This window comes from Salvelinus namaycush, chromosome 3 (assembly GCF_016432855.1).
Source record: "Salvelinus namaycush isolate Seneca chromosome 3, SaNama_1.0, whole genome shotgun sequence".
Taxonomy (NCBI): domain Eukaryota; kingdom Metazoa; phylum Chordata; class Actinopteri; order Salmoniformes; family Salmonidae; genus Salvelinus; species Salvelinus namaycush.
The window spans coordinates 48,572,474-48,716,652 of record NC_052309.1 but is presented as its reverse complement, the minus strand read 5'-3'; the positions used below and the strand labels follow the sequence as shown (position 1 = coordinate 48,716,652).

The window sequence follows — 144,179 nt, the reverse complement described above, 5'->3', positions numbered from 1 at the left end:
CTACTGACTGTCAGGCAGTGAGGAAGGTTGTTGCTGAGGGACCGGAGGGGTGGGTGTGTTTTGAGAGAGCAGTACAGCTATTGGCTGTGAGCAAGACGAGAGAGCAGCACTCGTGCACGTTGTGACAACTTTTTACCAGCTGTCGGTAGGCTATTTATAGTTTGTCATCATTGAGACAAATATTTGAAACATATTTTACATAAAACATATTAATACGCGAGAACTGATACACATCAAGAACTAATGGAGACAAAGCATTGGGAAAGACTTTGGGCGCATTAAAGCGCATTACATAAATTCGCTAGGAGGTGGTTTAAACTGCATTCTAATGTTGACTGCTTCAAGAAAACGGTGGTTCTTTTTGATACAATAAATATGTTGAAATTACAATATCACTGGAGTCATTGCAAATCAATTTGTGCCACTTGTGTAGCCTACCTGGAGCTTGCAAACCCATTTAATAATAAATAGCTTCCCAGCTAGCACAGTGGATCTGGGAAGGTTCTGGCTGAGAGTCGGGGCACTCTCCTGAGAGTCAGACTCAGTCGATGTCATGTGGCCCGAGTCTGGGCCGCCTTCGGCAGTATTACTTATGGCTAGAATGTGGGGATTGAGCTGGGGCTGATTCCGGTATGAGTTATCCGGCCCAAACATATTACTTGGGGCTCGGGCAGATTGTGGCTACTCTCTGGCAGATGATTACACGGGCTGCTATTATTTATTTATTTTTCCATGTTTTCTCATTGTTTCTGTGATCAAAACATACATCTTAAATTCTAAGAGTCCTGTTTAAGTACTATTTTAGTATTTTGATACTTGGGGCAATTGATAAGCATTCAAAATTTTGTGGATGGGGCCTCCCGAGTGGCGCAGCGGTCTAAGACACTGCGTTGCAGTGCAAACTGCGTTGCTACAGATGCTGGTTCGACACCCATGCCGGCCGCGACCGGGAAACTCATGAGGCGATGCACAATTGGCCCAGCTTCGTCAGGGTTGGGGAGGGTTTGGCCAGCCGGGATGTCCTTGTCCCATCGCACTGTAGAAACTCTTGTGGCGGGCCAGGCGCATGCACGCTGACACGGTCACCAGGTGTACGGTGTTTCCTCCGACACATTGGTGCGGCTGGCTTCCGGGTTAAGCATGCATTGTGTCAAGAAGCAGTGCAGCTTGGCGGGGTTGTGTTACGGGAGTTGAAGCGATGAGACAAGACAATTGGATATGACGAAAAGGGGGTAATACATAAATAAATAAAAATTATGGATGTGTAGAATTTGTATGTATAAAATATATAATAGTAATATTTTAAATGACTAAAATCGGTTAATTTTGTATACATTTATTTAAAATTGCATCATGCCGCTTCTGGGGGGATTCTGGTAAGATGCAGGCAAGTCAGCTGAATTCCGGTCGGAAACGGTCAGATGTACTGGGGCCGATTATGGTCAGGCATTCATTTTGATTCCGGGCCAAGTCCGACACCCGATTCCGGGCCGATTAAATCAGTGGCCGCTTCTGGGCCGATTTCTCATTGCTAGCTGAGCTATAACTTCAGTTTATTGTTGGTGTAGCCTTGTGTTATTATGCAATTATTAATGTAGATGTTTAGTTAATTAAATTGGAAATTATCAAAGCTTTATCGCAAATGTCGATCATTTGGTACCTGTCTGTCTGTGCGAGTTTGTTTTGTTCCTCAAACCTACCAGCGTGTTTCCCCTTGCTCCTGCCTTGTCTATTTTCCGGTTTTGTCCTTTCTGCCTGATCTGACCCTGAGCCTGCCTGCCGTCCGGTACCTTTACCCCACTACTCTTGATTACCGACTTCTGCCTGATCTGACCCTGAGCCTGCCTGCCGTCCGGTACCTTTACCCCACTACTCTTGATTACCGACTTCTGCCTGATCTGACCCTGAGCATGCCTGCCGTCCGGTACCTTTACCCCACTACTCTTGATTACCGACTTCTGCCTGATCTGACCCTGAGCATGCCTGCCGTCCGGTACCTTTACCCCACTACTCTTGATTACCGACTTCTGCCTGATCTGACCCTGAGCATGCCTGCCGTCCGGTACCTTTACCCCACTACTCTTGATTACCGACTTCTGCCTGATCTGACCCTGAGCCTGCCTGCCGTCCGGTACCTTTGCCCCACTACTCTTGATTACCGACTTCTGCCTGATCTGACCCTGAGCATGCCTGCCGTCCTGTACCTTTGCCCCACTACTCTTGATTACCGACTTCTGCCTGATCTGACCCTGAGCATGCCTGCCGTCCGGTACCTTTACCCCACTACTCTTGATTACCGACTTCTGCCTGATCTGACCCTGAGCATGCCTGCCGTCCTGTACCTTTGCCTGCCCTTGTTCGTATGAATACACTTTCCTTACTTCGACATTGTCTTCCCTTCAAACGTGATAAGCCCAATGTTACAATAAAGGAAAGATACTACTAAAATAATACTTTTTTTTTTGCCCAATAAAGCAAAATAATTATGAATCTTACAGAAATCATCAAGCAATTGTGACCATTGAATGATCCATTTAGGTATATGGCTATCAAGAGAAAATGGAGGCTTAAATTCATAGGAGGTTTAAATTCCAATGGTCTGATTTACCAGAGTGATTATTTACCAAATGTTCCTAGACGTACAGTTCCCGGTTTGGTCTCACCTGACACATCCACTGTAATGATTTGCAGTTGTCTGTATATGTCCTGTAGACGTAGAAGACCCAGTGCAACCCCATCCATGTCCTTCTCACTGGGGAGCCGCTGGGAGACCAATGATACATTCGCCAGGAAATCTAGATTTATGGGAAAGGTTTAAACACGGCAGGAAAAAAATGGAACAAGAGTTAATGGACACTGGGTCTAGTCACTTTTAACACGTTCATATCCAAGCATACATAACTGATTTAGTAATGGAGTTGTGTAAGGTTCAATAAGTCTGCGTACAAAATGCCACATTGTTCCCTAGTGCACTGCTTTTGACCAGAGCCCTAAAGTAGTGCACTATATTAGGAATATGGGGTCATTTGGGACACAACTTGGGTCTTGTAGTCACACTTAATATGTTATGACCAAACATAACTGGTTTAGTAAGGGTATTCTGTAAGCTTGAGTAAGTTTGAACAAGGTTATTTAAGACTCACTTATACAACCAATAATTGTAATAAGGTGAACATACAGTTGAAGTCGGAAGTTTACATAAACCTTAGCCAAATACATTTAAACTCTGTTTTTCACAATTCCTGACATTTAATCCTAGTCAAAATGTCCTGTCTTAGGTTAGTTAGGATCACCACTTAATTTTAAGAATGTGAAATGTCAGAATAATAGTAGAGAGAATGATTTATTTCAGCTTTGATTTCTTTCATCGCATTCCCAGTGAGTCAGAAGTTTACATACACTCAGTTCCTATTTGGTAGCATTGCCTTTAAATTGTTTAACTTGGGTCAAACGTTTCAGGTAGCATTCCACAAGCTTCCCACAAAAAGTTGGGTAAATTTTGGCCCATTCCTCCTCACCAGAGCTGGTGTAACTGAGTTAGGTTAGTAGGCCTTCCTACTCGCACACACTTTTTCAGATCTGCCCACAAATTTTCTAAAGGATTGAGGTCAGGGCTTTGTGATGGCCACTCCAATACCTTGACTTTGTTGTCCTTAAGCCATTTTGCCACAACTTTGGAAGTATGCTTGGGGTCATTGTCCATTTGGTAGACCCATTTGCGACCAAGCTTTAACTTCCTTACTAATGTCTTGAGATGTTGCTTCAATATATCCACATATTTTTCATTCCACATAATGCCATCTATTTTGTGAAGTGCACCAGTCCCTCCTGCAGCAAAGCACCCCCACAACATGATGCTGCCACCCATGTGCTTCACGGTTGGGATGGTGTTCTTCGGCTTGCAAGCCTCCCCCTTTTTCCTTCAAACGTAACAATGGTCATTATGTTGAAACAGTTCTATTTTTGTTTCATCGGACCAGAGGACATTTCTCCAAAAAGTACGATCTTTGTCCCCATGTGCAGTTGCAAACCGTAGTCTGGCTTTTCTATGGCGGTTTTGGTGCAGTGCCGAGCGGCCTTTCAGGTTATGTTGATATAGGACTCGTTTTACTGTGGATATAGATACTTTTGTACCTGTCTCCTCCAGCATTTTCACAAGGTCCTTTGCTGTTGTTCTGGGATTGATTTGCACTTTTCGCACCTGAGTACTTTCATCTCTAGGAGACAGAACACGTCTCCTTCTTGAGCGGTATGATGGCTGCATGGTCCTATGGTGTTTATACTTGCGTACTATTGTTTGTACAGATGAGCGTGGTACCTTCAGGCATTTGGAAATTTCTCCCAAGTATGAACCAGACTTGTGGAGGTCTACAATTTTTTTTCTGAGGTCTTGGCTGATTTCTTTTGATTTTCCCATGATGTCAATCAAAGAGGCACTGAGTTTGAAGGTAGGCCTTGAAATACATCCACAGGTATACCTCCAATTGACTCAAATTATGTAAATTAGCCTATCAGACGTTTCTAAAGCCATGACATAATTTTCTGGAATTTTCCAAGATGTTTAAAGGCACAGTCAACTTAGTGTATGTAAAATTCTGACCCACTGGAATTGGGATACAGTTAATTATAAGTGATATAATCTGTCTGTAAGCAATTATTGGAAAATGACTTGTGTCATGCACACAGTAGATATCCTAACCGACTTGCCAAAACTATAGTTTGTAAACAATTGATTTGTGAAGTGGTTGAAAAACGAGTTTTAATGACTCCAACCTAAGTGTATGTAAACTTCCGACTTCAACTGTATCTGCATCATCAATCCATAAAAACATGAGGTTGTATTAACAAGCGCACATCAACAGCGGAAGTGTGTATATCAAGCAGATAGATACTATGTGAATACCGTATACATCTGATGATGTTCATTTCCATTCAAGATATTAGATCACTACCTGCAATATATGAAGAACATGTCTTGGTAACTTGATCCACCATGTTCCACTCCAGCCTCAGTCTTCGCACCAGCTTGTATGCAGTGAAAGGGTTGCTGATGTGTTTTTCCAGATCCTCTGGGAAGTCTCCAGAGGCATTTTCACAGGCTTCAACAACACTGTGTTGGATTATTAGAAAATATGATTAACTGAAAGCCCATATCTAAGACCAGCAGCAGAGTATGTAGGAGTTATGGCACCAGAGGCCACAAAAAAAAAAGAGAAAATACATTCTGTTTTGAAAAACCAAGTAACTCCTAGATTACGGTTGAAAGTGTTCATTTTCTTTCAACAGCTACATACTATATCTACATGTCCACCTATCCTGGTGAAGGCCAGAATGGGGCCGAAACCACACATGCAACATTTCAAATTGTTTTTCATAATATGAAGATTTCCGACAGCAGTCTAGGACTATTCCGTTTTTTTTTCTTTATTGCCAAGAAGATCAATAAAACAATTAAAACTGATTCCAGGTCTCTTTTTAGAGGACTTAGACTTCATGACTGTGCCAAAATATATAACTTTTAAGTCGGAAACTGGGTCCTTCTGATTCCTCAATGGATAGATGAGGTTAATTGCTGAATATTATGTGACAAAGTGGACATTTCCCATAAACCCACTACCCTCTGCACTGTCACCTGTTAAATCGGTCTATGCATTGTTTCTGTGCTGTGATGTAATCTCTGAGGCTCTGGATGAGGCTCCGCTCAATGACAAGCAGTTCCATCATGTGATCTGTCAGGAAGGGGAAAATGCCGTTCCCAATGAATATCATCTGACGCTCATAGACACAGAGGTGCAGTGAATCGTCTTTAAATCACAAATCCGTGAATGACCTCAATCCTGACTATAAAGTTTTGATTCAGTGAATGTGCATCTAAAAAGTAATATAACTTTACCTGTAGAGGAGTAGAACTCAGTCTCTTCAGCACAGAAAGTCCAGCCTATCAGCAATAATAAAATCACACGTCGAAGACAATTTGCTTCCATTTCCAGGCCAGTCGCACAGCTCTAGCCCTGTTTAAGTAAAACTCCAAATATACCCAATGTATATGTTATATATACATTAAGGTATACCCAATGTTGATGTTGAACCAGCAAATACAATCGTATTCTTCTCAGATTCCAAGATGAGAGTCCAAAGCAGAAATGATGTGGTAAAATACAACTACTACGTTCTGAAAGACACTACTCCAAAGACAGCCGAGAAGCCAAACATGTCCACGTCAATGAGTCTGGTCAAACCCTTACACCTCGAGTCACCTGCACCTACAGTTTTCATAAAGCACAGTCATGGCAAATAGATGATCTTTTCATTCGCACTAATCTGAATTGAGTAACCTACTGTACAGTTTAAGTCCACAGATTATGGCACTAGTAAGAGCGTGCTAGCCACATTGTCTTACAAATGCTGTAGACAAGAGATAGACAGAGGTAGTAAAATGCCAGGAAGTTGTGCAAAACCATGTAGGCGCTAAACCCCTACTACTGTAACTCCCTGATGGCGTATGTGTCATAACACCTAAGTAGAAATGCATTTAGTTTAACTGAGTATTTAGCATTTGAACTGAACCAGGGTTATGGAGATACCACCAAGGGCTACTGTTAATCCTTTAATGACAGGGTGTGGACATGGCTTCATTTATGGTGAAACACCAGAAGACATAAAGCCATGCTTAGCAACGTGAATCATAGGCTGAGTCCCTCTTACACAAACTCTTCAACTCTCTTACCCAACACATCTATTCTGTTAGGGTGTCATCTGTTTGTCTCAAATGAACCACAAAGTGCACCCTCGTCAACATACAAACCTGTCATGAGAGGATCTCTGGGGAATTTTGACAGCAATTTGACATAATATCCGAACAAAGCTAAGGGAGCGGTAGAGAGAAACGTATTTATGAGTGTGGTTGGACAGTAAATTAGACTTGTGCGGTAACATTAACTTTCCTGTGTTCAGTCAATACTAAAATAGAAGCACATGGTAAGATGCCCCACAGTCATAGTAGGGTAAGGGCAAGTTATGGAACAAGACAGCCATATACACTGAGTGTACAAAACATTAGGAACACCTGCTCTTTCCATGACATAGACTGACCAGGTGAATCCAGGTGAAAGCTATGATCCCGTATTGATGTCACTTCTAATTCAAATTAAAATCAGTGTAGATGAAGGGGAGGAGACAGGTTAAAGAAGGATTTTTAAGCCTTGAGACAATTGAGAAAATAATTGTGTATGTGTGCCATTCAGAGGGTGAATGGGCAAGACAAAGATTTAAGTGGCTTTGGATGGGGTATGGCAGTAGGTGCCAGGCGCACCGGTTTGAGTGTGTCAAGAACTGCAACACTGCTGGGTTTTTAATGCTCAAAAGTTTCCCGTGTGTATCAAGAATGGAACACCACCCAAAGGACATCCAGCCAACTTGACACAACTGTGGGAAGCATTGGAGTCAACATGGGCCAACATCCCTGTGGAAGTCTTCGCCACCTTGCAGAGTCCATGCCCTGACAAATTGAGGCTGTTCTGAGGGCAAAGGGGGGTGCAACTCAATATTAGGAAGGTGGAAATGGAAAATGTTGACACCAACATTACTGTAATGAGTTACAGGGTAAAGGCTGAGATGTTACCAAATCGCAGTCTGCTCGGAAATGAGTCCCTGTCCATGAACTCTTGTCCGATCATTCTCGAAGTGTTTTAAATAATCAATGTGACATGCGGCTAAACACTCCATGTTTTCAGTGTGGTGCGTAAAAGGCTTCACATTTTAATAGTGAATGTCTGACTGACTTTCGCAAAGTGAGAGGCCGTGTTTGAGAGCGTAGCATGGGTAAATTGTGACTGACTGATCTACAAATAATATTGAATAGTTATTTTGCAGGTGATTTGACTAGTCAGTCTTGACTCGCCTTTAAAGTCGACTGCAATGTTGAATGCACCCATAGAGTTTGGTCCCGTTCCCCTACTCAGACATTGCATCCATCCACCAACGGTTGCGTACCAGGTCATCAACGTTTCTGTTGGACACCACATTGCTATAACATATGATACTTAAAATACCTATCCAGGCGTTGTAAGATCTGGCATGCATCATCAACGCCTGGGCAGAGGAACGCGTCGCATGTGTGTAGGAAAAATGGCACCCTCATCACCGCTTTGCTACAATTCTCTGTCGTGAACAGTTGGGACGTCTTAATCTGGAAAACATGTCATCCTTACTAGGTGGTGATGATGCCATGGCTTTACATTTAAAAAAACATTTGATTTATCTAGGCAAGTCAGTTAAGAACAAATTCTTATTTACAATGACGGCCTACACCGGCCAAACCCAGACGACACTGAGCCAATTGCGTGCCGCCCTATGGGACTCCCAATCACGCCCGGTTACATACATCAATAGCCTTTCTCAATGGTGGTGGTGATGACATTATGAAACAGTAATGTTACACAACTTTGTTCACAAGGTTACAATATAGGCCTTCCAATGTAGCCTGGTCTCATATCTGTTTGACAATGACTGACAAGGAGTTGGCATGATAGCACAAACAGACTGGCCCTCAGTCAGCTGCCCATCAGCTAGTGGCTAACTCCTGAAGTGGTTCATATTTGATGATGACTAGTCCTTTTTTCTTGCACTTAGATCATGCAGGCAGCGTTGATGTGATTTATCAGGCAGTCATATATAAATCATGAGCCTTAGCCAATTTTAGGCTAATTTAGAAAAATGTAATCATAAAATAGGTTAGGGCTAGGCAAAAACCTCATAACAACTTACATTTGACAGAGCCGGCAGAGATCAGCCATCACAATAGTGAATGTAGGACGCCTGCACTTTTAATCAAATACACTGTTTATTCTGCTCCACATTTTCCATCTTTTAAAAAGGTCACAATCATACAGTGTAATAATTTAAGAAGTCTATAAATACAAACATAAATGGACAGGAATAGATGAAGCAGTATGTTCTGATAGGGTTGTGCAGTCAGTATGTGGTTATGCATAAGTCATTTTCGTATGAAACATCTGAATGCTAAATAAACATGTAAACAAAACAAGAAATCAGATACTTTAATGCTACATATCCATTTCTCTCTATCTGCATAGGTACTGCAGACTCCCAAGCTTCAGATCATTGTTAAAAGCCATAATGGATACCACAGTAGGTAGGGGGGTGTGTGTGTGTGTGTGTGTGTGTGTGTGTGTGTGTGTGTGTGTGTGTGTGTGTGTGTGTGTGTGTGTGTGTGTGTGTGTGTGTGTGTGTGTGTGTTTTCAATCAAAAGTTCAGGCACTGCAGTTGGAGTGTACTCCTCCAGCCAGGGTTCAGGGGTGGGAGGTCAAGTTCAGTCCACTTCTGTCAGGCCACATGGTCTCCTGAACTCCTGACCTCGTTCGTGGATCCATTTGTTGGAGACTGGCAACAGATTTAAAAAAATATGTACAGTATGTCAATGTCAGTCTCAATTCAGTGGAAGTCTCAATTATCTCCAATGTGTGAGATTAGGGCTCTGTTAAAACCTACAACTACCAGGAAGACTCCACTCACAGGTAGATGCTTCCTATTCCCAAAGTACAGTGCCTTCAGAAAGTATTCATACCACTTGACTTATTCTCCATTTACTTGTGTTGTGTTTTATCCATTTGGATTTTAGGCTATGTAAAATCTCACCCATCTACACACAATGCTCCATAATGACAACCTGAAAACATGTTTTTAGAAATTATGGCAATGCTATTGAAAATTGAAATATCTTATTTACATAAGTATTCACACCCCTGAGTCAATATTTTCTGGAAGCACCTTGGGCAGCAATTACAGCTGAGAGTCTTTCTGGGTAAGTCTGTAAGAGCTTTCCACACTTGGATTGTGCAACATTTGCCCAATTATTATTTTCAAAATTCTTCAAGTTCTGTCAAATTGATTGCTGATCAATCCTAGACAATAGTTTTCAGTATACTGAACAAAAATATAAAAACGCAACACGCAACAATTTCAAAGGTTTAACTAAGTTACAGTTCATATAATAAAATAAAATACATTTAAATACATTTATTAGGCCCTTAATCTATGGATTTCACATGACTGGGAATACAGACATGCATCTGATGGTCACAGATACATTAAAAAAGGTAGGGATCAGAAAACCAGTCAGTATCTGGCATGACCATAATTTGCTTCATGCAGCGTAGAGTTGATCAGGCTGTTGATTGTGGCATTGGAATGTTGTCCCACTCCTCTTCAATGGCTGTGCTGTGTTGCTGGATATTGGCGGGAACTGGAACATGCTATTGTACACGTCGATCCAGAGCATCACAAACATGTTCAAAGGGTGACATGTCTGGTGAGTATGCAGGCCACGGAAGAACTGGGACATTTTCAGCTTCCAGGTAGTGTACAGATCCTTGCAACATGGGGCCGTGTATTATCATGCTGAAACATGAGGTGATGGCGTCGGATGAACGGCACGACAATGGGCCTCAGGATCTCGTTATGGTATCCCTGTGCATTCAAATTGCCATCGATAAAATGCAATTGTGTTTGTTGTACGTAGCATATGCCTGCCCATACCATATCCCCACCGGCATCATGGGGCAGGCACTCTGTTCACAACGTTGACATCAGCAAACTGGTCTCCCACTGCTATCTGTACAGTTGAAACTGGGATTAATCCGTGAAGGGCACACTTCTCCAGTGCGCCAGTGGCCATCGAAGGAGAGCATTTGCCCACTGAAGTCGGTTACGACGCCAAACTGCAGTCAGGTCAAGACCCTGGCGAGGACAACGAGCATGCAGATGAGCTTCCCTGAGACGGTTTCTGACAGTTTGTGCAGAAATTCTTCAGATGTGCAAACCCACAGTTTCATCAGCTGTCTGGGTGGCTGGTCTCAGATGATCCGTCAGGTGAATAAGCCGGATGTGGAGGTCCTGGCCTGGTAACATATGGTCTGCTGTTGAGGCCGCTTGGACGTACTGCCAAATTCTCTAAAACAACGTTGGAGGCAGTTTATGGTAGAGAACTTAGCATTCAATTCTTTGGCAACAGCTCTGGTGGACATTCCTGCACTCAGCATCCCAATTGAACACTACCTCAAAACTTAAGTAATCTGTGGCATTGTGTTGTGTGACAAAGCTGCAGATTTTAGAGTGGCCTTTTATTGTCCAAAGAACAAGGTGCACTTGTGTAATGACTATGCTGTTTAATCAGCTTCTTGACATGGCACAGCTGTCACGTGAATTAATTATCTTGGCAAAGGAGAAATGCTCACTAACAGGGATATAAACAAATTTGTGCACAACATTTGAGAGAAATAAGCTTTTTGTGCATATGGAACATTTCTGCTATCTTTGATTTCAGCTCATGAAACATGGGACCAAAACTTTACATGTTGCTTTTACATTTTTGTTCAGTGTAAATTTAAGTCAAAACTGTAACTCAGCCACTCAGGAACATTCACTGTCTTCTTGGTGAGCAACTCCAGTGTAGATTTGTCCTTGTGTTTTAGGTTCTTCAGAGCCGCGTCTTCAGAGCACGTGTTTACAGACATATTCAATCTCTCCCTATCCTAGTCTGCTGTCCCCACTTGCTTCAAGATGTCTACCATTATTCCTGTACCCAAGAAAGCAAAGGTAACTGAAGTAAATAACTAAATCGCCCCGTAGCACTCACTTCTGTCATCATGAAGTGCTTTGAAAGGCTACTTAAGGATCATATCACCTCTATCTTACACCATAGACCCACTTCAATTTGCATACCGCCCCAATAGATCCACAGACGCTGCAATCACCATCGTGCAGTGCGATGGAACACTGGTCACACTGCCCTATCCCATCCTGACAAGAGGAATACCTATGTAAGAGCGCTGTTCATTGAAAACAGCTCAGCCTTCAACACCATAGTACCCGCCAAGCTCATCCTTAAGCTTGGGGCCCTGGGTCTGAACCCCGCCATGTGCAACTGGGTCCTGGACTTCCTGACGGGCCACCCCAAGGTGGTGACAGTAGGAAACAACACCTCCATTACGCTGATCCTAAACACAGGGGCCTCACAAGGGTGCGTGCTCAGCCCTGTCCTGTACTCCCTGTTCACCCATGACTGCGTGGCCATGCACGCCTCCAACTTAATCATCAAGCTTGCAGATGACACAACAGTTGTAGGCCTGATTACCAATGACGAGAGCCCACGGGGGGGGGGGGGGGGGGGGGGCCTCTGCCGGAGTGGTGCCATGAAAACAACTGTTTCCTCAATGTCAACAAAACGAAGGAGCTGATCGTGGACTTCAGGAGACAGCAGAGGGAGCTTCAAGTTCCTCGGCATACACATCACTGACAATCTAAAATGGTCACCCCACACAGACAGTGTGCTGAAGAAGGTGCAACAGCGCCTCTTCAACCTCAGGAGGGTGAAGAAATTTGGCTTGGCCCCTCACAAACCTTTACAGATGCACCATTGAGACCATCCTGTCAGGTTGTATCACCGCCTGGTATGGCAACTGCACCGCCCGCAACCGCAGGGCTCTCCAGAGGGTGGTGCAGTCTGCCCAACAAATTACCGGGGGCACACTGCCTGCCCTCCAGGACACCTACAGCACCCGATGTCACAGGAAGACCTAAAAGATCATCAAGGATATCAACTACCTGAGCCACGGCCTGTTCACACAGCTATCATTCAGAAGGCGAGGTCAGTACAGGTGCATCAACAGCTTCTATCTCAAGGCCATCAGACTGTTGAATAGCCATCACTTGCCGGCCTCCATCCAGTACCCTGCCTTGAACTCAGTCACTGTCAATAGCTGGCTACCACCCGGTTACTCAAACCTGCTCCTTAGAGGCTGCTGCCCTTTGTACATAGGCATGGAATCACTGGTCACTTTGATAACGGAACACTGGTCACTTAAATAATATTTACATAAAAGTAAGGTATTTAAAGCGGAAAGTATTCAGGGCACTTGACTTTTTCCACATTTTGTTACGTTACAGCCTTATTCTAAAATGTATAAAATTATTTCCCCCCCCTCATCAATCTACACACTGACAAAGCGAAAACAGGCTTTTAAAAATGTTAGCAAATGTATTGAACATTTTAAACTGAAATACCTTATTTGCTTAAGTATTCAGACCCTTTGCTATGAGACTCGAAATTGAGCTCAGGTGCATCCTGTTTCCATTAATCATTCTTGAGATGTTTCTACAACTTGATTGGAGACCACCTGTGGTATATTCAGTTGATTGGACATGATTTGGAAAGACTCACATCTGTCTATATAAGGTCCCACAGTTGACAGTGCATGTCAGAGCAAAAACCAAGCCATGAGATCGAAGGAATTGTCCGTAGAGCTCTGAGACAGGACGAGGCACAGATCTGGGGGAGGGTACCAAAAAGTTTCTGCAGCTTTGAATGTCCACAAGAACACAGTGGCCTCCATCATTCTTAAATGGAAGAAGTTTGGACTCACCAAGACTCTTCCTAGAGATGGCCGCCCAGCTAAACTGAGCAATCGGGGGAGAAGGGCCTTGGTCAGGGAGGTGACCAAGAAACCGATGGTGGAGATGGTAGAACATTCCAGAAGGACAACCAAACCATCTCTGCAGCACTCCACCAATAAAGGCCTGATTGTTTGAGTGCTGCAGAGATAGTTGTCCTTCTGGAAAGTTCTCCCATCTTCACAGAGGAACTCAGGAGCTCTGTTAGAGTGACCATCGGGTTCTTGGTCACCTCCCTGACCAAGGCCCTTCTCCCCTAATTGCTCAGTTTGGCCGGGCGGGTCTGAATTCTTATGTAAATGTAATATAACTTTTATATATTTTTTATACATTTGAAAACATTTCTAAAAACCTGTTTTTGCTTTGTCATTCAGCGGCAATGTGTGTAGATTGATGAGGAAAAAAAACAACAATTGAATACATTTTAGAATAAGGCTGTAACGTAACAAAATGTGGAACAAGTCAAGGGGTCTGAATACTTTCCAAAGGTACTGTAGATGAAGTCTCTTCTAGATGAAAAGTCCCCTCCTCGATCTTAATGGAGGCTGCTGTTCTGTCTTACCCAGCTAATTGTATATCATCCATGTCCTTGTTCAGCCACGACTTGGTGCCAAGAGTGTGCAAAGCTGTCATCAAGGCAAAGAATTTCAAATATAACATATATTTTGATTTGTTTAAAACTTTTTTGGTTACTACACAATTCCATATGTGTTATTTCATAGTGTTGATGTCTTCACTATTATTCTACAATGTAGAAAATAGTAAAAATAAAGAAAAACCCTAGAATGAGTGTCCAAACTTTTGACTAGTACTGTAAATGTGTATGCGACCAATAAAATGTGATGTATTGTCCGGCTGAAAGGTGAGTTCATTTCCCAGTGTCTGGTGGAAAGGAGACAGACCCAGGTTTTCCTCTAGGATTTTGCCTGTGCTTAGCTCCATTCCGTTTCTTTTTTATCCTGAAAAACTCCCCAGTCCTTATCGATTACAAGCATACCAATAACATGATGCAGCCACCCCTATGCTTGAAAATATGGTACTCAGTAATGTGTTTTAATTGGATTTGCCCTAAAAATAACACTTTCTATTCAAGACAAAGGGTTAATTGCTTTGACACGTTTTTTTTTTTTGCAGACTCCATGCAACTTATTATGTGACTTGTTAAGCAAATGTATTTAGGCTTGCCATAACAAAGGAGTTGAATACTTATTGACTCAAGACATTTCAGCTTTCCATTTTTAATTAACTTGTAACAATTTGAAAAACATAATTCCACTGACATTATGGGGTATTGTGTATAGGACAGTGACAAAAAAATCTGAATTTAATCAGGCTACAACACAAAGTCAAGGGTTGTGATTAATTTCTGAAGGCACTGTAAGTGTATGTGCAGGCAGACTTTCAAAAAACAAACACTGCAGGTCATTCCATGTCATTTCCACAAGCCATGACACCCACCATCTCAGATTGTTAGAAACAGATAAGATAAGCATTCCTTCAACATTATTTTGTTGAAATATAATTTGATCTTTGAGAATTTAAGCTAACTGATTGTACATAAATTGGCCATTTTATTTGATAGGATTCATATATTATTCAATAAATATAGTACCCAACCTCCGATTTGGACCAAACTTCTTCTTACCAATGAGTAAGACATGAGGAATCCAAAAATGGTTGCTAAGAGAAGGTCAACAACATCTATTTCATGGAGAACTGTCTTGACTTGTAGGACCACATAATTTACAGTATTTTTATCATGAGCAATTAGTTTTCTACCCAAAAGTGCAAAGAAAATGTTGTGATCCATTTAATAAATACAAGTGACCAGCAAAATTGGTAAAAAGGTGTGACAGTATAGCAGGAACAGTAAACCTGGTACTTTCACAAAGTTTAACAGGAAATAAGGCAAGTGACTTCAATGACTAATTTCTCTGAACAGGGGGAAATAACCGTCACCAGATTCACAGGGAATACATTACATAGTATGAATAAACAATACTCCAAGATGCAGCTCCATACTACTTGTCAAACACAGAGAACTGATACTGAACACTGGTTGTTGGGGTGGGATTGGTGTGAGGTGTGGGGGTGGCTTTCGCCAATTCTTTGGGATTCCTCATGGCTGTATCATTGCTTGGAAGAATGTAGGTCCAAATCAGATGTAAGGTACTATATCTATTGAATATTATATGAATCATATAAATTAAAACGGCCAATTTGGGTGCAATCAATTGTCTTCATTTCTCAAAGACTAAATTATATTTTGAAATAATAATGATTCAGGAATGCAAATCCTAACTACAGAAACGATTTCAAAACAATCTGAGATGGTGGGTGTCAATCTTCTTTCTTGTTTTTTTTTGATGTGGAACGACCCTGCGGTAACATTCCTATGAAGGTTTGATTGCAGCCTATGTGAGAGATACATACAAGGAGCACCGACTAGGAAGTAGTCAAAGAAACACAAATGACTGACACCAATTAATTGATTGATATTGAGATTAGACGCTGCTTGTGAGTTTGGATTAAACTCTCCATCCAACTCACCCCATTTACATCCTACTAACACAGGACAGGCAGCGTGTCTAGTCCTGTAGTCTCCCTCTCCACTCCTAAAGAGGTTGTACCAGAAGACTGCAGTTCCCTGTGGACACACATAGATGAGACATACCCTGTTCAGTACATGTAAGTCACCACTGCATCGACATGATGGCCCACTATAAGATAGTGTGTGCCCTCTCAACCCAGGGTTCCATTTATTTGATGAAAAGGGCCAGGGGTTTTCCCTGACCATGTGACCTGACCAGGAAAACCTAGAGCCAAGAGGTTTTCACGACCAGGTCACATGGTCAGGAAAAGCTCCTGGCCCTATAGTGATGAGGCCTGTACTTGTCTAAGAGTAGGTAAATGGTTTATCTCTCACCTTTTTGGGATATATAGCTGCTCCAAAGTCTGGGAACACAGTTGCTCCTCCCGCTTCAACATCACTCATCTGTCATGGAAAACACAACCCTGTCAGCTGGCTTTACTGATATACAGTAAGTGCACTTATGAAATTACTATACTGTAAGAAATGTGTACTGCCTTTAAAAGGACACACTGTTTTAACAGGCGCGTAATGATATAAGTTACAGGTAGCCTAGTGGTAAGAAAGGCGAGCCAGCAACCGGAATGTTGCCCGTTATAATCCCAGGTCTGACGGTATGAAATCCTAGATGACATTGCTTGTTGTTGTGCCCTTGAGCAAGGCACTTAACCACCCACAACAACTGCTCCCCTGGCGCCCAGTGTGGCAGCCCCCTGCTACAACCTGTACATATATACTTGTGTCTTTCAGAGGGGTTGGGATAAAGCAAAGTGACATTTCTATTGGACCATGTGACCAATGGGCGAATAAAGTGATCTTTATTTAAAAAAATAACATGTAGCAATGTAAAGACTACTGACGATCTAAATAACATGTAGCAATGTAAAGACTACTGACGATCAAAATAACATGTAGCAATGTAAAGACTACTGACGATCAAAATAACATGTAGCAATGTAAAGACTACTGACGATCTAAATAACATGTAGCAATGTAAAGACTACTATCGATCGAAATAACATGTAGCAATGTAAAGACTACTGACGATCTAAATAAAAAAATAACATGTAGCAATGTAAAGACTACTGACGATCTAAATAAAAAAATAACATGTAGCAATGTAAAGACTACTGACGATCGAAATAAAATAATAACATGTAGCAATGTAAAGACTACTGACGATCTAAATAAAATAATAACATGTAGCAATGTAAAGACTACTGACGATCTAAATAAAAAAATAACATGTAGCAATGTAAAGACTACTGACGATGGAAATAAAATAATAACATGTAGCAATGTAAAGACTACTGACGATCTAAATAAAAAAATAACATGTAGCAATGTAAAGACTACTGACGATCGAAATAACATGTAGCAATGTAAAGACTACTGACGATCTAAATAAAAAAATAACATGTAGCAATGTAAAGACTACTGACGATCTAAATAAAAAAAATAACATGTAGCAATGTAAAGACTACTGACGATCTAAATAACATGTAGCAATGTAAAGACTACTGACGATCGAAATAACATGTAGCAATGTAAAGACTACTGACGATCTAAATAAAAAAATAACATGTAGCAATGTAAAGACTACTGACGATCTAAATAAAATAATAACATGTAGCAATGTAAAGACTACTGACGATCTAAATAAAAAAAATAACATGTAGCAATGTAAAGACTACTGACGATCTAAATAAAATAATAACATGTAGCAATGTAAAGACTACTGACGATCTAAATAAAATAATAACATGTAGCAATGTAAAGACTACTGACGATCGAAATAAAAAAATAACATGTAGCAATGTAAAGACTACTGACGATCTAAATTAAAAAAATAACATGTAGCAATGTAAAGACTACTGACGATCGAAATAAAATAATAACATGTAGCAATGTAAAGACTACTGACGATCGAAATAAAAAAATAACATGTAGCAATGTAAAGACTACTGACGATCTAAATAACATGTAGCAATGTAAAGACTACTGACGATCGAAATAAAATAATAACATATAGCAATGTAAAGACTACTGACGATCTAAATAAAATAATAACATGTAGCAATGTAAAGACTACTGACGATCTAAATAAAATAATAACATGTAGCAATGTAAAGACTACTGACGATCGAAATAAAAAAATAACATGTAGCAATGTAAAGACTACTGACGATCTAAATTAAAAAAATAACATGTAGCAATGTAAAGACTACTGACGATCGAAATAAAATAATAACATGTAGCAATGTAAAGACTACTGACGATCGAAATAAAAAAATAACATGTAGCAATGTAAAGACTACTGACGATCTAAATAACATGTAGCAATGTAAAGACTACTGACGATCGAAATAAAATAATAACATATAGCAATGTAAAGACTACTGATGATCTAAATAAGTGTCTTGAAAGTCTTGAAACTATGACAAATTGTTTAATGACACTAAACATAATGTTTATTCAACACCATTATACTATTATACAGCAACACCAAGTCCATAACAGCCAGTCATTCAACTAGACAGAAGTGCAGCAGAAAACTGAGTGGTCCAAAAGCGCTGTAGTTTTGCAAAGCATGGCATTCTTCTTCTGTTTACACACTCACATCATGCATACAGTATTAGCATGGACCAAGAAACAAGGTAGCATGTTGTGGGGGGGGGGGGGGGGGGGGGTACAACACGCCGCAATATGCACTGAAATTGACTGACAGAGACTCCAAGGGGAAATGTCCTGTTTTTGACCACCTTTCTTCCGACAACCATCTACTAGGTTAGTGATTAGGTTAAATCGGTAACACCGATTTGTCAAATGGTTGAGAAACATGGAAATGTCAATCAATTGAAGTCCAATATTCAAATAGAGTTCATGGATCTGCCGAAAACAAAAAAATGATGCAAAATGGAGACCCCCCAAAAAAAGAGTCCAAATCTAAATCAGTAACTGCTACTGTAAATTGACGGCAGCAACTGGAGACGCATACTTACGTAATTTAAAAAAGTAGCCACACGATTTCCAGTGCCTAATGTTTTGAAAGCATCAGGTTCATCTTTCTATGAAGATAAAATTTGAGAGTAAAACACACGTTGAACATACACAGAGACATGTACTTACGTAGTTCAGGAAGGTAGCAAGTCTATTTCCATCGACCATGATGTCCTGAGGACGCTGCAACAAATGTTTATAACTTTTAACCCAGACTGAAATGAATAACTCTTGGATCCCGCCACTAGGGCACTAAATAAATAATCTATAACTAAATGGATTATTAACAACTGTTTGACTTAACATAATTATTGAAAAATCAGTTAACCAATTTCACAAAATATGAGCTACTACTGAATATTTAGTATATTGAATATAATATAGAATAATGTAGATGATTAGATTCACTATTTGATTATATGGATATATTTTCATGAAGTGAATTGATACTTTGTGCACCTCCCATAGGCACTGTCTACAAATGGGTGGTGGCCCCGGGAATCTTGCGTTGCACAGTCTGAAACCTTCCAGACAGAAGAAACCTACACACATGACTCACTATAAAACCTTAAACTGTGCCCGAGTTTAAAAATGCAATCTTCATCCTGCTGTGATTTTTTTGTTGCCAGAAACGTAAAATAAAACAACTTCTGACCGTGTATTGAATGTGTTTTTAAAGAATCCCATAACTCAATCACCACATATCAAAGGCAGCATGCATGGACAAACTTGAACATGTCTGAAAATGTGCTGATTTTCTAATTACAGTTGTATATTATTACTAGAGACTCTTCTCCTTCTAGGAAGATGCACTCGGGAGTTATGGACATGGTTGAACTGTGACTCAACCCATCATCTAGGGACGCGGCCAAGAGCCCTGGTCAAAAGTAGTGCACTATATAGGGAATATGGTGCCATTTGAGATAATACCTAGGTCTCGTTTGGCAATCTGCCATATAGGAATTCTGGGCCTCTCTTAGATTACACACTATTCTAGCAGTGGATGGTCAATGAGATGGAGAAGCCCGATAAAACTTTATAGGTCTACATTTGTCTTAGACAATGTCTGGCATGTTGACTGCTAACACCGTCAACAGCGCAGCGGTAAATGTGTGTGCTACGGAAGTAATTTTGATCACAGGTCAACATAAACGTGAAAACATACTTCCCTATAGAACCCAGCAGGATAAACCATTGCATGCCTGTTGCATCCCTTCTCAGATGCAACAGAGAGCAATTTTAGGCCGTCTAGAGGTTACCCTTACCCTGGAGAAATCAAAATGTGGCTCATATTGTCCTCCGACCCCATAGTTAGCAATCTGTTCAGTGAAAAGAGAAGAAGCTGAATTATTTAACAACATCTGAAGCTGAAAGACTAGTCACACAAAACCAGGTGTCTGTTAAGATTGTCAGTATAGTTTCAAAGAGTGAACAGGGGTATTCTTGCAGTGAGCCACCAGAAAATAGTATCCAGTGCTAGTGCTAGTGCTAGTGCGAATATGCGTGTCTTAACAGGTAGAATGCATGTACAGTCCTATACAGTATGTGGTGTGTACCTGGAGTAACTCGGCAGTCTGCGTTGTCAGGCCTGTGATGTCCTCTATCCTCTGGTTGACACGCTCAATAACAGGGTCCTCCTCCCCCTCCAGCCAGGCACTGAAGGGCAACAGATCCACTGACTCGACACAACAACACCACTCATTCACCCAGATAGCATAGCTAAACATGAACCACAGAGGGCGCCAAAACCCTGCTTACCCATAATGACTGACCTTTTTGATACCCTGTAGTTTGCTGTGGTCAGGACGCCTGTTTTGGGGTCTCGAACAGTAGCTCTCGCAAGCTATACAAAGATTTACAGACAAGTAGGAATAAATATTGACATACAGTACTTGTAACATCTCATTTTCCTTGGACATTCACCACCTTATGATACAATGTTTCAATACTACCACTGAGACATACAGTATAGTGTTATATCTAAAAACATAGATCATCTGTGAGGTAATAGTGGCCCTGCTGCTTCTCTGCTCCTCTCACCCTGGGCTTGGCCAGCTGCTTAATCTTCTCAATTTCTGAGTCTGAAAGGGCGTTGAGGTAGCGGACGATGTGTGGGCTGTCCCACTCGTCCTCCTCCTTCATGGGCTGGAGCAGCAGGCGAGGGTTCCTGTTCCCGTCATGGTAACGGCAGTACAGCCGGCTGCGCCGCTCACTGGTCTGGATGGGGTGGGTCAAGGGTGTGGGAGTTAGACCGGAATTCACAGCTCCTCTCCAAAACCCTGTCAAATTACCTCACCTCTAAAAGTTCCCTCACAATAACTGCGTGTCTCTTTTAGACATCACCCTTTTGACACCATCTCATTTAGCTCCCCGTCTGCTTCTGGTCTCTTGTCAACTCCATGTCACTCCTCGTCACACCATGACAACGAGTGACAAGGAGTTGACATGATATCACATACTGGGAACAGGCTACATCTCATGCTCTTTACTTTTAAAAACCCTATCTGTGCGTTATAAGAGTCAGTCGTTCTCACCATTTTGACTCCCTCTCCCCTACACAGGCCCTCGTAGATCTCCCTCTCAGGCAGGTAGTCCTTGGGTCTCTTGTAGGTCCCCAGCTGGATGGGCTCCTCTGTGGCCGGCTCCTGGACCTCTTGGTTCAGCTCCTTCAGCTGCTTGGACAGCAGCTTCTCAAAGTAACGCAGGTTCCCTCCTGCCCTCTGGTGGCTCGAGTCTGTAAGGACACCATGGGTAATGCAGTTCGGCAGGTTAACAGGACATGGGGGAATATGAGGGAATTGTGTGATGGCATGGCACAATTCAACAACGTTTAACTCTTATCAATGGTTTGAGTAAAAAGGAACGGTCTCTCTCTGTGTGATGCTACTTCAACCATACAAAATGAATCCGTTTTGAGTATCAAGGGAAATAGGCCTGAACACTAACATTGAATGTCTGAAATAAGACGCCCACTTGTGGTGTTTGGAATCAGTTATTTCAAAATTGCCATTACATGTTATGAGATGAGAGACATGATAAAGGATTTAATCCAGTATAGCAAAAAGGCATTCTGTTACTTTAGTTAGATCCAGTTGTCTTTTCAGTTTGAATTACAGGAACCTCTACAACAAAAATGTTATACCAACTCCCTAGTATGGTATTTCCCTTTGTTTACTTCAAAGTTAGCTTTGAAGAGTTAAAAGTAGCACTTTTCCTGCCACAATCACACAGGGGATTGGGGTCACAGACAGCTGTAAAAAAAGATACCAAAACTAGAGACAACTACCCAACGATATGTTACTCTAGCTAACTACAACGGCTGATGTTATTGTTTTAAATCTGACTCTTTCCTTGGTAAATATGCTGGTAGATCTTACTAGGTGTTGACCTTGGGTTCGGTTCATTAGACTTCACATTCAAGCAAAGTAACCGGAACTCCATAATTGCAGCCTTTAACAGACAACATTCCTCATGCAGTTCAAAATAGTAAACCATGAGCACTCTTTGGGTTACACCCTGTAACTCTGGACGTATACGAGAGGTTTTGAGAGGGTGATTATGGGAGAATATGAGAGTACGTGAGGGAGAGTGAGTGAGTGAATGAGAATGTGTGGAGTGAATGAGAATGTGCGAGGGAGAGCGAGAGTAGAAGAGATTGAGAAAGTGAGAATGTGTGTGAGAGAGAGGGTATGAGAGAGTAAGACGTCTCTCCTGTATGTCAAACACACCTAAAAATAAGCTCCTGGATATGAAACAGCGGTGTGTCGCGTGTGTGTGTCCTACCGATGGCCACTAGGCGGCGTGTCAGCTCGATGGCGCGGGGCAGGTCTCCCATCTGGTAGACGGAGTAGCTGAGATAGTCCAGGACATCAGCCTTGGACACCACGTGCTCCTCCCCTGCATCCATCTGCCTGAGGGCCTGCTGCATCCACAGCACCGCGTGGTAGTAGTCTGCCTCGTTGTACGCCGTCTTCCCCATGTCGTAACAGTCATCTACTGTCAGGATGGCATTCTGGTGCATACCTGCAGGTATAGTATAGTATAGTATAGTATAGTATAGTATAGTATAGTATAGTATAGTATAATGCACCCTTTTGGCAATTCAGCACCATTCTGCTCTGTTTGAGGTTTCCTGGTAGCATGTCATAATAACATCCATTATTAAGACAGCTGTTTATGAGTAGTTTAGCAACTGCTTATGAGGTTACTCCATAAGAATGCTCCATAAATCCACAATGGTGTTATGATACTGTAGTGGACGTTGCTGTAGCAGCAGTAAGAGGGTCATATCAGAACCCTTTGCTTTTGCAACCTTTTTCCTGACAGACCTCCCAGACTTGGTGGGGTGTGCAATACTAGGATAGGATGCATATTTGTCATACAAGATATACATAGTGAATGTGTGGCCACAGCATTTGCTCCCCAGTATCAAGACTGTTTTGTTTGAGCTTGCATTTCTGGATAAACATCTGGCTGGGTAAACATCTGGCTGGGCGAAAGAGAAACCGTTCTCTGCGGTCTGGTAGTGCTGGAAGGGCAGGCTGAGAAATGCTCAGCTCACACACCGTCTACATCCCAAATGGCACCCTATTCCCCACATAGTGCACTACTTTTGACCAGAGCTCTAATCAAAAGTAGTGCACTGTGTAGGGAATAGGGAGCTATTTGGGATGCAGCCACTGTGATAACACATCTGGAGGCTTCTGGAATCTTCCATGGCAGCGTTTCAGTGAGTGTTCACACACAAAGAGTAGGGATGAGTCAAGGAGATGATAGAGCCTCACCAGGAAGTTTGCCCTTGGAGAAACTCTCTGAATCCAGTTTGTACGTGTCCTGGAGACGCATCAGTGCCTTGGCAGCACCTTTCTCATCCTCCTCGTCAGGGAAGTACTGCCTGTGTACAGTCATGTTGGAGATGAACCCTGAGGAGGGAACACATTGATAAGGACACAGGTGGAAGCAGTGAAAAGGCTGTGTCCCAAATACCACACTACTCACTACTTTTGACCAGGGCTTTGATAGGGACCATGTGGGACGCAAACAATGAGTCGAAGGCATCACAGCACAAAACATCTGCATTGGAGTTGCCTGGTGTGCACTGCTATGATGTGTGATAATGTAGTGTGTGAGGTCAAGACAACTAGAGAATGTTTATTTTTATTTTTTATTTCACCTTTATTTAACCAGGTAGAACAGTTGAGAACGAGTTCTCATTTACAACTGCGACCTGGCCAAGATAAAGCTAAGCAGTGCGACACAAACAACAACAGAGTTACACATAAACAAACGTACAGTCAATAACACAATAGAAAAATATATGTACAGTGTGTGCAGATGTAGTAAGGTTAGGGAGGTAGGCAATAAATAGGCCATAGTGGCAAAATAATTTTGCATTAAAGTTAGCATTAACACTGGAGTGATAGATGTGCAGATGATGATATGCAAGTAGAGATACTGGGGTGCAAAAGAGCAAAAAATGTATTAACAGTATGGGGATAGTGTAGTTGGGTGTGCTATTTACAGATGGGCTGTGTACAGGTACAGTGATCGGTAAGCTGCTCTGACAGCTGATGCTTAAAGTTAGTGAGGGAGATATAAGTCTCCAGCTTCAGTGATTTTTGCAATTCGTTCCAGTCATTGGCAGCAGAGAACTGGAAGGAAAGGCTGCCAAAGTAGGTGTTGGCTTTGGGGATGACCAGTGAGACATACCTGCTGGAGCGCGTGCTACGGATGGGTGTTGCTATGGTGACCAGTGAGCTGAGATAAGGCGGGACTTTACCTAGCAAAGACTTAGATGACCTGGAGCCAGTGGGTTTGGCGACAAATATGTAGCGAGGTCCAGCCAGCGAGAGCATACAGGTCGCAGTGGTGGGTAGTATATGTGGCTTTGGTGACAAAACGGATGGCACTGTGATAGACTACATCCAATTTGCTGAGTAGAGTGTTGGAGGCTATTTTGTAAATGACATCGCCGAAGTCAAGGATCGGTAGGATAGTCAGTTTTACGAGGGTATGTTTGGCAGCATGAGTGAAGGAGGCTTTGTTGCGGAATATGAAGCCGATTCTAGATTTAAATTTTGGATTTGAGATGCTTAATGTGAGTCTGGAAGGAGAGTTTACAGTCTAACCAGACACCTAGGTATTTGTAGTTGTCCACATATTCTGGGTCAGAACCGTCCAGAGTAGTGATGCTAGGCGGGCGGGCAGGTGCGGGCAGCAATCGGTTGAAGAGCATGCATTTAGTTTTGCTAGTATTAAAGAGCAGTTGGAGGCCACGGAAGGAGTGTTGTATGGCATTGAAGCTCGTTTGGAGGTTTGCTACAGTGTCCAAGGAAGGGCCAGATGTATACAGAATGGTGTCGTCTGCGTAGAGGTGGATCAGAGACTCACCAGCAGCAAGAGCGACATCATTGATATATACAGAGAACAGAGTCGGCCCGAGAATTGAACCCTGTGGGACCCCCATAGAGACTGTCAGAGGTCCGGACAACAGGCCCTCCGATTTGACACACTGAACTCTATCTGTGAAGTAGTTGGTGAACCAGGCGAAGCAGTCATTTGAGAAACCAAGGCTACTGAGTCTGCCGATAAGAATGCGGTGATTGACAGAGTCGAAAGCCTTGGCCAGGTCGATGAAAACGGCTGCACAGTATTGTCTTTTATCTATGGCGGTTATGATATCGTTTAGGACCTTGAGCGTGGCTGAGGTGCACCCATGACCAGCTCAGAAACCAGATTGCATAGTAGAGAAGGTACGGTGGGATTCGAAATGGTCGGTGATCTGTTTGTTTACTTGGCTTTCGAAGACTTTAGAAAGGCAGGGCAGGATGGATATAGGTCTGTGACAGTTTGGGTCTAGAGTTTCTCCCCCTTTGAAGAGGGGGATGACCGCGGAAGCTTTCCAATCTTTAGGGATCTCAGACGATACGAAGGAGAGGTTAAACAGGCTAGTAATAGGGGTTGCAACAATTTCGGCAGATAATTTTAGAAAAAGAGGGTCCAGATTGTTTAGCCTAGCTGATTTGTAGGGGTCCAGATTTTACAGCTCTTTCAGAACATCAGCTATCTGGATTTGGGTGAAGGAGAAGCGGGGGGGCTTGGGCAAGTTGCTGCGGGGAGTGCAGAGCTGTTGGCCGGGGTAAGGGTAGCCATGTGGAAAGCATGGCCAGTCATAGAAAAAAGCTTATTGAAATTCTCAATTATTGTGGATTTATCGGTGGTGACAGTGTTTCCTAGCCTCAGTGCAGTGGGCAGCTGGGAGAAGGTGCTCTTATTCTCCATGGACTTTACGGCGTCCCAAAACTCTTTGGAATTAGTAAACTGTGATGCCTAGTCACGCAGTGGCTAAGAGCTCTCCAGGGACACACAAGGGAGAGTAGCTGATATAATTAAGCAATAAGGCACGATGGGGTGTGGTATATGGCCAATATACCGCGGCTAAGGGCTGTTCTTACGCACGACGCAACATGGAGGGCCTGGATACAGCCCTTAGCCGTGGTATATTGGTCATATACAATCATAAATACATTTGATTTGATATACCACAAACTCTGGAGGTGCATATTGCTATTATAAACTGGTTACCAACTTAATTAGAACAGTAAAAATAAATGTTTTGTCATACCAGTGGTATGCGGCCTCATACACTGTAGACGTGGCCAATGTAAACAGAGGAAAGATGCAGCTGCACATGAAAGACGACAGCCTGTGTTCTCTCTCAGCTCCACTCTACTCACCCCAACTCTACTCTGCAGATGTTGGGGTGGAGCATGATGGATCAGAATTGGCCTCACACCTTCTTTTCCAGAAGCCTCCTCACACCCACACACACAGAGGAGCTATATAGAAGCTGTAACCTCTCCCTCCCTCCGACCCTATCTTACCATCTGAGGGGTCCTGCAGCACAAGGCTCTCCAGCTCGGACCACTCGGTGTTGAGTCTCTTCATCAGCTTGTAGGCGTTGACGGGGTGGGCCAGGTAGACCTCTGGGTCTGAGGTGGAGGCACGCGTCAGCACGTCCAGCTTGTTAGCCCAGCTACAACACAGCGCAGGGAAGAAAACAGTCAGGTTCCGTACAGTAGACAATGATCTCCAATCTTGCTACAATCTGATTATTGAACATTTCTCAAAATGGGCTTATTCTGTCTAGTCTTTGTTTGGAAAATTAACATAATTGAAAACATGGCTATCAAAGTCGCCTTTATTAGCACTATGGTTACAGAGTGTAGTGTTCACCTTTTCACAGCAGCAAGTTTGGACTCCTCTGCTTGAATATATTCTTTCAAGGACTGAACCAACTCCATCTCTGTGTATATCAGGTCTGTCATTTGACCTAATGGAAAGTGGAAAGAAAAAAAGGGCCATGTTGAATATGAAACTGGAGATGACTCATTAAATATACTGAAGCTTTTGTGTTCTGTGTTATAGACTACTGCACCTATGTAATAAATGTGTTCGGCAACCAGATCAAGTATTTCCCCTTGATCATCATTTCCTGAGGGAAAGTGGGGGATGTAGAATATGCTTTAGTTTAATTGTCCGGAAAATAACGGTTTCCTCACACAGACTTCACAGTAAGTGAAAAGTTTCCACCTGTAGCATTCTCTGCTGTGATTGTATAGAATTACCGGTATGTGTCCAACCACACACACCACTCTAAATACCCATGGTTCTTGGGGTAGGGGGGTGGGAATGCTGCTGTTTGCAGAAAACAAGTCCATAGCAACACTAGACAGTTATGAGTGAACTCAATGCTGTTGCCAGAAGGAAAGCGAAACAGCTTCACACAATATTTATATCTTAGGGTAATGGCAGCCAAAGTAAGTATATAAATTTCAGATTATTGAACTGACATTATGCAGGCTGATGGTGCCAATTTCAGTGAAATTATGCTCACCATGTTATTTTAGAAATTGTACTCAAAAAGAACTGCTGCTACTTGCTTATCCTGTAAACGATCCTATGCCTTGTCTATAGCAGGTGTTTCCTTCATTTGATAGCTATACTGGACAGACGTGAGGAGAGTTCAGAGACTTAGCTAATTGTTTTCCAGATACTTTTTAGAAGCCTGTTGAACACTGGAGGTTTGGCGAGAGAAAGAACGTCAGTCAACTCTAAGACAAAGAGGCGCCGTAGGCTGGAGGTGTAAAGCTCTCTCTTCTCAATAGCACACTGGACACAGCAAATACAGCGTCATCAACATGCATGGAAAAGCAGGAATCCCGAACTCAATGTCCTATAGACTTAAGAATTCTAAATGAGATGATTTACGACAGGAATTAGGGCATGCAGAAACTAAGGTTGACTGGTGTCATGTCAGATATACAAGGGTAATGGTATAGGCTTACTTATAGATGTGTAATGGTAAAGGGTACCTACAGAGGCGTAATGGTATAACCATACAGCATGTAGGTATACACTACCATTCAAAAGTTTGGGGTCGCTTAGAAATATCCTTGTTTTTGAAAGAAAATCTAATTTTTTGTCCATTAAAGTAACATCACATTGATCAGAAATACATTGTAGACATTGTTAATGTTGTAAATGACTATTGTAGCTGGAAACGGCTGATTTTTAATGGAATATCTACATAGGCCCATTATCAGCAACCATCACTCCTGTGTTCCAATGGCACGTTGTGTTAGCGAATTCAAGTTTAGCATTTTAAAAGGCTAATTGATCATTAGAAAACCCTTTTGCAATTATGTTAGCACAACTGTCGTACTGAATAAAGAAGCAATAAAACTGGCCTTCTTTAGACTAGTTGAGTATCTGGAGCATCAGTATTTGTGGGTTCTATTACAGGCTCAAACTGGCAAAAAGCACAAAAGCACTTTCTCCTGAAACTTATCAGTCTATTCTTGTTCTGAGAAATTGCCAAGAAACTGAAGATCTCGTACAATGCTGTGTACTACTCCCTTCACAGAACAGCACAAACTGGCTCTAACCAGAATAGAAAGAGGAGTGGGAGGCCCCAGTGCACAACTGAGCAAAATGACAAGTACATTAGAGTGTCTAGTTTAAGAAAGACACCTCACAAGTCCTCAACTGGCAGCTTCATTAAATAGTACCCGCAAAACACCAGTCTAAACGTCAACAGTGAAGAGGCGACTTCTTTGCAACTCTGCCTAGAGGCTAGATGCTAGCCTTCTAGGCAGAGTTGCAAAGAAAAAGCTGTATCTCAGACTGGCCAATAAAAAATAAAAAAAATTGACAACTAGAATGCCAAATGTCTGCAAGGCTGTAATTGCTGCAAATGGAGGATTCTTTGACGAAAGCAAAGTTTGAAGGACACAATTATTATTTCAATTAAAAATCATTATTTGCAACCTTGTCAACATCTTGACTATATTTCCTATTCATTTTGCAACTCATTTCATGCATGTTTTCATGGAAAACAAGGACATTTCTAAGTGACCCCAAACTTTTGAACGTTAGTGTAGGTTTACCTATAGAGGTGTAGACTTCAGCCTGAACGCTCCAGAAGCAGCAGCAAACCAGAGCCAGGGCTAGGAGAGACAGGTGTTCCCTCATTGTACTGGTAGATAAGACCTGCAATGACATCATACAATCCCATCAATTAGTCATTATATTTAATTCAATACAACTTTATGTATCCTCTCATGGGCAATTAAGACAGGCAAGTCAGTCGGTCATTTCCATTTTAATGATCCACACAATAAATTACATTCGGCTACTGTACTATCAGAGATGTGATATTGAAACAGTTTTTTTTTTAAAAACAGGCAATGTCTTCATTATGAAAAAGCTTGCGGTGCTGTGTGTTCATAGTTTCCAACAGGCTTTTTACTATTCTGTTAGCCATTACCCACCAGCTGGGAGGCCCTGTGCGGCCTGGTGGTTTGTCATCCGAGTCTAAAAATGGCTGCAAAAGCAAAACCGAGGGCTGGCCCGCCACATGACTAATGAGAAACGATGACTCATAGGGTGAATCTATAAAATCAGTCTTTTCGTTGATCATAGGATCTTAATTTGATCACCCTGTTGCAGGAGAACTTTCTTGCAGCGCAGGACATTTTTAACTTGTCGTGTATTTGAGGTTTAAAAAGAGTTGGAAATGTCCACTTCGAAATCTCAGACTTGGTCAATCCCTATAACAACGTCCATTCATTATAATCCATATGATTCACATTTCCTGTTGCTGCAGGATGATTTTCCAGCTGTAGCAAACTGACTCAAATTAAGATCTTACATCTGTAGCAGAGCATTGGAGGAGAAGACTCACAAATTCCCTGCTAAAAGGTGGCAGGTAGCCTAGCGGTTAAGAGCATTGGGCCAGTAACCGAAAAGTCGGTGGTTCAAACCCCGAGCCGACTAGGTTAAAAATCTGTCGATGTGCCCTTGAGCAAGGCACTTAACATTAATTGCACCTGTAAGTCGCTCTGGATAAGAGTGTCTGCTAAATGACTTGAAATGTTCAATGTAAAAGGTCTGGTTACCAACTACTGTATGTATGGGTTAGGGGACAGGGCAGAGTGTATTATTAGAAAGCGGTCACATCTGCTTCCCTCATGGTTAAGAAGTCTGTAAACCTGTCTGGCTCACACATACAGAGAAATTACAGCACTTGATTGATAGAAGTAGTCTTTTGACCAAAGACAAAACAACATTTTCCACTTTCTCTTTCCTGTATAAAATCCCAAATACTGTTGACAGAGACACACATGACATAGTTCAGAGAGAGAGTTTACAGGGAGGTTATACAGGGTGTGAAGCAGCATTGCACAGTGTCCAAACGCTCCCCAGCTGCTTCACCACAGCACTCCTCAGTGAGGACTGTTTACCGCAGGTCTGTCTAATTAAGCACAGCTCACTTCACACTCCGTCTGAACCACTATACCCCTTGCTTCTCCTTAATCCAGCTCTAATTTTGGGATTATCGCCAACGACCTGCTGAAACACAGTGTGATGCCTAACTGTCAAAAATATCTCATTTGAAGCATACTAAGCATCTGGAGAAGTGATTGTGTCAGGTTTTGACAAAGTTTTGACAATAGATTTAAACATTCTTAAATATATATGCTTCAAATTGTTTACACTGATAGAGGAGAGCAGATTGTATGGATAGATTTATATGTGTAGAATATGCTGTGGTTTTGGCAAATCGTAGTTTTTTATCTAAAGTCTATCAGTCCAACATCATTTTTGTGACGAATGGAGGGAAACAGTCCCTTCCCAGGAGAAGAGATCCATCCGGGACAATGACAGATGCTATGAAAAAGGGGAGAGGAGGAGGGACAGAAGTGACTGTGGCAGTCTTTTTCAAATTTAACAGACTAAAAAAATGCAAAAAGGTAAAGCAATTGTGGAATTTGATACATTCATGATAAAGGCAGATATTTGGTTAGAGAGCAGCTTACCATTACTAAATGGTATTTACCAAATGTCCGAACTAGTGTGTAGATGTGGAATTGCTGAGTAAGTGAATACTGTGCACTGTGAATTCAGCACCATCATCCCACGCATCACCTCGCCTCTAGTTCTTCTGACCTCCCACTCCCAGTTTTGCTAGTCATGGATTAGTCCTGCAGTTCTGACCATTGGCAGGGTTTCCCCGTATATTAATTTAGCAGCGGCTGCTAAACTTTTGCCTTGCCACCGCTACAAAGAATATGATGTAATTATTGCCACCGCTACCCTTGCCACCATTGGTATTGAAAGGACAGAGGACAACGTGTGCAGTAGGAGCTTACTTTGGAGAGCATAGTAAAAGGTTTCTGACTGAGAAAACAGGAAATGTTTCCTCAGCAGATGCCTCCATCTGGGGAATGTTCTAATGCTGTTGCAGCTGAAAGAAGTTCCATGGAAGAGCATCTGGCTTGTACAAGCAATGGTTGTCTATGGCCAGTCAGATTCCAGTAGGGGAAATCTCCAATTCACAAGTCCACTTAGAGAGTAAATAATACACTACCGGAATCTTTGTGTACTGATACAAGTGAAAATACTACAGTACATTTCGCATGAATACAAACAGGTTTATACTGTATCATATTTCTTTCACCTTAACATTGGCCTCGGGCTGGGATGAACTCACAGTGAAACTGTTGTGTAGAGATATATCATCATGTCAAGTGAATCAGTGAAGCTGGATAAAGGGCACGATCATGCAGAAACACACACCCTCCCCAGGCTGAGAGAATGCAGAGACAACCCACTCAAAGCCTCAGACTTCACCTTTCCAGATTTCTGCCATAGCCTAATGTTAACTCATTCCTCACAACACACTGCTAGAACACACATCCCACAACCCCTTTCACCTAAGGAGGTCCCAACGGGGAGGCCTGACCGATTGCTCCCTTCCATCTCTGCAGCACACCGCTCCAATTTTTTGTCATATTTTTCCACATTTTCTAGATGTTACTTGAGTTGACAAGAACACAGCTCTGAACCATTCTAGCGCAGGATAGGGTAGTGTGTGACCTTTCCAGTATTTATTATGAGCTGAGATCCAGTAAGCCCCAGGGGTTAAATTGGTCCGGGACCTGGTACCTATGATCCAAATGAGAGCCGGGCAGAGCTGAAACCTTTCAATTGTTGTCCACACAACATTTTCCACAGCCAACAACACGTGTAAGCAGCAGGGGAATCAGAAAACTCCATAGTGGAATAGTTTACCTATTCAATTGTTCAGCCTGTCACATTCTGTGCGTGAAAATAATACTCCTCTCGAGGTGTATTCAAATTGCGAGTGCCGCATAGGGAGAGAAATACGCATGTCCAGTTATTGTAGCCTATAACATTATGAATGCAGTCGAGGGAAAAAACGCCTTTGAAAGCTTTTTTGATGGCCACTGTTAAAAGAGGAGGATTCACTGAACTTTCTTATGGAAGCCCTGAAGCCCAAGGCAAAAAAAAGTAACTTAGACTCTTGGAATTATTTAGTTAGTATCTCGTTTGAGCAACTTAGTAAAAAGAATATACTTTTTATTTTTACTAAATTGTTCAAATTAGATAGTATCTTGTTTGAACAATTTATTAAGTCGTTTGAACGACTTATTTTGTTTGAATGACTTAATTGTTCTTTTGTCTATAAAGGCATCTTTTGTTATGCAGCTTGTCAAACCTTGTAACGGTTGCTGCAGCCATTCATTCACTGATTCTATCCATTGACATGAGTGGGCTGCTTTTGAATACCAGAGCATGTAGGTGGGCGAGAGTGGAGCAGAGCATAATTTCAGCAGACTAAAAAAAATGCCTAGCATTTTTCATTTCCTTTATCACTATTCTTTGAATTACTGTGACCCCACCCACAGTAGCCAATATCTAGTGTATATTCTACTTTCTACCATCAAGATATGTAGTTAATATTTTGAAGGACTTAAAATGTATTAAATTATGGTTTTAGGTAGGCAATACATTGGCTACTGAAAATATTAATTTTTTCTTTGAATAGAAACACCATATGTAAATCAATTTAATTAAGCTAAAATATCATGAACACCACATTCATGTCAATAGGAATAACAGTTATTTTGTCTTCACTCACTATCGAAAAAGGATCAACAAAAAACAACAAAAAACCCTAGTGTATTGAAATTAGTCAATTTGACTAAATTACTCACTCAAAATGTACCAAGTATAATATATTGTATAATATACCAATATACCAAGTATACATTTTGAGTATATATATATATATATATATATATATATATATATATATATATATATATATATATATATATATATATACACTGCTCAAAAAAATGAAGGGAACACTAAAATAACACATCCTAGATCTGAATGAATGAAAGATTCTTATTAAATACTTTTTTCTTTACATAGTTGAATGTGCTGACAACAAAATCACACAAAAATTATCAATGGAAATCAAATTGATCAACCCATGGAGGTCTGGATTTGGAGTCACACTCAATATGAAAGTGGAAAACCACACTACAGGCTGATCCAACTTTGATGTAATGTCCTTAAAACAAGTCAAAATGAGGCTCAGTAGTGTGTGTGGCCTCCACGTGCCTGTATGACCTCCCTACAACGCCTGGGCATGCTCCTGATGCGGTGGCGGATGGTCTCCTGAGGGATCTCCTCCCAGACCTGGACTAAAGCATCCGCCAACTCCTGGACAGTCTGTGGTGCAACGTGGCGTTGGTGGATGGAGTGAGACATGATGTCCCAGATGTGCTCAATTGGATTCAGGTCTGGGGAACGGGCGCGCCAGTCCATAGCATCAATGCCTTCCTCTTGCAGGAACTGCTGACACACTCCAGCCACATGAGGTCTAGCATTGTCTTGCATTAGGAGGAACCCAGGGCCAACCGCACCAGCATATGGTCTCACAAGGGGTCTGAGGATCTCATCTCGGTACCTAATGGCAGTCAGGCTACCTCTGGCGAGCACATGGAGGGCTGTGCGGCCCCCCAAAGAAGTGCCACCCCACACCATGACTGACCCACCGCCAAACCGGTCATGCTGGAGGATGTTGCAGGCAGCAGAACGTTCTCCACGGCGTCTCCAGACTCTGTCACGTCTGTCACATGTGCGTGTGAACCTGTTTTCATCTGTGAAGAGCACAGGGCGCCAGTGGCGAATTTGCCAATCTTGGTGTTCTCTGGCAAATGCCAAACGTCCTGCACGGTGTTGGGCTGTAAGCACAACCCCCACCTGTGGACGTCAGGCCCTCATACCACCCTCATGGAGTCTGTTTCTGACTGTTTGAGCAGACACATGCACATTTGTGGCCTGCTGGAGGTCATTCTCCTCCTGCTCCTCCTTGCACAAAGGCGGAGGTAGCGGTCCTGCTGCTGGGTTGTTGCCCTCCTACGGCGTCCTCCACGTCTCCTGATGTACTGGCCTGTCTCCTGGTAGCGCCTCCATGCTCTGGACACTACGCCGACAGACACAGCAAACCTTCTTGCCACAGCTCGCATTGATGTGCCATCCTGGATGAGCTGCACTACCTGAGCCACTTGTGTGGTTTGTAGACTCTGTCTCATGCTACCACTAGAGTGAAAGCACCGCCATCATTCAAAAGTGACCAAAACATCAGCCAGGAAGCATAGGAACTGAGAAGTGGTGTGTGGTCACCACCTGCAGAACCACTCCTTTATTGGGGGTGTCTTGCTAATTGCCTATAATTTCCACCTTTTGTCTATTCCATTTGCACAACAGCATGTGAAATTTATTGTCAATCAGTGTTGCTTCCTAAGTGGACAGTTTGATTTCACAGAAGTGTGATTGACTTGGAGTTACATTGTGTTGTTTAAGTGTTCCCTTTATTTTTTTGAGCAGTGTATATATACTCAAAATGTATATATATATATATACTCAAAATGTACCAAGTATAACATGTTTAAAAGATTATCCAAAATGTGACCAAAGGACAATATTCAGAAACTATTTCAAAACCCACACAACGCAGGCTATTTCATTGACAACAATTCTTACCGTAAAAATGCTAAATACTATTTAGAGACTATTTCAAAATGTAGGTAACCTCTCTCAATAAGATTTAGTACAGACTAGGCCTGACACAAAATGTTATAATAGTAGCCCGCTTTGACAACAATTCAGTGAATGCAACGAGTATTAGATAGAGACTGAATAAAGAGAGAAGATACAAAACACAACAACTGGTCAGAGACAAAATATTTGTAGGACAAATTCATATTTCACACGGTCACTTTAGTGTTTGCATTTAGCCTACAACATGTCATGGAACTTCTGGAAGCACGGCCCCATCCTGTAAAGTAGCACAGAACACATAGAGCGCCCAAAGGAGGTTTCTACACATCTCCCAGTCTTCGCCCTGCGTCCACTCCGAATGCACGCCACACACCCTCTCTGGCACCCTTCAAACTTCACCTGCTTTCAAATGAGCTACAACTCCGTCCACACGCCCTGGTACACACTTTTGCTTCCCCTCTTTCTGCCACTGTAGCCATATCACAAAGTGAATGCACAAGCTGCATTCGAATGCCTACTGGGACCAGCGCCTGCAGTTTCTGGGAGGGGGCCTTTGCAGGGTCCCCCACACAATGTACACATTTACGATGGCAATGTTGAGCATCCCCCAAAACACATACTTCCACCATTTTCCGCCTGTGCATCCTTGTAAATAGCTCCTCAGTTGGTCAACCTCACCCATTTTCTTGTTGTAATCCATTACAAGCACAGGAACAGAAATAAATTACTACCACTTTTAAAAACAACTCCAAAACTCCTGCCTCTGTCACTTTAGGCCCAGGCGGTGTGGTACAAGGGTGAATGGTGGTACTTGGGGCAGAGACAATCCATGGAAACGTAGGCTCCCCTCTTGGGTGTGCTCTACCTCTCCCTCCACTCTCCCTCTGCTTCCTCCTCTTCTCCATGTTCCCTACATCCACTCTCGTATCCCTCTTCGCTCTCCTCCTTTATGCCTCCATTCAATTCAATTCAAACGGCTTTATTGGCATGGGAAACATATGTTTACATTGCCAAAGCAAGTGAAATAAATCTTAACCTTTCATGCGTGAGTTCCAAATATCTCTAATGGTCGCCCCAGCGTGAGTTTTTTTATGCACGTGATGTTAGAACGTTCTCTCCATTCCAGAATGTGATTGTTACGCAAGAGTACATTTAATCCGCGCTGCCCTCAAACCAAGGCACGCAGCCTGTTTATATTTATAGGCTGTTTACAACTTGTCAATTTCAAATGATTTTCCAACAAGTTTTTATTTTCTAAGAACAGTTTGAATTGAGGTGTGTTCCACCTCATTCATTCACATAAAAGTAGTCATTTTTACTTTCGCGGACAATTATATTTTTTTGACATTTCTGACCCGGACAAAATTCCCCAAGCACTTTGGGGAATTCACAGTTCAAGTCTGCAGACATTTGCGCATGTCCCATCAGAACAAGATCTGCACATGTGTTCACATTTTCCGTCGTGTTCACATGCCCGCATAGCAGTCATTGTTTTCGTTACCAATAACAACTTTGGAAATGTGTGCGTTTCTATCAAAGTAAGTGCCTTTTTACGTTATAATAGTTTCTGTATGTCGTTTCTACTGTAGCTCACTGTATGTATGGAGCATAGTATATTTGTGTATATTCCTTATAACCGCGGACACGCAAGGTAACGTTACTCATTTCATAACCTTTATGGTGTTATATTCAATCATGCTTATGTAGCTAGCTACATTATTCTATTAGCTCTGTAAAACAATGCTAATGGCATCAGAGAAGTACTAGCTTGTGTTGTATTTTAAAGCTACCCTGGCCTTATGACTCCCAAGTGGCGCAGTGGTCTAAGGCACAGCATCTCAGTGCTAGAGGCATCCCTACAGACACCCTGGTTCAAATCCAGGCTGCGTTTCTATCAAAGTTACTAGTTTCTGTATATGATTTGCATGTCCAATTACAAAAAATACCATGTTATGTAATCATCTCACCGGTTAATTGGCGGTGAACTATGTGGCCATTGAGGGCAGCAGTGTCGATCAGATGGGAAAATATCTTCTTATTCCACTTGGTCATTTTCCGAGCGCATTCCACAAAGCTGTTTATCATGTCCGCCTTATCCACTGCCCCCATTTTGAGGTTATAGTCAAGCACACAGTCTGGTTTGATTTTTCTCTCTCCCACCAGGTGGTCCACCTTCCCTGTGGCCGACATGGTTGCTGTATGGACAGTGGAGAGGACATGGACGTCTCGTTTGTCATGCCACTTTACTGCCAGCCGTTGACCGTTCTCCTGGAACTCCACCTCCCCTCTCTGCATCTTCCTGCATGCGAATGCCGGCATCCCCTTCCTGTTTGACCTGACTGTCCTACAGGTCCATGTGCTGTTGGATAGCAGATGCTGGAAGAGTGTGGGACTGCTGTAACAATTGTCCACACACAAAGTGTGTCCCTTGCTGAGATGAGGAGCCAGCATGGTCATCACCACATAATGTTGGAAGTCAGTGGTGGACCCTGTGTAAACTATAATGTCCTGGACAAATCCTGTCTTCACGTCGCACATGAGAAAGAACTTGACCCCAAACCTGTGCCTTTCGGAGGGAATATATTTACGCATCGCCAGCCTACCTTTCCCTAACATCAGGTACTCATCAATGCATAGGTTCTTGTATGGCACAAAGACCTAACCAAATGCTGATGTCAGGCTGGTAAGAACATTTCTTATTCTGTATAACGGGTCATTTAGGATGGCAGTAGCATTGTTGACGAAATGCAGGCATCGCATCAGTACTAGGAAGCGGTCTTGGGAAAAGAGGGTGGCAAAGAAGGGAGTTGCAAACATAGGATCTGTGCTCCAGTATTCTCTTAGGGAGTTCTTCTTTACTATCCCCATGAGAAGGACTGTCACCAGGAAGGTATACATTTCACAAATTGTGGTTGTCACCCATTTAGCAAGTTTCCCCCTCACTCCTGGCTTGCTCTTCTCTTGTAGCTCCAAAGTGTAACCGATGTGAAATGGCTAGCTATTTAGCGGTGGTGCGCGCTAATAGCGTTTCAATTGGTGACGTCATTCACTCTGAGACCTTGAAGTAGTTGTTCCCCTTGCTCTGCAAGGGCCGTGGCTTTTGTGGAGTGATGGGTAACGATGCTTCGAGGGTGACTGTTGTCGATGTGTGCAGAGGGTTCCTGGTTCGAGCCCAGGTAGGCGCGAGGAGAGGGATGGAAGCTATAGCGATTGGTCTCCTCTACGATGTCTCCCACCAGCTCCTCCGTCAGAAACAACTTGAAGCACTCTGCCTTAGATGGAAATGGCACTCTAGACTGGGACTCATCAAAGCAAACAGCAGGGCCAGGAGGGGTGAAATGGCTGGCAACCTTCCAGCGACCACAGAACTCCTGTACTTCATCCACTGTCGGTCTGCCTCCATCACCACCAGCATCTTCAAAAAGGGACCTGGGACTTCATCAGTGGACAAGGAGTCCTCAGATTCAGGGTTCTCAATGGCTGAAAAAAATATCCAGAATATCTGCATTTGTGAGTTGTCTCCTTTTGAAAGACATTGCTAATGCTACAGCTTAGTTCACTAGCTACATACATAAACAACAACACTGAATGGCTCAGAGTGGGAGTGAGAGGTTACGTGATTGACTGCCCGCCATGCGCCACTTGTATCAAGTCACTATCAGAAAATGTTTTGTGTGGTAATTATTTATATATTTACTGTTTTATTCACGTTTTCAATTACCGGTGACAAATCACGCATTCCGATTCTTGCACATATTATGTGTGTAAAATACTTTTTTGAGGGTTGTACTGATTATGATGAGCTAAGCTAATTCCAGCTGTGTGTGGAGCCATGTTTGTTGACATACAATGCATTCTGGGTTTCACGTAATTGTCTGTCGGACCAAAGATGTTATAAATGAGGTGAGTAAGGGTTCACTCATTTTTTGAGAACCTCTGGAAATGAATGGTGGGATGTGAACGATGGTAGATAACACACCCCCTTCAACATGCATACTATAAACAGACCAAACTCATCTTGTCTTCTCTTATTATCTTTGGTTTCTGTGAGAGAAAAAAGCTTGGCAGTGAGCAGAAACTACCCATCGTCGGATTAATTTCGATATCTAGAGCGTGTTTTACTCAATTATTTAGATCAATTGTGAGCTCACCCGTGATGTGATTAATTATAAATAGTAATTTCTTTTAGCTAATTCATTTTGTAGTTTATGTCAGCTGAGAGTTATACAAATATGACCGGCTTGTGTTTAGTCATTCTTTCCTCAGTTAGCGCTAGGACAAATGTAGCCTACAATTTTTCCAGTTTGGATGATGTTATGCTGTAGATACTTCTGTGAATGTCTGAACATTGCATTCAAAACTAAACTGCTCACATTCTGGACACAACTTTGTAAGGACTGTTTTTTTCAGAAACATTTTGCAAAAACACAATGTGGCCAGCTCAAATGTTGTCATTCGAAACTGTCCGTTCTAAATAAGCATTCTAATCACACTGGTGTGATCATACCCTACAGGGACCACTGTAGAATGATCACACCCATGTGATGGTACATGTGAAAGGGTTAAACAAAAGTGAAATAAACAAAAAATGTACAGTAAACATCACACTCACAAAAGTTCCAAAGGAATAGAGACATTTCAAATGTCATTATGGCTATGTACAGTGTTATAACAATGTGCAAATAAAAAAAAGTACAAAAGGGAAAATAAATAAACATGGGTTGTATTTACAATGGTGTTTGTTCTTCATTGTTTGCCCTTTTCTTGTGGCAACAGGTCACACATCTTGCTGTTGTGATGGCACACTGGTATTTCACCCAATAGATATGGGAGTTGATCACAATTGGATTTGTTTTTTAAAATTCTTTGTGGGTCTGTGTAATCTGAGGAAAATATGTCTCTCTAATATGGTCATACATTTGGCAGGATGTTAGGAAGTGAGGCTCGGTTTCCACCTCATGGGCAGTGTGCACATAGCCTGTCTTCGCTTGAGAGCCAGGTCTGCCTTCCTAATAAAGGGTTTCTATAATAAATTGTGTGATATTCCACACACACACAGCCCCTCTCTCTCCTCCAATCAATTCTTGCTTTCTTGCCTGATGGACTAACTACAGAGTTTGCCAATGTTAGCTGATTAGTTACGAAGCTGGGACAGTTTCCAAATGCATTGCATCAGTAGAAACAGGACAAAACAAGCAACTTGTTAGCTGGCTATGTAAACAAATATCGAACATCATATGAGCTCCATTGCTCTCCAACACGACAGCTAAGCTGTCAAATAATTGGAAAACAAGGCAATGTATAGTCTATGAATATCTGCTCCAAGCAAACATGACAAACTATAACCGAAGCCCAACAGATAAACACAAATTACTCTAGCCGTCATTTTGGTGGCTAGTTAGCCGGTTATCTGTATGGCTAGCAAATGAAAGTGACAGCTGAGGTTGACGCTTCATGAGCGCAGCTCAAATTTAGCCGCTCCATACAACTTTTCTGGCCTGACAGACTAACTAGCTTGCTAGCTAGCTATAGCAAGCAGCTGTTTCCATATGAATTACATTGGTATAAACATGACAAAAACCACCAACTACTTATTTGACTATATAAAGCTAACCACGGCAACTATTTCAATGAGAGAGCAATCATTGTTTCTTTAGTTTTAATGATCAGAATTTGTTTTGGGAGAATGTTCTTAACATTTTTGTATCCAGAGGAACAACAAATAAATGGATTATCAAACTCTGGACATTGGTGAAATGTTAGTCTTGACGCATACAAATCTAATCTCCATTGTGGCTAAAGGATTAGAATGGAAATTGTATTGGGACAATTATATTGGGCAATTTAGCCACTATCATTTTAATAAAGAGAATGACTGTAATTATGATTTGACTTTTGTGATTAGCAATTTGATTGGATACGTTATTCTGTTACTTTTGTTATGCAGCACACACACACTATCCAGTTAATATACCACTTTGTGGTTAAAGGAATTCCTGCCTCAGTCTCCTCCATTCCCCTGTCATCTGACCCACGACCTCCTGTTCACCTTCACTATTGTCAGTCATCCTACCTGTCTGGCTACACACACAGATTCCAAGAATCTATCAATGGTCCACCTAGCTAGATGATAACTGAACCAAAGACAGGTGAAAAGGAAATGGAGGAGGAGAAGGAAGAATTGTCTCCACTGGAAGGAAGAAAGGAAAGAAGGAAAGATGGGGAAACAGCAGCTGAGGCTAAAGTCCTGGAAAGAAAAAAGTTATTTGAAGGATTATGTGGTGGGGTTTCTCCTACCAAAGGGCAAGCCCACTAAATCAAATGTTATTGGTCACATACACATGTTAAGCAGATGTTATTGTGGTGTAGCAAAATGCTTATGTTTCTAGCTCCAACAGTGCAGTAATATCAAAAAATTCTCACAATACACACAAACCTAAAAGTATGGAATATATAAATATTAGGGGGGGAAAAAATGTTCCAGCTACAATAAATGCGGCCTCAGGCTATGTGGTTTCCAGTTTGCATAAAGTCCAGTGAAGTTTTTTGAGGGCCGTCATGTTATCGGCTTGAGGGGGAATAAACAATAATTATTTTGGGAGGTAATACGGTAGGCAGTCCACTCGGAATTCCTCTTCTCCGCCGCCGGCAGTGTTTTGGATCAGCCTCTGGAATCAGTTAAATTGTCCTGTGGGGTACGAATAAAGGATCGAATTCAGGAAAGTCGTATTCCCAGTCAAAATGCTGGCGAGTTACCGCCTCTCTGATATCCAAACGATCTTTCCGGCCGCGTATGTAATAACACAAAACATTTCCTGGGCTAATAATGTAAGAAATAACACAGAAAAAATTCAATACTGCAAAGTTGCTTAGGAGCTAGAAGCAGAGCTGCCCTATCTGTCGGCACCATCTTGCCATCTCATCACTAAGGCTCAAAGCAGCGATGCATCAACTGTACGTTTCAGCCATCAAACATCCCGTCCAAGCCAAGGACCGGAAACTGCTTAGGAACAGGAGGGTGGTCTACTGGAAGAACCCATGGAAGAGGTAACTCCCACAGCACAGGTCGACCAGCTCTCCAAGGTGGGGACCGCTCACCCCTCAAGTCATGGGAAATCATCGAGGCACTCTAGACGGAGTGACTCAAGACGGAGTGAGAAATCAACCAGCGGATACCGCTTTGGAAGGGGCCGTGCCAGCCTCCATTCACTAGCCCTCAGTGATTCACAGACACCTGTCCTACAAGAGAGAATGAAACTACTAGCGTTGGAGGAAATTGAGGAGGAACTACAGGCTGATGAACGATGTCACCTATTGGACGTGCAGGCCCGTAAAGCTCAACAGGAACAGGAATTGTCAAAGACCTGGCACAGCAGCGGCAGCGACATCAAGCAAGAACAGAATTGGAGGAGGCATGGATAGTCTCATCTGTCCTGGAGAGGTACAAACAGTTCAGAGGTGCCCAACCATCCTCCTCTGTCAACCACAACACGGGCTGTACTCCCACTACTCCGTGGGACGGAGTGGCGACTACTGAAGAACCCTGAGCTTGCTGAAGTTCATAAAACGGGAGATTCATAACCTTGTGAAGGCAGGATGTCACCAAAGCGACCACTCATGAAGAGGGAAACCCACCCAGTGAATCCTGGTATCTCCCTCCCCATTGTATTGCTGGACCGATTTGTCTTCAACTGTTCATTCCAGGATACTGGTCAAAGCCTGAATGACTGTCTGCTGCCTGGACCAACCTTTGGTCCTTTCTTGCTCAGTGTCCTTCTCCAGTTCTGGCAGGACTCCACAGCCATCAGTGGAGACATCAAAGCCATGTTTATCTGATTCGTCTGCTGTCTTCCGAAACCACACTGCTCCGGTTCATAGGGCGAGATATGGAATGAGACGCAGAGCCCACAATCTATGATTGGCACGTACTAACATTTGGCACCACATGCAGTCCTTGCTGTGCCATATACGCTCTGCAGAGACATGCCTGGGAGAACCCAGACAGTGACCGAGAAGTCTGGGACTCAGTGGAGAATGCCTTCTATGTGGATAACTGCTTACAGAGCCTCTCATCCACTGCTGAAGTGAAAGCACTCCTCAACAAAGTCCGGAATCTCTTGTCCAAAGGGGGATTCGAGGTCCGACAGAGGGCAAGTAATACAGCAGAGGTTATCCAGCACCTCCCGCCACAAGCCAGGACAAGTAGCATTGAAGTATGGCTGTCGCAGTCTGGCACCAACCCACAAGAGCCCACTCTAGGATTGAGATGGAGCTGCATACCGGATACAAGCGCCGCTCAGCCCTGAGCACCGAAATCCCCTCGGGTATATCCTGCCTTACACAACCCGTGCCAAAGTCTTAGTCCAGGATCTGTGGCAGACCAAAAGGGACTGGGATGAACCAATCCACCCAGCTGACCTAGTGGAAAGATGGATCTGTTGGGAAACAGAGTTGTCGGCGCTCTGCAAAGTCCAGATGCCAAGGTGTTATGTCCCACCCTATGCTGACCAACTAGGTCCAAGCCAGGAACTTCATGTGTTCTGTGACGCTTCAGAGCGGGATTACGGAGCGGTTTCCTATCTCTGAGTGGAGGATGATGCTGGCCAGACCCATGTCTCCTTTGTCATTGCCAGGTCCAGGGTCACACCCAAGAAGCAGTTGTCAATGCCTAGGCTGTAACTCAGTACTGCCCTTTCTGGAGCCCAGTTGGCCTCCACCTTGCAAGCCGAGGTCACCTTGCAAATCCAAAGGGTCATCTACTAGGGTAATTCGACCACGATACTGACATGGCTCAAGTCGGAGTCCTGCAGGTATAAGGTGTTCGTCGGAACTCGCATTGCAGAAATTCAAGACCTATTGGAATTCAATGACTGGAGGTATGTTAATAGCGCAAACAATCGTGCTGATGACATCACTCGTGGTAAAACTCTCCAGGAACTGGCTCAACCCCATCGCTGGGGCTTGGGACCACCATTCTTGTCCCAACCGCAGAAGTGGCCGACAACCACCGTGCCTGCGGTGTCTCCGCATCAACTGCAGTTCACGCAATGCTACAACATCTATACGGAGCCAACAGCAGCTCTCTCTGACCCAGCACAATCCCCAACACTGCAGGATCTGATTGCAGGCACCAACCAGACCTCAGATGGGGGTCGCTTCCATACCTACCACCCTCACTGCAGAGACACTCCTCCTGCAGTATGCTCAAGCAGCCAGCTTCTCTGAGGAGCTAAAAGCTCTGAAAACCGGTAAGGAAGTGTTTAAGGAGGGACGTCTTCTCTCTCTTGCCCCAAATACTCAGAATGATCAGAGTCGGAGGGAGGCTGCACCAAGCAGAAGTCTTGGACCCCGATACTATCCATCCAATTATCCAATTACCCTTGAATCCAGACACCCTCTTACCAGCCTCCTTATCAAGAGTTACGATGAGAAGTTTCTCCAACCAGGGCCAGAGAGAGTCTATGTCGAGATGAGGTGGAAGTACTGGATACTTGGAGATCGAGGAGCCATTCACAAGCACCAATGAAGCTGCATGGAATCTCAGAGACGGCAGGCCAGAGCAACTGTGCCTAAGATGGCGGATTTGCTCCCTGCTCGCTTGCGCCTCCTCAACCCCCCTTCTGGTCAACAGGAGTAGATTGCTTTGGGCCCTTCATGATCACGCTAGGTCATCCAGTGGAGATGCGCTGGGGCATTCTGTTCAAGTGCTTGACAACTGGATGTGTCCAACTGGTCCTATTGGAGTGTTTGGATGCTGAAGCCTTTCTCACGGCCCCAGGTCGGTTTATCTCTTAATGGGGGAAACCCTACGAGATCCTGGCTGACAGAGGCACAAACTTCAAGGCAGGAGAAGCCATGTTGGAGGAAGCCTTCCAAGCAATGGAACCAACCCTCCAGGATCAACTGATGGACCAACAAATCTCCTTCAAATTCAACACTCCAGGAGCTCCTCATTTCAGAGGAACATGGGAGCAAGAGGTCAAATCGGTGAAGACAACGCTACGAGTCGTTCTGGGTGACCAAACTGTGACTGAAACAGTCTTGTGGACCGTCCGGATAGAGGTGGAAGGGATACTGAACTCCAAACCCTTGGGATATCTCTCTGCAGACATCGCTGACCTAGATCCGGTCACACCGAATCTGCTCTTGATGGGGCGCCGAGATGCATTACTTCCTCAAGCCATGTATACTGATACCACCCTCATTGTCAGACGCTGGTGGAGGCACAGCCAGATCTTGGCTGACCATTTCTGGGCCCAATTCATTCGGGATTACCTACCAAGCCTACAGCACAGAGGGAATTGCAGAGAAATACATCCAGCCTGGACACTGGCCAAGTAGTAATGATAGTGGACCCTCATCTGCCTCTGGACTCCTGGGCAGTGGGCCATATCACCATTTTTCTTGGTCAATCTCCACAGAGGAACTCTGGAGCTCTGTCAGAGTTACCATCATGTTCTTACCATCAACTCCCTGACCAAGGCCCTTCTCCCACGATTGCTCAGTATGGTGGTTCCAAAATTCTATTGGCATGTTCTTGGGGACCTTCAATGCTGAAAAAAAATTTTGGTACCCTTCCCATGATCTCTGCCTCGGAGCTCTATGGACAATTCATTCAACCTCATGGCTTGGTTTTTGCTCTGACATGCACTGTCAACTGTTGGACCTTATATAGACAGGTGTGTGCCTTTCCAAATCATGTCCAATCAATTTAATTTACCACAGGTGGACTCCAATCAAGTTGAAGAAACATCTCAAGGATGATTCAAATTAAAGAACTACATTTCGAGACTCATAGCAAAGGGTCTGAATACTTACCTAAATAAGTTCCATTTTTTTATTTCTAGTACATTTGCAAAAATTCCTAAAAAACAGTTTTGCTTTGTCATTATGGAGTACAGTGTGTAGATTGATGTACACTTTTTTTCTCATCCATTTTAGAATAAGGCTGTACTGTAGTTAAATGTGGAAATAGTTGACCAATGGGAACACTTTCATTGGCATAGACAACACCGTTCAGTCAAGAGCGTCTAACCCAGGGCTCTCTAACCCTTTTCCCGGAGAGCTACCCTCCTGTAGGTTTTCAATCCAACCCCAGTTGTAACTAACCTGATTCAGCTTATGACCAGAAAATTATTAATATCAGGTGCTCTAAATTAGGGTTGGAATTAAACTTTTTGACACACCCATTCCTTTCGACACAGCCATTACTCCGAGACCAGTCCAGGACACAGCTACCTATACTTGAGCTTTGCTCCTAATGTGAGGCACTGAGGCTAGCTAGGTTAGTTAGCTAGTTACCTATAAAGTTAGACTACAGTACATTTTTAGGTATAGCAAACACAGCTAGCTAACTAGCTTAACTTGAATAGCTTGGTTTGTAGTGGTACTAGCATGTCCCGTTGTGGTCGAAACGATCACCAAATTGTACTGTACAACACTGCCTAGGTTAAAAGATACCTTATATTGCTAACTAGCTAAAGACAGCAAAACAACTCCTGGTCCAGCTGGTCTAGGCTGGTGCCACTGCTTGCTGGTCTCGCAATTATTTTTCCTCGCTGTCTTAACTCCTTTTCAGTTTATTCCAGCTCAAATAAATAGGGCTGTATGTTCCTATGTGAAAGACAATCTAAAAATGTTTCGTCGTTCAGCTTATCTTGGAAAGAGGAACCATCAGAAGCAGCCATTATAGCTAATTATTTAGAAATCTCGGATAGACAGTACACAGTAACATAGCCTGCCTTCGAGGGTGAGAACAAGGAAGTAGGTCTCCCATCAGGCTGTACAATTTCCCCTGTCTTTACAAAGCCAGGGGAAATTAGTAAACCTAGATATCCTGCAATGTCCTGGCAGATAGGAACATCGTCGAGACCAATGGCTCTATTGAACAAGGACAACAATATCTACTCGCTGCTAGCGTGACCGTGCAATCGGAGAAACCCAAAGGCCATAATAATTGTTACAAAACATACAGTTTTAGATAAGACAGCAGTCTCAATCAACCAAAGCAAGGTCCATACATAAATGGTTTGTTAAGATCGGTGTGGAAGAACTTGACTGGTCTGCACAGAGCCCCGACCTCAACCCCATTGAATTGGAACGCAGACTTGGAACGCAGACTGCGAGCCAGGTCGGATCACCCGACCTCACGAATGCTCTTGAAGCTGAATGGAAGCAAGTCCGCACAGAAATGTTCCAACATCTAGTGGAAAGCCTTCCCAGAAGAATGGAAGCTGTTAGAGCAGCAAAGTGGGAGGCCAACTCCCGCCTATTTCAAGAATTTCCCTTCTTCCAATCTGATTTTAAACCTAACCTTAACCACACGATCAAGCTTATGCCTAACCTTAAATTAAGTGGTAACTAGCAGGGGTTGGTACCGGTTCAGGGAACAGGAAAATAATTGTATTTTTCTAGGAACAGAAACTGAAGCTGAAAAGAAAGGGATCCATACTGTTCCGGAACAGAACCGTTATTTTAGAAGCATGGGAACCGGTTAATAACGATATTTTACGTTCCAGGCCTATTTTTTCTAGTGTTGGGATTGGAACTCTGAATTTGCTAAACTGCATTTATTTAAATAGAAAAAGCAGATGTGCTTTGGAAGTAGCAACTTGGATGAAATAGGTTGCCTTTTTGTGCCTTGTATAGCCTACTACTGAATATGATGCAAATGTATGCTCAGATATGTCACCTTCATGTGCGTTGATTTCCGACGCCTGAACAAGGCAAAATAATTTGGGTGATGGACATTTCATAAATCAGATTTAGCCTATTTTCGATCAGACATACAATGATGAAACATTAAAATATCCATGATCCACATTGATTCACATATCATGTAAGGATATCTATTGAAATAAATCAGGTCAGGTAATGATTACAGATATGATACATTTCTGAAAATATGTGGATTCGTTCATGCCTGAGTATAAAGGCTTAGACATGTCAGCATGTTGACACACACCCTTTCCGGAGTTAGAATATTCTACTAATATGCATCAGGCGCGTGTCTTGAACCTATCTCACCCCAAAAATGGATTCATACCGTAGCAAGGAGATTTCAGAAGTCCAGATTGGATGCATGTAGAAACTGTCCCATTACAGAGAATATCCTAGCTCCGTATTATGAAATTAAGGACATGCTTATCTGGAGTAGGTCTACTCCTTTCAGGTAATAAAATGTCAGACATATATTGATAAAGATATCCCAAAGGTATTGAGCCTTTTCACTCAGTCTTCCCACTGGGCAACCAAAATGATCTATGTGATGTCATTGAACTAACATGGAAAACTGACTGGATTTGCAAAAATTAATCAATGTAAGGGCATTTCATATTTTTTTCACATTGAATTCACGTTAGCTGACAACAAATCTAGACGTTGAGCTAACGTCTGTGCCCATGGGTTCTTGCTACAGTACTTCGCTCCGTTACAATGCCCGAGACTTCACCCAAGACGGCGATGTTTCTATAAATAACCGTTTGAACACATCACAGGGTCTTGTGAAAAAGTTGTTTGGGGAAAAAAATGCATAAAAACAGTTGAGAGAAAGGTGAATGCCAATGTTACGTTCTAAATACATATTGCCTACCTAACCCTCAAAACCCTGAAGTTATAATGGAATTCTGTAATGTTGGCTAAACCTTCCAAAACTTTCTGTCAGTGTTGATACGTTGTTACTGCAGCTACAGTTGCCAACAAGGCATGTAAAGCAAGCGAATGCGCAAAAACGAGCATGCCAGTATAAAGCCTACCCAATTCACGATTTCATTCAATTATTATGCTGAAATCTCAGGTTTAGCAACAAGAATGTCCCAAAAAGGGGTCAGTTATTACTGACAACAATAGGCCTACACATCATGTTACAGGAATTACATGCTGCGCTCCTCTGTGCAACACACAGATTTAAAAAAATATATATATAATGACAGTATGCATCTGGAACATTAAAATGTACATGTAAGCTTACCTTTTCGTTCCCTTGTGATTGTAAAATAATCCTACACCTTTAACAGTATGTACAAATCTATTGTAGACGCCCCGAGTTAGTGATCTGCAGAGATTTTTTCTCTGCCACGTACAGACCCTGGTAAAAAACCTTCTACAAAATGCGCACTTCATTCTGGGACCCCTCAGCTCAAACCGTGGTCTTTGCATTACAACAGTAGGCTAAATCAGAGCCATAAATATTGGCTACTGATGGCAACCATAAAATAAGGGCTATCATGTTTCACCTGGAAGGCAGATCCTTATTACCAAAGTTATGTATTATAAAACAGAAGGCCTACCTAGTGCATCAAATTACATTTTGAAACCATCTGTGGAATGGTCAAAATTCCTTTTGGAACTTGTCTGTACTTGACATTTCTCCGAAGCCAGTTAAACTGGAATATTATGTACAGAATGAGTTCGACACGTCTTGGAGGAAGAAATACATTTGGGTATATTATGTTACATGATGCAACCTTCACAAATGCATAATGCTCTCTGGACCGAACGTAATTACGGTAATATAATAATCAAATCAAATTGTATTAGTCACATGCGCCGAATACCTTACAGTGAAACGCTTACTTACGAGCCCCTAACCAACAAAGCAGTTAAAAAAAAAAAATACGGATAAGAATGAGCAATAAAAGTAACAAATAATTAAAGAGCAGCAGTAAAATAACAATAGCGAGACTATATACAGAGGGGTACTGAGAGAGCAAGAGGAGAGTCTATGCCCTTCTGCAAGTTTACACTTTTATATACAGTTGAAATCGGAACTTTACATCCATTTAGGTTGGAGTCATTAAAACTCATTTTTCAACCACTCCACAAGTTTCTTGTTAACAAACTATAGTTTTGGCAAGTCGGTTAGGACATCTACTTTGTGCATAACACAATTAATTTTTCCAACAATTGTTTACAGACAGATTATTTCACTTATAATTCACTGTATCACAATTCCAGTGGGTCCCACGTCTGGGACCTGTTGGATCGGAGGGTGAGGTATAGGGCCCTTCCCCCCAGAATTGTCTGGGAACTTGCAGGTGCTTTGGTGGAAGAGTGGGGTAACATCTCACAGCATGAACTGGCAAATCTGGTGCAGTCCATGAGGAGGAGATGCACTGCAGTACTTAATGTAGCTTGTGGCCACACCAGATACTGACTGTTACTTTTGATTTTGACCCCCCCTTTGTTCAGGAACACATTATTCCATTTCTGTTAGTCACATGTCTGTGGAACTTGTTCAGCTTAGGTCTCAGTTGTTGAATCTTGTTATATTCATACAAATATTTACACATGTTAAGTTTGCTGAAAATAAACGCAGTTGACAGTGAGAGAACGTTTCTTTTTTTGCTGAGTTTACTATCCTTATCTGTGGATATGGCAAACTGATATATTCACTATTATTTACTTTTTTCCTCTCTTCAATAGTTCACCATTGACTTAAGGGGTCATGTTAGTAAGTTAGTAAAACCAAATGCATGCTTTTCAACCGTTCGCTGCCCGCACCCGCTCGCCCGACTAGCATCACCACCCTGGACGGTTCCGACCTAGAATATGTGGACAACTATAAATACCTAGGTGTCTGGCTAGACTGTAAACTCTCCTTCCAGACTCATATTAAACATTTCCAATCCAAAATCAAATCTAGAATCGGCTTTCTATTTCGCAACAAAGCCTCCTTCACTCACGCCGCCAAACTTACCCTAGTAAAACTGACTATCCTACCGATCCTCGACTTCGGCGATGTCATCTACAAAATAGCTTCCAACACTCTACTCAGCAAACTGGATGCAGTCTATCACAGTGCCATCCGTTTTGCTACCAAATCACCTTATACCACCCACCACTGCGACCTGTATGCTCTAGTCGGCTGGCCCTCGCTACATATTCGTCGCCAGACCCACTGGCTCCAGGTCATCTATAAGTCTATGCTTGGTAAAGCTCCGCCTTATCTCAGTTCACTGGTCACGATAACAACACCCACCCATAGCACACGTTCCAGCAGATATATCTCACTGATCATCCCCAAAGCCAACACCTCATTTGGCTGCCTTTCCTTCCAGTTCTCTGCTGCCAGTGACTGAAACGAATTGCAAAAATCGCTGAAGTTGGAGACTTTTATTTCTCTCACCAACTTTAAACATCAACTATCTGAGCAGCTAACCGATCACTGCAGCTGTACATAGTCCATCTGTAAATAGCCCACCCAATCTACCTACCTCATCCCCATACTGTTTTTATTTTATTTACTTTTCTGCTCTTTTGCACACCAGTATCTCTACTTGCACATCTTCATCTGCTCATTTATCACTCCTGTGTTAATCTGCTAAATTGTAATTATTCGCTCCTATGGCCTATTTATTGCCTACCTCCTCATGCCTTTTGCACACACCGTATATAGACTTTCTTTTTTCTACTGTGTCATTGACTTGTTTATTGTGTTATTGGCTTGTTTATTGTTTACTCCATGTGTAACTCTGTGTTGTTGTCTGTGTCACACTGCTTTGCTTTATCTTGGCCAGGTCGCAGTTGTAAATGAGAACTTGTTCTCAACTAACCTACCTGGTTAAATAAAGGTGAAAAAAAAGAAAGAAAAAAAAGGAAAAACTTTAAGTTCTGTTTTTGAGAGAAATACATTATCTTTTCGATGTTCTGTGTCCAGTAGATGTCACTTTGGTTCCTCTGAGTGCATCCTCCTTAGCTGTAACCTCATTTAGTCGGCGTAAAAAGACAGTAGTGTTGTACTCCAGCAGAGGGCATATTGTTCTCACCACTAGCTCAGGACGATATCAGACAGTCGATGTTTTATGACCAGTAGATGTTTTAAAACCTTTCCTTAGTGTTTCCATGATTTGCTAGATGTAATTCAGTGTTTACCCCAGATTATTTTCCAGGCAGGGCAAAGATCCCCAAATCAACACCCAGAACTGCTGGCACCAAAACTGTCAATTGAAACCATGCTTTGCTAGATAGTACTGTAAGACTTACCTTACCTTTCATCAAAGTTAATCAAAGTACCACAATCTCTTCCTGTCCAACAGTAATAACCGAGGGGCAGAATAAAGTACAGCTATATAGCAGTATCTCCCCACACAGTTTCAGGCTATTATTAATTTATGTCCATTAGGTGTCAGCAATGTTCTTTGTATGAGAGAAGACTTATGCCTGAAATGGTCAGTCATCTCTCAAGTAAAGGACCATGTTCTTTCCCAGCTGTACCGGGAGTAAAGCTTTCCATCATGGTATTGGTTAGTTTTTTAAGTTGTTTTTTATGTGTAACGTAGGCTATATAGTATGAGTTGTAATCTGTGTCAGTGTGATTGTATTGAGCTGTGAACAAGTAACATATTTGTAATAATTTATTTACATAAAGCCTCGCCTTTCGGGCTTTCTCAATGTGCCGATGTACCATGAATCACAGCTTGTTGAAACAGTTGTCTAATTTATTCTTAGCTAAACACAAAGGTGTTCAGTCACCTCTGTTGGATTTAAACATACCATTTGGGCATTTATTTTTACACCTGAGCAGAGGCTCTGAAAGCTCTGAGACGTGGTGAATGCATGGTATGTCACGCATAGTGACATACAGAAACCAATTACCGTAGGGACGTGAATGTAGAGAATAGAGATTGTGGAATGTGTCAAAGCTGATTGATATAGTATGTTCCATCGTCTGATGATGATGCCTTTGTCTACTTTGGCATCTGGTAGCAGAGTACTGTGCATACGGTGACAGAATTTGCTCAAAAAGTGGCATCCCTTCCACCCATTAATTTATACTTAAGTTAAGTTTTTCCAGATGTGCAAATGGTTCCAGACGCTGGTTTGTCTTGAGTTTGCCTGGTTAGTCATGCACAAGCAAGGCCAAAAGGTCAAAGACGTACTCTGCTACAGAGTCAGGAATGATGATTGAGGAGGGACACACAGCCAGCATCAGGTTTCAGCCACTCTAATCAACTTTCATCAGTTGAACTGAAGGTACTTGAAGGTATGTATACCTCTACTACTCCAGCACCATTTCTCCAGAGCTGATTGTTCTGCCTGGCCTCCAGAACACGGAACAAAACAGAAAAACAAAAGGCAGGGAACAGGGAGATTTAGGCTGGGGAATTAGTGTGTCCAGGTGCCCAGCCATAGAATGACTCAAGGGCGATCCCTCAAAGAGGAGGATCGGGTTACAAGCTGCGCCAGTCATCACAGCCAAAATGAGCTCCCTGGGGAAAGAAGTGACAGTGGTGTTCACACTCTCTCCAGCAATAGGGCTAATAGTTTTGTTGTTGACGTTGAGCTGGTCGATTCCTTCAATCAATTGGTGAAATCACTCATTGGCAGATAAATAAAGTAAAATTTCTGTGAATGTGTTCATATGGTGAGCAGACTTTTCTGGTCCTGATGCTAGTACTTTTATCTGGAGTGTTTGCGTGTGTGTGTGTGTGTGTGTGTGTGTGTGTGTGTGTGTGTGTGTGTGTGTGTGTGTGTGTGTGTGTGTGTGTGTGTGTGTGTGTGTGTGTGTGTGTGTGTGTGTGTGTGTGTGTCACTTGAGTACGCCTCAATGCAAATCCATTTGTGTGTGTGTGTGTCACTTGAGTAACGGCCCTGTCACACAAGCATCCCTTACTGTTCAACATGTCACTGAGTTACGGCTTCACTAATATTGACTCAGTTCTTTCCTGAAAGGACATGTAGCAAAACCAGATGTAAAATTTAGAAGCAGGTTGCCACCCATTACCGTGGTGAAATACGGGTGAAAACAAGGGGAAAGGCTTGTCCTTATACCAAAATAACCACTGTGCACTGACCCAGGTCAGAGAAGGAGCTCCCAGTAGGGAGTAGCTCTCAGAACCAAGCCTCTAATTCAAAAGCCTCTAATGAAAATGTTCCTAAGTGGTGTATAGTGGTTAGAACACCTAAGGCAGAGGACCCAAGAATAAGAAGAACATGCGCTTGAAATATGACAACCTAAAGAGACTCTGGAGGGCCACTCAAGTCCAGCCGGGGTGCGTGCACTATACGCTAGTACCACACAAGGATTGGAAACCACCCTTCTGGCATCCCCAGAAGTCCCCACAGCAATATAAACAATGAATGAGAAAGACAGATTGACAGGCACTGCTGAACAACTGCTTTCCTTTCTGGCTAGCGTATGGATAATGGTAAAACTCTTGACCTTAGGTTTGGGGCAGGCACCTTTACCTTCAAATTACATCTACGGTATATGGCTATTCTCTTTTGGAACGAGTGCTTGACTAGCAACACTCAGGGAGTAATAGAAAAATATACTTCCTGAGACATGTGCTGTAGTAATCAGCAGCCAAGAGGAGGCATGGGCAGCCTTTCAAAGAGGAGCTTAGAGAGGGAATCCAGACCCCCAGGTCTTCTGTGCATTTCACTCTAAATCGTATTTGACCACTTAAGGACAGAAACCATGTGTAACCACAACCTGATATAAGAAGCCAATGTAGTTCCTTCCTGAGTGAAAGATTCTACCACTCGGCACAAAACCCTTAAGGCCTGACACTCAAAACAAACATGCAATTGTAATACGTTAAATGAGTAGCCAGTTCTACGATACCCAAGCCAGCACACCGCAAATTGAAGGGAAATAAACATTTCAGAGATATTGTTTTGGGCATTTGTTTCATTGGCTACCTAATATGAAGCATACCAAGACATGTTATGTCATACCTACATGAATAAAAGATGTAAAGTACTGTACCTGAGAGAATAAGCAGAATGTAATGGCAAACATTTGTGCACCTATAATTACATTTCCTTTGTATGCAGTTGCGGAGATTAGATTTCCACAGATATTGAATATAGCATTTCACCAAAGGGTTAGACGAGGACGGTACAGTGGACAGATTTTTGAAGCTCATCTGTTCGAATCTCTGAAGTTGGCCATAAAAGGTTGTTGAGGACGTCTCTCACTGAAGATCAACTCACTGATGTTCCTTGACAGAGGAATGCAGCTTAACGAGACGGAAACAGCCGATAGTCTGGAAGTAATTATGCAAAGAAGGTAAAGGCATTCTCCTGCAAACTTCCGCTAAAGCAACAAAAGTCCTTCCATAACTGGAGCCTGAGGCCACAAATAAGGTACACAGCTACATACCCTTCCATCAGTCAAAGATACCTTTAGTCTGTGTCCTAAATGGCACCCTATTCCCTATAATTATAGTGCAATACTTTTGTGCAGAGCTCTACTTTTGTACTGCACAACATAGGGAATAAGATGCCATTTGGGGTGCAGTCTTTGAGTAGTTCTACCACCCATACCCAAACACATGGCAAAAGGAACCAACAAACTGGAGACAAGCTGAGCACCAGCAAACAAACAAACCCATTGAGTCTGGAGAGCATCAGTGAAAGGCTAGCAGCTCACAATGGACAACGTGTGGGGGAAAGATGTCTCAATGAGGGAGATTGATTGCCCTAACCACATTAAACAACAAACAGTGTATCCTTTCTTTCTCTGTCCTCCACTTCTCTCTATTTAGAAATGCACGTACTTGTGGTAGCCTACAGAACACAATTAGGCCACTAGCTAGGTACAGTTTGTTCCTCTGAAGCACAGTTGGTCGGTGTAACCTGGACTCAGGGGTACTCGTAACATAGTAAATGTAAATCCGGGACACAATTAGTATGGTATGTTACATTTCGTATGGTTTGTATTCATTTGTGGATGGCCATCATCCATTTCGTATGATATGTTACAAATGACAATTTGTATGGTATGTTACGAATTGCAATTCGTACAATATGTTACAAATGACAATTTGTTGTGGCTAATGTTAGTTAGGTGGTACGTTGGCTAATGCTAACGTTAGCCATCTGGCTAACGTTAGCTAGGCTAGGGTTTAGGGTTAGTGGTTAAGGTTAGGGTTACATTTAGAGTTAGAAGTTAAGGTTAGGGGAAGGGCTAGCTAACATGCTAAGTAGTTAAATATACTGTGTCTGTAAAATGTATATAGTATGTATAAGCCGGAAGTAGAAGTCTAAATGTTGTTGTCCATTAGTTTACTCTAATTTGGGGAGGGGTGATACGGTTAGGGGAAAATAATAAAGGAAAATAAAATATATATATATATATATATATATATATATATATATATATATATATATATATATATATATATATATATATATATATATATATAGACAAACATTTCTATACATTCCATTTTATACACATTTTAGAGTGGCCTTTTATTGAATGTGGCACATGGTGCACCTGTGTAATGATAATGCTGTTTAATCAGCTTCTTGATATGCCACACCTGTCAGGTGGAAAGATGATCTTGGCAAAGGTGAAATGCTCACTGACAGGGATGTAAACAGATTTGTGCACAAAATGAGAGAAATAAGCTTTTTGTAAGTCTGGAAGATATCTGGAATCTTTTATTTCAGCTCATGAATCATGGGACCAACACTTTACCTGTTACGATTATAATTTTGTTCAATATAGAGTACCATTCAAAAGTTTGGACACGCCTACTCATTCCATGGTTTTTCTTTAATTTCTTTAATTAATCTTTAATTATTTTTTAAAATTCATTAATTAAACTATGAAATAATACATATGGAATCATGTGGTAACCAAAAAAGATTTAAACAAATCAAAATATATTTTAGATTCTTCAGAGTAGCCCCCCTTTGCCTTGATGACAGCCTTGCATACTCTTGGCATTCTCTCAACCAGGTTCATGAGGCAGTCACCTGGAATTCATTTCAATTAACAGGTGTGCCTTGCTTAAAGTTAATTTGTTGAATTTCTTTCCTTCTTAATGCCTTTGAGCCAGTCAGTTGTGTTGTGACAAGGTAGGGGTGGTTATACAGAAGATACAGAAGAAAAAAGACCAAGTCCATATTAGGGCAAGAACAGCTCGAATAAGCAAAGAGAAATGACATTCCATCATTACTTTAAGACACGAAGGTCAGTCAATGTGGAACATTTCAAGAACTTTGAAAGTTTCTTCGAGTGCATTCGCAAAAACCATCAAGCGCTATGATGAAACTAGCTCTCATGAGGAACACCACAGGAAAGGAAGGCCCAGAGTTACCTCTGCTGCAGAAAATAAATGCATTAGAGTTACCAGACTCAGAAATTGCAGCCCAAATAAATGCTTCACAGAGTTCAAGTAACAGATACATCTCAACATCAAGTGTTCAGAGGTGACTGCGTGAGTCAGGCCTTCATGGTCGAATTGCTGCAAAGAAACCACTACTTAAGGACACCAATAATAAGAAGAGACTTGCTTGGGCCAAGAAGCACGAGCAATGGACATTAGACCGTGGAAATCTGTCCTTTGGTCTGATGAGTCAAAATGTGATATTTTTGGTTTCAACTGCTGTGTCTTTGTGAGACGCAGAGTAGTTGAACGGATGATCTCTACATGTGTGGTTCTCTCCGTGAAGCATGGAGGAGGTGGGATGGTGTGGATGAGGTGTGATGGTGTGGGGTTGCTTTGCTGGTGAAACTGTCATTGATTTATTTAGAATTCAAGGCACACTTAACCAGCATGGCTACCACAGCAGTGATACGCCATCACATCTGGATTGCGCTTAGTGGGACTATCATTGTTTTTCAACAGGACAATGACCCACCAAACCCACCAAACAAGAGGGATAGTGATGGAGTGCTGCATCAGATGACCTGGCCTCCACAATCACCCTACCTCAACCCAATTGAGATGATTGGGATGAGCTGGACCGCAGAGTGAAGGAAAAGCAGCCAACAAGTTCTCAGCATATGTGGGAACTCCTTAAAAGACTGTTGAAAAAGCATTGCATGGGGGAGCTGGTTGAGAGAATGCCAAACGTGTATAAAGCTGTCATCAATACAAAGGGTGGTTACTTTGAAGAATCTCAATATAAAATATATTTAGATTTGTTTAACAATTTTGGGTGCTACATGATTCCATATGTGTAATTTCATAGTTTTGATGTCTTCACTATTCACTGTGTCCCAACTTTTGACTGGTACTGTAAATATATACAGTATTCAGACCCCTTGACTTATTTTAAAATGGATTAAATAAAAACATATCCTCAGCAATCTACACACAATACTCCATAATGACAAAGCGAAAACATAAAAAATGAAATACCTTACTTACATAAGTATTCAGACCCTTTGCTATTAGACTTGAAATTTAGCTCAGGTGCATCCTATTTCCATTGATCATCCTTGATATGTTTCTACAACTTGATTGGAGTCCACCTGTGGTCAATTCAATTGATTGGACATGATTTGGAATGGCACACACTTGTCTACATAAGGCCCCACAGTTGACAGAGCATATCAGAGCAAAAACCAAGCCATGAGGTCAAAGGAATTGTCCGTAGAGCCCAGAGACAGGATTGTGTCAAGGCACAGATCTGGGGCAGGGTACCAAAAAATGTCTGCAGCGTTGAAGGTCCCAAAGAACACATTGGCCTCCATCATTCATAAATGGAAGAAGTTTGGAACCTCCAAGAGCTGGTTGCCCGGCCAAATTGAGCAATCTGGGGAGAAGGGCCTTGGTCAGGTTACCAAGAACCCGATGGTCACTCTGACAGAGCTTTAGAGTTCATCTGTGGAGATTGGGGAAACTTCCAGAAGGACAACCATCTCTGCAGCACGCCACCATTCAGGCATTTATGGTAGAGTGGCCAGACAAAGCCACTCCTCAGTAAAAGTAACAAGATTCTCTGGTCTGATTGAACCAAGATCGAACTCTTTGGCTTGAATGCCAAGCGTCAGGACTGGAGAAAACCTGGCACCATCCCAACGGTGAAGCATGGTGGTGGCAGCATCATGCTGTGGGTATGTTTTTCAGCTTCAGGGACTGGGAGACTAGTCATGATCAAGGCAAAGATTAATGGAGCGAAGTACAGAGAGACCCTTGATGAAAACCTGCATCGGAGCGCTCAGGACCTCAAACTGGAGCGAAGATTCACCTTCCAACAGGACAACGACCCTAAGCACACAGCCAAGACAGCTAAGTAGTGGCTTTTTGACGAGTCTCTGAATGTCCTTGAGTGGCCTAGCCAGAGCCCGGACTTGAACCCGATCAAACATCTCATTAGAGACCTGAAATAGCTGAGCAGCGACTCTCCCCATCCAACCTGACAGAGCTCGAGAGGATCTGCGGAGAAGAATGGGGGAAACTCCCAAAATACAGGTGTGCCAAGCTGGTATTGTAGCATCATACCCAAGAAGACTCGAGGCTGTAAATGCTGCCAAAAGTGCTTCAACAAAGTAATGAGTAAAAGGTCTGAATACTTATGTAAATGTGATATTTCAGTTGTTTATTTTTTATACATTTTCCAAAAAATCTATAAACCTGCTTTTGATTTGTCTTCATGGGAAATTGTGTGTAGATTGATGAGGGGGAAAAAACTATATAATCAACTTTAGAATAATGCTGTAATGTAACAAAATGTTGAAAAGTCAAGGGGTCTGGATACTTTCAGAAGGCAATTATTTACAAAAAACATGTATGAGGAATGATGCAGACAAATACATTTGTGAAGCCACAATCTATCTGCAATATTAAAGCTGTTCTACCCCTAAATATTTGTTTTTAAATCAAATAAAAACGTGTCAAGTAGTTGCAGACGGTATCCGTTATGAGATTTGAATCAGGAACCATTGGATTACCAGACATTCGCATTATACGCCTACCCATCCACCTCGACCAACCACCCTACGTTTATTTTTGTGGAGAAGTAACCTTCTGTCTTATGTAACCATATCAAACATAGCATATCATACTAATTTGAGTGTCCCAGATTTACATTTACTATGTTACGTGTAGTTTATGAGACCAGGCTCGTCGGTGAGGCAGGTACGGCATCCCAAAAAATGGATTGTGGAAATAAAAACCAGACACCAGCCATTTCCTGTAGGTGTGTAACTTTGGCAGAACCTTTGTTCTTTTCTCACAAGTGCTGTTTGGCCTTTCTGAGGAAGACTAGACCAAAGGCTCGGGCATGGGGAGGATGAATGCCTCCTCCTTGGGATAGCTATTGTTGACCGTGGCTCCTCGGCTGGAGCCTGCCCTCTGTTATCGGAGGATAGAGAGGAACACTAGGATAAACAGACAGACAGTGCTTTTTTCAGCCTCACAGTTGTTGTTTTTTTCTTCTTGTTTCAAACCCTCTCAATTGCTTTGTCTTTGAAAGTAGGCCGGTGATTTCACAGATGGTTTCTAAAATATATCTGGGAGAAAAACAAAACCTTGTTAACCGTGATTGGCTAACACCAAACTCCTTGTCTAAACAGGGACCCCTCGCTGGTTTAACTAGTCCTTTCCCTGTTGTTCTGTTCTCTCTCCTTCATCTGCTCTTTTAAAAGTGGCAGCTGTTGAAGTCCGGCAGTATTTCATCCAGTGTTGTAGACCAGGTTTCTGCTGACTGCCCATCAAAGGTTTGCTCTCACATTATGGACAAAGCTAAAGCTACTGTACCAGCCATTTGTACACACACACCTCCGGTGGGAAAGACATGACCTGAGGGGTAGTCACTAGCTAACTACCTCTGTTATGGCTGGGCCTTGGAGGTAACATGACTCCTGTGTGCGGACATTGTCCTGCTCTCCTCTCATAGGTGAAGAGCTCTCACTCTCAATGAAAGACCGTGATCCTGCCTGGCCTTCCTGCTAAGTCTACCGTATAATTGCCTATCTCAAATGCAGGACCAGACTTGTGTCAAACACCCTGCTGTCCTGTCCTGTGTCCTGTGTGGGTGGGTGGGCACTTCACTTTAGACTGGTTAAGATGTAGCTGAGTCTGGCTGACTCTGCTGTGACAACTGTTATCCCACTTCCATTCTAACTCTGCTTTGTCAGTTGCTTTGTCAGTTGTGGATTGTTGGGGTGACTTAAAGGGGAGGGGACTAATGATGCATGGGTTGGTCGGGTTTAGGGTCATGGAATATTGTGTGGATGAAGGGCAGGTGGGTAGCGGGCATTAAAAATCCATAAATGTATAATGTTATGCAATTCATATCTATAGGATGCATTGAGGTTTTTCTTTCATATTGTGTACAGTATCTGCCATTAGTGCATAGCCTAAACCTAAACTTTAGGGCAGGGTTCGCCAACTGTCGCATATTTTATTTGCCCCCCCATGTTTTCTGAGCAAAAATAATTATTATTATTAAATTCTTGCGGTAAATTTACAGTCTATAAAGTATTTGTAATTAAAATGAAAATAAATAGAAGGGAAGGCCAGTACAGTAGTCTAATGTTTGGGAAATATTTGGTGAAGTGGTAAAAGAGAATGATAGCAATACCGGATATGTTATGTGTGATGATTATGAGGGGTATAAAAAATAGACAGTCGCAAAATGGGGACTTCAAAATGTCACTTTAAGGGAACTGTACTGTTCAAATGGGTTAAACGTCCACACCAGAAGAAATCCACCTTTTCGAGCTGAAAGACGATGGCCAGAGCTCACCCATTAACTCAAATGGTACTCACATAACTTTCATTAGCTGGCTAAGGTTAGCATGCTAGCTAGTTACACTACAGCTGTCAGTCTGTGCCCTATTTGTTGTTATTTCTCTGCTACATGTGGAAATCACCCCAACATTCCCACCCCCAATTCCTGAATATGTATTTGCAGCCTGCGTCAGTCTTTGAGGTGGAACCTAAACGAGAATTTCCGCTCTAGGACAAAGATTTGACTTGAAATAGGAATTACTTGAACGTCCTCCGAGGTGGGCCTTTAAATGAAATAGTTGCCTAACTAAAATCTGGACACTGACTGGACACTGATATAATATCAACTACTGCAGAATTAAGCATTTCTTGCAGTAAAATGATACCCCAAATGTACAGTGAAGAAATATTATTTATTTATTTCAGCATATTGAGAGAATGAATGAGCAGTTAGGTGGCAGCCTGTAAAGGTGGCGGTGATATCTTTATCAGCGTCATAAAAGCTGATAGTATTTCAACCATATAAAATATGCATCCAAGCCGAACTCAAATCTTATCATAAACATGTTGGGTCGTTTTAACAGCTTTTAATTTCCTTAAAACCCGTCAAACTGATGCCATTTGGAAATGTTGCACTGAAAATATTTATTTAAAAAAAGTATTATTGCATTTTCTCCCCAGTCCCTAAATGTGTTTGTGGTGTGAGAGAAGCAGAGATGAAAAATGAAAGAACTTTACAGATCTCAACTGGATTGAGGCATTCATTCTATCGATTTCTGACATTATTCTGGTGATTAAGGGTTTATTTAGTCTTCTAGGGCAGGCAACAAGTAATGACAGAAGTGAAGCTGCATGTAACTAATTATAGACAAGTTGACTAACAAATAGCCTACCAAAATAACGGAATTTTTCAGCAGAAACATAGGCCTGTCTAAAAGGCCTGACTGTAGTCTATAGCGCGTTTTCTTTTTGCGGGTTAGGGTCGGGTATGGTCCTCAGTTTTGCACTTTATCACATATAGTCAGGTGGTTGCAGCTGGGTTATTAGCAATTGCAGGCAGGTGCGGGTGAACAAACCAGCCAGGTCACCCATGATACGAATCAGTATTCGAAGTCCATCCATGTCTGAGGACATCGGGAGATTACATGGAAACCGGTCACTAGGGGCAACAGTGAGCGCTGTAACTTTAAAGTAGGTTTCGGTTTTGCAAGAACATCGTGGATCGGGGTGGCAAATGTACATAAGCATCTGATTCTAAGGGTTGCAGGTTCAAATCCAGCAACAGATTTTTTTGTTGAGATTTTAGTTTTAAGCCTATCCCACCCCTTAACCTTTACCAGTCGGAGTTAATGACTTAATAGTTAATAAGATTTCTGACTTAAAAGGGAATTTTACCCTGGCTCTGCCACGGCATATAGAGATTACTATATTGTCAACCTTAACGTTCTTATCATAACCATCACAATCTAGAACATTTTCAATTCAGTGGTAGGATCATGAAGTTTCAACTCCATTTTTTAAATCTTTATTTAACTAAGCAAGTCAGTTAAGAACAAACTCTTAATTTCAATGACGGACTAGGAACAGTGGGCCTTGTTCAGGGGCAGAACGACAGATTTGTACCTTGTCAGCTCTGGGATTTGATCTTGCAACCTTTCGGTTATTAGTCCAACACTCTAACCACTAGGCTACGAGTGCCAAGTCTAGGACCAAATGCTCCTCAACAGCTTCTACCCCCAAGCCCTTAGACTGCTGAACAATTCATATAAATCGCAGACAATTTACATTGACCGCCCCCAGTGGCTTGCGGCTATCAAGTATGATGGGGTGACCAAAGATTATCAGATTGATTTTCAGGCTGAACTGATGGAGAATCTATTTAGACGACAGCTGAGAAGTGACAAGAAACCGACAATTTTTTTCCTTCACAATAATGTGAAATATTCTCAGTTAGAGGTAACCTATCATTAGCTAGCTTGCTGAGTTTAACTAATAGATGCTCCATCGTTTAATTTGTGTTGATGAGAGGAATCACTTGAAGCCATTGCATCTGGTCAGTTCTTTTAGTTTTGCACAAGGGATTGTTGTTAGTGTCCACCACCTTTTCAAAAAATCCCAGCTTGGGGGAGGGGCGGGGGCCAGAGCAGGTAACACCGAACATTACAATTGGTAGTCTTTCAGAAAATGGAAAAAATATGTCTGCTTGTATATTTAGCAATCAATCCGCCGATAGGAAAGACGTCCAATGGATCTATCGAACAAGGACAACCATATCTACACCCACAAAAATGTATAGTGCTATCAGTATAACATGGAGCCTTCACAAAATGCCACAATGCAGGACTACATTTATTTTTTAATCTCAGACCTCCCATCTACACACCAAAGGCGTCATAGGGTGTATCATTCAGCGAGCAAAGCCCTGACCTGCCTTCTCCTGGGCAATTATGTGTAAAACACATCTCACTGTCCTAGAAATTCCTCAGACATTATGAAAACAAGCCCAGATTTGCCCAGGGTGAAATGCCCATTTAATGCCTAAACATAACCCTAACCTAACATTAATTTTTTTGGTACAATATCTTTATTGGCATTTTTTTTTTTTTACAATTTAACAATCAACAAAATATGACACAGATAGTGCCCCGTTATTCCTTCCACCTACACAAAATACCATGCTACATGGGAACATGTAAACATCATGCAAAAACCCTTCCCTCCCCAACACAGGAACACCCCCCTCCCTCACCTCTACCGATATTAGCTTCACTGATTAACAAAAAATAAAATAAACAGAATGACCTTCACATTCCAAGCTAGAAAATAAATTATTCAACACAAAAACAAATAATAATAATACATTAATGAGGAAAGTAGTAATGAGGCAGCTAAGGTGACGTCTCTAGAAACTGCTGAAAGTTCCCCCAGACATCAGTAAATTCAAAGGATTTATTACGTAAATTGTATGTTATTTTTTCAGATGGAATATAGGAAGTTAGTTCTTTTAGCCACATCTGCTTGCTTGGTGGAGTGTCACTCTTCCATATAATAGCTGCGCATTTATTGGCTGCAATGACTGCCAATTTAATGAATCTGGTTTTGCTACAAATATTAACTTGTAGAACAGAATCATCTCCGAGAGGAATAAGGGAAGGATCTAGTGGTACCGTCATATTAGTGACTGTGATAAGATCTGAATACTGTATTTCCAATAATTGCTTAGTACAGGGCAGGACAAAAACATATGCATAAGTGTGCCCACTCCCGTTTTACACCTTGGGCAAAATGTTGAATATTTAGAATTGATCTTGTACAGTCTCTCTAGTATAAAGTAGACCCATTGCAAAATATTGAATTGCATCAACTTGTGCCTTCTGTTAAATGAAAGACGCTGAGCATCTAAAAAGAGCTTTCCCCATTTCGCATCCTTAACAATGAGACCAAGGTCATCATGCCACTTCATGCATGATTTCAGAGGTTCATCGTTCCCCAACAGAGCTTGAAGCCTAGAGTACATGTAGGAAATGAAACCTTTAATGAAAGGGTTGTTTATGAGACCTAGCAAAGCTTTAGGTTGGATAAGGTAAGGTATGGGCAGGTAGCCTAGTGGTTAGAGTGTTGGACTAGTAACCAAAAGGTTGCAAGATCAAATCCCTGAGCTGACAAGGTAAAAATATGTCCTTCTGCCCCTGAACAAGGCAGTTAACTCACTGTTCCTAGGCCATCATTGAAAATAAGAATTTGTTTTTAACTGACTTGCCTAATTAAATAATGGTAAAATAAATGTAGCAGGGGTCAGATACTCCTCCTCTATCTTTCTTCAAGAGGGTGAACTTGTTGTTGTATCTTGCCATACCCACACAACCTTTAACTGAGATACCCAGTAATACAACTGGAAGTCAGGTAGGGTAAGTCCTCCTTCTGAGTATGGTTTGCATAAAGTTGTGAGTTTCACTCTGGGGGGTTTCCCTTTCCACAGAAATGAAGAAACCTTCCTATTAAGTTGTTTGAAAAATACTTTGGGAATAGGAAAGGGCAAGGTTTGAAAAAGGTACAAGAATTTTGATAATGTATACATCTTTACACAATTGACCCGCCCAATAAGAGAAATTGGTCAATCCTGCCATCTATCCAATTCTTCCCCAACCTTTTTGAGAAGTGGAGTGTTGTTCAGTTGATATGTCTTAATCATTTCAGAAGGAATTTGCAATCCAAGATATGTCATTTTCTGTGGTTTCCAAGAAAACGGCTGGTCTAAGATCAGGTTCTGCATAGCTGCCCTCTAAAAAAGGCATAATTATACCTTTCGATATGTTTATTTGATATCCTGAAAAGGTCCCAAATTCTCTCAGGATTTCAACTAATGCTCGGAGTGAAATTTCTGGTTTAGTGAGGTAAAGCAAAATGTCATCGGCATATAGCGAGACCAGATGTTCACGCCCACCTATACGAACACCATGGATGGATGGATGGGATCTTAAAGCTTCTGTCAGTGGCTCTATAGCCAAAGAAAAAAGGAGTGGACTAGCGGGACAAACCTGTCTTGTGCCACTGTCTTGTGCAACAAGGTCCAATATTCATCCTCTGTAAAAGTTCAAACAGGTAGTTCCATTCTATACGGTCAAAAGCTTTTTCCGCATCTAATGAAGCTGCCACTACAGATTCTTGGTCATTCTCTACATAATGCATAATATTAAATAATCTTCTGATATTATCAGGAGATGAGCGGTTTCTTACAAAGCCTGTTTGGTCCATATCAACCAAGTCCGGAAGAACCTTATCCAGTCTAAGAGCTATGAGTTTCACAAGAATCTTATATGAAGTGTTCAATAGAGATATTGGTCTATACGACCCACAAAGCAGAGGATCTATCCCAGGTTTTAACAAAACTGTGATCAGTGCCTGTTCAAGTGTGTCTGGGAGCTTTTCTGTCTCTATGGCATAATTAAACATACTGCAAAGAGGCTCAATTAGTTTGGGTAAAAAGGATCAATAGAATTCAATAGGGAATCCGTTTAACCCTGGTGATTTTCCCCCAGCAGTGTTTGAAAATGGATTCTCTAATTTCCTCTGATGTAATCTATTTTTCCAAGTGCTCTCTATCCTCATCAGTTAAAGTTTGCAAATTGAGTTTGTTCAAAAACTCATGCATTGTGGCAGGGGCATCCCCTTCAGACTTGTACAATGTTTCATAAAACTCCATGAAGACTAGATTAATTTCCTCAGGACTGTGAACACCTGTGTTATTGGGTAGCTTAATAGAGCTAATAACTCTACTAGCATCCTCTCGTCTTATCTGCCAAGCAAGCAACTTTCCTGCTTTATCTCCATGTTCGTAGTAGTTTGGTTTTCCTAAGAGCATTTTCCGCTTTATGGGTCGTCAGGGTGTTATATTCCAATCGCTTTGAGTCAAATTTTTGTAGTTGAGTCGTCAAATGTTACACTATGTTCATTTTCCAGATCTCTGATTTCATTCTCCAACGAATCTACTTGAGCCTTATACATCTTACGAGCACTCGAACTAAAGGATATGATTTGCCCCCTCAGATATGCAAGGAGAGCTTCCCATAAAATTAGGGGGGAGGCAGAGTTGTTATTGGTGCTAAAAAATATGTCTATATGAGTGTTCAGAAATGTTACAAATGTGGGATTATTTAGTAAGTATGTGCCAAACCTCCATCTTCTTGAGGGTGGTTGTGTTTTACTGACTGGTACTGAAGCCAGCAGGGCAGAATGATCTGATATACATCTTGGTAAATACTTACACCCAGTAGTTAAACTTCCCTTGGCTGCATGAATAAGAAATACGTCAATTCTAGAGTAACTGTTATGGACAGGGGTGTAAAATTAGTATTCTTTAACCTTTTGGTTGTGAAATCTCCATAAGTCCACAAGTCCAAAATGTTTAATTTCTGCTTTTAACATTTTAGCTGCCTGTGTGAGGTTGATACTATTAGAGGAAGATCTATCACTGGATGCGTCCAGTACCAAGTTCAAATCCCCTGCCATTATTATCTCTGATGATGGGCATGTTAACTTCAAAAAGATGTCTTGGTAAAATTTAGAATCTTCATGGTTAGGCCCATACACATTCACAATGGTAATGGGCTCAGTGTTAATGAAACCTTGGAATGATCACAAACCTACCCCCTTTGTCTTTAATCTGAGATTGTATCTGAAAGGGGCAATGCTTATTAATGAGTATGGCCACCCCTCTTGCCCGAGAGGTGAAAGATGAATAGTACAGTTGACCCACCCTGTCACGTTCTGAACATAGTTATTTTGTGTTTTCTTTGTTTTAGTGTTGGTCAGGATGTGAGCTGAGTGGGCATTCTATGTTGTCTGTTTCTTTGTGGGGTTTCTTGTTTGGCCTGATATGGTTCTCAATCAGAGGCAGGTGTTAGTCATTGTCTCTGATTGGGAACCATATTTAGGTAGCCTGTTTTGTAGTGTGTTTTGTGGGTGATTGTTCCTGTTCGTGTGTTCATCTGTTCTGTGTTCACTAGTTCGGGACTGTAGCGTCTTCGGTTCTTTCTGTCAGTTTGTTGTTTTTGTTCGTTGTTTAAGTAGTCTATTAAAATATGGATTATCATCACGCTGCATTTTGGTCCTCCTCTCTTTCACCCGAAGACAGCCGTTACACACCCACTCTCTCTTCAGTTTATCATGCTCAGAGTCAGTCAGGTGTGTCTCCTGAAGAAGAGTTATATCAACCTAATGCTGCTTTAGATCATTCAGAATGCGTTTGCGCTTGACTGGGCATTTAGTACCTCTAATGTTAAGTGTGATAAATGTATAGTTATTAGGTGCCAACATCTTTGAAGAAAATAAGAAATAAGGAAAAGGAAAGAAACAAAATTGCGTTGAGTGTATACAACTTGTAAAAAATGAAATGATAAAAGTACAAAGTAGTAAACATCTCGTGAGCTAATACCCTGACTCTACCACAAACCCACCCAACCCCCTCCCCAACTGAGGTATTTTTTTTTCTTTTTTTTCCCACCTTTATTTAACCAGGTAGGCTAGTTGAGAACAAGTTCTCATTTGCAACTGCGACCTGGCCAAGATAAAGCATAGCAGTGTGAACAGACAACAACACAGAGTTACACATGGAGTAAACAATAAACAAGTCAATAACATGGTAGAAAAAAAGAGAATCTATATACAATGTGTGCAAAAGGCATGAGGAGGTAGGCAATAAATCGAATAATTACAATTTAGCAGATTAACACTGGAGTGATAAATAAGGGTGTTAAAGAACGCATACCCTTAGATGCTAGTCTATAAGCCAGATGTACCTGCTATGCATAGAATTAGGTTAATTCTAAATTATATGTATATGGAATTAGAAGTACATTGACTGTTCCTTGTAGCGTGAAAATATTATTAGTCAAGTAACAAAATACAATTTGATTACAACAATAATGACCGGGAAGCCTTGAAGTCTCAAATTCGAGCGTCTTTGAAAATCGTAATTCGTAATAATCAAATTTCTCCTCGAGTTTAGAGATGGCGTCTTCCAACTTCTTGTATTTTTGGTCCACTTCCTCGCGGACGTCCAGGATGGCAGCCTGGTGGTCAGCATGGTCTTTTTCTAACTTTGTCACTCGTCCCTTTGTGACTTTCTGGTCTTCGTGGAGTTTATCGACCAGTACATCAATTTTGCTTAGGTATTCAGAAAGTGTCTCTTGGATTTTTGTTATACCCTTGTCCATCTCCATTCTGAACCATGCTGGTGCTCCTTCCGAGCTAGCATCCGCCGAAGCCGAAGAAGGGCTGTCAGTGAGGGGCATTTTTCCATGCCTCGTCTGAGGCTTTGACGTATTGGGAATCTTTTGCTTTGGCGATACAATAGATGTTTTAACTTCCAACTCACTATTAACGAACAGGTAAACTGTGTCAAAATGCCTTAAAATTGTTTGAAAGTTTGAGGACGCTACGCAGACGCGTCTTGTTAGAGCTTCACCATTTCCGGAAGTCTAACCTTAAACATTTTGAGTTCAAGCCTAAACTTAACCTTACACACTTTGAAATTTGATTTTCAACTTCTAATTATGATATGAGACTGTAAGAGCTAGTTGCAACAAACAGCTGACCTGTGCATCACTAGAGTCACTTTTAACTTTAGCACAACGGTTTCCTGAAATCAGCTACTTTCCTTCAATTTATCAGAGAATAACCTCTATAGTACTTTAACCACGAATTCCCTGTAAAATATTCACATCAAGCGCTTCCTTTTGGTTTGTAGCCTGTATAATGTATGATCTGTAGTGCTCATGAACACCTGTTTCTGTACTGTGGCTTGTCAAAGATAATGTTGTTTGGTCTTCAGGAGTCCATTTTGTGTCTGGCAGTTTGAAAGGACTTGTTCGAGATTAATTGTCTGGTTACTGTCCTTCCTTTAGAGCTTTCCCCTACACTGTCACAGTCAAACTAAAATGTGTATGTCGTTTGTTTGTTGCTTTACATACAATACTTGAGAAAAGTTCACACCTGATTTTAAAGATGATTAAAGGTGATTTTCCTGTGTTTTATATACACTCAGTGGCCAGTTTATTAGGTACACCCAAATAGTACTTGGTCAGACCCCCTTTGCCTCCAGAACAGCCTGAATTCTTCAGGGCGTGAAAACGTTGCTCAATTGGTATCAAGGGACCTGACGTGTGCCAGGAAAACATTTCCCCTATCATTACATCATGGCCACCAGACTGTACCGTTGAAACAAGGCAGGATGGGGCCATGGACTTAAGCTGCTTACACCAAATCCTGACCCTGCCATCAGCATAACGCAACAGGAACCGACATTCATCGGACCAGGCAATGTTTTTCCACTCCTCAATTGTCCAGTGTTGGTGATTATGTGCCCACTGGAGCCGCTTCTTCTTCTGTGACAAGTACCAACGAGTTGTACATTCCGAGATGCCATTCTGCCCACCGCTGTTGTACTGCACCATTATTTGCGTGTTTGTGGCCCGCTTGCACGATTCTTGCCATTCTCCTTTGACCTCTCATCAACAAGCTGTTTTTGCCCACAGGACTGCCGCTGACTGGGTGTTTTTTGTTTGACGCACCATTCTCGGTAAACCCTAGACACTGTTGTGTGTGAAAAGCCCAGGTTCTGAGATACTGGAACCGGCGCACCTGGCACCAATGATCATATCACATTTAAATTTGCTTATGTCACTCGTTTTGCCCATTCTAACGTCCAATCAAACAGTAACTGAATGCCTCGATGCCTGTCTGTCTACTTTACATAGCAAGCCATGGCCACGTGACTCACTCTCTGTAGGAGCAAAACATTTTCGTGAATGGGGTGGTGCACCTAATAATCTGTGTATTTCCACACTATGAGGTTGGAATAATACTGTAAAATTGTGAAAATTATGATGTCTGTAACGATCTTCGTCTGGAGAAAGAGAGGAGGACCAAAGGGCAGCGTGGTAAGTGCTCATAATGAATCTTTAATAGAACAAACTGAACACTGAGATACAAAACAATAAAGTGCACTACTGAAAACCGAAACAGTTCCGTGTGGAACACAGACACGGAAGACAACCACCCACAAAACACAACTGAAAACAGGCTCCCTAAATATGGTTCCCAATCAGAGACAATGACAAACACCTGCCTCTGATTGAGAACCATATCAGGCCAAACGAAAAACCCAACATAGAAACACAAACATAGATAACCCACCCAACTCACGCCCTGACCATACTAAAACAAAGAAAATACAAAAAAACTAAGGTCAGAACGTGACAATGTCTTTTTTTTATTTTTACTGCTGCTCTTTAATTACTTGTTACTTTTATCTCTTATTCTTATCCGTATTTTTTTAAACTGCACTGTTGGTTAGGGGCTCATAAGTAAGCATTTCCCTGTAAGGTCTACAACTGTTGGATTCGGCGCATGTGACTAATACAATTTGATTTGATTTAGTATAAGAGCTGTTTGAATAGACCGCCTGAAATTTCAGCATGTTTTGGTGGGATGGAATTTTAGCCTGCCTGGTGACATCACCATCATCACCAGTAAATTAGTTAGACCAATAAGAAAGAGAGTTCCAAACTTCTCTGCAGATAACAGCAAGTTTCCCGTTTTCACCTCCCCACTCAGACCACTCCCAGACAGTCCTAGAAAAGTTATTGCTTGAGAAATTGCTCTTGGCTAACAAATTATTTTTGTTCATTTTAATTTAAAACAATCCCAGTAAGGTACTTAACTGTTATGCAGAAATGGTTTGATATTGAGATAAAAACAGCTGTATTGGGCCTTTAAGCTATGCCTTATTCATTTTCAACCACTGATTGTTAATGCTTTAGAAAGCTTACTGTACTTAATCCCACTGCCTTCTAATTGGTGTAATTGTAAAATGCTTTGTTGGTTTACAGTAATGTTACTTAGGCCTACTCCTAATTTTCCATTTGGTGCAGTGTATCATGTATTTGTAATGTCAAGTTCACTGGATTAAACAAGTGTTACCTAACAAGCTTTGTGTACACGTAATGGAAGCTAAATCAGCATACATACTGTATCTGTTTGTTTATGAAAACTACTGTTTGACCTACCTCTAAAATTGACCTGATTAGCAAAGATAATAATGACATAATTTCCTCTCCTTTCCTCACCCCTCTATCTGAGATGTCAGTGGACATTATAAAAGTCCCAATCCAATGAATGACCTACTGTGGCGTTTGTTAATCAAATGATTAACCACAGCTCTTTGACCACCAGCTGCTACACAATCTGTTTGGACCACTCATCCAAGATGGCCACCGTTGACGAGCGAGGGAGAGAGCTGGCATCAGTGGCACTCAGTTGTACAGTTTTGAGGGGAAAACAAAGCAGCGAGAATCCAGCACCGGGGGTGGTATATGTATGCGTGCGTGCATGTGTGCGTGTGTTAGCCAGAACCTGCATCATAGCCAAGTCTAGTCTAGTCTATATGATTCTCCCTCCATCATTTTGGTCATGGTTTATTTGAAGCATCCACAAGCGGGAGGTAATGAGAGGGCTTGGTGTCATTAAACATTTATATGGTGACCCGGGAGAGATGCAGTTGAAGCCAAGACAGAGGTTATCAGAGCACACGGTTCAAATGAACTCTTTAGTAGACTATTAAAGTAATGTATCTTACTATGCATGTATAACTAGTTTGTGTATAACTAGTGTGTGTGTGCGTGTGTAGTGTGTACAGTGATGCCTGACCCTCGGGTTAAAACAAACACATTGACGCATGACCTTGCTCTTACTTCCATTTGATTAAATCAAATATTAATGTGCATGCTCAGAGATCCACTCACACCTGTTTATTGTCCCGGGAACCTTAACTAAGCGCTACGTTAAACATTCAACTGGAACACCTGGTGTGTGTATGGGTGACTGAAAAAACACAACTGTTTGATTAGATATGAAGGGTTTATTTCCAAAATGCTATATCCATAATGTTTTACATTTGTTTTTTTCTCAAAAATGATTGCTTATCGGTACCTTCACGTGTGTGTGTAAAATATATATATTTTTTTACAAAACGCTATATATACATTCTTTAGCTGGAATGGAATGTTGTACTGTATATTTGACAGGCACAGTGCAGTATTCAGACCCCTTGGCTTTTTCCAAATGTTGTAACGTTACAACTTTATTCTAAAATTGATTGAAATATTTTCCCCCCTCATCAATCTACACATAATTGCCCATAATGACAAAGTAAAAACAGTTTTTTTTTTAAATTTTAGCAAATTAATTTAAATAAAAAAACATTTACATAAGTATTCAGACCCTTTACTCAGTACTTTGTTGAAGCGCCTATGGCAGTGATTACAGCCTCGAGTCTTCTTAGGTAGGACGCTACAAGCTTGGCACACCTGTATTTGGGTGTCAGGTTGGATGGAAAGTGTCGCTGCACAGCTATTTTCAGGTATCTCCAGAGATGTTCAATCGGGTTCAAGTCCAAGCTCTAGTTGGGCCACTCAAGGACATTCAGAGACTTGTCCCAAAACCACTCCTGTGTTGTCTTGGCTGTGTGCTTAGGGTCATTGTCCTGTTGGAAGGTAAACTTTCGCCCCAGTCTGAGGTCCTGAGCGCTCTGGAGCAGGTTCTCATCAAGGATCTCTCTGTACTTTGCTCCGATCAGCTTTCCTTCGATTCTGACTAGTCTCTCAGTCATTGCTGCTGAAAAACATCCCCACCACATGATGCTGCAACCACCATGCTTCACTGTAGGGATGGTACCATGTTTCCTGCAGACGTGACGCTTGGCATTCAGGCTGTTCAATCTTGGTTTCATCACTCCAGAGAATCTTGTTTCTAATGGTCTGAGAGTCTTTAGGTGCCTTTTGGCAAACTCCACGTGGGCTGTCATGTGCTTTTTACTGAGGAGTGGCTTCCGTATGGCCACTCTACAATAAATGCCTGATTGGTAGAGTGCTGCAGAGATGGTTGTACTTCTGGAATGTTCTCCCATCTCCACAGAGGAACTCTAAAGCTCTGTCAGAGTGACCATCAGGTTCTTGGTCACCTTCCTGACCAAGGCCCTTCTCCCCTGATTGCTCAGTTTCGCCGGGCAGCCAGCTCTAGGAAGAGTCTTGGTGGTTCCAGACTTTTTCCAAATAAGAATGATGGAGACCAATGTGTTTTTGGAGACCTTCAATGCTGTAGAAATGTTTTGGTACCATTCCCCACATCTAGGCCTCACCACAATCCTGTCTCGGAGCTCTATTACAATTCCTTCGACATCATGGCTTGGTTTTTGCTCTGACATGCACTGTCAACTGAGGGACCTTATATAAACAGGTATGTGCCTTGCCAAATCATGTCTAATCAATTGAATTTACCACAAGTGGACTCCAATCAAGTTGTAGAAACATCTCAAGGATGATCAATGAAAACAGAATGCACCTGAGCTCAATTTTAAATCTCATAGCAAAGGGTCTGAATACTTATATAAATGAAGTATTTCTGTTTTTTTTTATATATATATGTATATATATATACACTGCTCAAAAAAATAAAGGGAACACTTAAACAACACAATGTAACTCCAAGTCAATCACACTTCTGTGAAATCAAACTGTCCACTTAGGAAGCAACACTGATTGACAATAAATTTCACATGCTGTTGTGCAAATGGAATAGACAACAGGTGGAAATTATAGGCAATTAGCAAGACACCCCCAATAAAGGAGTGGTTCTGCAGGTGGTGACCACAGACCACTTCTCAGTTCCTATGCTTCCTGGCTGATGTTTTGGTCACTTTTGAATGCTGGCGGTGCTTTCACTCTAGTGGTAGCATGAGACAGAGTCTACAACCCACACAAGTGGCTCAGGTAGTGCAGCTCATCCAGGATGGCACATCAATGCGAGCTGTGGCAAGAAGGTTTGCTGTGTCTGTCAGCGTAGTGTCCAGAGCATGGAGGCACTACCAGGAGACAGGCCAGTACATCAGGAGACGTGGAGGAGGCCGTAGGAGGGCAACAACCCAGCAGCAGGACCGCTACCTCCGCCTTTGTGCAAGGAGGAGCAGGAGGAGAATGACCTCCAGCAGGCCACAAATGTGCATGTGTCTGCTCAAACAGTCAGAAACAGACTCCATGAGGGTGGTATGAGGGCCCGACGTCCACAGGTGGGGGTTGTGCTTACAGCCCAACACCGTGCAGGACGTTTGGCATTTGCCAGAGAACACCAAGATTGGCAAATTCGCCACTGGCGCCCTGTGCTCTTCACAGATGAAAGCAGGTTCACACGCACATGTGACAGATGTGACAGAGTCTGGAGACGCCGTGGAGAACGTTCTGCTGCCTGCAACATCCTCCAGCATGACTGGTTTGGCGGTGGGTCAGTCATGGTGTGGGGTGGCATTTCTTTGGGGGGCCGCACAGCCCTCCATGTGCTCGCCAGAGGTAGCCTGACTGCCATTAGGTACCGAGATGAGATACTCAGACCCCTTGTGAGACCATATGCTGGTGCGGTTGGCCCTGGGTTCCTCCTAATGCAAGACAATGCTAGACCTCATGTGGCTGGAGTGTGTCAGCAGTTCCTGCAAGAGGAAGGCATTGATGCTATGGACTGGCCCGCCCGTTCCCCAGACCTGAATCCAATTGAGCACATCTGGGACATCATGTCTCGCTCCATCCACCAACGCCACGTTGCACCACAGACTGTCCAGGAGTTGGCGGATGCTTTAGTCCAGGTCTGGGAGGAGATCCCTCAGGAGACCATCCGCCACCTCATCAGGAGTTGTAGGGAGGTCATACAGGCACGTGGAGGCCACACACACTACTGAGCCTAATTTTGACTTGATTTAAGGACATTACATCAAAGTTGGGTCAGCCTGTAGTGTGGTTTTCCACTTTAATTTTGAGTGTGACTCCAAATCCAGACCTCCATGGGTTGATAAATTTGATTTCCATTGATCATTTTTGTGTGATTTTGTTGTCAGCACATTCAACTATGTAAAGAAAAAAGTATTTAATAAGAATATTTCATTCATTCAGATCTAGGATGTGTTATTTTAGTGTTCCCTTTATTTTTTTGAGCAGTGTATATATATATATATATATAAATTAGCGACATTTTCTAAAAACCTGTTTTGGCTTTGTCATTATGGGGTATTGTGTTTAGATTGATGAGGGATAAAAATCAAAATCAAATCAAATGTATTTATATAGCCCTTCTTACATCAGCTGATATATCAAAGTGCTGTACAGAAACCCAGCCTAAAACCCCAAACAGCAAGCAATGCAGGTGTAGAAGCACGGTGGCTAGGAAAAACTTCCTAGAAAGGCCAAAACCCAGGAAGAAACCTAGAGAGGAACCAGGCTATGAGGGGTGGCCAGTCCTCTTCTGGCTGTGCCGGGTGGAGATTATAACAGAACATGGCCAAGATGTTCAAATGTTCATAAATGACCAGCATGGTCAAATAATAATAATCACAGTAGTGTTCGAGGGTGCAACAAGTCAGCACCTCAGGAGTAAATGTCAGTTGGCTTTTCATAGCCGATCATTGAGAGTATCTCTACCGCTCCTGCTGTCTCTAGAGAGTTGAAAACAGCAGGTCTGGGACAGGTAGCACGTCCGGTGAACAGGTCAGGGTTCCATAGCCGCAAGCAGAACAGTTGAAACTGGAGCAGCAGCACAGCCAGGTGGACTGGGGATAGCAAGGAGTCATCATGCCAGGTAGTCCCGAGGCATGGTCCTAGGGCTCAGGTCCTCCGAGAGAGAGAAAGAAAGAGAGAAAGAGAGAATTAGTGAGAGCATACTTAAGTTCACACAGGACACCAGATAAGACAGGAGAAATACTCCAGATATAACAGACTGACCCTTGCCCCCCGACACATAAACTACTGCAGCATAAATACTGGAGGCTGAGACAGGAGGGGTCAGGAGACACTGTGGCACTGTGACACAAAATGATTTAATACTTTTTAGAAAAAGGCTGTAACGTAACAAAATGTGGAAAAGTTAAGGGGTCTGAATACTTTCCGAATGCACTGTCTCACCTAACTATCTTAAGATGAAATCTACTTACTGTAAGTCACTCTGGATAAGAGCATCTGCTAAATTACTAAAATGTAAAATGTAAATGTTTTACAAACAGATTTCATATTATTGTAAAAAAAAAAAAAATAATATTGATGTCCTAAATCATCTCCTTAGTTATTTAGTTGAAATGATGTGGAAACAACATTGATTTAACCAGAGTGTTCTCAGTGGGAAGTGATAGATTTTAAGCAAATACATGTCTGTCATTGATCAACCCCATGCCGTGATTAGATAATGAAAAAACACACCCATCTTTCATAATTTCTTTAAACAATAAAAGCTAATTTACCAATATTTCTGAAAATTGATACATAGCATTTTGGAATGAAACTCTTCAAATACAGTGACGGATAGCAAAGTAAATTGACCCTGAGCAGGCAGGGAAAAGCTGCAAATAGTTCCTTTTCATCTTTACCATCATCACATTCCTATTCATTGTCACTATCACCATAACTCACTCTCCCGATGAGTCGTGGCTGATGGGCACATTGTATAGGCCTGCTCTATAAACTGAGGTTAACTAGAGATCATTTGGCTCTGTGGTTGTCTAACCATTACATCTGCTTCTAATGTTCCACTCAACATTTTCTAACCACATGAATTAAACTGCATTATTTCCATAAATGTTTTAATTTCCCTATGGGACATTTAGACAGTGAATGTGCAGTGCCACCATTGTTCCCACTGTCTGTAATACTGTCTCATACTGTACCACGAAGCATCTGCAACGCTGGCGACATGAATCTCTCAAACAAGCTGTGAGACACAAAGACAAACCTTCGATTTTTTCACTTCACCGAAAATGTTACCTATTGTACATCTGCAGGCCATACACAAGGCCTTAAACTAGTGGTGTTGAGACATTACGACTGTGTTTAAAAGGAAGAATGGGCATAATTTACATATATTGTTTAGAAACAGAAGGGTTGATGACCAATAGTTTGTGCAACACTTGCATTGACAGAGATTAAGTCATTCTCCAGACACTGGCATGGCGATAGAGCTGAAAAGCTCCAGGTTGCAACACAAATGACTCATCTCAGTCTCCTACAAGTCTACTATGGCTCCTTAGCATGTAGGACACTTCAAATATCACTGGTTTGATAGGCTCTCATTGACAATCACATTCATTTTAATCAGTGTGTATACCTTTCAAACCCATTGAATCATATTTGATTGAGAAAAGAGACAGAACAGCAAAATGCTGCCAACGATTGTGATCACAGACAAACTCACGCACACGCAAGCATGCACACACGTCCGTACGCATGCAGGCACACACACACTTTCCAATACCATTCGAAATGTTATCATTAGACATCAGTTACATCAGTCAGGCTACTCTGAGGCAGGTATAGATATGTTTCCCTCTGACTCACTCTGACTCAATAGTATTCACCAGTATACACTCAGACACATCTTCACTTCCCATGTCTGTTTTGTTCGGAGACAGGGCTAGCCTAGCCATGCTGGAATGTCTATGAGGTCATAGACTCACACACAGAAATCATACTCTGTGAGTCACTCTATAATTGCCTGAGGAAATGAGGGAAGAGACCAGAGGATCCCATAATAAATTGACATGGTGTGTTTTTGAATGCACCCACATTGTCATTTTTTCAATCAATCTCAGCTGCTGACATGATCATTTTTCAGTTCTATCTATTATTCAGTTGCTTTATCTGGGTAGGTTATAGTCCACAATATATTATCTCTCCGTAGTCTGAGTAATGGTAATGGTGGTGTTTTGAACAAATAATGCTGTCCCTCACCCTCACTCTCTCACACACACACACACACACACACACACACACACACACACACACACACACACACACACACACACACACACACACACACACACACACACACACACACACACACACACACACACACACACACACACACACACACACACACACACACACACACACACACCACCCCTAACTGGACCCTGGGAACTGGTTTATAGTAGCCATCCCAATCATTTACTTTTCTTTTCTTTAGTTAAAAAAATACAGTAGGTACTTTTAGACTAGAGTGTCTGTCATCCTCAACCCATAAAGAGTGGACTTGTTTCCATAGAGTCGCGTTTGCCTGGCTACACATCCACATCACTCTGGTCAACTGACGTTTCTTTGTAACGATCGATGGAGCAGCGGAATTAAATTCAGGGTGAGTCGTCAGGCAAGCGTTTCGTTGCGCTCACGTCCCTCCCATTCAGTCAACTCTGTACGAAGCGGGCAGTCAAGCGTTTTCATAGCGCAAATCCCCATCACACGTCAGAGACGACATCATTATTTAAGGTTGAATCAAGTAGGGAAGAAAGTTTTGCGACAGACAGTGTTGCCAAGCAGCTCCTAGGTAGTGGACCTAGTTATTTCGCACAGTTTATCGCCCAGTTCTTACGGATATTATTTTTATAGATCAGCTATGCCCCACACCGTGACATTGAATGGACCCTCACCTTGGGGTTTTCGACTGGTCGGTGGAAGAGACTTCAGTACACCGTTAACTATTTCGAGGGTATGTAAATGTGTTTCCATGTATTTATTCTCATGTCTAAATACGATTGCTTTACCTTCACGATGCGTTTGGTCTAATGTCTTTCATCTAGCCTAATTTGGCACCACCGCATAGGGTACTAGGGGGTAACTAGCCCCACCTAAGAACAATGTCTAATTGCTGACACAAAAAAAAGCAACGTTTGGAAAAAAATGGTATGTTGTTAGGCAAATAAACTATAAAGGGAAATAAATGGCTACAGTTTACACTTTCTTAGTTTTTTCATTAAATGTTTTTAGAAAATGGGCATTTAAAAAAAATAATTTCTAAGTGAAACTGATTAAATGGATTTTAACACACTTGTGTGAAACCCTATGCCATAATCTTCTACCGGGGTAAATCATTGGAATGGAATATAAATAATACCATTAAATGACATTGGAATATAACATTTAATAACAATAACTTAACTCTGTGTAAAATTGATGTGGCAACTCTCTTATGCTCTGCTATTGCACAATTGTAATTTGTATCTGTAGGTCACAAATAAAGCTATCCCTAGTAAAACTGGAGCTCAACTCATGAGCCCACATCCTGCACTGCTCACACCTAATCCAGTCCCCACCTGTGCCTGAAAACAGGGAGAGAGATGCCAATTGAAAAGCTCTCTCTTAAAAATGTAGGTAGCTATCTAGCTATATGACATAAAATACTTTGTAAAATAGCTAAAAGGCTATAAAGTTGCATTAACTGTAAAGCTATCAGTCACTGGTGGAAACATTTACAACTGAAATTAAGTTGTGTTATCTTTTTTTAATGTATTTTACCTCAGACGATCTGGTAGTAAGATTGCTAGCTAGTACTCCTAGCATATTATGCTAACTAGCTAGCTGGCTAGCATTTACTGCTAGTGAAGTTGCTAGCTAGCAAGTAAGCATAAACTAGCACTAACTGGGCTAGTCATTTTCTAAATGACAGGTAGAAACAGGGGCTAGTTGGGGGGGGTTGTATCTTAAGGCTTTCCTTCTTATATTAAAAACAAATTATAAATCTAACCTCATTGGAATATATCTACAAAAAATTTGATCAACTTATCACAACATCGTTTTGTTGAAATATCTCCAAAAGTTGTGATGACACAGAGGACATTTTTTGATAAGCAAGAACAGTAATTTTGGGACATCCTATGGTCTTTATATGAATTACAGGGGGCAGTTACCCCAGGGGGCTAGTTACCGTCTACTACCCTAATTGTGAATTCAGATGGCTATTTGCCATTGAATAATACCAAAACGTATACAGATGGGGATCCATGTAATGCTTTCCAGTCTAATGATCTAATGCACTCCTTCAAATTGAATAATATAATATTAGTTTACATTTCTCAAGTTCTCCATTTTCTGATCCACTTGTTTAAATTTAATAATGGAAAACTGTTTTAAAATTCAAATTTTTCTACACTGTAAAATTTAGATTTGAATCGTTTTCAAATTTATTTTGATTCGTTTGTAAAATATATATTTTTTATATTGGTGTGGCTGGGGAAACGGGTGCTTTCTAAGTATGTGGTTCATTTGGACGCTACCACTTCAGTTTGGGGGGAGATTAGCCTTGCCTACACTATACAATAAAGTGGTAAATTAATGTGGTCCTTGGAGGCGAAGTTACACACACACACACACACACCAGATATCCCCAAAGTAATGCTATACCATTCTAACGGCCGTGGTGCGTTGTCAGGCCACCAAATGGAGTTTACTCTCTTCTTACTGTCACTGACTGGGAACACATGGAGTTGTGTGCATCAGTCCCTGCAGGCTGCCCTTCAAATGTGCTACAACGTTCTCCTTAATCCCCTGTGCCTATGCCAACACTTTGCATAGAGAGTCTAACAGCTAGGCCTAGCCTATTATGTTGAAACGGAAGGTTAATTTACAAATCTGTGCAAAATGGCATGGTGTTTATGTACATTTCCAGTGAAGTAGCCTCATAGGTCTAGGTTTATTATCTTGTTAATGTAGCCGAATGCACAGATTGCATCGAGAAGAATTGTGAGTCCCTGTCTAGCTCTCGGGCTACCCCCGAACCATTGTGATGGAAGACACCTTGCAGCCTGCATAGCCACGTCTGAGACAGCAATTTTACGGTCCATTATTATAGCCTGTTATAGGTCTAGAGTTGACACTAGCCTCTATACGATGATCAAGTAGCCTAAGTTTGCAGTGTAGCTGAGACAAATGCAAGCCTATAATGGAGACTATGCCCCTGTTTTGAGACAAGCTGTGCGTCCTCCATTCGACCATCCTTGAAGACATCACCGATAGACGTGTGAAAGGAGATTTTACGCTAGGCTACCAACCAAGTCATGTCGGATCAGTGATTATTTCTATAGACTATGATCATTGCTCATCATTGATCTAATATATACTGTATATTTAGATCAATGATTATTTCAAGAATGGGAGAATCCACCCATGAATATATTTAAACAGCGCCTATATGCTGCTTTGTAGGAGTGATCCTTGAGTTGCCTCTCCTTCCACAGACACTTAAAATCCCTGCTTCTCTCCTCTCGCAGCTGTTGGATAGGCCTATAATGCCGACATGCTATAGTCTAATTTACTTTCACTTGCCCACTTTAACCTACTGTTAGTCTACGGGTTATGGGTACTCAATCTAGTGGACGGCTGTAGGTTTAGTCTTGGTTTATAATGGGCTGCAAAATAGCAGTGTTGTAGAGAATTTGGAGGGCAGCTCGACATCGGACATATACACACTCCTAGCTCCTGGTCTCCAGGATCGCAAGATAATAAACCTACAGTCGTTAGAAGGATAGTTGCCGTGGGGGGGGGTACTGTTAATAAAGCACCATGGATAAGGTCCTTCGTTTCTTTTACACACAGATGTTTTGTTCCCCTCTATTCTGAGCGTCCCTCTCGTCATATAGACCTAGCTGTTAGACTTGTTAAGCTACTGTAGGCTATGCAAGGTATTTGTCGAGGCTATGCAGCAGAACATTGCAGCGAATTTGGAGGGCAGACTGACAGGGGCTCAGTCCCAGGTCTCTTCACGGTCGGTGACAGTGCCAAGAGAGTTTCTTCATTTGGATGTGCTCATCATGTACAATGTCCGTTTTAAGTGTACGCCTGCAGTCTGAAGTTGCCAGGCGGAAACTTGGTGTGTGTGTGTGCACAGTGACACCTGTTGTTGCAACACAATCTCGCACTCAATTCTTGCAAATGTGTACAAAATGTATTTCAGCAGATTTTGTGCGTTCTTGTGCGTTTTGTGTGACTTCATTCGTAGAAAAATACACACATTTATGTGTGACTTCATTCAGAGGAAAAAATAAATGAAGGGGGCAAACTTCGGAACAATCTTTTGAAAGTTATTGGAGCAACGCATTTTCGGCAATGGTGTTCTTTGTTTGTGTCCCATACTTATTTATATAAAAAAAACAAGCGTGTGTACAACCCAATATTGTTAATCAACCAGGTTGTCACTGAAATACATATAATATAATAGTAGCTTTACGTTTCTATTTTTGATAACTAATGCCAATGCTCTTTTCCATTCTTGTTTTTGCTTAATACTTTGGGATACTGGTGCTATGTCGGATTTTGAGGGTTGCCAGATTGGATTTTTTTTTGTTACCATGAAGGTATTTGATTGGGTAATGGGGATGCATTTTCATGATGGGAAATTAATTCATCAATAAATGTGGAGAAACAGAAGACCTCTTTTCTCTATACAGAGAAAAGAGTCAGCCCAAGAATTGAACCATGTGGCACCCCCATAGAGACTGCCAGAGGTCCGGACAACAGGCCCGCCGATTTGAAACATTGAACTCTGTCTGAGAAGCAGTTGGTGAACCAGGCAAGGCAGTCATTTGAGAAACCAAGGCTGTTGAGTCTGCCGATAAGAATGTGGTGGTTGACAGTGTCGAAAGCCTTGGCCAGGTCGATGAATACAGCTGCACAGTATTGTCTCTATCTATGGCGGTTATGACCAGCTCGGAAACCAGATTGCATAGCGGAGAAGGTACGGTGGGATTCGAAATGGTCGGTGATCTGTTTGTTAACTTGGCTTTCGAAGACCTTAGAAAGGCAGGGTAGGATAGATATAGGCCTGTAGCAGTTTGGGTCTAGACTGTCTCACCTTTGAAGAGGGGGATGACCACGACAGCTTTCCAATCTTTGGGGATCTCAGACAATATGAAAGAGAGGTTGAACAGTCTAGTAATAGGGGTTGCAACAATTTCGGAGGATCATTTTAGAAAGAGAGGGTCCAGATTGTCTAGCCCGGTTGATTTGTAGGGGTCCAGATTTTGCTGCTCTTTCAGAACATCAGCTATCTGGATTTGGGCGAAGGAGAAATGGGGGAGGTTTGGGCTAGTTGCTGTTGACTGGGGTAAGGGTAGCCAGGTGGAAAGCATGGCCAGTCGTAGAAAAATGCTTATTGATATTCTCAATTATCTTGAATTTATCGGTGGTAACAGTGTTTCCTAGCCTCAGTGCAGTGGGCAGCTGGGAGGAGGTGCTCTTTTTCTCCATGGACTTTACAGTGTCACAGAACCTTTTGGAGTTTGTGCTACAGGATGCAAGTTTCAGTTTGAAAAAGCTAGCATTTGCTTTCCTAACTGCCTGTGTATATTGGTTCCTAACTTCCCTTCTGTATACCACCCCTACCTTTTCACAACATAACTGATTGGCTCAAAAATGTTCTTTTAACAAGGCACACCTGTTAATTGAAATAATTCCAGGTGTCTACCTCATGAAGCTGGTTGAGAGATTGCCAAGAGCGTGTCATCAAGGCAAAGGGTGGCTACTTTGAAAAATCTCAAATATAAAACACTTTTTTGGTTACTACATGATTCCATGTGGGTTATTTCATAGTTTTGATGTCTTCACTATTATTCTACAATGTAGAAAATAGTACAAATAAAGAAAAACCCTTGAATGAGTAGGTGTTATAAAACTTTTGACCTGTAGTGTATCTGTTTTTTTTTCTTCCAATCTGGCAACCCTTATAAAACTCGACATAGCCTTGTATAAAATGCATGATGAAAGAAATGGTGTAATGTACACTAAAAAGTGGAGCCTTGTATTAAATGCATTTAGAAGAAAATTGTGTAATGTAGCCTCCACGAAAAATGAAATGCGTTATGAAGAAAATCATGTAGGGCTACTACAAGTGCCCCATGTCCCAAACTATTAACTGAAAACAAGCAAAGAAAACAGTATTGGCATTAATAAAAATACAAAACTGCTACTATTATAGTATAATTATTTTGGTGACAACCTGGTTGATTAGCAATATTGGGCTGTTAACCCGTTTGTTTGTAGAAGACCATTGCATATCGTGCATTGCTCTAAAAACCTTCGAAAGATTGTTCTGAAGTTTGCCACCCCAAAAATAATTTTCCTATGAATGAAGTGGCACGAAAATTGGTGTATTTTTCGACAAATTACAAAAATGTGTCTTTTCACACCAATTAAGCCACACAAAAATGCGCTAAATCTGTTGAAATACTTTTTGTACATATTTGCACGAATTGAGTGTGAGATTGTGTTTCAACTATCCACCAGCTCATGCCTCAAAGTTTATTCAAGTGTGCCAGACTCACCACTTTGTGTCGTTATGGCTGCTGTTTGTTAGCCCAAACACCCACAAAGTCTGTATCTATTAGGTGTTCTGTTCACTTTCCATTTATTATACAATTTGAAGTGGTGAGGCCCTCTCGCATGGGAAAGTAGTGTTGAATGAATGAAGTGTAGCGTGCTGCCATGCTTTCATTGCGAAATGTGACCGTTACCACATAATTCTGCTCTGTCAAGAAGTCCAAAACAAACCTGCTACAATTTTGCTACATGACACAGGACAGGCTGTCTATGTTGGCATATCTGTTGTACTTTTATCAACACCCACATTATGATGAGGATACTAACAAGACAGTAGCTTACTGTGGGGGTCAAATTATATCAATATAATAAGCTTTAATCCTGTATAATATCAATTTATAATACAATAAATAATATATATATAATAAGCTTATTATATATATATTTATACAGTGGGGAGAACAAGTATTTGATACACTGCCGATTTTGCAGGTTTTCCTACTTACAAAGCATGCAGAGGTCTGTAATTCTTATCATAGGTACACTTCAACTGTGAGAGACGGAATATCCAGAAAATCACATTGTATGATTTTTAAGTAATTAATTTGCATTTTATTGCATGACATAAGTATTTGATACATTTGTTTGCAATTACAGAGATCATACGTTTCCTGTAGTTCTTGGCCAGGTTTGCACACACTGCAGCAGGGATTTTGGTCCACTCCTCCATACAGACCTTCTCCAGATCCTTCAGGTTTCGGGGCTGTCGCTGGGCAATACGGACTTTCAGCTCCCTCCAAAGATTTTCTATTGGGTTCAGGTCTGGAGACTGGCTAGGCCACTCCAGGACCTTGAGATCCTTCTTACGGAGCCACTCCTTAGTTGCCCTGGCTGTGTGTTTCGGGTCGTTGTCATGCTGGAAGACCCAGCCACGACCCATCTTCAATGTTCTTACTGAGGGAAGGAGGTTGTTGGCCAAGATCTCGCGATACATGGCCCCATCCATCCTCCCCTCAATACGGTGCAGTCGTCCTGTCCCCTTTGCAGAAAAGCATCCCCAAAGAATGATGTTTCCACCTTCATGCCTCATAGTTGGGATGGTGTTCTTGGGGTTGTACTCATCCTTCTTCTTCCTCCAAACACGGCGAGTGGAGTTTAGACCAAAAAGCTCTATTTTTGTCTCATCAGACCACATGACCTTCTCCCATTCGTCCTCTGGATCATCCAGATGGTCATTGGCAAACTTCAGACGGGCCTGGACATGCGCTGGCTTGAGCAGGGGGACCTTGCGTGCGCTGCAAGATTTTAATCCATGACGGCGTAGTGTGTTACTAATGGTTTTCTTTGAGACTGTGGTCCCAGCTCTCTTCAGGTTATTGACCAGGTCCTGCCGTGTAGTTCTGGGCTGATCCCTCACCTTCCTCATGATCATTGATGCCCCACGAGGTGAGATCTTGCATGGAGCCCCAGACCGAGGGTGATTGACCGTCATCTTGAACTTCTTCCATTTTCTAATAATTGCGCCAACAGTTGTTGCCTTCTCACCAAGCTGCTTGCCTATTGTCCTGTAGCCCATCCCAGCCTTGTGCAGGTCTAAAATTTAACCCTGATGTCCTTACACAGCTCTCTGGTCTTAGCCATTGTGGAGAGGTTGGAGTCTGTTTGTTTGAGTGCGTGGACAGGTGTCTTTTATACAGGTAACGAGTTCAAACAGGTGCAGTTAATACAGGTAATGAGTGGAGAACAGGAGGGCTTCGAACAGGTCTGTGAGCAGGTCTGTGAGAGCCGGAATTCTTACTGGTTGGTAGGTGATCAAATACTTATGTCATGCAATAAAATGCAAATTAATTAATTAATTTTTGTTTTAGATTCCGTCTCTCACAGTTGAAGTGTACCTATAATAAAAATGACAGACCTCTACATGCTTTGTAAGTAGGAAAATCTGCAAAATCGGCAGTGTATCAAATACTTGTTCTCCCCACTGTATATGTATATATTTTTTTCATAACTGACTAACAGCTCATCAACAACCTTACTTTACCTCAAAATATGGGTCCTATGGGTCGATTTCTAAGGTTCTGAAAGAGTCAGGGGGCCAGCAGGGGACTTGGCAGTAGCCAATAGTCAGTCAGGGTAAACAGTGGTGGCGTCCTGGAGTGTGCTGGGCGTTGACATTTGTTTTTCATCAGAGATTGTGGTGCTACTGAGGGATTCCAGGTGTTGTCTCAGCTGCAAGCCTCCAGACTCTTTAACTACCACTGCAACCAGGGGTGTAATTTCTAGATTCACAAGGGGAGACTGACTCAAGTTCACCTGAAGTAGCCTCTCGTGTTCTAGGCCAGATATTCCCAAATTTTATATTTTCCAACGGGGCTAGACATTTGGGTGAGGTTTTTTTCTCACCTGATTAGCCTCGTTTCACCGGAAAAAATCAAATTAAACCATCTAGTGTTCAGAAAAATAACAACACAATGTCAAATACAGGTAGGCTGGTCAAATAATTAACATCCAATTGCATTAACTGTTACTCGCTCGCTGGAATTCTACTAACGGTCCGTATGTAGCCAAACGTAGCTGCTGCTTATTCCGATTGCTCGATAATGGATAAATGATTTTTTTTTAAAGAAAGTAATGTGTCCAAAGAGACACATACCAGCTCTACTGGTAGTACTGCTACTACCAGCGGTATTACACCTGCACCTGTCGATGACACAAGTTGTTCTGCTTCCACAAGCACATCCAATGCTAGCATCAGTAATTCTACATTTGTTGTTAGTCCAGCTAGCATGGACACTGACAGTTGTGAATCTGATGCAGCCGAAGAGCTACTGCCCCCTTACCCGTGAAAGCACCGAACAACAGACAGGGACGTTGGACCAATGAAGTTGTGCAAATAGGATGAGAACTACATTGATTTGGGGTTCACTTATGTTGAGAGTAGTGCCTTTCCTCAGCCACAGTGTGTTATATGTTCAAAAGTACTATCTCCCAACTCGATGAAACCTTCACTCTTGTGCAGACATTTAGAAACAAAACATGCCAATTTGAAAAATAAGCCACGGGAGTTTTTTGAGCGAGAATTAAGACGATTTTCAAGTAGTAAGACATGTATAAAAGCAACAGATACTGTTAATAAGAAGGGGCTAGAAGCGATTGATATGGTGAACTACCAAGTGGCTAGGACAAGCAAGCCCATACTATTGTGGAGGACTTAATTCTTCCTGCTGCTGTGGATATGGCTGGGACAATCCTGGGGGAAAAGGCCAAAAAACTATACAGACAATGTCTTTGTCAGACAACACTGTTTCATGACGCATCAGTGACATGGCAGGAGATTTTTTGAAACAATTACTGCTTCACATACAAGCCAGTGAATTCTATGCGTCATAGCTGGATGACGGACAATGTCAAATGTGATATAGCGAAGCACCTGAGTGAGTTTGGTGTGCAATTACGCAGGTACTTTCCCGAAACGGATGACCCAAACAACTGGATTCATTATCCCTTTCATGTCCTGCCTCCAGTCCACTTACCGATAACAAGAGAGCCTCATTGATATTGCAACAAGCGGTTCTGTGAAAATGTAATTTAATCAGAAGCCACTGCCAGATATCTGGATTAGGCTGCTCTCAGAGTATCCTGCCTTGGCAAATCGCTCTGTTAAGACACTGATGCCCTTTGCAACCACGCACTGTACCCATCTGCCCTCACTAACATGAAAACTAAATACAGGCACAGACTGTGTGTGGAAAATGATTTAAGACTGAGACTCTCTCCAATACAACCCAACATTGCAGAGTTATGTGCATCCTTTCAAGCACACCCTTCTCATTAACCTGTGGTGAGTTATTCTCTATTATTGATGAACAAATAAAGTTTTATATGTTAGATGGTCAAATAAAGAGCAAAATGATTGATGATTATTTATTTGTTATCTGTGCCCTGGTCCTATAAGAGCTCTTTGTCACGTCCCACGAGCCGGGTTGTGACAAAAAACTCACACTCATTCTTATGTTTAATAAATTTATCGTAAAGTGTGTGTGTGGCAGGCTTACAATGATGGCAACAAAACAACATTTGAGTGTGCGCTGACCCTGTTGCTAGAGGGGGTACGCAGCTGGAGGTTGAATGTTTGAAGGGGTACGGGACTATAAACATTTTGGGACCACTGTTCTAGGCCATTGACATCCTTGCTTAGCGTACGTAAAACAAAAAAATAGCTTTCAAGGGTTTACAGTACCATGACTTTATGCAGTGCAAGTGCTGATCATCTGATATCATGCTTGTGGATTTTATTGTACCAAGACATTATTAGACAAGGCTTTCTCAGAAAATCTTCCTTCGGCCAGTTAGACCAATACCCAAACTGCATCGCTGGCACTATAAAAAGTCACTGGTGGCATCCCAAATGACACCCTATTCCTTATGTGGTGCACTACTTAAGATCAGGGCCCATAGGGATCTGGTCAAAACTAGTGCACTATGGGAATAGGGTGTGATTTGGGACGTGCCCACTGACAAATCACAGGGTGGCAGGTAGCCTAGCGATTAGGAGCGTTGGGCCTGTAACCAAAAGGTTTGCTGGTTCAATTCCCCTAGGTGAAAAATCTGTCGACGTGCCCTTGAGCAAGGCACTTAACCCTAATTGCTCCAGGGTCGCCATCAATAATGGCTGATCTCCGACCCCTCTCTCCATTCCATTGTTTCTGCAACCTCACCCTAACAAGCAACGTTTGAAATGTGTTCTATCTTCTTGTTGCATTGAGTCTCTAGTGACTCTTGTCAAGGACTGAAGTTTAAAGAGTGGGATATGCAAAAAACACATTTCCAATTCTCACTTGTACATGTGTGAAATATGACAAATGTAACCACCTAAATACCTTATCTACAGTGCTTAAAATAACATCAAATCAAAGGTTTTTTTTGTCACGTGCGTTGAATACAACAGGTGTAGACCTTGCAGTGAAATGCTTACCATAACACACAATGAAAGTGTCTAATGTAGTCAACTCCGATATATAAAAAAAAAAAACATGATAGTGGTAAGGAATCCAGCTTGGATCACCCATGGGGCTAGTTACAGTGCCTTCGGAAAGTATTCAGACCCCTTTACTTTTTCCACATTTTGTTACGTTACAGCCTTATTCTAAAATTGATTTTAAAAATCATCCTCAGCAATCAACACACAATACCCCATAATAACAGGTTTTTAGAAATGTTTGCAAATGTTTAAAAAAAAAAATCTACACAAATACCTTATATACATAAGTATTCAGACCTTTTGCTATGGGACTCGAAATAGAGCTTGAGGGCATCCTGTTTCAGTTGATAATCCTTAGATGTTTCTACAACTTGATTGGAGTCCACCTTTGCAAAATTCAATTGATTGGACATGATTTGGAAAAGCACTGATCTTTGTCTATATAAGGTCCCACAGTTGACAGAGAATGTCACAGCAAAGACCAAGCCATGAGGTCGAAGGAATTGTCTGTAGAGCTCCAGGACAGGATTGTGTTGAGGCACAGTTCGGGGGAATGGTACCAAAAAAAATGTCTGCAGCATTGAAGGTCCCCAAGAACACAGTGGCCTCCATCATTCTTAAATGGAAGACGTTTGGAACCAGCAAGACTTCTCATAGAGATGGCCAACCCACAAAACTGAGCAATCGGGGGAGAAGGGCCTTGGTCAGAGAGGTGACCAAGAACCCGATGGTCACTCTGACAGAGCTCTAGAGTTCCTCTGTGGAGATGGGAGAACCTTCCAGAAGGACGACCATCTCTGCAGCACTCCACCAATCAGGCCTTTATTGTAGAGTGGCCAAACGGTAGTCACTCCTCAGTAAAAGGCACATGACAGCCCACTTGGACTTTGCCAAGGATCGATCGAGGGAAAGATGAACAGAGCAAAGCACAGAGAGATCCTTGATGAAAACTTACTCCAGAGTGCTCAGGTCTTCAGACTGGGGCGAAGGTTCACCTTCCAACAGGACAACGACCCTAAGCACACAGCCAAGACAACGCAGGAGTGGCTTCGGGACAAGTCTCTGAATGTCCTTGAGTGGCCCAGCCAGAGCCCGGACATGAACCCAATCGAACAGCTCTGGAGAGACGTGAAAAATGCTTTGCAGCAACGCTCCCCATCCAACCTGACAGAGCTTGAGACGATCTGCAGAGAAGAATTGGAGAAACTCCCCAAATACAGCTGTGCCAAGCTTGTAGCATCATACCCAAGAAGACTCAATGCTGTAATCGCTGCCAAAAGTGCTTCAACAAAGCACTGAGTGAAGGGTATGAATAGTTATGTAAATGTGATGTTTCAGTTTTTATTTTTAATACATTTGAATAAAGAAAACAACAGTTTTTTCTTTGTCATTGTGGGGTATTGTGTGTAGGTTGATGGGGAAACATGTTTTAATTAATTTTAGAATAAGGCTGTAACGTATCAATATGTGGAAAAGTCAAACGGTTTGAATGAGTTCAGAAGGCACTGTATAAACCACAGTAGTTGCAGAGGGTCAAAGATCATATCCCCCAAGACATACTGACCTCTCAACATTACAATAACAGGGGAGGTTAGCAGGTCTTGGGGGTATGATCTTTGACCCTCTGTAACTTTCTCACTCAACATTATTCACAATTTATTCTGGATTGCCCTTAATCATGGTAGCATCCGCATGAATGTAGAAGTGTTTAGAAACATATTCTGTTCTTATTTACAATAAAAGTGACTCCAAAATGACACAATACATTTTTTACCATTCACTGCTATTGGGCACAAAATAATCTGAAACACAACCAAAACCAACTGGAAATGCACCCAACAAGTTTATAGAGTCACAAGCTTGTAGTCATTGCGTGTTAGGAATATGGGACCAAATACGACACTTATGACTACTTTAGTTATAAGAATCTTTAGGGGTTTCAATCATTTTGACCCTTACCTTTTTTGATTAAAAAAGTATTACTTCATATTTTTTCTGAGCAATTTTATTAGTATAAAATAATATCATTTCTGTTTTTTTTGGCATATAGCTCAGTATTTGAATAATTTATTTTATAGAGTCATTATTGCTCATCTCTATTAAGGGTGTAAATAATTTCAATCCAGGTCCTCAGCGGCCCTCTATTTTACACAGACTGCAGATATACCTTTGCATATCTCTGAGTTAATGATCTAGAACACCTGCATTCTTAAACAATGAAATTCTGGCTCCCAGTACACCATCCTGATTGCAATAGCTGGTTTGTAGCTAAGGTGCTAATTAGGCTTGAGATGTGAGCGGGAAGTCCGTAGGACTCATGCATCTAAATTGCCAACCAAGGGAGCCAGCCAGATCTCTGATGTAATTGTTAAAGCATTTTGAAGGGATGTGCAGAAAATATCAGTTAGGGGATAAAACCTTTTAAATCAATGTCAATTCAACTCCCATGCAAGAGGTGACATAAGTCAAGACCAGCTAATGGTGCTAATTCATGAACAGAATTCCTCTTGGACAGTAGTTCACAACTCCATGTCATGTAAATAAAAACTAAAATGTGTTTGTCGTTACGGATTTTTCACGAGTTTCCTTTTAAAACGCGCCAGTCCAAGCTGTATGTCCTGTTGTGTGGTCCTGAAAATTGATGATTTCCCTAAAGATTCTCCTTTGGACATTTGACAAATAAGTTTCCCAAAGTGTTCTGGGAACCAACATTAGCTAGGAAGGCTATACAGTAGTAGGTCTATACACTTATGCCAAGGTCAGATCCTGTGCATAAGGTTTATCAAACCTTTTCTATATATTTGACATTTCAGTCAATGTTCTTATGTATTTCTCTACTGAATGGGGTCACTGATGTTTACTTTATCAGAGAAATATTATCTGAGCAGTTAAGGCTGGAGTCTTCTGTATTTGACTCCCAATGTCTGAGTTTCCTTCTTTCAAATGCAAGGAGATTAACTTCACCGACATTTGGACTCTGTTATATTTTCCTTTCCTCTGAAGTTATCTTTTATCAGAGATAGGAATGTATCTGGGTCCTTCCATGAAATTAGTGCCTTTTGGTAGAATTTGTGCACAAATATGTTATATTAAATCAGGAATGGGCAACTCCAGTCCTTGGGCCTGATTGGTGTCCCCCTTTTTTGCCCCAGCTAACACACCTGACTCCAATAATCAACTAATCATGATCTTCAGTTTAGGACGCAATTAGTTTAATCAGCTTTGTTTGCTAGGGATGGGGAAAAGTGACACCACTCCGGCCCCTGAGGACTGGAGTTACCAATCCCTGTATTAAATTAAGTGCCCTTTAAAATAGACCACATGGAAAATTCTATAAATCCGTTTAAATAAAGAGTTGCTGAAGTGCCAAAATTCTGCCTTTTGACGTGTCCCTCTAAGGATACTCTGTAACTTCTAGGAAGATTTTACCCACTTAACCACAACATTTCTCAGTTTTCACCATCATTGTAAATCTCTAGTTATTTTGTTGTGTTGACAAAGTCATTTCTGAATATTATTCTTTATTTCATGTGATTAGTGATTCATTTTAAGGTTAAAAAAACCCCCTGTCTCATTTTAAGGTCAACCCTATTACGTGAAATAAACTCCCGTTTTAATAGATGGGTTGGTTGTTTAGCAACAAAACCAACGTGGGTGCAACTATGGGGCAAAACAGACAGGGTTGGCTTAGACTGTTGACAACATTTAAACTCTATTTAGTCTCTAAATGTTTATTGAAAACATATATCAATTTGCACAATGAGCAATTGTCTCTCAGATACAAAGTTTCAGTTGTTGGTTAGCTAGCTAGCTAATTTGAGCCATATTAGCATAGACATTACATCAGTCAAAACACCTCAAAACAAGATCTGGTACTTGTGTGCATGGCCAAAGAGCTCTATTTTCATGTCATCCAACAAATGTAAATGCCTGGTATTTGCTAAACGGCATTGGCACTTGGATTGGAACTGGTGCTTTGGTCACATGACATGAAAATCTAGCTCTTTGACCACGCACACCAGTTGTGAGTTTGGTGTCGAAATGAGAATGCATGAGCAGAAAATAACTCCATAACTACTGTAAAATATTGTGGTGGATATTTCTTGTTTTAGGGCTATTTTGCTTCCACTGGTCCTGGGGCCCGTTTTAATGTCAATTGCATAATGAACTTTACCCAGTACCAGGACATTTTGGCCAAAAACATGGTTACCTCTGCCAGGAGGCTGAAACTTGGCCACAAGTGGATCTCCCAGCAAGACAATAACCCAATTAACACTTCAAAATCCACAAAGAAATGGTTAATTGGCCACAAAACATTTTGCGATGGCCTTCTTAATCTCCAGACTTGAAACCCCATTGAAAACCTGTGGTTTGAATTGAAGAGGGCAGTTCATATGTGCAGAAAATGGATATCAAGAATCTGGCAGGATTTTGTATGGAAGAATGGTCTAAGATCCCTCCCAATGTGTTCTCCAAATCATTAAACATTTTTGAAAAAGGCTCAGTGCCATTATCCTCGCAATTTGAAGTATTTAAAGCTATTGAAAACAGGGGTGTCAATCATTTTGATCCCTACCGTTTTGAGAATGTTTTTTATTGTTTATTCTTGTTAAACAAAATCTAGAAAAAATATAAAAAATTCTCTGAGCAATTTCCCCATTATTTGAACATTCAATATATACTGAACAAAAATATAAAAGCAACTACAGTTCATATAAGGAAATCAGTCAATTGAAATAAATTCAATAGGCCCTAATCTATGGATTTCACATGACTGGGCAGGGGCACAGCCATGGGTGGGCCTGGGAGGGCATAGGTCCACCCACTTGGGAGCCATGCCCGCCCACTGGGGAGCCAGACCCAGCCAATCAGAATTAGTTTTTCTACACAAAAGGGCTTTATTACAGACAGAACTACTCCTCAGTTTCATCAGCTGTCCGGTGGCTGGTCCTGCAGGTGAAGAAGCCAGATGTGGAGATCCTGGGCTGGCATGGTTAAAGTGGTCTGTGGTTGTGAGGCCGGTTGGACGTACGGCCAAATTCTCTAAAACGATGTTGGAGGCGGCTTATGGTATATGAATAGTCAATTATCTGGCAACAGCTCTGGTGGACATTCCTGCAGTCAGCATGCCAGTTGCATGCTCCCTCAACTTGAGACGTATTGTGTTGGGTTAAAAAGCTGCACATTTTAGAGTGTACTTTTACTGTCCCCAGCACAAGTTGCACCTCTGTAAGGATCATGCTGTTTAATCAGGTTCTTGATATGCCACACCTATCAGGTGGATGGATTATCTTGGCAAGGAGAAATGCTCACTAACAGAGATGTAAACAAATTTGTGCACGTCATTTGAAAGAAATAAGCTTTTTGTGTGTCAATGGAAAATGTATGGAATCTTTTATTTCAGCTCATGGACCAACACTTTACATGTTGTGTTTATATTTTTGTTCAGTATACAGTAGTTCAGTATTTGAAATATATATTTTATACAGTCATTTTTGCTCATCTTTATCAAGGGTGTCAATAATTCTGGACGCCACTGTACAGTAGATTCTTCCTTTCTCCTCCTAGTTCCTCCTAAAATTAGATTTACAGGCCTTTCTCGTTCCCTTGCTGTTTTATGATATGTGCTTCCCTAATACCATAGTGCTGAACACAGGGACATGTGCCCCAAAGTTTTCTGTCTGTCACTGTGCCACATACCTAACAAGAGCCATGTGACATACAGCCAAATGAGATTTACTTATATATTGTCGGCCAAGACGTTCCTGCCGCCACTTCCTCCAGGTTTGAAAGACGTGACATGAGCACCTCTAGAACGAGGCACAAATAGCTGCCACTTCTATCAGCACTTAACACGTTCAAAATGGTTTCAATTACCTTCATACAAATGGCAAATTAATTTATACAATTCAGGCACGTACTACCGTATTACTCAGTGAAGCGTCACAAAGAAAGGAGATGGATATTGGTCAATGGAGCGCAAAGGAGTGGACTTTCACTTGCAAAGGAAGGAACAGACATTCAGCGACACAAATTAGATTCAGAACATTACACTCAATGACTAACGCGCGGTCATACAAGCAGCATAATGGGCGACGGCATTTTCCTCGGCTACATTGAAGATCAAGCAGGCTCTCCCTGGCCTTGCCTTCTCATTAAAGAAAGAGCCAATGCATTTACTCAACAGCTGCTCCATTGTTTATGGCACTGGCACATTTGAACCTCTTTGTTAGAGTGCAACAATCAAACAGCGTTGGGAATTTTGTAACCTAAAAAGTAATGATTTCCCCCAAATGTCCTCAAGGCCAAGGCAATAACCTTCGTTTCCATCAGCCAACAAGCAAGCAAACAAAAGTGGTTGTTTGTCCGGTTGCCAGCATTATTCCTCTATTGCACCATGTGAGCCTGTATACAGAAAAGTATGTAACCTTGCCTAACAGCCAATCGGGACCACAGAGTTAACGGTTCAGATGAATTTCGCCTGTATTTTGGCACATGATGATGATACGACACAATACTATGACCCTGCTCCTTTTCACACCCCACCAAAACTGTTAATCTTGCAGTATCCTAAAAAGAACATACTGTATTTTGGGGGAGGAGCTCAGTCTTTGGCAAGCCCCATGGCTTATCTGTGTGACATTATAATGTCATATGCTAACCACCAACAGAATGTGTTACTGATTAACTGTGTCATTCTGTAAAGGGACCACCTCATAGAATGACTCAGATTGTTTAGATTGCTCCAGCAATGCACTGGATCATGATGCAATCAAAGTCAGTTAAATATGCCTAAGAAGGGGTCTGGACTCTGAAATGTTTTGTATTGGCGATAATTAAAGGCCTGTTGTGGAGATTTAGTGAGGGAACGTGAGTGAGGTGGTCTTTGTCTCTCTGCAATAACAACACAACCTCCTACACTGTGACACAGCAGCAAAGCCACATCATCCACAACATACAGTGCATTCGGAAAGTATTCAGACCCCTTGACGTTTTCCACATTTTGTTACGTTACAGCCTTATTCTAAAATGGATTAAATAAATAAAGTCCTCATCAATCGACACACATTACCCCATAGTGACAAAGTGAAAACTGGTTTTTAGAAATTTTTGCAAATGTATTAATAATTAAAAACAGAAATACCTTATTTACATAAGTATTCAGACCCTTTGCTATGAGACTCGAAATTGAGCTCCGGTGCATTCTGTTTCCATTGATCATCCTTGAGATGTTTCTACAACTTTATTGGAGTCCACCTTTGTTAAATTCAATTGATTTGACATGACTCGATGGCAAACACCTGTCTATATAAGGTCCCACAGTTATCAGTGCATGGGAGAAGGGCCTTGGTCTGGGAGGTGACCAAGAACCCGATGGTCACTCTGACCGAGCTCCAGAGTTCCTCTGTGGAGAAGGGAGAACCTTCCAGAAGGACAACCATCTCTGCAGCACTCCACCAATCAGGCCTTTATTGTAGAGTGCCCAGACGGAAGCCACTCTTCAGTAAAAGGCACATGACAGCCCACTTGGAGTGCCAAAAGACACTTAAATGACTCAGACCATGAGAAACAAGATTCTCTGGTCTGATGAAACCAAGATTGAACTCTTTGGCCTGCATGTCAAGCGTCACGTCTGGAGGAAACCTGGCACACTACGGTGAAGCATGGTGGTGGCAGCATCATGCTGTGGGGATGTTGTTCAGCAGCAGGGACTGGGAGACTAGTCAGGATCGAGGGAAAAATGAATGGACAAAGTATAGAGAGATCCTTGATGAAAACCTGCTCCAGAGTGCTCAGGACCACGGACTGGGGTGAAGGTTCACCTTCCAACAGGACAATGACCCTAAGCACACAGTCAAGACAACGCAGATTTGGCTTCGGGACAAGTCTCTGAATGTCCTTGAGTGGCCCAGCCAGAGCCCGAACCCGATCGAACAGCTCTGGAGAGACCTGAAAATAGCTGTGCAGCAACGCTCCCCATACAATCTGACAGAGCTTGAGACGATCTGCAGAGAAGAATGAGAGAAACTTACCAAATACAGGTGTGCCAAACTTGTAGCGTCGTACCCAAGAAGACTCAAGGCTGTAATCGCTGCCGAAGGTGCTTCAACAAAGTACTTAGTAAATGGTCTGAATACTTATGTAAATGTGATTTCCTTTTTAATTTTTTATTTGCAAAAATGTCTAAAAACGTGTTTTTGCTTCGTCATTATTGGGTATTGTGTGTAGATTGATGAGGAAAAAAACAATTTTAATACATTTTAGAATAAGGCTGTGATGTAAACAAAAAATTTAAAAAGTCAACGGGTCTGAATGCTTTCCGAATGAACTGTCGCTCTGTTTACTCAGCCCTAGTCAGATCCCACGGCAGTGACCCCTCAGTTTACCGAAACTGGGACTGAGAAGGGAGTCAGAGACTGTACATTTTGCATTTAACACTGAAACACGTCTCAGCGATTAGTTTTTCACGGACAATGAATTTACGTGCTTTTCTTCATAAAGCAAAGCACTGCTCAGTGTGCCAGCCTGCTCCCCTGATGTAGATAACCTTCAGGTCATTGTTCAAATGCAATTTCATTTGCATAATGTGAGACATTAACATTGTTTTCACAGTTCATGTACTCAAATCATTAAACAGTTGGCTGCCATTTTATTTGATTTATTTTGTCAAAATGTTCTTTTAACACAAAGTTGTCTTTCAACCATTGGTTCCAATGATAATACATCCTAATGTAACTTGCAGACAGCATTCAGGGTAATAGGTCATATTTGTTATGAGATCACGTTGTGATTGCTCTTCTATAAAGATTAATGGCTGTGAAACACTTGAAGACATTGATTACAGAATAGTGCGTCTGACATTTTAACAAACTGGAGCTCCATTAGTTTTATGACCGGTTATTAAACATCTTCCTTCGGCCTGATGTATAGATTGGTTTGGGTTCGGTCCAACAGAAAGTTTACACGTTGCAGGGGAGGTAAAAGAATCCATGCATACGGGCAGGTCATAGAGTAAGACTGGCCTGGTTGTATGAGGGGACGGAACATTGCGATGCTTGGTGGTTTTGTTTAACTGCCAAATCCAGATGTCCGGTGATGCAGGCATAGAAAGAGATGGGAGGATGGAGGGAGGGAGGAGGATCATTATGGAAAATTGCTGTCATGTGTAAACAATTGTTTCTGTAAAGGTAAAATGTACCCAGAGGAAGGAGGAGAAATCTCTCTCTTTCTCCCCCCCCACCTTTCTCTCTCTTTCTCCCCCGCCCCTCTTATGGGGCCCAGAAAGACATCCACAGGGGCTTTATATATCTGGAGTGAGAGATGACGGAAAGGAACCTGCAATGTATCTCCTAGTATATGTATCTCAGAGGCTATGTGTGTGTTCTGATGCACTAAGCCCATGAGTGCTATCCATCTCAAATGGCACCCTATTTTGTATATAATGCACTACTTTTGACCAGAGCCCTATGGGTCATAGTAGTACCCTATATTTAACTAGGCAAATCAGCTACAAATTCATTCTTATTTACAATGACTGCCTACCGAGGAACAGTGGGCCTTCTTCAGGGGAAGAACAACAGATTATTTTTTAATTGTCTGCTCGGGGATTCGGTCCAGCAACCTTTTGGTTACTGGCCCAACGCTCTAACCACCTGCCGCCCTGCTGCCTTGACTGCTTTCACTGTATTGACACTCACTTCAATGTAGTCAAACGTCAAAGAGTTCGAACTGCCCGGCTTACCAATAACGCTTTAAATGTCCGCTTTCTAATTTTGCTGTGTCACTCACTGCAACTGGCAATAGAAAATGTAAACCTATAGTTCTGGGGTGGGGTCACATTACACCCTGAATAGACCGGCTGTATTATTGTATTTTGGCTGGGTGTGGCACTTCCACCCTAATATCTTCTCGTTTGTTTGGTGTTAAGGTGACACCGGGCAGTAAGGCAGCACAGGGGGACCTGTGTCCTGGAGACACCATCCTGGTCATCAATGGGGACAGCACAGAGACCATGACACACATGGAGGCCCAGAACAGGATCAAGGCCTGCATGGGGGAGCTCACACTGGCCATAATCAGGTACGTCAACATGGGAGTGTGACTGTGGGCTCTATTTGAACAAACATAACGCCATGGTAAATCTATGCGTACGCGGTAGCACTATAGGTTCAGGGCAGACATATTTTTGGCTATTATTACTATAATCGGTGCACTTGCTGGTGTTGGCGCAAAAGGGCTGGGTTTTAATGAATAAACAAGTTGTGGGTGAATCAAGGCTTGGCCCCTCACTGGCCAATCAGAACATGCTCCACTTTTTTTTAAATTTTAAAACCTTTATTTAACTAGGCAAGTTAGTTAAGGACCCATTCTTATTTACAATGACGGCCTACAACGGCCAATCCCGGTCGATGCTGGGCCAATTGTGCTCCGCCCTATGGGACTCAATCGCTGCCGGTTGTGATAGAGCCTGGATTCAAACCAGGGTGTCGAGGTGTCTGGAGTGACACCTCAAGCACTGAGTTGCAGTGCCTGAGACCGCTGCACCACTTGGGAGCCCAAATATGTGGCTGCTTCAGGTTGTGTATTTATGGTATTTTATGTATGGTCTTGAAATCAACTCCAATTCCAATGTTAGTCCGTTATAGTTTGTTAAATGGCTTAAAGAAATGAAATAATAAAATCTAGATCTATTCCATTTTTGCTAAATAGGTTAACTTGAACCCATTTGCAGTCCACTTTGTTCTAAGTAATTGCATGGTTTCAATAGCATTCACACTGATATAGGGGCTATGCCTACTGTTAATTGCATTATGGCTGAGCATGGACATGCCAAACATTGTCAATAAGCAAGGTTAAATTAATTATTGATAAGGCCTAAAAAGAGAATTCTAATCAAATTCTATTCAAAACGAAATAACAACTTGTTTTAAATAGGCTAGACCCTCTGTAGTGCCTTGCGGTCTGAGGTCGAGCAATTGCCGTACCAGGCAGTGATGTAACCAGTCAGGATGCTCTCGATGTTGCAGCTGTAGAACCTTTTGAGGATCTCAGGACCCATGCCAAGTCTTTAGTTTCCTGAGGGGGAATAGGCTTTGTCGTGCCCTCTTAATGACTGTGTTTGGACCATTCTAGTTTGTTGGTGATGTGGACACCAAGGAACTTGAAGCTCTCAACCTGCTCCACTACAGCCCCGTCGATGAGAATGGGGGCGTGCTCGGTGCTCCTTTTCCTGTAGTCCACAATCATCTCCTTAGTCTTGGTTACGTTGAAGGATAGGTTGTTATTCTGGCACCACCCGGGCAGTTCTCTGACCTCCTCCCTATAGGCTGTCTTGTCGGTGATCAGGCCTACCACTGTTGTGTAGTCTGCAAACTTAATGATGGTGTTGGAGTCGTGCCTGGCCATGCAGTTGTGGGTGAACAGGGAGTACAGGAGGGGACTGAGCACACACCCCTGGGTGGCTCCAGTGTTGAGGATCAGCGTGGCAGATGTGTTGCTACCTACCCTCACCACCTGGGGGGCGGCCCGTCAGGAAGTCCAGGACCCAGTTGCAGAGGGAGGTGTTTAGTCCCAGGATCCTTAGCTTAGTGATGAGCATTGAGGGTACTATGGTGTTGAACGCTGAGCTGTAGTCAATGAATAGAATACAACTAATGTCGGTTTTACTGAGGCTGATACCGTGCAGGTGTTTGTACACATGCATAAACATACACTCTCATTCAAATAAACACATACAAGAACACACACATACATGTAATAGTGCCAGACATGCACACAAACATATACAGTTGGCATTGTTATGATTTTAGTTCTCCTTGATATCCTTTTAAATGTATTATTTATGATTTTCTTGCATTTTTGTTTGCTGTTTTCTTCTGTCTTTTCCTTTTTTTCTCTTTAGTTCATTATCTTGGTTGTTGGTGCATTGGGGGGTTCTTGGGGGTGGGGAATGGAATTAATTGTAATTTTTTATTTCTTCTTGGGGGGGGGACTGCGGGAGGGGTCGCGAATGGTTGAGGGACAGCTATTGGGGAACTGTGGGGGGGATCTTGAAGGGTTCGGGTTCACGTTTTTTGGCCTGGTGGTAGATCGGTCAGCGTGCCCTTGAGCAGGACATTGACCCTGGATGCTTCTGTGTGTCGCTCTGAATGGGAATCTGTTGGATGACTGGTATGATGTAGGCTTCACTGCAAGTATATTGTATGTTTCGAATATTCAATAAAAAAATATAAAAAATAAAACACGATCATCCCGGAAGCCTTAGCCTTTCAAAGCACTTCATGGCTACTGACGTGAGTGCTACAGGGCAGTAGTCATTTAGGCAGGTTACCTTCACTTTCTTGGGCACAGGGACTATGGTGGTCTGTTTGAAACATGTAGGTATTACAGACTCGGTCAGGGAGAGGTTGAAAATGTCAGTGAAGACACTTGGCAGTTGGTCCGCCCATGCTCTGAATACATGTCATGGTAATCGGTCTGGCCCTGCGGCCTTGTGAATGTTGACATGTTTAAAGGTCTTACTCACATCTGCTACGGAGAGTGTGATCACACAGTCGTCCGGAACAGCTGGTGCTCTCATGCATGCTTCAGCGTTGCTTGCCTCGAAGTGATCATAAAAGGCATTTAGCTTGTCTGGTAGGCTCGCGTCACTGGGCAGCTCGCGGCTGGATTTCCCTTTGTAGTCCGTAATAGTCTGCAAGCCCTGCCACATCCGACGAGCATCAGAGCCGGTGTCGTAGGATTCAATCTTGGTCCTATATTGATGCTTTGCCTGTTTGATGCTTCGTCTGAGGGCAAGGCACGATTTCTTATAAGCGTCCGGATTAGTGTACCACTCCTTGAAAGTGGCAGCTCTAGCTTTTAGCTCGTTGCGGATGTTGCCTGTAATCCATGGCTTCTGATTGGGATATGTACGTACGGTCACTGTGGGGATGACGTCGTCAATGCACTGATTTGATGAAGCCGGTGACTGAGGTGGTATACTCCTCAATGCCATTGGATGAATCCCGGAACATATTCCAGTCTGTGCTAGCAAAACAGTCCTGTAGCGTAGCATCCGCATCATCTGACCACTTCCGTATTGAGTGACTTGTACTTCCTGCTTCAGCTTTTGCTTGTAAGCAGGAATCAGGGGGACAGAATTATGGTCAGATTTGCCAAATGGAGGGCGAGGGAGAGCTTTGTATTTGTCTCTGTGTGTGGAGTAATGGTGGTCTTTTTTTTCTTTGGTTGCACATGTGACATGCTGGTAGAAATGAGGTAAAACTCATTTAAGTTCGCCTGCATTAAAGTCCCCGGCTAGTATGAGCCCCGCTTCTGGATGAGCATTTTATTGTTTGCTTATGGCCTTATACAGCTCGTTCAGTGAAGTTTTATTGCCAGCATCGGTTTGTGGTGGTAAATAGACGGCTACGAATCATATAGATGAAAACTCTCTTGGTAGATAGTGTGGTCTACAGCTTGCACCCCAATCTCCGCCCCCTGTATTTCCATATTTTATTCACGCGAATGACAGGGATTTGAGCCTGGTCTCGGGGAAGCAGTAAGTTCTTCGCGTCAGACTCATTAAAGAAAAAATCATCGGCCAGTTCGAGGTGGAGTAATCGCTGTTCTGATATCCAGAAGCTCTTTTTGGTCATTAGAGACGGTAGCAGCAATATTATGTACAAAATAAGTTACAAACAATGCGAAAAACAAACAAAGTAGCACAGTTGGTTAAGAATCCATAAAACGGCAGCCATCCCCTCCGGCGCCATTATTCACTGGGACCAAGCTTCCTGCCATCCAGGACCTATACACTAGGCTGTGTCTGTTCCGAGCCCTTACCTATTTTTCAGGTATCTGTGACCAACAGATTCATATTTGCATTCCCAGTCATGTGAAATCCATAGATTAGGGCCTAATGAATTTATTTCAATTGAGTAATTTACTTATATGAACTGTAACTCAGTAAAATCTTTGAAATTGTTGCATGTTGTGTTTATATACACTATATTACCAAAAGTATGTGGATACCTGCTTGTCGAACGTCTCATTCCAAAATCATGGGCATTAATATGGAGTTGGTCCCCCCTTTGCTGCTATAACAGCCTCCACTCTTCTGGGAAGGCATTCCACTAGAAGTTGGAACATTACTGCCGGGCTTCCATTCAGCCACAAGAGCATTATTAAGGTTTGGCACTGGTGTTGGGCGATTAGAGGTCTAAGGCACTGCATCACAGTGCTAGAGGTTTCACTACAGACCCTGGTTCGATTCCAGGCTGTATCACAACCGGCCGTGATTGTGAGTCCCATAGGGCGGCGCACAAATGGCCCAGCATCGTCCGGGTTAGGGTTTGGCCGGGGTAGGCCATCATTGTATTTAGGAATTTGATCTTAACTGACTAGCCTAGTTAAAAAAAGGTTAAATAGAATAAAATACATTTAAAAAAATGTACCTGGCTCGCAGTCGGCGTTCCAATTCATCCCAAAGGTGTTCGACGGGGTTAAGGTCAGGGCTCTGTGCAGGCCAGTCAAGTTCTTCCACACCGATCTCAACAAACCATTTCTGTATGGACCTTGTTTGGTGCACGTGGGTATTGTCATGCTGAAACAGGATTGGGCCTTCCCCGAACTGTTGTCACAAAGTTGGAAGCACAGAATTGTCTAGAATGTCATTGTATGCTGTAGCGTTAAGATTTCTCTTCACTGGAACTAAGGGGCCTAGCCCGAAAAATGAAAAACAGACCCAGACCATTATTCCTTCTCCACCAAACCTTAGTTGTCCCTATGCATTCGGGCACGCAGAGTTCTTTTGGCATCCGCCAAACTCAGATTTGTATGTCGGACTGCCGCTGAGCTCTTCAGTAAGTCCATTATACTGCCAGTGTTTGTCTATGGAGATTGCATGGATGTGTGCTCGGTTTTATACACCTGTCAGCAATGGGTGTGGCTGAAATAGCCAAATCCACAAATTTGAAGGGGTGTCCACATAGTTTTGTAAATATAGTGTATAATGCTCTTTTCAATCACTCGTGGAAGCCAGTCAAAGTGATCAATTCTCTACTCCAACAGAGCACCCTTGCATCACATTCAGTAAGGCATACACATTGTGGCAGAGCATGGACTCCTAAATGGACAGTTAGATTGATATTGTATATTCAGCAGCTTATGTTGGGTGAAATGGCTTTTTCCACTGCTTACAGCAATGCATAATTCTTAGTTCAGGAACATTGGGGATGAGTCTTTGGTATTGGAGAGGACAGGAGCATTATGATGTAATGCAACACAGCAAATTCTCTATTTCAATGGAAATCGTCAGTCTAAACAGCCAGTTGCCATTTAGAAGGGATAACTCAGAAATGGGGATGAAGCAGAGTGGAAGATTAATATTTTTCTCAGCTTTCCAATAGACGTTTTGAAATTCCCAGATGAGAAGAGTAACCTACTGCGGTTTGGAATAGGTTTGGGATGACAACAGATCCAGGATGAAAATGTCCTCTATCCTTCTAGGGTAGTGAAGTGAACATTAGACCCAGAATGAAACTAATCGTCAGCCTGGAGCAGACTTTGCACATGCAATGGAAAGGAAAGGAGAATCAGCCTGATTTCCACATCCATGGGTAACCTGATCCATCAGATGAGCAGGAGACATGGATTTGTGTTTGAGCTCAACGTTTTATCCTGTCAGAAGAAACTTTCCGTTTTTGTGTAGAATCCAGAATGTGCTTTCCCTCAATGCTCCGGCCTCTCTGTGAAGCGTTCCGTAAATCAGAACGAGCGTTAAGTGGTACAGTATATCCACATAGGAGTAGGACATTTATTTAAGGATACACGAGGTTGAGTGTAGTGCAATCTCGAGTGGGAACTGAAAGGTCCACTGCTGTAGAAAGCCACAACAGAGGGTAAGCGACGTCGAGTTTACATAAATGTACTTTCGTGCTTTTAACCGGATCTTGACTGATTTTTAATCATAACCTGCATTAAAAAAAATATCTTTATTTTATTAGCCTCTACCTCATGAAATTCATGCACTTTTCAATCAGTCATGAGCAAATGATTAGGGAAACCATAACTGTAGATTAGAGATGAAATGCCAACCAACCACTCCGGCAGGAGCAAAAAAAGTTAATGCTTTTTTCGCATTCTTTACTATTCTCCACGGCGTAATGAGAACATTTGAAATTCAGGTCACATGACGGCATGGTGAACACAGCAGCAGCCCCGGTATTTCCTGGTATGTGACCTTTTTCACTACACCGTTGGGTAATTGCTGTTGGCCTGGGCTGCTGAATCCAGGGAGTGTGTGTTGCGCAGATGAGCATGTACCCTTTGCTCCAACCCCAGAGGAAATGAGCTGCTAGCATACACGTGCAGTTAGTTTCAGTGAGAGGTATGAGGGAGGGAGCAAGGGAGTGAGGGAGCAAGAGAATCCACTTGGGCGTAAGAATGTTATTTTACGGCCCAGATTTTCACTGTGTGTGTGGATGGAAATTCAATTACATAGATTGCATGCATCATGTAGCTTAGCTTTGGATTTCTCTCCTAGCCTCCTTCACTTTGTCATGTAAAAAAATATATATATTTTAACTGCATGTAACCTCAGTCAGTTGGAAGACGGAAGGGAAATTCCATTCACACTTACAGTCAGCACAAGGGAGGGGAGATTTTGCGTGTCTCAATATGGATAAAGCTGACTTGATTGATTTCTTGACAACAGGAATGTTGTGCTCTATGAAAAATGACTTGGGTAATGTTTACTGGAGAGTATTGAACTAGTGCAACCAAAATGAAGTTCTATTTTTGTTTGGAAGGACCAGAAGAGGCAGGGGCCAAGTTGACTTACCCAGAAAATTATATTTTTGAGAACAACAGACCAAGCCCTCATTAAAAGTCTCAGCTATAAAGGACTCAAACTGTCAGGCTGCTGAGGCCTGTAATTTTCTGGTGCTGCCATTGGATAAATACTGTATATAAGCCTACAGGTCTGCTTGTGAACCCAAATGACATTGGTTGCAGTGGAGCTTGAGGCACTTATGTACAAGAATGTCTTACTTATGCCACTGAATTCATTACTTTCATGACCTTATTTTTTTAATACTTTTTTCATAACCCGTTTTTAAAGCAACTATGAGCCCTTGGTAGCTGACCAGAGAGCCTCATGAAAGCAAGAGTCAAACAAATAAATGTTCAAAAAACCTGGGCTTGGAAGAGCATCTGTTTTTGGAAATGACACTGCCTCTGAATCAAGAAATAGTGTCAATAATGCATTTGTCACACAGCAGTTGGAAGGAAGGAGAGAGGGGGAGGAAGAGAGCAACAGGCCAGCTTTAGTAGAGCTTGACACTGAGTCACCACTTCAACCCATCCAACTATGCTGCTCCATTTCCAGTCCCTGACAGGTTCCCTCGGGACTGCGCTGTGAGGTACAATGGCTCTGCTAGTTCCGCATTTATAGCAGCCTGATCGAAAGGTTGTTTCTAAACAGGCCCTGCTCCAAGTTCACTGTGGTGTCAGTGCCGGGCGGACAGAAACCCGGCAGGCCAGGGTCTTATTGAAACATGTCAAGTTTCCCTTAGCTGGCCTGTATATCTTCTGCCTATTGAGTCTCAATGAAGACATGGACCAGCTGTGGCGAATCTCACCTCCCAACCCCTGAGTCTTCCCTCCTCTCCCCCTCCTCCTCTCTGATCCCTCCTCTTTCCCTTGAAGTAAGCAGTGGTGGTTACAAAGAGCTGCGAGACCGACAACGGTTATTCGTTTCCACAAGTGGTCAGAGCCTGTGGAAAGAGCCTTGCTGGGCTGGCAGGTTCAACATAGAGAAGTAATGAGACCTGAGGAAGGAGAGAGAGTACGGAGAGAGTGAGACCGAGGGAGAGTTGTTATTTGATGCCCCTAATGCCGCTAATTATTTGTTATTCTTATCTCTTACTTTTGTGGTGGTATTTTTTTTAAACTGCATTGTTGGTTAAGGACTTGTAAGTAAGCATTTTACTGTAAGGTCTACCTACACCTGTTGTATTCAGTGAATGTGACAATTAAGATTTGATTTGATTTTGAGAGAGAAACAGAGAGACAAAGATAGCCTGGTGGATGTGCCTCTGTTTTCCTGGTCTGACTGTCTGGACAGTGAGTCAGAGCTGAGGAATTATGAATGGGACAGGGATTGTTAATATAGTACTCCTACTAGGAAAGAGAAAATAAACAGCCAAAGATAGGGAAAATCCCTCCCCTGTCCTCCACTTCTGTTGTGGTCGTAAATGGCACATCAAGGGAGCCGGTGGAGTCGGGAGGGGAGACTACAGCTCTGCTGCGGTCATTGATCTTGTCATCTCACAGACCAATAATCTACTAAGTGACCCCCAGGTCTGGTGAGAAGACCCCATACGGTGTGGTTTTAAAAACCACTTTGTCTCCGAGACCAGAGACTACATTTGATCTCGTCTCATGTTACACCAATAACGAAGTAGCAGCTTGATGGTTTTGATTTATAACAGTGCGTTATTAAAAAACTGGTTTCAGTTGGGGTTGAGTTGAGACGCATTTGATAGCAACAGGAAGGCCTCAATCTGGCAAGAGGTAATGCTGTTGATCAGCGTCTTGTTCTGAGGGTAGTTTCTCCCCTTTAGTCAATGCAGCATGAAATCCCTGCACAGCCAAAATAAACCATCCACATCCACCGCCTCAACCAAATCAGGAAATTAAAAACCCAGCAGAGTCAGACAGCGGAAAATCTGACCGATGGGAAGGTTTGTCGAAACTCATAATGATACCCTGACACTGGGCCATTTCATTTCAGAGACTTCTATCGTCTTCATTTGACAGCGATATGCACACACTCATTTACGAGCAAGGGGAGTAGGAGAAGGATATTCAATTTGACGTGAAAATAAAAGCGTGCTCATTGACCAGTTGTCTCTTGGCACTGGAGGCCAGCGAGGAGAGAGTGAAAGGCCGTTGGTCTGCACGGCTCTGATCACTCGCAGACCGTCTTCACTAATCCCTCACACACTGACTCAATATTGGCGGGACACGCTAAACTGGATCACCAAAAACAATATGCTCCATTGTGCCTGTCCTATTGGTGCGTATCACAATGTCTGCTGCCTACTCCGTCAGTCTCTCTGCCTCTCTCAAAGTTTCCACTCATAAATCTACACTACATGACCAGAAGTATGTGGACACCTGCTCATCATTCAGCACTCCAGAGAACTTGTTTCCACTGCTTCGGAGTCCAATAGTGGTGAGCTTTACACCACTCCAGCAGACGCTTGGAATTGCGCATGGTGATCTTAGGCTTGTGTGCGGCTGCTCAGCCATGGAAACCCACTTCATGAATCTCCCGACGAACAGGTATTGTGCTGACCTTGCATCCAGAAGCAGTTTGGAACTTGGTACTGAGTGTTGCAAACGAGGACAGATGATTTTTACGCGCTTCAGCACTCGGCGGTCCTGTTCTGTGAGCGTGTGTCACCTACCACTTCGTAGTTGAGCCCTTGTTTTCCCTTAGATTTTTCCACTTCACAATAACTGCACTTACAGTTGACCGGGGCAGCTCTAGCTAGGATGCCATGATTTGTTGGAAAGGTGGAATCCTATGACGGTGCCACGATGAAAGTCGCTGAGCTCTTAAGGCCATTCTACTGCCAATGTTTGTCTATGGAGATTGCATGGCTGTGTGCTCAATTATATACACCTGTCATTAACGGGTGTGGCTGAAATAGCCGGGTCCACTTATTTGAAGGGGTGTCCATATACTTTTGTATATATAGTGTATGTTCTCCTTGACATGTTCTATGGTTCCTTGTATTATAGCGAATGTAATATGCCACCAATTGGCTTGCTCAATAGAGCTTTCGTATTATGTATCCAAGGAAACAAACATCCTGGGATATAAAGTGTTGTATCCTTGGAAAAGAGGGAGGGTTGGATGGATGTCCTAGGCATAGATCGTCCCACGCTGTCTGCAGCTCATCCATCAAACACTTACCCATAAAGCAGCCCTGATACGAACACCTCTGTGATCATTTCTGAGGCATTGCCTCACCCGCCACAGCCATGCCAGCTGAATCCGGAGTGACCTCATCCTTCAGTTTTGAAGTTTCCACTAGTGGAGAACTCAGAGGCCTCATTGTTGTCTCCTGCTCCAGAGGCCTGCCTGCGTTCACGTACGTAGGTGAGACTACTGACCGACTGACCAGGTGAAGAATGAGTGGAGGGGAAACACGTCTTTGTTCCTCTACACACGCACATTGCACTCTGCTGCCTCGCAGGGGCCATTGTGATGTCATGGCATTGCCCTTTTGCGGTTGGCCCATATACTGTAACAGCAAATGGTCTAGCAACGGGACCCCCCCGACATGATTCAGGAATTCCAAAAAGCATTACAAACTCCTCCCTCAGAAGTCTGTTTTTCTATGTGAAGGCGATAGTCATTTACTCCCCCCTTCCCAACGGTGTGCCATTAAACAAGCTATATAATGCCATTTCATTTGTATTCCACATTTTTATTACCCTATGATTTTATAGGAAGTTCTAAATCTTGCTGAAGCAATTTTCTCTCCATGTCTGGGGTGTGGAGCGCAGGCCATAAATTAAGACTAGGCTATTGTATTAACACAGGAAAAACAATACAGTATAAGAATGGCAAAATATTTTGTATTTACAGTACATGGATGGGCCCAGCCAGGATAGGCAAAATACTTTGTGATAAATGAAAGACAATGGGGTTTATTGTACAAAGTCACCTGACACAGAGAGCACACAATACATTTTTGACCCCTTACCATCCTGTTGTTCCTGTTCCCTCGGATGGCTGTCTCAGCATGGTGAACTAAACTAATAACAAGGAATACTGTGGGATTACACTACAAATATCTGTGCCTGTATTCATGTTAGACACAGTACAGGAGGTTGGGACTATAAGATTCTCTGCATTTTTGTCAAAATTGAGTTATTGTCATAGTCTTGTTCTGTTCAGTGTTATTTACCTTCAGTGCCTTCAGAAAGTATTCACACCCCTTGCCTTATTCCAGATTTTGTTGTGTTTCAGCCTGAATTTAAAATAGATTAAATTGCCATTTTTTTGGTCACTGGCCTACACACAATACCTCATAATGTCAAAGTGGAATAATGTTTTTAGAAATGTTCAAAAACGATTTAAAAATGAAAATCTAAATGTCTTGAGTCAATAAATATTCAACCCCTTTGTTATGGCAAGCCTAAATAAGTTCAGGAGTAAAAATGTGCTTAACAAGTCACATTATTGTAAGGTTCTGTATTTATTTTCTTAGTCTTTGCGTTCTTGAACGTAGCCCTGTCTTTCATTTTTGCTCATTGATTTCACCTGTGTTAGTTACTCACCTGGTCTCTTCAGCTCCTATTTAGTTCAGTTCATTCTGTTTGTGCCTTTGTGAGGTATTGTTCGTTTTGACTCTACTAAGCCTTTTCTTAGCTCGTTTGTGAGAACCAGTTATAGCCTTCAGTCCTAGTTTTGATTCCCTGCCTGTTTGCCTACCTGTGTAGGACCATTGCCTGCCTGTGACCACGATTCCTGCCTCCTGTGAAATAAACACCTGCCGCGCTCTGTGCGTGAATCTACACATTTTTCTCCCTGAGTATTCATTACAGAATACCTCACCTAAAAACGGAATGGTTTCAGCGGAGCTACAGCGGCGCCTAACCCAGTAAGAGGAGCGTATGGAGGAAATCTGCCGTCTTCTCCGCCAGCCTATTCCTACTCCTCCGATGCCAGGTATCGTAACCCATAGCCCTCCTTCATTCATATCCATGCCTGGAAAATATGACGGTTCACCTGGGAAATGTCAGGGATTTCTGATACAATGTAGCAAATACATTGAGCACAACCCCACTAACTTCGTCACCGACAAGAGCAGGTTGGATTTTGTTGTGTCTCTACTCACAGGCAAAGCCCTGGATTGGGCCACCGCCATATGGACTGCCAACAGCACAGAACTCGGATCCGAGACCCATTTCCACACCCTCTTCAAAGAGGTATTCGATCACTCTCCCTCCGGTCGTCCTATAGGAGACCTCCTCATAGAACTTCAACAAGGATGCAATTCAGCTGCCGAGTATGCCCTCGCGTTCCGCACCATGGCTGCAGGGAGTGGATGGAGTGAGGCTGCTTTACTTGCCGTCTAAAGACGAGAGCTCAACAGGGAACTTCGGGCGGTGCTGGCCTGTGGAGGTGACCTTCAGGATTTAAATCAATACATTCGTATCTTTATCGCCGACGAACTCTGCCACCCAGGAACCCGAAACCTTCTCTTTCCGTGATTTCCCCCATCCCGTCTGAGTCTTCCAGAGCCCATGCAGTTGGGCCATGCTCCTCTCCCGTATATCGAACGTCAAAGGTGGATCCAAGGAGGGCTCTGCCTATACTGTGGAGGGTAAGATCATCTACTCAGCCATTGCCCTGTTCGCCCCCCCCCCCCCACAGAGATGAGAAGGGTCCCTCTGCTGCCATTCAGGTAGGCGTGTCCTTACTTCTAAATATCTCCCAGAAGCAATTCTCTATCCCAGTATTGATAACCATGAAGGAGGTTACTAAGTACGTAGATGGCTTGATAGATTCTGGAGCAGCAGGTAATTTTATCGATCACCAGCTAGTACAAGAGCTTGACATTGATCTAACACCTGTCCACCCCTCCCTTAAGGATTAACACCCTGGACAGGCAGCCATTGGGCACGGGCTTCATTATGCACCTGACAGTGTCACCCTCCAGATTGGAGTCTTCCTCTCCGAAACAATTCAACTCATGGAACTCTCATCACCCAAACAGCCACTCATCCTCGTACACCCCTGGCTTTGTCGTCACGACCCTGCCATCTCGTGGCGACAAGGTGAACTACTGTCCTGGTCTTCTACCTGCTTCACCAGTTGTCTTCACCTACCCTGCAGAGCCACCACCATTGAGGCCTCTGCAGTGCCACCCACCATACCATCTGAATCCACCCTGTACAGCAAAATCAAGGCCTCCGCTCTGCCACCACATCGCCCAGGGGACTGTGCTATTGACTGACTTCCTGGAGTGTCCCCACCGAAGGGCTGTGTTTACCCCCTATCCTGGAAAAGGAAGCAATGGAGAACTACATTGACGCACTCAAATGGTTTCATTCGTCCTCCTTTCCCGGCTGCGTCCAGCTTCTTCGTTGGAAAAAAGGACAGTGGTCTCCGTCCATGTATTGATTACCGTTCCCTGAATGACGTCATGTTCAAGAACCGTTTCCCTCTTCCTCTGATCCCAGCGACCCTTGAACAAGTGGGCCGCGCCAACATCTATACAAAACTCGACCTGCGACGGGCATATAATCTTGTCCATATACGTGAAGGAGACAAATGGAAGACCTCATCACCGCACTATGAATACCTGGTCATGCCCTACGGCCTTACTAACGCCCCCGCTGTCTTCCAATCCTTTATGAACAAGGTTTTCCAGGATATGATCAACCACCTTCTCATCGTCTACATTGATGACATCCTGACTTACTCCCACTCCTTGAAGGAACACATGCAGCAGGTGCAAAAGGTTCTTCAACGGCTCCTTGACCATAACTTTTTGATTACTGAAAAGAGCACCTTCCATGTAACCTCGGTTAACTTCCTCGGTTTCGTACTGACACCTGGAGGGGTCAGCATGGATGAGCACAAAGTCACCGCTGTCAGTAACTGGCCGACACCCTCCACCGTTAAGGAACTCTAGCGTTTCATTGGGTTCAACTACTATCGCCGGTTCATTCGGGAACTTCAGTTCTACTGCCGCTCCCCTCACTGACCTTAGCAGCCAAAATACCCCGGACCCTTCAATGGACTGATACCGCATTGACTACTTTCGACAACTTGAAACTCCTCTTCACCTCAGCTCCTGTCCTTCGCCAACCTGATCCAACCCTTCCTTTCACCCTGAAGGTGGATGCCTTTGTCGTAGGAGCCATAATCTCTCAGCGGGTGGGAACACCTCAAATCACATCCATGTGCCTTCTCCAGGAAGTTATCCTCCGCTGAGCGGAATTACGATGTGGGGAACAGAACTCCTCGCCATCAAGCTGTTCCTCAAGGAGTGGCGCCACTGGAGGGTGCAGAACATCACTTCATCCTATCAGATCATTGTACTCTAGAATATATCAAAGTTGGCCAAGAGGTTAAACTCCAGACAAGCTCGCTGGGCTCTTCACACGCTTCCATTTCCATGTTACATCAATGGAAAGACATGTAAAAGCTGATGCGCTCTCCCGCCAGTTTGACCTTCCGACCAGTAACTCGGCCCCTACACCCATTCTTCCTTCCTCTTGCATTATGGGACTGGTACAGTGGGAGATTCACTCTGCCATACAAGAAGCCCTAACCTCAGACCTGGCTCCTCCTGAGACACCAGCTAGGAAGAGCTACGTACCAGCAGCTATTAGACCCCCAACTGATGCAATGGTGTCACGTCCTTGGTCAGGACTTCCAGGCATTACACGAACCACCGAACTTCTAGCTCATAAGTTCTGGTGGTCCTCACTGGCATCCGTCGTAAGGGATTACGTACTCCTGTCCAGTCTGCGCCCAAACCAAAGCCCTCGTCATCTCCCTTCCGGTAAGCTTCAACCTTTGCCAATCCCTCACAGACCCTGGTCCCACATAGCTGTTGACTTAATCACAGACCTTCCTGAATCCTCTGGTAACACAACCATCCTTGTCATGGTAGACCGTTTTTCAAAAATGTGTCAGGTAAATGAGGAACCAAACGCCATGGAATTGGCTGAGTGTTCTGTCCGTATGGCATTCCGGAGGACATCGTCTCTGACTGTGGGCCCCAGTTTGTCTCCCAGGTGTGGAGAGCCTTCTGTGACTGACTGGGGGGGGGTCGCCCTCAGCCTCTCCTCCAAGTACCATCCCCAGACCAATAGGCAGACGGAATGCCTGAACCAAGAAATAGAGAAGTACCTCTACCAACAATGTTCTGCCTCGCCACATGACTGGAGTCGGTATATGGCCTGGGCCACATACACTCAGAACTCACTCATGGGGGGGTACTGCATTTATTTTCTTAGTCAACCTTGTGTTCTGTTTCTTTGTTCTTGAATGTAGCCCTGTCTTTCATTTTTGTTCATTGATATCACCTGTGTTAGTTACTCACCTGAAAAAATAAACCTGTATGTGAATCTACACCTTTTTCTCCGAGTATTCATTACAATTCTAAGTTGCAGGGACTCACTCAGTGTGAATTTATGGTTTTTAACAATTTTCTGAATGACTACCTCATCTCTGTACCCCATTCAATTATCTGTAAGGTCCCTCAGTCTAAGTGAATTTCTAACACAAAGACCCTGGGAGGTTTTCCGATGCCTCACAAACAAGGGCACCTATTGGTAAAAAGCAGACATTGAATATCCCTTTGAGCATGGTGAAGTTATTAATCACACTTCGGATGGTGTCTCAATACACCCAGTCACTACAAAGATACAAGCGTTCTTCCTAACAGTTGCCGGAAAGGAAGGAAACCACTCAGGGATTTCACCATGAGGCCAATGGTGACTTAAACAGAGTTTAATGGCTGTGACAGGACTGAGGATGGTTCAACATTGTAGTTACTCCACAATACTAGCCAGAATGACAAAGGAACCCTGTACATAAATATTCCAAAACATACATCCTGTTTACAATAAGGCACTAAGGTAAAACTGCAAAAAATTTAGCAAATAAATTCACTATGTTCTGAATACAAAGCGTTATGTTTGGGGCCAACACATCACTGAGTACCACTTCATATTTTCATGTTATGGGTATGCTTGTCATCAGCAAGGACTATGGAGATTTTTAGGATAAAAAGAAATGTAATAGAGCTAAGCACAGGCAAATTCAGAGTAGAACCTGGTCTGCTTTCCAGCAGACACTGGGAGATTAATTCACTCTTCAGCTGGACAATAACCTAAAACACAAGGCCAAATATACACTGGCGTTGGTTACCAAGATGACATTAAATGTTCCAGAGTGGCCTATTTACAGTTTTGAATTAAATCGGCTTAATCTATGGCAAGACTTGAATGGCTGTCTAGCAATAATGAACTAGACAGCTTGAATTTGTGCAAATATTGTACAATCCTGGTGTGAAACTCAAACTTAACCAGAAAGACTCGGGTAACCCAAAGATGACACGTGTGTAAATAATTATGTATATGAGATACTTCATTTTCAATAAAAATATTAAACATATTTTAACTTTGTCATTATGGGTTATTGTGTGTAGATGGATGCGAAACATATTTAATCACTTTTGAAATCACGCTGTAACATTTGGAATAAGGGGGGTATGAATACTTTCTGAAGGCACTGTAGTACTCTAAATCCCTGAATTTATGTTAAAAAGAATGCAAGAAAAATAGCCGACACCATTCAAACCAATGAGGGTTTTGGAACTTTAAAGCCAATTATCTCATTTTAGAATTATTGTTTTGCAGATAGAACCTTATAGTCCCAAGCTCTCGAGTATCTATAGTCAAGTTTCATGCTTGACGAAAGACCGGCGTACAACCATCACTGTCTATGAATTCTATTTTATTTTATTTTTTATTTAACCTTTTATTTAACCAGGTAGGCTAGTTGAGAACAAGTTCTCATTTACAACTGTGACCTGGCCAAGATAAAGCAAAGCAATAAATAGGCCATAGTGGCGAAATTATTACAGTATGGCAAATTAAACACTGGGGTGATAGATGTGCAGAAGATGAGTGTGCAAGTAGCGGTACTGGGGTGCAAAGGAGCAAATAAATAAAATAAATAATATGGTGTTGAGGTAGTTGGATGGGCTATTTACAGATTGGCTATGTGCAGTGATCTGTGAGCTGCTCTGACAGCTGGTGCTTAAAGCTAGTGAGGGAGATATGAGTCTCCAGCTTCAGTGATTTTTGCAGTTGGTTCCAGTCATTCGCAGCAGAGAACTGGAAGGAAATGCGGCCGAAAGAGAAATTGGCTTTGGGGGTGACCAGTGAAATATACCTGCTGGAGCATGTGCTGCTATGGTGATAAGATGGGGCTTTACCTAGCAATGACTTAGATGACCTGGAGCCAGTGGGTTTGGCGATGGATATGAACCGAGGGCCAGCCAACGAGAGCATACATGTAGCAGTTGTGGGTAAAATATGGGGCTTTGATGACAAAACGGATGGCACTGATGGACGGCATCCAATTTGCTGAGGAGAGTGTTGGAGGCTATTTTGTAAATGACATCGCCGAAGTCAAGGATCGGTAGGATGGTCAGTTTTACTAGGGTGTGTTTGGCAGCATGAGTGAAGGATGCTTTGTTGCGAAATAGGAAGCCGATTCTGGATTTAATTTTGGATTGGAGATGCTTAATGTGAGTCTGGAAGGAGAGTTTACAGTCTAACCAGACACCTAGGTATTTGTAGTTGTCCACATATTCTAAGTCAGAACTGTCCAGAGTAGTGATGCGGGCAGGTGCGGGCAGCGATCGGTTGAAGAGCATGCGTTTAGTTTTGCTTGCATTTAAAAGCAGTTGGAGGCCACGGAAGGAGAGTTGTATGACATTGAAGCTCGTCTGGAGGTTAGTTAACACATTGTCCAAAGAAGGGCCAGAAGTATACAGAATCCACCTCTGCGTAGAGGTGGATCAGAGAATCACCAGCAGCAAGAGCGACATCATTGATATATACAGAGAAAAAAGTTGGCCCGAGGATTGAACCCTGTGGCACCCCCATAGACTGCCAGAGGTCCGGACAACATGCCCTTCGATTTGACACACTGAACTCTGTCAGAGAAGTAGTTGGTGAACCAGGCGAGGCAGTCATTTGAGAAACCAAGGCTTTTGAGTCTACCAATAAGAATGTGGTGGTTGACAGTGTCGAAAGCCTTGGCCAGGTCGATGAATACAGCTGCACAGTATTGTCTTTTATCTATGGCGGTTATCATATCGTTTAGGACCTTGAGTGTGGCTGAGGTGCACCCATGACCAGCTCGGAAACCAGATTGCATAGCAGAGAAGGTACGGTGGGATTCGAAATGGTTGGTGATTTGTTTGTTAACTTGGCTTTCAAAGACCTTAGAAAGGCAGGGTAGGATAGATATGTCTGTAGCAGTTTGGGTCTAGAGTATTTCCCCCTTTGAAGAGGGGGATGACTGCGGCAGCTTTCCAATCTTTGGGGATCTCAGACGATACGAAGGAGAGGTTAAACAGGCTAGTAATAGGGATTGCAACAATTTCTGCGGTTAATTTTAGAAAGAGAGGGTCCAGATTGTGGCCCGGCTGATTTGTAATGGTCCAGATTTTGCAGCACTTTCAGAACATCAGCTATCAGGATTTGGGTGAAGGATAAATGTGGGAGGCTTGGGCAAGTTCCAGTGACCCCTCAACCGCAGGGCGGTTGACAGGGGTAGGGGATAGCCAGGTGGAAAGCATGGCCAGCCGTAGAAAAATCCTTATCGAAATTCTCAATTATCGCAGATTTATCGGTGGTGACAGTGTTTCCTAGCCTCAGTGCAGTGGGCAGCTGGGAGGAGGTGTTCTTATTCTCCATGGACTTTAGTGTCCCAGAACTTTTTGGAGTTAGTGCTACAGGATGCAAATTTCTGTTTGAAAAAGCTAGCCTTTGCTTTCCTAACTGCTTGTGTATATTGGTTCATAACTTCCCTGAAAAGTTGCATATCGCGGGGGCTATTCGATGCTAATCCAGTACGCCACAGGATGTTTTGCAAGGTAAAGATTGGTGTGCACAGATAATATTTTTGACTGTCTAGGCTTGGTTCAGTCCTAAAGTATGTAATCACAGACCGTTATATTGAGTGGTACTGAAGTGAATAAAAAAGGTATGAGAAAGTTTTGCCAAGGGTTGTGAGTTCATGCCATAGTTTTCCTGTTGATGTGCAGTAAAGATGACTTTATCTCTAAAATGTATTGGAATGTGGTCATACTCAGCAGCCAGTGTTACGCCTGCTAAACAAAAACACATGCTGAGAAGAAACCTGACACTTGATACTGTGTAAAATGAAGAAGTGAAGCTTATTTTGGAGCACAGTGAAATATTTCATCCCCGGACCATATCCCGGTAATATTTAGCAGTGGTTAGTGATATTTAATACGAAAGTTCAAGTCATCATCTTTTTTCGCTTACTTAACTGTATTATGGTGTATGTGTCATGAGTTTAGTCCATTTTCATTCCACTCTAGCATAATCATATCCAGTAATAACAGAATTTAATCGCATCTTCTTAGTGACTGCTGTGAGCAAATAACCTGTGAACACAAATTGATAGGAGCAGATATGACGGCTTTAAAAGCCCCTTAGTATTTTATAGATACAGAGTCCTTGTTTATCTAACCCTAGCCTCTCTTTCCTGGGTATTGTCTTTCAGGTCAGGAGACAAAGTCTGGTCTCCAAATGTTATTGAAGATGGCAAGACAAGTCCATACATGGCTACATTGGAGACTGAGTCACCACAGGTATGAGCTGCACTTGTTTACATGCAAATAAGAGCCATAGATACGATTATATACACTGAACCAAAATATAAATGCAACAATTTCAAAGATTTTACTGAGTTACAGTTCATATAAGGAACTCAATTGAAATAAATTCATTAGGCCCTAATCTATGGATTTCACATGACTGGGAATAAAAATATTGATCTGTTGGTCACAGATACCTTAAAAAAAGGTAGATGGGTGGATCACTTGTCAGTATCTGGTGTGACCACTATTTGCCTCATGTAGCGCGACATCTCCTTCGCATAGAGTTGATCAGGCTGTCGATTGTGGAATGTTGTCCCACTCCTCTTCAATGGCTGTGCAAAGTTGTTGGATATTGGCGGAAACTGGAACACGCTGTCGTACACGTCGATCCAGAGCATCCCAAACATGCTCAATGAGTGACATGTCTGGTGAGTATGGAATTATGTACAGATCCTTGCAACATGGGGCTAAAACATTAGGGGATGGCATGGATGAATGGCACGACAATGGGCCTCAGGATCTCGTCACGGTATCTTTGCATTCAAATTGTGATCGATAAAATGCAATTGTGTTCGTTGTCCGTAGCTTATGCCTGTCCATACCATAACCCCACCGCCACCATGGGGCACTATGTTCACAACGTTGACATCAGCAAACCGCTCGCCCATTGAATGCCTGAGTTGAAACCAGGATTCATCCGTGCATAGCACATTTCTTCAGCATGCCAGTGGCCATCGAAGATGAGCATTTTCCCACTGAAGTTTGTTACGACACCGAACTGCAGTCAGGTCAAGACCCCAATGAGCACGCAGGTGAGCTTCCCTGAGACGGTTTCTGACAGTTTGTGCAGAAATTCTTTGGTTGTGCGAACCCATAGTTGTAACATCTGTCTGGGTGGCTGGTCTCAGACTATCCCGCAGGTGAAGAAGCCAGATGTGGAGGTCCTGGGCTAGCGTGGTTACACGTGGTCTGCGGTTTGAGGCCGGTTGGACCTACTGCTAAATTCTCTAAATGATATTGGAGGCGGCTTATGGTAGAGAAATTAACATAAAATGTTCTGGCAACAGCTCTGGTGGACATTCCTGCAGTCAGCATGCCAATTGCACGCTCCCTCAAAACTTAAGACATCTGTGGCAGCGTGTTGTGTGACAAAACTGCACATTTTAGAGTGGCCTTTTCTTTTCCCTAGCACAAGGTGCACCTGTGTAATGATGCTGTTTAATCAGCTTCTTGATATGCCACACCTCTCAGGTGGATGGATTATCTTGGGAAAGGACAAATGCTCATTAACAGGGATGTAAACAAATTTTATCATGAAACTTTAGAGAAATACGTTTTTTTGCGTATGGAACCTTTCTGGGATCTTATATTTCAGCTCATAAAACCTGTGACCAACACTTTACATGTTGTGTTTATCATTTTGTTCAGTGTAGATTATCTTCTGATATACTGCTGCCTCGATGGTTCCCAAAATAAATTATCCAGATGCAAGCCGAGGCGTTGCCGGTGAACTTTGCAGCGTTTTCCGATACTGAACAGAGGGTGAAGCAAAGTGTAACCAAAACAAGCAGACAATGAGCGTATTGTGGCTGGGAATTCTGAGAAGTGACCATTCATCTTTTATTGTTGCCGTTGGTTGTCATGTTGGGGCGCTTTCCCATGTCCCAGTCCCTTCAGTGTAGCGATCCCTGTAAACTGGGCTGAATGGTCACACAAAGGCCTGAACTTATTTCATGACTTCATCAATTGAATGTTGACGCTATACACAGCAGACAGATGTATTGAGTTCCGCTTCAGTAGGCAGGCGGGTGGACATGTTGAATGAAAGAGCTATACGAATGGTGAAAGGTTCAATACAGAACAAGTGCATTCTATCCCTGAGGTGAATATGGTGAATGTTTTTTCCATGTAGCTGCGACTGAGTTTACAGTCTTTTTTTGTCTTCAGAAAGCTGCATAGATATTTTATTGCTTAACACGTGTGACATCTTAAGTCAAAGCCACTGATCCTTATTCTAAATATTCCTAATGGTCTTGGGGTACATGGTTGATATACTGCTCTTGTAAACATGGTAGTCATAACATATAAATCGTCCTAGTGATAAAGGAGGTGAAAGACCACCCCATTACAGCCTTCAGGCAATCCGATGAGACAGGCAGATTCCCTGAGAGGGGTCCTGGGGATTGGGAATGTTGTATTTCACCATCTCGACAAGCTGAAGTCTGAGCGAAGGGGAACTATCAACTCAAACTCTGTATATAAACGGAGACAGGCATGCTAGCAGTGTCTCCTGTGTGTGTATAATTGGAGAATGCTGCTCTACCTCCTGGATAAGTTACAGAGGGAGGTTTGGAAACCTTGTATCCACTCTCTCTACTGAAAGACTGGCTCCTTTTTAATAGACTTAAGGTTGAGAGCTAAAAACGGCAAAGTGAGTAAGTAGCATTAGCTTAATTTGCTTTAGGTGGAGGCTTGTTAACATGAAAGGGAAACAGTTTGTTGGTTGGTCCCTTGAGTTAGGCCAAATGAGGCCCTGAAATGGTCTCACCACACCAAGACCGTGGTGAAGAAGGCTCAACAGCGCATATACAACCTCAGGCGGTGGAAGAAATTCGGCATGGCCCCTAAAGAGCCTCACGAATTTCTACAGATGCACAATTGAGAGCATACTGTTGGGCTGCATCACCACCTGGTACGGCAACTGCACCACCCTCAACTGCAAGGCTATCCAGAGAATGGTGCGGCCAGCGCAGCTCCGGGGGCCCGCTGCCTGCCCTCCAGCAAGAGTGTCAAAGGAAGGGCAAGAAGATCATTAAGGACCTCAGTCTCCCTAGCCACGGACTGTTCACTCAGCTACCGTCTGGCAGACGGAGACAATACAGGTGCATCAGAGACAGAGAGACTAAAAAACAGCTTCTATCTCCAGGCCATCAAACTGTTGAACAGCCATCACTAGGTGATGCACACTCATTCACACAAAACACACAAATTAGCACACACACACACCTCGTACTCACAAACACATGCACATACACTAACACACATCACACACAGTCACACACAGCCAATGCTGCTGTCCCGTATTGTAGAGACATTAAACCACTGGACACTTCCCGTTTCTCACTGTGTATTTATATACTGTATTCTCTAAATGGCTCTAATATATCTACTTCGGTACATATCATTCTTGTGTAAATTAATATGGTGTATATACTTAGATTACATTTGGATTACTGTCACAGTGCTATTTGGGGTTTTAATTGGGGTCGTTACGACACTTGATTTATTTATTTAGATTATTTGTGTACTCGTTTCACATTTTACCACATTTAGGAGCTAGTAACATACGCATTTCATTGCATCTGCTATAACATTTGCTAAACTGTGTACGCAACCAATACACATTGATTTGATTTTGATTCGATTTTGAAATAAATGACCATGGTTGTTTCCTCCTCCAGGCGTTTAATTTACCTTGAAAGAGATGACCGGCATCTAACGATGCTGATGGTGCTCCAGACACATTAGACACCACATGTGAACTCCCGACCAGCATATGGGAGTTCTAGCTAGCAGGAAGTGACACAAGGAAGTGGTGAGATGTTTCCTTGAACAAGGGGAACATGGGAGATTCTCATACAGTTTTGGATCTAAACCTGAACAGTTACGAAACTAAAGCTATTTGTGGCATCCTCGTACTGGACAGAGGTGAAAAACAGGAGGAAGATATTGATTGTTTCCATAACCTTATCTTACTCATCAACAGACAAGAATATTGTACGATTACCAGAGAGGATAATGACTAATTTTGAAATTATTATTAGAATAAATAAGGGAAAATAGGCCTGTGGTCTACAGTATGTTGAAGTAGGTCTACAGGTGGCCACAGCTAGCCACTGTATGCCATTCTGCATATTTTCTTCAGGCTAAATAAAATCACCATTGTGTCTTTAGCAGTGGCCTTGGAAAGTCCGGCGCTTTAGAATGCGGAAACGCTGGAACACACGTCACTAAGGTTCCATTCTCAAGCCGCACTGCCAAGCTGGCAAGAGGGAGAGGATTATCCTTACTGGAATTTATGAGAGCTGACAGCGATACATGACTTGAGACTAATTTTTCCATTTCTTGGAATTCGTTTCACTTCATAGAATCCATTTGCTACAGAATCTATTCTATGAATGGAACAAGTCCGCTGGTCTTCCAGTATACCTGTCAGATAAGATCGTCTGCCTAATAAATAAAATTACAGAACCCTGACAATAGAGTCTAATTGTGACGTGCTTATAGGTTATTTTCAATAGTGATTTTATGCTCTGTTCCATAGAGGTCGTACTCTACCTCTGTCAAATATGTTTAGCGGTTCAATTAAAACCTTGTTCTCTGTAAAAAAAAATAAAAAAAATCCAATCAACACAGTGCCATTGAGAGTTCACATTCACTGCACCACATTCATCCAGGACTTCAGATCGTAAACTTGTGACCCAACTTATTTTGTTGTTTGTTTCCAGTCCTGGGTGAAGTAGTACTAATCAGACGGTAATCCCCAGAAATGTCAATCTGTATTTGGGTTGGCCCAGAGAGGTGTCTCTCTTCCTCGTCAGCACGCTGTGGAGCGGATGGGGCCATGGAGAGCAGAGAGCTAGCTAGCCCCTTGTCTGTCTGCTTGCCTCCAGCCAGCCCTGGACCCACCGTCCCCGGGCGTCTCTTAGCCCTGCACTCTGGGATAGGAACAGGGACAATAACGAGCTGGTTTGTTTGGTTAGCGGTGCAGAGCGCCATGTGAAAAGTTTAATTGCCCAGGCCTGGGGATTACTGTGAGAGGGGGAGGGGGAGTTGAATCGGAGAGAGAGAGGGGAGCTGAGGGCCCAGTCAGAAGCAAGCATATGGCTTCAATTAAGCTCCTCTTCCTCCTCCTGCTTTTCCTCCCCCTGCTCCTGCTCTCCTCTACCTCCCCCCCTCCTCCTTCTCCTCCTCCTGCTCTCCTGTACCTCTCCCTGACCAAATTCTGCAGTCTGTCGACTGAGGTAGCAGCAGTAAATGTCCCCCCCCCCCCCCTCCTTTCTCAGCGCTTATTAATACGAGTAGCTTTAAGTCGGGCTGATTTCCCCAGGAGTCCTGTGGTTCTGTCTAAACGGGCCCCAGTCTAAAGGCATAACTCCAACACAGCTCCTCCCCCCTGGCTAGGCACACAGGCTCAGCAGCCAGTCACCCAGAACCAAGGGCCATGCTTGGCCACCATTGTAAAACAGGTCAGTGAAATCTAATGACGGTCTAAATTTACGAGCAGACAGAACTGCTTCTCATAAATACTGCTTTCTCCAAGTCTTTATTTTTTTTTAGTCGTAGTCAAGGCTCAAAGAATGTGAGAGTATTTAATCGATTATCTTCTTCAGCAGTCTTTCCCATTTTGGCACTGTATGTGAGAGACTGAAAGAGTGACTGGTCATAATATAGCAACATTAGGTTTGATTGCATTAGTTTGAAAAACAAGATAAGGTTACTAAGTGATTTATCTGGTGATTAGATATGATTTAACAAAGCACACACTCTATGTGGAAGGAGTGTCACCAGTCGCTACGGTTTCTATGAAATATATTTTATGTGTGCTGTTTTAAAATCACCACTTCAGACCGGCATAGGTACGATAAATCAGTTTAATGGGACAGTCTGCTTACTTTGATTTATTTAATGAAAATAATGGTAGCCACCATACATACCTAAGAGCAACTTGAAAGCACTTACAGGTCCTGAATGTTACCAAACTGGCACTTGAAAAGCTATTCACCAGATGTACTGCCTTATAAATCTGCCATTCACTGAAAGCAAATACTGTATCTATTTGCTGCAGACACAAGGCCAACAGTGCATATTATGGAAAAGTGTGCCATCTAAAGTAGTCTCAGCGTTCAACTGAGACAGAAACATGCAACACATGTGTGCCAAGCAGGGCTGGCTTTATGGGGGAACCTTCCAAATAAAGTTTTGAAATATGGATCATTTATTTTACCGAAACGCGGGCCGACAGAAAGACGCATCAATCTCAGATCAAGCATCCGAGCAAATTGAACGGCGCCCCTCCGTCTCAGTATGTGTAGAACATGTATGTGATGATGTTTGGACAAAAATAGTATGGCATGTCGTACTCTTCAGCCAGACAGTATCAGATACATGGGCTACATATACAGTAGTAAAACAGAGGGGCGATGTTTTGCTCACTCGGATGCTTTCTTCAGTGAGATCATTTCGGCAGAGAGGAAGCGGGAGGGCTCACTCACCAAAATGTATCCATAATAAGCCCAATGCCTTTCCATGGGCTTTATATGCAGACCTAAGGTTGCCCGCCTGCCTTCCCGCCTTTGGGACAACGACTCCCATTGTCAGGGCAGAGGCATGAGAAACTCGTCATTATATATAGATCTCTGGTTTCAGGGCAGCCACTTGCGAATTGGAAAGGAACGTTTGCATGTGCACGGAGCACTGTTCAGATCATGGCTTCCCCTAAAGTGAATTCATGTTTTGACAAAATGATATAATTACTCCTGTCTAAATAAAATCATCAAAAATACTTGGCCAGACAGCATGACATAGCCACAGAGGATCATTAGCTTCTTTAAATTTTTTTTGCTGTGGATAGTTTCACAAACGCATAGGCCCATGAAGCCCGCGTGGCAATAGACCTAGCTGATTATTTGTGACTGTCAGTGAAAAGCATCTAAAATGTGTGAAGATGTGTCTTGAGTATAATTTTGGCGAAGATATGCCGCGGCTCTCCAGATTTCATGCACTCAGCTCTCCAGAATGCGCTCAGTTGTCTCCCGCCAATTCTTGCCCATTCATTGTTTTGTTGTGTGAATTGGTTGCCCTTTTGATTGTTTATTTTTGATCAATTCCCCATTACATATGTCACCAGTAGGCCTATGAAGTGTACCATTAATCCCCGTCATTTGGTTACATACATTTCTGTTAATGCATGTATTAATTAGGCTACAGTCATTTACCCTTCTCATTCTTGGAATGGAAACATTGTTTGCGGGGTTCACAACCTGCTACACTTGTGAGAAACACGTTTTGGTTTATTTCATAACCATAATTTACGAGTTGTCAATTTTTTCATTGTCTTTTGTTTGGAGTGCTTCATGTGAGCATGCGCGCCTGAGCACACATGGAAGTAGCCTACCTGCCCTGCACAAATGTAGGAAGGTGCCCATTTGGGGAGTCTGAGTCTGAGTTCTGATTGTCTTAACCCTCTAGAGTCTAAGCCCTGTCTAAGTCAGGGGAGAGGGGATGGGGGGGTGAGGAGGAGGGGGGGGGTTCTAAGCTAACATATGAAAGTGTTTTCAGATGGTCATAACGATAATTTAGCTATTTGATGTGGAATTTTAAGACCGCTTAACCTATAAAAAATTTGGGGGGATGAAACATTGAATTTGGCTTTACTGCTATTAGCCAATAAAATTTGTATTTATTTATTATAGATCCCCATTAGCTGCCAAGGCAGCAGCTACTCTTCATGGAGTCCAGCAAAATTAAGGCAGTTGTACATTTTTAAAAACATTACAATAAATTCACAACATGTTAAGTGTGTGCCCTCAGGCCCCTACTCTACTACCACCTATGTTTGTCTTGCTTCACAGTCCCCGCTGTTCCATGAGGTGTATAATTTTTATTTATTTATTATTTTGTACTTTAAACCCCTTTTTCTCCCCAGTTGGTAGTTAGTCTTGTCCTATCGCTGAAACTCCCGTACGGACTTGGGAAAGGCTAAGGTCGAGAGCCGTGCGTCCTCCAAAACACGACCATACCAAGCTGCACTGCTTCTTGAGACAATGCTTGCTTAACCCGAAAGCCAGCCGCACCAATGTGTCAGAGGAAACGTACAACTGGCAACCGAAGTCAGTGTGCATGCTCCCGGCCTGCCACAAGGATTTGCTAGAGCGTGATGGGACAAGGACATCCAGGCCAGCCAAACCTCCTAACCCACACGACGCTGGGCCAATTGTGCATTGCCTCGTGGGTCTCCTGGTCACAGCCGGCTGCGACACAGCCCTGGATTGAACCCGGCTCTGTAGTGACGCCTCAGGCCTTAGACCGCTGCACCACTTGGGAGGCCACAGTCATGTCTTGTGGGATATTCATGGGTGTCCGAGCTGTGCGCCAGTAGATAAAACAGACAGCTCGGTACTTTCAACATGTCAATACCTCTCACAAATACAAGTAGTGATGAAGTCAATCTCTCCTCCACTTTTAGCCAGGAGAGATTGACATGAATATTATTAATGTTAGCGCTCTGTGTCCATCCAAGGGCCAGCCATGCTGCCCTGCTCTGAGCCAATTGCAATTTCCTAGTCCATCTTTGTGGTACCTGACCAAATGGCTGAACAGTAGTCCAGGTGCGACAAAACTAGGGCCTGCCTTGTTGAGGTCCTACAGTGCTGTTAAGAATGCAGAGCAGTGCTTTATTATTGACAGACTTCTCCCCATCTTAGCTACTGTTGTATCAATATGTTTGGACCACTCAAAGCAGATTAGTCTCCTCAACTTGCTCAATTACCACATTATTCATTGCAAGATTTAGTTGATGATTAGGGTTTAGCGAATGATTTGTCCCAAATACAATGCTTTTAGTTTTTTGAAATATTTAGGACTAATTTATTCCTTGCCACCCATTCTGAAACTAACTTCAGCTCTTAAGTGTTGCAGTCATTTCAGTTGCTATGGTAGCTGACGTGTATGGTGTTGAGTCATCCAAATACATATATACATTGGCTTTACTCAGTCAATGGCATGTCGTTAGTAAATATTGAAAAAAAGTAAGGGGCCTAGACAGCTGCCCTGGGGAATTCCTGATTCTACCTGGATTTTGTTGAAGAGGCTTCCATTAAAGAACACCCTCTGTGTTCTGTTATACAGGAAACTCTTTATCCACAATATAGTAGTGGGTGTAAAGCCATAACACATACGTTTTTCCAAGAACAGACTATCGATAATGTCTAAAGCCTCGCTGAAGTTTAACAAAATAGCCCCCACAATCTTTGTATCATCAATTTCTCAGTCAATTATCGGTCATTTGTGTAAGTGCTTGTTGAATGTCCTTCCCTATAAGCGTGCTGAAAGTCTGTTGTCAATTTGTTTACTGTAAAATAGCATTGTATCTGGTCAAACTTTTTACAAAAGTTTACAAAGGGTTGATAACAGGCTGATTGGTCAGTTATTTGAGCCAGTAAAGGGGGCTTTACTATCCTTAGCTAGGGGAATAACTTTTGCTTCCCTCCAGGCTTGAGGGCACACACTATCAAGTAGGCTAAAATTGGTGATATGGCAAATAGGAGTGGCAATATCATCCTCTATTATCCTCAGTAATTTTCCATCCAAGTTGTCAGACCCCAGTGGCTTGTCAATGTTGATAAAAAAACAATACTTTTTCCACCTCTTCCACACTTAATTCACAGAATTCAAAATTACAATGCTTGTCTTTCATAATTTGGTCAGATACTTGGATGTGTAGTGTCAGCATTTGTTGCTGGCATGTCATGCCTAAGTTTGAAAAAATCATTAAAGTAGTTGGCAATATCAGTGGGTTTTGTGATGAATGAGCCATCGGATTAAATGAATGATGGAGCTGAGTTTGCCTTTTTTCCTAAAATGTAATTGAAGGTGCTACAAAGCTTTTTACTATCATTCTTTGTAATTTATCTTTGTTTCAAAGTGTAGTTTCTTATTTTTATTCAGTTTAGTCACAGGATTTCTCAATTTGCAGTACGTTTGCCAATCGGTTGTACAGCCAGACCTATTTGCCATTTATTTTGCCTCATCCATACAGTTTTTCAATTCCTCATCAATACATGGGGATTTAACAGTTTATACAGTCATTTTCTGAATGGGTGCATGCTTGTTAGCAACTGGGAATAAGCAATTTCATAAGTGTCAAGTGCAGAGTCTGGTTGCTCCCCATTACACACCATGGCAGGTAGCATAGTGGTTAGAGCACTGGGCCAGTAACCAACAGGTTGCTGGATCGAATCCCCGAGCTGACAAGGTAAAAATCTGTCGTTCTGCCCCTGAACAAGGCAGTTAACTGTTCCTAGTCTCTCATTGTTAATAAGAAATTGTTCCTAACTGACTTGTCTAGTTAAATAAAGGTTAATTTTTATTTTATTTACATCAACAACATAGGAATCACTACAAAACTCATTGTATGACCTCTTATACACTATATTAGGCCCAGCTTTTGGATCTTTGGTTTTCCTTCCTGGATACTGCTTTCAATCAAATTTCTGCAGAATTAGTAAAGATGTGATCAATACATGTTGATGATTTCATTGCTGTGCTGTTTGTAACTACCCTGGTAGGTTGATTAAAAACCTGAACCAGGTTGCAGGCACTAGCTAAAGTTTGAAGCTTTCTCTTGAGTGGGCAGCCTGATGAAAGCCAGTCAATATTTCAATCACCCAGAAAATTTCACTCTATTGATATCACATACAAGCATTTCACACATGTTATCCAGATACTGACTGTCAGCACTTGGGGGTCTATAGCAGCATACCACCAGAATGGGCTTTAGGTGAGGCAGATGAACCTGTAGCCATTTTCCTTCAACGGTATTTAACAATTGATCCTCTCTAAGCTTTACAGGAATATGGTTCTGAATATAAACAGCCACACCTCCACCTTTAGCATTTCTGTATTTTCTGTAGATCTCATAACCATGTATTGCTACCACTGTATCATCAAAGGTATTATCTAAGTGAGTTTCAGAGATTGTCAGAATATGAATGTCATCTGTTATTAGCAAATAATTGATTTCATGAACTTGTTTCTTAAGATACATATGTTAATGTGGGCAATTTGTAAAACTTTTCTGGGATTCTTAATCGCTTTTCTTGCTTTGCTGGGAGGCTTTGCAGAGGTAGACATGCACAGGTTATTTATGTTAGGGCAGGGTGAGCTGCACACAGTTGACTTCCTGCTATGGCACACCTCGGGGGTCCAGGCTGTGCCCAGGCAATTGATTGACTAGGATAGGGAGAGGTAGCTGAAGGGATATCCACAGCCATGGAGGGAACACCCAAGTCCCTGGCAGAAGACAGCTGGTACAGGGGCTCAAAGCGTTTTGAAAGTCTTAAGTCCGGACACGGGGGAAGAAGGCAGGCGCGCCAAGAATGATTCTTCTTATTCTTTCTGGTTCCAACACGCATCCATTTACGTGTCACCTGGAGTCTAACAATGAGCAGCCATTTTCTGGTTCAAGCTAGTAGAGGAGTGCAGTAGCGGACAAGATGCCGATAGTCTCATGGAATCCTTATTCCCTTCCAGGTGCTTGGTCAAATGTTTTTTTTCTTCCTGAAGAGTAATAATTATTTCTTTAGCTGCATCAAGATCAATACATTTTTCACAAATTAAGGTATCCATCGAACCTTTCCCCGTGACAACAGGTCGCCGGCTGTTCCTTGCTACACACCGGCCGGCTGCGTGTTAGCATTTGGTGTAGCCTCTCGGAGCTGTGTCGGGAGTTTATGTAGTCTTGGGAGATACAAAACATACAGTTACAGTATGTACGGGCCAACAATTGGAGTCACACTCACACACTGGAAGTAAGGACTTAGTTCTATAGTAGTTCTATAGAGACCGTTGTATGAATTGAGCTCTTGGTAGCCTGGCTCGGTTGTTGGTATCCAGGTACTAAAGCGTCCGGGGTGAAAAAGTTGAATGAAAAAAGTTGAGGGTGGAAAAACTAAGACGTTGGTAAATGTGTTAAATGAAGAGTTTTGATTAAACAGTTAACAGTAAAAAACTAAGTTTGGCAGGTAGCCAAGTCGCAACAAACAGCACAGCAGCACGATAACGCGGAGGTGGGACGTTTTCTCACGTGAGACAGTAAGCTCTATAACATACATCGTCAGTCCAACAGATAGTAATGTTTGGGGCTTCTGAGGCTTGTGGGCGCCCTAGAGCAAAACAGAGAATGACATCGTGTTCGTAAGAGTCAACTTTCAATAGAATGGTCATAATACTTTGTAGCCCAAACCATTCGGACACTACAGGCAGAAGTTAGCAGAAGAGGCTGTACCGACTTTAGACAAGTCTTGTGAGGCTTGTAGGCATCCTAGAACAAAACGGAGAACGTCATCGTGTTCATAAGAGTCTCATATTTCAACAGAGTGTCCATAAGACTTTGTAGACTGTTCGGACGCTACAGGTGTTTTTGTGAGAAGATAGATTTTCAGGATGTCTCATGGTCTGACAAACACTACTCTAGCTCTGCCACCTTTCATCGCGGATGCGGAAGGGCGATATCGGCGGATGCGGAGGATTGAAATGCAGCCCGTGCAAAAAAAATAACAAATCTTTAGCTTAAACAGACAGATTTTGATGGGGCTTTTTTTATGTTAACTAGATTTCTGCGGGGGCGCCGGAATTGTAAGCTAAGCGTTAACTCACTACTTCCACCACTAATAAGCTGAGCTTCGCAAGTCATTTTTTCTTTACCTCACACAGTAAGTCAACGAAGTCCGTTTTTTTATACATACATTTATACATACATATACATATGATAATAGTTCCTCACAGTATTTGAAAAATCTTTCCAACACTTTCCTGGCCTCGATAATCACCAAGCATCGGTGTGAAAGACCAAAATATCATGATCTGATGATCATATACCTATATCCAGTCAAAGTCATAAAATACCTGAACATGTTTCCCTTGCACAAAAACAGCTGTCTGTCCTGAGCTCACTGGCGAGAGAACTCTGAGGGCCCAGGATAGAGGGCCCAGGATAGAGGGCCCAGGATAGAGGGCCCAGGATACAGTTCCATTTCTTTAGCCGCCAATGGATCACGGTTTATCAATGTGCCCATATGGCAGAGGCTGGTACTCTCACATTAGTTTAAGTTTTACTTTTAGATTTTTATCATTTTAATTCAGATTATGATTAACCACTTGACAATGATTTTGAAAAACTTAAAAGTTGTTATTGAAACGAAAATGCACATGTGAAAACCATAATTGGCACGCAGATCGGTAGAAATTGTAGTATAAGTTGTAAGCTTTCCCAAACTTGAAACTCTGCCTATGGTATTTAAAAAATGTGTGCACAAGCAAGCGCATGCACACATAGGAAGTCCAGTGAAAAAAACATGCCCCCTATGGAAATCAAATAGCCGTCCAACTGATTCGTTCTGGCGCCGGCCCTTGTGCCAAGGATTTGAAGCAGGCTTTTCTCTCTACCTCTCCCTCGCTCCATCTGTTTATGTGAAAACGACCACTCTACTGTAAATAGGCAACATCAAAACTTTTGTGTTCATTTGCCGTGCTTGATACAGTAAATCACTCACTCTCATTAGGGTATGGTATAGCCAAAGTGTTTGCCAAGCCTTTCAGCAGTCCTGTCACTCTTCCTCTTGGTGATCTCAGGGCTCCTGTGGCTTCTATTGTAACTGTTTGAAGGAGGCGCTGGAATCCATCCACACGTCGTAAAAAGGCCAAGTTTACTGTCGCTCCAGGAACACTTGGTAATACAATACACTCAAATGTTTGCTCTGCCTCTTCTACTGTTGTTGCCGAGAGGGGAGAGGGCTTGGAGGTATGGACCAAGCCCAGGGTTGGCGAAGCAGCTTGGGGGTAGGGATGTGGGGTGTGGGATCGAGGGCTCAGCCGAGTGGTGATTAGCGATGGCCCAGGCATGGGTGGTCTGGGCCAGGGAACAAAGACCAGGCCACATCTGCTGCCTGCCTGCCTGGAGAGTCTGTGAACCTCCGCTTCCTGCGGCCAACCACTCAAACTAACCCACCACTCAATGTGCACACACAGGTTAATCAACAGGCTAGCTGTGAGGGATGACAACTTTGTCTCCAGTACTCTTATTGCACAACCGTTAAACAAGCCACTCCAGTTTAGATTACATATTTACAGAGGATCTAAGATTGTGTGCAGCCCACAACAGCCACTATATTTTGCATGACAGTCATACCACTAACACCAGCCATTAGAAAAGTGATGACGTTAACACAATATTGCAACCCATCCTTATCTGTGGCTTGGCTGGAGAGATGAACACGCATGTCCCACGCAATATACTGTCGATTATCAGTGTAGTTCGTGGAAGTCTGCAGTTAATATTTGGTTACGTCATTGGAGAGTTGACGCAGGTCCATGCAAAATGTGTTTGCCTCTGTGCAAACACTCACCTTAATGTTGCCATGAATAGACTATGACAACGACATAGAAGTGCATTGGGAATAACCATACTTTTCTTAATGACTCCTCTGCTCTTTCCTTCTCTAGAATTTCCGACCCATTAGCACTGGACCAATGACCAGTGGTTACACCAGTGGTTACAGCAGCAGCTACAGCAGGGGGAATAACAGCAGCGGTTACAGCCGAAAACCCTCCTACACTCCCGAGCTGCCGCATCTCAACAACGGCACCTCCAAGCAGTCCAACCACGCGCAGTACAACAACCCAGCCAGCATGTACGCACACAACAACGGCAGCAACGGAGACAGAGACAGGGTCTTGCCAAAACAAATGGGCGGCCTGAGCCTGAGTTCCCCTCACAGGTAAGGCATGTGGAGTGGAAAATCCATTTGTTATCGCGTGGTCTCTCGGATGTGTGATAAATGTGTGTGTTCTCCTAGGCTACAACCTACAGCGCCCAGAGTTGTCCTCTGGGCCCTGCTGTTTGTGCTGACTGCACACATTCCCCCCTCCCAAGGCCTCCAAGGGCCTCACAGTGAAGTTCACCTTGTAGGGTCCCTCCGGAGTGGAGGAAGACCAAGTGCACTGTATCTTGACAGGATCAGAAAAGATAGATCAGCCGTGCTAATATTCACAGAGCAGTGCTTAATGTTATGCACTATTGGCATAATGGAGCTTGAGGATTCTCTCTGGTGGGTTGTGTGGAAAGACTGTGAACAGCAAATGGGGTCCATCTCCTGTTTGGACTAGGAATACCAAGGTGGAATGGATGAACCTTCAGCGTAGTTTACTTCAATGGAAAAAAGGACCTTAGACTACAGTCATTTCAAGATATTCTGGTAGATGCACCATGTCAATGTGAATATGTCAGTGTGAGGACCACATTAGGAAATAAGTGTTGTGTCATGTTTTCATGTGTTGTACTCTAGATTTCAGTACAACTGACTAGGCATCCCCTTTTCCCTTTCCCTTCTTAAAACTGCATTTATTTTACCCCCAAAATAAGTCACAGTATTCACAAATGAAATCGATGAACAGTGCAACAGTTAGTGGCGACATTTCAGTCACAGAAGCTGTTGGTCACACTGAATTCAAACTGAAAACAACTTTATTTGTTTGTCTTCGTCTCTTTCAGCCCTGAGCCTCCGATGCGTTCTCCAATGGGCCGTAATGGAAACGGTCATAGTTTTGAAGTCACCACAGAGTCAGATGTGTACAAGATGCTGCAAGACACAGAGGAGCCAGTCTCCGCACCCAAACAATCCGGCTCCTTCAAATACCTACAAGGCATATTGGAGGCAGAGGATGGAGGTACCCTCATTTGTTGCTCTATATGAGTCTCCATTCACCCTACAGTTTACCTAAACAACGTGCCTGTTTATGTATGTTAGATATATGTTTGTATATTTGAGCTAAATTGTTTTCTTCTGCAAGTGGAGCGTGTGATCTTTTCCAGCCACATGACTGTATGTGCACTGTAGCACGTGTTGTCCCTGAGAGGAGAGGGAGCGTTGGCATAGTTTTCCTTTTATAGGCCGAGAGAGCTGAAAGTCAAATGATAAAGGGGGGGGGAGAAAGTTTACCGCAACACAGCCTTATGAAAGACAATAAACAGAGAAGTATGACTTCCTGGTGTTTCTGTTTTCCTTAGAAGTAATGCGTTGTGTTTTCGTCAGTGTCGTGGCCAGATCTCACCTCTTCAAGGAGAACCCAAACAGACAGGCTTATCCCCAGGAGCAAGTCATGCTGTCTGTTGGAGATCATTGAGATGGTTTTGTATCAACACCAGTCCCATGTTATTCTTTGAATTTGGTGCTAATCACTTGCAGGTGTGAAAAGGGATTAAGGAAGAACGAAAAGTCAATAATGGTTTTAACAGAATTAGATTAATCGCCACCGATTCGCCTCCTGCACAGTTGTTATTTTTTTTCACGACCGCAAAAGGCGTCATGGACACCTGGTTTAAGCTTCTGGTGCGATGCTTACACACCTTGGGGCTTATACAAGACTCGCCCTAAAGCTCTGTCTGCCTGTTTCTGGTTGTTGCTCTCTGTCTGTGGGAATGCTTGCATTATCTTCTGCTGAAGGATTTTTTTTTCTATTTCCCAGCTCAGCTTTGACCTTTAGATGGAGAGGAGCATTTGACTGCGTGTGATATTGTCATCCTCATCCTTTAAAGGGAATACGCTCTTGTTTTGAAAATGTTGGCATCCCTGGGATTTCAATGGAGCGCCAACACGAGGCGCTGTTATGATGTAGCCCCACAGGCTCTGATTTGACCATCTGTGGTGTCAGACAGTGCGGAGGGTGAAAACAAGAGGAGAGGAGACGTTTGCATGACGAGATTCTCAGCTTATTATAACACTGAACTCCCCAGCTATACCAATCACTGAAGAATCCACCACTTATTGTGGTCAAAGATACTGTATACATATAATGGTCGAAGACAGACATGGGAGGGAAGCGATCATGTATTTACAATGTACTTTACTTTTGAGGATGAGCAGATGTGACGAACACATTGTACTGCCTGTAGTTGAACCCCCTGTGTAGGAGTGTAACCTTTGAGGTTGTTAAGAAAATAAGAAATATAGACAAGGTTACAGAATGTTTATTTTGTTTGTCTGTTTATCCAGAAATGTGACCCCCATTAGCCATTGCAGGTAGCTATGTTGTATAAAAAGCTGCTCTAATAACTAAGATAAATGGGTGGAAACTCCCTTTTTAGTACAGATTAGGGGGATCACATGCTATGAACTTTATTCATATAGACTTGTCAGTAGTCTTTATGAATAAAGCTAGTTTAGCCTGCTATGCTTAGCTAGCTGGCTATGGCTATCCAACACTGGAACTCTTCCAAGTCAAGGTGAGCTTTTGGTTTTATTAATTTATTTGCCACCGGGGCCCTCCGGTGTAACTGCTAAACTGTTTGCTGCTGATTGTAGACTGTACAGCATGATTGTAACGTGTTTATTAATGCATTAGTTCTAATAGGTGTGTTGACTATGATGCTAATATGGTGACAACGATGTAAGCTGTGTGTAGTGGTTACCGATTACGATATGAAGGTTTGGCTTGGAAAGGTTCTCACCTGGTCACAGACAGCTGATGTGTTGTGCACAAATCAAAAAACGTACACAATAAAAATAACAATAACAAGGCTATATACTCTGTGTACCGGTGCCGAGTCAATGTGCGGGGGTATAGGTTAGTCAAGGTAATTGAAGTTATATGTACATGTAGGTAGAGCTAAACTGACTATGCATCGATAATAAACATTGAGTAGCAGCAGTGTAAAAATAAAGGTGGGGGGGGGAGGCGTCAATGCAAATATCCCGGTTAGCCATTTGATTAATTGTTCAGCAGTCTTGTGGCTTGGGGGTAGAAGCTGTGAAGGAGTCTTTTGGACTTAGACTTGGTGCTCCGGTACCACTTGCCGTATGGTAGCAGAGAACAGTCTATGACTTGGGTGGCGGGAGTCTTTGACAATTTTTTGGGCCTTCCCCTGACACCGCCTAGTATAGCAGGAAGCTTGGCCCCAGTGATGTACTGGGCCATACGCACTACTCTCTGTAGTGCCTTATGGTTTGATGCCGAGCATTTGTCATACCAGGCAGTGGAGCAACCAGTCAGGATGCTATCGATGGTGCAGCTGTAGAACTTTTTGAGGATCTGGGGACCTCAGATCTTTTAGTCTCTTGAGGGGGAATATGCCTTGTTGTGCCCTCTTCATGACTGTCTTGGTGTGTTAGGACCGTGACAGTTTGTTGGTGATGTGGACACCAAGGAACTTAAAGCTCCTGACCCGCTCCACTACAGCGCCGTTGAAGTGAATGGAGTGTGTTTGGCCGTCCTCTTCCTGTAGTCCATGATCGGCTGCTTTGTCTTGCTCACGTTGATGGAGAGGTTGTTGTCCTGGTATCACACTGTGACCCCCTCCCTATACGTTGTCTCATCGTTGTCGGTGATCAGGCCTACCACCGTTGTCTCTTCAGCAAACTTAATGATCGTGCTAGAGTCGTGCTTGGCCACGCAGTCGTGGGTGAACAGGGAGTACAGGGGGGAACTAAGCACACACCCCTGAGGGGCACACGTGTTGAGGAACTGCATGGCAGATGTGTTGTTGCCTACCCTTACCACCTGGGGGCGGCCCGTCAGGAAGTCCAGGATGTAGTTGCGGAGGGAGGTGTTTAGTACCAGGTTCTTTAGCTCAGTGATGAGCTTTGTGGGCACTATGGTGTTGAACGCTGAGCTGTAGCCAATGAACAGCATTCTCACGTAGGTATTCCTTTTGTCCATGTGGGAAAGGGCAATGTGGAGTGCAATTGAGATTGCATCGTCTGTGGTCTATTGGGGCGGTATGTGAATTGGATAATGGTGTTGATGTGAGCCATGACCAGCCTTTCAAAGCACTTCATGGCTATAGACGTGAGTACTATGGGGCGGTAGTCATTTAGGCAGGTTAGGCAGGTTACCTTGGTGTTCTTGGGCATAGGCACTATAGTGGTCTGCTTGAAACATGTAGGTATTACAGAGTCGGTCAGGGAGAGGTTGAAAATGTCAGTGAAGACACTTGCCTGTTGGTCCACGGATGCTCTGAGTACGCTTCCTGGTAATCTGTCTTGCCCCGCGGCCGAGTGAATGTTGACCTGTTTTAAGATCTTACTCACATCTGCTACGAAGAGCATGATCACACAGTCATCTGGAACAGCTGGTGCTCTCATGCCTGCATCATTGCCTCAAAGCGAGCATAAAAAGCAATTAACCCGTCTGGTAGGCTCGCGTCACTGGGCAGCTCGCGGCTGGGATTCCCTTTGTAGGCCGTAATAGTTTGCAAGCCCTGCCACACCCGACGAGGGTCAGAGCCGCTTTAGTAGGATTCAATCTTAGTCCAGTATACAGTTGAAGTCGGAAGTTTACATACACTTAGGTTGGAGTCATTAAATCTCTTTTTTTTCAACCTTTCCACAGATATCTTGTTAACAAACTATAGTTTTGGCAAGTCGGTTAGGACAATTGTTTACAGACACAGTGAATTATAAGTTAAATAATCTATCACAATTCCAGTGCGTCAGAAGTTTACATACTAAGTTGACTGTGCCTTTAAACAGCTTGGAAAACTCCAGAAAATGATGTCATGGCTTTAGAAGCTTCTGATTAACTCAAATTATTTTAATTAGCCTATTTGAGGTATACCTGTGGATGTATTTCAAAGCCTACTTTCAAACTCAGTGCCTCTTTGCTTGAAATCATGGGAAAATCAAAAGAAATCAGCCAAGACCTCAGAAATAAAGTTGTAGACCTCCACAAGTCTGGTTCATCCTTGGGAGCAATTTCCAAATGCCTGAAGGTACCACGTTCATCTGTACAAACAATAGTACGCAAGTATAAACACCATGGGACCACGCAGCCGTCATACTGCTCAGGAAGGAGACGCGTTCTGTCTCCTAGAGATGAACGTACTTTGGTGCGAAAAGTGCAAATCCATCACAGAACAGCAGCAAAGGACCTTGTGAAGATGCTGGAGGAAACAGGTACAAAAGTATTTATATCCACAGTAAAACGAGTCCTATATCGACATAACCAGAAAGGCCGCTCGGCAAGGAAGAAGCCACTGCTCCAAAACTGCCATAAAAAAGCCAGACTACGGTTTGCAACTGCACATGGGGACAAAGATCATACTTTTTGGAGAAATGTCCTCTGGTCTGATGAAACAAAAATAGAACTGTTTGGCCATAATAAAGGGGGAGGCTTGCAAGCCGAAGAACACCATCCCAACCGTGAAGCACGGGGGTGGCAGCATCATGTTGTGGGGGTGCTTTGTTGCAGGAGGGACTGGTGCACTTCACAAAATAGATGGCATCATGAGGGTGGAAAATTGTGTGGATATATTGAAGCAACATCTCAAGACATCAGTCAGGAAGTTAAAGCTTGGTCGCAAATGGGTCTTCCAAATGGACAATGACCCCAAGCATACTTCCAAAGTTGTGACAAAATGGCTTAAGGACAACAAAGTCAAGGTATTGGTGGCCATCACAAAGCCCTGACCTCTACCCTATAGAAAATGTGGGCAGAACTGAAAAAGCATGTGCGAGCAAGGAGGCCTACAAGCCTGACTCAATTACACCAGCTCTGTCAGGAGGAATGGGCCAAAATTTACCCAACTTATTGTGGGAAGCTTGTGGAAGGCTACCCAAAATGTTTGACCCAAGTTAATCAATTTAACGGCAATGCTACCAAATACTAATTGAGTGTATGTAAACTTCTGACCCACTGGGAATGTGATGAAAGAAATAAAAGCTGAAATAAATCCTTCTCTCTGCTATTAATCTGACATTTCACATTCTTAAAATATAGTGGTGATCCTAACTGACCTATGACAGGGACTTTTTACAAGGATTAAATGGCAGGGATTGTGAAAATCTGAGTTTAAATGTATTTGCCTAAGGTGAATGTAAACTTCCGACTTCAACTGTATTCCCATAGTAATTTGTTATGGATTCATAACTAAATCAACATCTTAATTTTGAAAGAATATTTTTTTTATCATTAATTTATTAACGAAATGTAGTTGCGAAGTATCTACAAAGTACTAAGTAGTTGTAAAGTTGCTAATGCTAAAGTTATCCATGAGGAGATTCAAACATACAACCTTTGTTTTGCTAGACATTTGTGTTATTCGTCTACCCATCCCCCCCGACCAACCACCCTACTTCCATTTTTGCCTAAAGTAAGCATCTGTCTTATGTAACCATACCAAATATAACATATGCTAATTTGAGTGTTCCGGATTTACATTTACTATGTTACGTCTAGGCTATGAGACCAGGCTGAATACAGCAATTATTACAGTAAAAATAGACACCGTTATTACTCCAACCTTTTAAACGGTCACAGCATTAGTGTTTAAGTGTTGGAGTGTTGTAAACTTCTTTGTGCCAGGTAGTTCACCAGTGTGATGGGTAGGCCATGCCAGAGCCAGAGGCAGTGGCGTGCTGGGTCAATGGGGCCTGCTGGCACCTCATCACTCCGTGGTTCAGGGAGAGTGTGATTGTGACACTCTGGTGTGATGATGATCTGCTCCTTAATGTGAAATATTTGCTCTGCCAGGCAGCAGCCTCTCTCTCCTCTCCTAATTGATGTGTTCATGCTGTGTGCCAGGATCTCACAACAGCCCTGGCATCCCTGAAATGTGAATGGAGGGAGATGGATAGGGAGTGAGAGGTAGAGATAGGGAAAGGAAGATAGAGGTATGGGGAGGGGGAGTGATACTGTAGGTAATACAGTACAGAGAGAGAGAGGGGAGGGTATGGTAGAGAGAAAGAGGTAGAGAGGCTGGCAGCGTGTGAGCACCACCCTGGCCCTCTGCCTGTACCCCTGCCATGCCCTCTGAGGTTAACACACACCAGTGAAGGGAGTGCTTACTGAGGAGTGATGTCTGTGGACAGTAGCTGACCTAGGTGCCTCCCTGAGCCAAGTGTGAACACCATTCATTCTTCCATCTCCATGCTTTCACCCATGGCTGACTGCTGCCTTTCTAGCTCTCTTATACTGGTATAGGGTGAAGTTGCCCCTAAATCTTGGGTCAGTTTTGCATTTTATCCAACTGATATCGTGGATTAGGATTGGGGGACAGGAAGCTGATCCTAGATCTGTACCTAGAGGAAACATCTCCCCGGGGGAACTACGTTGATTTACAATATCTAAACATGTCTTAACTGCGCTATATAAGTTGAATAAATAATCATGCTAATTATGTTTTAAAAAATTAACTGAGGTGCTATTTTGTGTGTCTGTGTCCACAGGTGTGTCCCCCACTGACATGTCTGGAGTGAGAGGCCTTAGGTCCCCGGACCGATCCCCAGTCCCTAAACTGGGCAGCCCCATCCCCGGCCACATGGGCCCCATGCCCGGCCTACAGAAACTCCCCCAGTGCACGCGCTGTGGCAACGGCATAGTGTAAGTCATAAAAAACAGAGATGACGCTGCACAATAGGGGTGTGTCACAAATAGCACCGTAGTCCCTATATAATGCACTACTTTTGACCATAGACTACAGGGGATAGGGTGCCATTTGGGATGCTATCTAGTCCTGCTCCAACAGGCCCAAGCTAATAACAGAGGGAAAAGGATCTCCATATATCGCTTTGAATGAATAAACCTCTGTGCCACGCCCTCCTCAGGAACCCAGAGATGCCGGTAATCCCCACACTGTTAAAGCACCATGGGTAAACAGCGATGTCATTTGAACAAGAGACTGCTGTGGAGGCTTAGTACTATGGATCTGTTATATAGACTGTTTACACAGGGGTTTTTAGGCTGGGCACTAAAGCATTTACCTACTGTTATAGGCGGTAGTGGTTAGGATAAAGGCCCGGATACAGGGGATATTCAAATTCAACCAATGAGCTCTGGCCGTTGTGAAGCTATGTAATCCTTATTGGTAATGCAAATACCCACGTCCATGAATAGAATTACTGGTCACTTGAATGCACAGTGACATAGTTAAATAAGAAAATGAATGCTAATCAAATAGCTCTTTATTTATATAACCTTGAGAACCACTTATCTTTGACATGACACTAACAACCTGGTTATGTTCTGTCCGTATAGGGGAACCATCGTGAAGGCCAGAGACAAACTGTACCACACAGAGTGCTTCATGTGTGATGACTGCGGTATGAACCTCAAGCAGAGGGGCTACTTCTTCATCGAGGAGAACTTGTACTGTGAGACCCACGCCATGGCCCGCGTACAGCCTCCGGAGGGATATGACGTGGTCGCCGTCTACCCCAACTCCAAGGTTGAACTGGTCTGAACGTGTCTGTCTCTCACACAGTCCCCCCTCAGACATGTGCCTGCAGTCTTATCCACAGCTCCCAGCCAGTATAAATGTGCTCCATTTCCAATGCACTACATGTCCAAGCTGTTGCCAGGAAATATCAGTTTAGAGTTGGATACTAGAGAGTGGGAAAATGGAGTTTCCAAAGGTTTTAAGTCTCTCTTTAATTCTTTCACACTTACAGCATACTATTCCTATTTCGGACGGATGAATTTTTTTTACACCTGCTGAGTAAAAAAAAACGATGTTTTATTCAACCTATTTTACTAAAATTGGGGGGCTTTTCTTTGTGTCAATAGCACTTTTAGACTATGTTGAAACATAAGCAATATTCAACCGAATGACCTCTCACATCTTGGGATGGTTTTCTATTTTTAACTCTGCCGACTACAATACAGTTAGCGGAATGGAATCGGGTCAAGCACCTGACTGAGAATGGAATTCACCTTTCACTGCTTCTCATACTGTTACTGCTACAATTAAAGAACCCCGGCTTTATTACATCTGAAGTGCAACCCAGTGCCACACGAGAAAGCCTTTTGTCTCTCCACTGTAAGCAGCTTTTAAAAAGCTGTGGGGAGCAAAGACGCAGGACAAGGCCATGGAAAATATTGAAATCCAGCCGGTGAATCTAGAAACATATGGGAATAATATACAATTGTTTAGTGTTTTTTTTGGCACATTTTGTTGAAATAGACAGTGATTGTTGGCTAAGGGAACGTATTTGAAAGAGTGTGTCGTTTTTTTCTTGTTTGATTTTAACATATATCTAGTCACAGCCAGGCAACTGAATGAATCACACTTCTACATTTCCAGGGAGGTATGGGATTTACAGTACCAGTAAAACGTTTGGACACATCTACTAATTCCAGGGTTTTCTTTATTTTTACTATTTTCTACATAGTAGAATAATAGTGAAGACATCAAAACTATGAAATAACACATATGGAGTCATGTAGTAACCAAAAAAGTGTTGAACAAATCTAAATATATTTTATATCATAGATTCTTCAAAGTAGCCACCCTTTGCCTTGATGACAGCTTTGCACACTCTTGGCCTTCTCTCAACCAGCTTCATGAGGCAGTCACCTGGAATGCATTTCAATTAACAGGTGTGC

General features: G+C 42.6%; 3 protein-coding genes across 4 annotated transcripts in view; 1 reads left to right on the top strand and 2 right to left on the bottom strand.

Moving 5' to 3' along the window:
- LOC120043900 (prolyl 4-hydroxylase subunit alpha-2-like) overlaps nt 1–5,769 on the bottom strand; it is an 11,394-nt gene extending 5,625 nt beyond the window's left edge. The window contains exons 1-3 of the mRNA XM_038988503.1: nt 5,633–5,769; nt 4,953–5,110; nt 2,664–2,795 (exon numbers count right to left, since the gene is read on the bottom strand). Of these exons, the coding sequence (XP_038844431.1) occupies nt 2,664–2,795; nt 4,953–5,110; nt 5,633–5,769 (427 nt within the window). The remainder of the gene's footprint in view (nt 1–2,663; nt 2,796–4,952; nt 5,111–5,632) is intronic.
- A 3,060-nt stretch (nt 5,770–8,829) lies between these two features.
- LOC120032044 (prolyl 4-hydroxylase subunit alpha-2-like) lies at nt 8,830–49,578 on the bottom strand. 2 transcript variants are annotated; one of them, XM_038977981.1, is made up of 15 exons: nt 49,473–49,578; nt 29,509–29,611; nt 27,296–27,392; nt 26,944–27,095; nt 23,845–23,982; nt 22,844–23,083; nt 21,595–21,794; nt 21,101–21,277; nt 20,833–20,903; nt 20,617–20,716; nt 20,326–20,379; nt 19,190–19,243; nt 16,397–16,465; nt 16,021–16,117; nt 8,830–9,402 (listed from the first exon to the last, which is right to left on the bottom strand). In XM_038977981.1, exons 2-15 carry the CDS (start codon nt 29,591–29,593, stop codon nt 9,332–9,334), a joined length of 1,605 nt encoding a protein of 534 aa, XP_038833909.1. In that variant the 5' UTR covers nt 29,594–29,611; nt 49,473–49,578; the 3' UTR covers nt 8,830–9,331. The 2 variants fall into 2 exon arrangements, with proteins under 2 accessions (XP_038833909.1, XP_038833899.1); XM_038977971.1 differs by lacking the exon at nt 19,190–19,243 and adding an exon at nt 19,063–19,128.
- Nucleotides 49,579–79,688: 30,110 nt separating this feature from the next.
- Nucleotides 79,689–143,975, top strand: LOC120032038 (PDZ and LIM domain protein 4-like). Its single transcript, XM_038977960.1, has 7 exons — nt 79,689–79,992; nt 100,502–100,653; nt 119,927–120,014; nt 134,307–134,581; nt 135,355–135,530; nt 142,025–142,178; nt 142,833–143,975. Exons 1-7 carry the CDS (start codon nt 79,900–79,902, stop codon nt 143,035–143,037), a joined length of 1,143 nt encoding a protein of 380 aa, XP_038833888.1. The 5' UTR covers nt 79,689–79,899; the 3' UTR covers nt 143,038–143,975.
- Nucleotides 143,976–144,179: the final 204 nt, after the last annotated feature.

Bases quoted from the DNA above. Each gene is read 5' to 3' on its own strand.
- LOC120032044 (XM_038977971.1), bottom strand. From the start codon at position 29,593: ATGAGGGAACACCTGTCTCTCCTAGCCCTGGCTCTGGTTTGCTGCTGC. The intron at 27,096-27,295 runs GTGAACACTACA...GCTGTGTTGTAG, and splicing joins AAACTTGCTGCTGTGAAAAG to CTGGGCTAACAAGCTGGACG. The intron at 23,983-26,943 runs GTAAGATAGGGT...TTCCCTCCTCAG, and splicing joins GCTGCAGGACCCCTCAGATG to GGTTCATCTCCAACATGACT.
- LOC120032038 (XM_038977960.1), top strand. From the start codon at position 79,900: ATGCCCCACACCGTGACATTGAATGGACCCTCACCTTGGGGTTTTCGA. The intron at 100,654-119,926 runs GTACGTCAACAT...ATTGTCTTTCAG, and splicing joins CTCACACTGGCCATAATCAG to GTCAGGAGACAAAGTCTGGT. The intron at 120,015-134,306 runs GTATGAGCTGCA...TTCCTTCTCTAG, and splicing joins TGGAGACTGAGTCACCACAG to AATTTCCGACCCATTAGCAC.